General features: G+C 36.6%; 4 protein-coding genes across 11 annotated transcripts; 2 read left to right on the top strand and 2 right to left on the bottom strand.

The window, feature by feature from the left end:
- Positions 1-72462: 72462 nt before the first annotated feature.
- On the top strand, positions 72463-77278 carry LOC122402783 (importin subunit alpha-3). Its single transcript, XM_043405876.1, has 9 exons — positions 72463-72791; positions 74538-74640; positions 74707-74911; positions 74982-75142; positions 75585-75811; positions 75892-76257; positions 76340-76574; positions 76657-76748; positions 76839-77278. Exons 1-9 carry the CDS (start codon positions 72726-72728, stop codon positions 76929-76931), a joined length of 1548 nt encoding a protein of 515 aa, XP_043261811.1. The 5' UTR covers positions 72463-72725; the 3' UTR covers positions 76932-77278.
- A 115-nt stretch (positions 77279-77393) lies between these two features.
- On the bottom strand, positions 77394-81396 carry LOC122402784 (39S ribosomal protein L3, mitochondrial). Of its 3 annotated transcripts, none has more exons than XM_043405878.1 (7): positions 81096-81396; positions 80871-80955; positions 80563-80790; positions 80344-80475; positions 80112-80272; positions 79851-80040; positions 77394-77989 (listed from the first exon to the last, which is right to left on the bottom strand). In XM_043405878.1, the coding sequence occupies exons 1-7, from the start codon at positions 81155-81157 to the stop codon at positions 77753-77755; spliced, it is 1095 nt and encodes a 364-aa protein (XP_043261813.1). In that variant the 5' UTR covers positions 81158-81396; the 3' UTR covers positions 77394-77752. The 3 variants fall into 3 exon arrangements, with proteins under 3 accessions (XP_043261813.1, XP_043261812.1, XP_043261814.1); XM_043405877.1 differs by having other exon boundaries at positions 80871-80984; positions 81101-81396; XM_043405879.1 differs by having other exon boundaries at positions 81101-81396.
- Positions 81397-83522: 2126 nt separating this feature from the next.
- Positions 83523-101768, bottom strand: LOC122402781 (DENN domain-containing protein Crag). 4 transcript variants are annotated; one of them, XM_043405874.1, is made up of 20 exons: positions 101087-101768; positions 100850-100998; positions 100439-100772; positions 98740-99342; positions 97425-98005; positions 97111-97351; positions 96775-97045; positions 96242-96333; positions 95576-95826; positions 95300-95470; positions 94521-94649; positions 94184-94433; positions 93955-94102; positions 92584-92784; positions 90421-90645; positions 86932-87176; positions 86585-86843; positions 86102-86503; positions 85294-85466; positions 83523-84579 (listed from the first exon to the last, which is right to left on the bottom strand). In XM_043405874.1, the coding sequence occupies exons 2-20, from the start codon at positions 100880-100882 to the stop codon at positions 84443-84445; spliced, it is 4746 nt and encodes a 1581-aa protein (XP_043261809.1). In that variant the 5' UTR covers positions 100883-100998; positions 101087-101768; the 3' UTR covers positions 83523-84442. The 4 variants fall into 4 exon arrangements, with proteins under 4 accessions (XP_043261809.1, XP_043261810.1, XP_043261807.1 ...); XM_043405875.1 differs by having other exon boundaries at positions 100854-100998; XM_043405872.1 differs by having other exon boundaries at positions 100876-100998.
- An 8438-nt stretch (positions 101769-110206) lies between these two features.
- LOC122402779 (glutamate receptor ionotropic, kainate 2-like) lies at positions 110207-123363 on the top strand. 3 transcript variants are annotated; one of them, XM_043405868.1, is made up of 16 exons: positions 110207-110308; positions 113232-113338; positions 114059-114217; positions 114307-114488; positions 115113-115270; positions 115342-115483; positions 115954-116256; positions 116931-117149; positions 117650-117856; positions 117947-118031; positions 118562-118838; positions 119037-119235; positions 120490-120715; positions 121151-121266; positions 122214-122363; positions 122853-123363. In XM_043405868.1, exons 2-16 carry the CDS (start codon positions 113269-113271, stop codon positions 123033-123035), a joined length of 2676 nt encoding a protein of 891 aa, XP_043261803.1. In that variant the 5' UTR covers positions 110207-110308; positions 113232-113268; the 3' UTR covers positions 123036-123363. The 3 variants fall into 3 exon arrangements, with proteins under 3 accessions (XP_043261803.1, XP_043261800.1, XP_043261801.1); XM_043405865.1 differs by having other exon boundaries at positions 120472-120715; XM_043405866.1 differs by having other exon boundaries at positions 110222-110308; positions 113257-113338; positions 120472-120715.
- The last annotated feature ends 20816 nt before the right edge of the window (positions 123364-144179 follow it).

The raw sequence follows: 144179 nt of genomic DNA, 5'->3' as shown, positions 1-144179 counted from the left end.
TACTAACTTCGCTAACTGTGAAAAACAGTTTCTTACGGTTTTCACCTTTCCGATAGAATAACAAATTTAATAGAATATCAATGAAATATGGACTGGTACATTAATCGTGCTATGTTACATATTGAGTAATTTCATAATCCTTTACTTAACTTTTGCGTTACACGATGCAAGACGTACCGTGGATGCAAACCAGTTAAAACCACGAGAATTCGTTTTTATTTGTGGGGGCCCATCGGTTCCCATACTTACCGCCAGAGGGACCGTTCCTCTCGCAAGCGCTCGACCAACCAATACTCTGGCATTTAATCTCCTTTCTATCCCATCTATAGGACCTCGCGTATTAATTGTTGATAGAAATAAATGGAAGGATTTTAGATATAACAAAACTAAATGTATTTCTTGATACGTCTTTGCATCGCAGCAATCTCGAAGCGTCCGTCGAGTACAGAGAACAAAAGAGATACGTTGACGCTCAAACGAATGATTTATAAATCGGTTTCTACCTTATCGGCGCAAATGTATTGTCTAACATTGATATTTCTGATATTTAAACGGTTCCCGGTTTGTTCGTAATCGCCTCGGAAAGGAGTGTCCCCCGAAAATCAGATTTCTCCGGACGAGGAAGGAAACGAAATTGATGTCCCCGAGGCTGGAAAGCCCGGGCGCTGGGGGTTAACTAAGTGAGCGAGTGACCCGCACTTTGTACTCCCGCGGCCGGCAAGAATATATTGATAGTCAGCTCAAAACTCCATTACAGCCGGGCCGACTATTCTCTCGTAAATACGAAAATGCTATCCCATTATTTACTGGTTAATTGGATTAATGAGACTCGTTATTTCGTAGAGGGCCGCGAGCCTTCCGGCGTCCTAACCATAGGAGAAGAGAATTAGGAGGGGAGAGGTCCTGGGGTCGGAAGTTCAGAGCAAAGGGTAAGACCGTCGCGTGGACAAATACGTTCGGGAACGGCGCACACATTCCCGTGGCGTTAGCGGGGAGCAAACGGGAACTACGGAATCAGAATTTCGCAACCAAGTTCTCGACACGTACGTGCGACCTGCGCGAGGAATGGTTGGCCTGACTTGTTCCAAGACGTTCGCGATCGTTTTTCTTCGCGGGAACCGAACACTCATCCCAGCGGAATTTTACTGTTGCGAGCGATAGATATTGGTTATCAGAAATTGAATCGTAAAATGTTTTACATTAATTAAGGGGGAAAAACCACTGCGACGGCTGAAAATGAAAACAATTTTCAAGAATTTTCTGGGGGTAATTTTGAAACTTTTAATAATAAATGTTTAACGTTTTCTTATAGACGTAATAGAAACCGGCGTGAGAGGTCTCCAAAAATTTATTGGAAAAGGGCGGATGTGTAATTTTTCACTGGAAATTCTAAAGTAAGGAATCATGCAATTTTCTTAAATTATAAGACAGCATTAATTATAAACATTGGAAAGAGATGAAAAAAAAGTTTCGATTTTTTCAATTCGTCAGCGGTGTCCCCCCTTAAGCACCAAACTATTGTTTCTTCGTTTTTAACAATTGATGTTTATTTTATTAAAATGGTCTGACAAAAAAATGTTTCGTATGAAAGTCAAGGGGGCATTTTAGTCTAGAGTTTTATTTTTTTTGGTCGTAATGCTAATATTACAAATCTAATATTAGTAATTAAATGTAAAATAAATAGATGTATCTAACTCGAAACCGGACTAAACCGCAAATAGAATATTGATGAACCTTAAATGGAATACGAAAATTAAATGGAACTAATCTAAATGGACGAAATTAATTCACGAGCCAAATACCTGTTTAATTTCGATACCAATTTAACAAATATTTTAAACATAACTTTTGACTATTTCACTCCTTAATGAATGTTTTACGTTATTTTAATTAATTCACATTATATTAATTATTTTAATTCGTCTTTATTAATGTTTATCAAAAGTTTTGTTAAAAATATAATAAGAGATATAATATTTGACATTTACAGTCTCGGATATTAATTTCTTATAGCGATTCAAGAAAATACAGCAATAAATAAATTAAATGTTTGCTTGCACGGCTTTGGTATTGTATTTAGTTACGTGGAAACAAGCAAACGTTGTCTTTCAAAAGAAATTTCGACGAGAGGATTATTTCCGTATGATCATGATTCAAGAAATGCGGGTAACGTTTCGTTTCCCCGTGTTCATTAATTATTCCCAATGTTTCTGCGAGACTCGATTCATGCAATATTGCCGCGATAAATCAAAGATTCTGGTTACCCGTTCAGCGGTTCCTGGCTGTTGGATTGTATTATACTTTTGAAGCCACGACTCGATTCCATTAATCAACGCCGCCAAGGGCCCCGTATTATATAGAATAAAATTAATGAGATACACAGAAACGCACTCGACTTCCGGCTCGGAGTTCCGGCAGACCGGCATCCCCTTTACTCGATCGCTTAATGTTATAGAAGCTGAATCGACGAGGGTGGTTGGGGGTCACGATTCTCCGGGTGCCAGTGAATTTCAATACGTGTCTGAGGATTGCTTAGGTTTTCGTTACGTATGCATTTTATATGGAGATGTTTGGCTGAGTTTTAACCCTGGAAACATTGGGTTGCTACAGAATACTCTTTGCCAGTTTCTTCAAAACCATCGACACCGCTCCAAAAATTATAATTTAACAGAGCCATGTATTACTTGACATTCAAATAAAAACAAAACTTATTTTTTCAAATCAAATCGAGTATTTCATTATCCATGTAGCTTGAACATTTGATATGGTGAAACGTTTCGATAACTTGATCGTTTACGCAAAATGTGAAGACGAGTAGGGTAGTAATTTTGCGCGATTATTTCTGCCAATCGTTGGTTTCTTCTGAATATTTCTGTAACAGATGTATTTAAGTTTATTTTAGACAATTCCAGAAATATGTACGAATTGTTCGCGTTGCGAAAACGTATTGGAAAAAGGAGTTGCACAGAGATTTTTCACTCGCGACACCCTTACCAGAGTATCTTTCGCGCCTGTATCCACTTTCAAAGTTGGGATGTCGCGAGAGGAGGGGGCGACCGCTTGGGGGAAATATCGAGAGTATTCGCAAGATAGTGTTCACTGCAAAACATCGTTCGCAGTTTCTCGTCGTAGGCAAAGCCAGCTAAAATGGAGCTAGAAAACTTAATGCGACCAAAACTTGAACAAACTAATCGATACAACTTCAAATTCAGGCGTCCCCTTCCATTTTGTGCTACCAATTGGAAGTTTAGGAAACGTTAATTTTTAATTGCAAATTAATCCAGATCGTACAAAATATTTGTCAATCTTCTCTTTAAGACCCACAGTGAATTCCATAGTCGACGCTGACGAAATGGCAGCTACGGTTTGTAAAATTTTCTCTTGTTTTGAATTGAAAAGCAGGCTAATGTGCGTGTGTTTTCCGCAATTTAATAACCACTAGCGTTTGCATTTGTTGCACGCGTGATGTAAAATTAAAAGAGCAGCGTCGCGAGGACTAAACCCGCAGGGGACAGAGATGCAGCCAGATGGAGGTAACCGCAGTGAGAGAAAGAGAGACAAAGCTCTCTCGAGAAAAATAGATTTTAGCGGGCATAGACTTGAGGGCAACTCATGAATAGTACCAAGAAAACTCTCGGAGAATCACCTATTTCGAGTTGGAACTGCGTCCATCTTGCGCTGCAACTGCACGCTGCGGGTCTCTTAACCGACACACAGTTGATTCCGCACAGTTCAGAATGTTTCTCAAGACGCACCGCGCTAAAACCAAAGCTGTAATTTGGATAGAGTCGAAGGACTTTCCTTTTTAGATGGCGACGCGGTTAGAAAATACTTTGCAATTCTCTAACACCGCTGGCATCGTTGATAAACATTAAGAATATATTTAGTACCTGGTACTACAAAGAATCTATACTTCTGCTAACATTTAGTAAACCTACCGAGCCAATTCATTTATCGTTTCTTTCTCTGTAGATCCATCTGTTGGTAATCTATTTTCAATATCAAATATCACACACCTTGAACATTTTATCTGTAAAAACTTGTTATCGGCAACGTAATTCGATTTATCCAAAGAATATTACTCGTAAACTTAAGAAAGCAACTTTACATCGAGGCAAGAGATCTGAAAAGAGACCCGCCATTTTGCCACGTGAGCGATTTCACCTCCGAAAATGAAAATGTTCCCAAAGGAGGCAGGAGATTTTAAAGCGTTTGGGTGTCAAAGAGGTAAAGGAATCCCGGTTTCCTCGAGGAGCATCCCCCGTCGTGGCTGCTCGCGGTGTGGAAAAGCAGCGATCCTGGCCCGTGGAAAGCCACGAAGGACAAGCGATCGCGGATCCTCCGAGTGTACGTTGTGCCTCGACAACAGCGACGGTGCCAGCGTGCGTACGGAGGGCGCAAGAACTCCCCCCTCTCTTTCGTCATCACGCACGTGACTACTGGCCACAAGCAGCACATATACAGGAGGGTGAAACGGAACGAGAACGTCGGAGGTTGGAAAGAGAAGGCTCTGATGCGAAAACGATGGGTTGCAAGGGTAGAGGGAGGATTGCAGTCGACGTGGTCCCCGGCCGGTGTCCAGGGAGGGCTGAGAGGGTGTAAAGATGGCGACCAGGGAGGGGGAGAGAGAGAGGCAGCGCGTCGGTTATGATAAGGCGATGCTTTAATGACAGCGCGTTTCTATGGCAACGGGCGTGTAGGGGCCGGCCGCCGCGACGCCCGGCGTCGGTCAGCACGAGGGTGGAGGGTGCATTGAGCGGGCAGCCGCCATACTAGTGGACACACAGCCTCGATTCTCAGGGATAAATTTCTCTGTGTGCGTGCTATTCTCACCCCCCTCAGTTTCCCTGCCACCCTTCGATGTATACGTGCTCTTATTCTCTCCCTCGCCCTCTTCTCTACCTCCTCAGCCGCCGTCTGCTCCTCCTCGACCCTCTTCCTGCCTCGACGCACCCCCTCTAACCCCCAACAGGGCCGCAACAATGCTGCGTTATCCGAAAGCTGGACCGGTGACGAGTCTCACGTTTTGAACGCCGCGAAAGCTTTCTCGGGGTTTTGGGGGAGGATTTACCTCGAACGGAGGTGAATTTCAACGTTTGTGACTCGAGTGGGCCTGGGATTGCCACAGACGCGCGTATACGCTCGATTTTTCTACACCATTCTCGCCACTCTGACCGCTCGTTTTTACTTCCCCTGAATCAGAAGCGATACGCCATTCTCTTCGAAATTAGTTTCGTTCCAACTTACCGCGCGATGCAAACCCCTCTAACTCTATCGATATTTCAAGCTGCGTCGCTAAATTCTGCCTCGAGCCCAACAAAGTTAATAATCGTTTGTTAAACTGCATGGGCTTGGAAAAATTAATTGGCCTTTGGTCAACGTGGATCCTGAAATTAAATCTCTGTATGTAAAATCCACTTCTATATTTTCAAGCCTTCGAACCTTTCATGTGTACGATAATACTGATATTTTGTTAATAATTGAAAACAAAATGCACTATAAATATGAACTCTTTCCTTGCTATATTTTTTACCAACTAACATCGATTATTTACCAACAGCAGGATTATAAATTTTTATAATAGCTAGGAACGATTGTCCAAGAAGCACTCTAATTATTGTTATCTTGTTTAAAATTTAAGCTAATTAATAGTTAGTACGGTACTAATTAATTTATACCTTTCCTATGTTTTATTACTAACAGAATCTAACCTTAACAAGTGTTCGTAAAGTGTATGCCCGCCACTGTATGTGGATAAGAATTGTAGAAAGTCAATTTCTAGGACCAATGTTCGTACCGAACAAAATGGCTGATACTTATATAAGTTACTGTTTTGACTTTTACGTAGTTTCACAAGTTTACGGTGCATGTAATTTGTTATTTTATTTTTACTTAACTAATTTTATTCGCCATAAAAAATACAAATATGCAAATTTAAGGGTATAACTAGAAACAAAAAGGTGAAAGAACGAGGTTGAGCAAATTGTTGTTATACAGTCTAACCCTTAAAGATACTTGAAAAATTTAGTAATATTATTTACTTAAAATACTACAAAGAGTCTTATTTTATTGTTTTATTTTTACTTTTATTTAACGATTTTACAAAATGAAATGTTGCAGAGAAAAACACGTAAATTATAATACCAACAACAATATATAGGAGACAATTTTCTAATCGATAGCCCTTTACGTTCGACATCAAAGCGTCGAATTCCAGGCAATTCTCGCGACACTCAGCCCAACCGGATGCGGCATCTTAATTTCAATTTGCGCGGCCCGGGGGCAACGCGAAGATGTACATAAGGATTTCCCAAGTTATTAAGCGGCTTCAGAAGTTTCCCGGTGAGGTTCGGATTCCCACAATTAAATGAACCGTACGACCCCCTGCGTGCGAGATATCTACGGGCCTCCTCACCTGCCGGAATTGCTCGGGACACGGTCGCCTTTCAACGCGAACATTTTAGAGAACATCAAAGAATCTTTAATCGCCCCATGTGCGGTCCCCTTCGCGCCATCTCTCGGTGAATGTCGGCGATAATCGGGTTGCCCTCCGCTAAGCTGAAATTTCCGAGGGGAAACTTCACGGCACCAAAGTCAATTCTAATATTAAAAGCTACCGCCACGGGTCGTTTTTTCACGGGCGTTCGCGATGCTCTTTGCGTTTCGCGCGAAATAAACGAGAAACGATCGAAAAATTTTAACGAATTTTTTTTAACGAGCCTAGAATCGAAAAGAGAAACACGTTCGGATAAATCGCTTGCTTGGTTCTTGGAACTGCTCGGTGTTATCTCCTACACGCGACCGAGGGTGTCTCAAGTTACTAATGACTTACCGACGATCAAGTATTAACTGTATTTGATTCATTGTTTCTCAGTCACTCATACTATTCCCGATCAGATCGAAGGGCAAAGGTGCATCGATCGCGTTATATATTTCGGTTAATAAAGGTGTCAATGTACATTCGTTACGTTGATATAAGTGTGTAATTAACGATAAAACTACCAACAATTACAGAGTATTTATTGAAAATGAAAGGGAAATGTTTATTCGTTCTCTTATAGAAAATTACGGTAAATTTTTTACTAGTTTTATTTGAAATTACAAATGGGTCATTTTCATTGCTTTGGTAATTCTGGTATTAATAACCACACTGTTCCTAAAAATTACATATTTATTGAGGGTTAAGAAAAGTCTGACCAAGCTGCCATATTATACGAAGGATGCCATCAAGATATTTAAGAAATCACATTCTATTTCATTCTGAAAAACACCGCGCAATATTTGGATCTCAGAATCGTATAAATACTTGAATTAATTATTTTAATTATTTTATCTACTATGAACAACCCTCGTTGGTTGTTCCTTACATATTACAATTTTTGTACCCAAATGGTTCTCTTCCCGTTAGTAAATGAATAATAATAATATAGAGAATGAGATACGCTCTCAAGCACTCGACCGATCCTAAGCAACCTTGGCAGTTAGCAGGCCTAGGACGAAACTTTTGCTTGATTCCTGGCCTTCCTCCATACAGCGAGCCGTCACAAAGTAAATCATTCCCCTATAAATGCTAAAGTATCGAAATGCACGTGGAGCGGAACGCGTCTGGGGTCCGTCCGGTCGAAAATTGAAAACGAAATCTCCGTCGTGGAAGACGGACGGCACCCGTTTAGGAGTAGGGGGGAAGATGGGGGTGCACAGTAGTAGCGATCAGAGAATTTCGAAGGGCGGCTGTGCCGATTCCTGCGGACAAACCGAGCATCAAGTATCCAGGAACACACACGGGGGGTGTTTAGGGGAAAGCAAACATACCGTGTCTCTACATTATGGATGCAACGGAGTGGACCGCCACCCCCCTCGAACCACCGCGCCGTGTACACCGTGCGAGATGGTTGGACGGAGGGGTAGGTTCGCTACCGCTCGCATTTATTTATAATCAAATTCCGTGTATACCGGCGACCGATGCCCGACTGAATTTCTATCCCCGAATGGGCAGAAGCGCGCTCGCGCGTGCGTACACACCCGCACAGAACGCCAGACGGAGACGGAAAAATGAAGCGGCACCGGCCAGAGAAAGGGAGGCCGAATAAGGGGTTGAGACGGACACCAACGAACCGACACAACCCCGAACCCACCCGTACAAATACGTGTACACCCTCCTGATCGAGGATAGATTCTGCCGACACACCACCATCAACCCCCTCCTCCCCCCACCCACGTGGGTGGGTGGGAAGGTGGGTGGGTTGGATAGGAGGGGGAAGGAAAGAAGGGGGAGTAGGGGAGGGCGCGGATTCAGTCGGCGGTCAATTTAAAAATCAATATTGACCGAGGAGCAGCCAATCCTTTATTTATCGACGCGGATTGTTGGCTGCAGAGACGCGGCAAGGAGATTGCTCACCCTCCCCCCCCCCTCCCCGCCCCTCCCCCCCGGACCCGGCCTCCTACACCAACCCGCTGCCATGTTACTCCAAACGCGTCCTGAATAATGCGGTCATTCTTGTTACAGATGGAACCTAAGACGGGGGGCTACGTTTGTTTTGCAATAACAATCCTATGAGAGTTTCTTCTATTTTATGATGCACGGCGACACGCGTCGGGTATCGGTCCGCACTATATTTTAACACATTACCGGCGGGAAACGAGCATTCTCGTATGTTTTTTTAATAATCACCTTCGATAACGCAAGAATTTTTTTTTAATATTATCCGCATATAACTCTTGAAAATTTCCATAAAGTATATTAATTACAAAAATACTTATCACATTTTTAGCATAGACGTGTCGTTAAAGTCACCCGTCGTATAGGAACGTTTTAATAAAAATACCTCGTCGTTAATGTCTTAAGGATCGTTTATTCCTGGCAACGGAAGTAGAGTCCTCTGTTGATGATTGATTTCAATATTTTAAAAGTAAATACATAGTGCGATGAAAACTTAACTTTATTCGACCCTTGGTACGTTCTACAAGGTATATTTGCAGTAGCATTCGTTTTTATTAAACTCTCTTCGAGGATTTCGATAACTAACCATTTAGGAAACACGAAAGTGTATTTAAGATTTTAATAAATGTGCTCAAATATCAGTTTCGTGTAAAAAATAATTCCACAATACGAAGTCTATGTAACAATAATGGTGACAGTGAAAATAGTAAGAAGAAAGATTAATTTCAACTAGTAAAATGGTTATATGACGTCATATAGACGCGAAGAGTTTTGATTGGTAGAATGACCTTGGTGACTCACGTTGAACCATTTGGTAATAGAAACGTGCTTAACGATACAGGACCATCTGTCAGAGATGGACAGAACTTCTATCTAGATAAAAATTGAAAAATAAAAGGATAAACAGCTGTTTATACGTTAAACAAACGATTAACTAATAGCAATCATGTTTTACAGTGTGTTTCTGCTGATCGATCGATACCATTTGAGTGCAATCTTATTCAAGAAGCATAGTCCTGGACCTGATTTCCCCTTCAAAACTGTCGCGTGAGCTATTAGGAAAATTGCAAACTGCCAGAATATTATTCACATTATAGAGATTAGTCCTAAGTAAAGGCACGAATAAATAACGAAATAGAGTGAATCACGGAAATGGACATTATACACGGAATAAGTATATAGAAACGCGTGGATAATAGAAAATTCCTTAAAAGAAACCGTACCCTTTACCTAAAGATTATACGTAAAAAATATGATGTATCGATCGCTAATTTTCTTTGAATTTTCCATTGGAAACGACGATAAGACGCCGGGCGAACAAAGGGAAATCGTTAAATTAAGAGAGTAAACGGTCCATCTGCGAGAGGTGATCATCCCGAGACGGTATACTGCGGAGGGTCCCATAATCATGGTACGGTGGTTTGCTTTTGGGGTGGCCCGGGTCCATTTTTTGGATTGATTGTCCATAATAGTGGGTGTTTGGGGTTGTGGGTTGATCAAAGCGGCAGTCAAGGCGGAGTCGGGAAGATGCGAGGTTCAGCATCGAGGGTTGAACCCTCGGAGGCAACCCTAGAACAGACACGATCAAGAAACGTGATATCGCCGGTTCAAAAAGAGATGACTTTTTGCACAATGGCGGACGAAACTCCTTCACTCCGGGCGATGCGACTTATTTTAACAATAGGAGATTATCGTAAAAAAATCGAACGTGTCTCTGGACTGCTTCAAGAAACAGGAACCAAAGTTTGCAATTCTTTTAAGATCCTGGATATAAAAAATTATATTATACGATTTCAACGATATTGAAATATACCCCCTGTTTCTTGTTCCTAATATCCACATTGACAATTTATACGTAACAAATAAGAATAACAGTTTTTAAATAATAGTATATTAATTCTAACGATTTTATTCAATTCCAACGATAGAAACGAATGTTTCGTACGTTAAATTATTAGGACGGTTGCTCTTTCGTTTAAAATTTTATATAAAAATAACATTGATCGAGCTTAAAGAAATATTTAAAAGTAAAACAGAACTTCTGTAGTTAATGAACGAATAATCAACTGCTTTTAGTATTTCTTCTTTTATTTTCTCTCTGCTTTTCGAATGGAGTTACGAATGGTTCTTTTCCTTCGTTGGAATATTAGAAGTAAAAAGAAAAGTATGTTTAAATAATTATATTAAGAGAGAAAAACTGACGATCACAAACTTGGAGTAATATTTGATATCTCTGAAATAACATTAATATGAGAAATCACTTATGACAGTACACAGTGGCGGAAACAAAGGCGCGTAAACATATCCAAAGCTCTTCGATCGGTTCAAGTTCGTGTGTAATAAAGGGAAGGGAATAGGAAACTGCGTGAAAAGATTGATATAGACACCCTTTCGGCTTATTAATATTTGCTCTACCCTTTGAAACCCTTTATTTTCACGTAGCAAAAGTCAATCAAACTTTCAAATATAATATCGTTCTGTAAATATTCCCTTTGAAATAATACAAAATACTTCTGTATCTATTACTTGAGTATCCTCGATCCAATATACACTTTCTTTTCGCCTATAAATGTTATAATTATGCCTTGTTCAGCTTCCAAAAACAAGTTAAGTTACTTTCAAAGACGAATAAGAACACCATAGGGGAGACGATACTCAACCTCCCAAAAATAACAATCAAGTTAAGTTACTTTCAAAGACGAATAAGAACACCATAGGGGAGACCGAGGCTAGAAGTTCCAATTTCGAGAAAACATAAAAAATCACTGGGAAATAATATAGTTACTTTTTTCACTGACGACTAATTTATTTGTTAAATTTATTCTATTTTAAGATTTTCAGCTAAAATTTAATATATCGCAATACGTTTTTCATAGAAACTCGTTCTTTTGTGATTAGTCACGGGTCAAGTTGTTATTAAGTAATAAGTGTCACTTTCTAACGAGACACTTCATTCTCTGACGAAGTAAAACACAATTTTATTAATAAGGTTTGTTATATAATTGTAATATAATTGCATTCTATAATTAACAAGACCTATTAAATTTGTTTATTTTTTATTTGTCGCGACGCGTCGGAAAGTATTGCGACCTGTTTGTCTTCTTTAATTTAAGTTACGATTGTAATTAACTACAAAGATGATAATGACACGCAACAGACGTTGAAGCATTAATGGAAAGACAAACTTATATTTATTCGGACGAGCACTTACTATGTAATTGGTTACTTCTAAATTGCTAGACTGATATCATCGATCGGTTTTCAGCGCCCGTAGATACAACGACGCAGAAATACTTGTTCATTCGGTTCTCACTATTGGAAGCCCGTTTCAATAACAAAATTAGAAACTGATATAATCGTTTAATGAAAATTCTAAATATAACGTTGTCAAGCCGGAACAAAGTGTAGTTACATCTGGTAGCTTCGTGTGTTTATTAGAAATGTGGGGAGAACTTGTTCCTGAAAAAGACCCGAGATCAACAACGTAAAATGAGTGATAAACATGCCCGGAAAAGAAATATTTTCTAATTAAATTGAACTTGCTCCCATAACTAAAATAAAAAGAAAACATTAAAGCAAACTATCCGATGATATTGATATCGTCGAGTAAAATAAAAAGAAATTTCTTACATTTAACTTTTTATCATTTCTTCCTAGAAAAATGTTTCTACAAAAGAGATGTTTCTTACCATTCGATTTCTGCCCAATTTCTATTACAATTGTCGTTCACCCTTCCTTTAAATCCCAATTAAGCGTGTTACATTATCATTAATTTATTTTACGTCCAGACAGGTAATACTCGAACGCGCAAGCGAAAAGGTGAAATAAATTCGCGAAGCAGAAATCAGGAATGCCTTTCGAGTTTTATACGGGGGGGGGGTTCATGGGGTTAACTCAACTGAGGTATGTCTTACCGATTAACAATAATAATACAGTGGAATTACATTTCCTTGGCTGGCTTCTCTGGTTGGATTAATTGGGTCAACGACCATTTAATACCAGAGACTGAAAATCCAGGCTCGCAGGAATTGCGTCCCCTTTCCAATCCAGTCTTCTGGAAAATGAACAGAGAAGCTGCACCATGAGCCGTCACCGCGACATCTGCGCTAATTTCACACCGAGCTGACTGCGTCCAGCCAACCACCCACCCCCAACAACCTCCCTGGTTGACTGGCTACTTCGTGCTGCACCGTTCTGTCCATCCTAGTCCCAGATGAACTGGAAAACTTTCACTTTGATCGAACCAATTCGGAGATGCCTGCTCTGGGAATAATTGTTCCGGTGTTCTTTCCTCCTTTCTACTCGACGAATTCTTCCCAAATTACAAACAGCAATTTATTCCCTTCAAAATCTCCGACAGTGTCTGAAACGTCCTACGCGTTTCAGTAACACGTAAATTCAGCGACTCGATCGAAACAGTCCCTAGAAATTTCACTGACATTTTACAGAATCTGAATATGACGTGTCCTTCAGATTCAGGCTCTCCTTCGGCCAAAGTATTAATTGATCGACGAATGCCTAGTTAAACGCGAAATAATTGAATCTTATTAAGAAGACTGATAGACAGAACAGTTTCTAATATTGGTTCTATATATGCTGAGTTTTAAACAATTACGAGAAAGGATCGGTCTGTTCGATACGTAGGATGAGTCTCGTAACACGACGACTTCAGATAACTCGTAAATTGTTTGTTGCACGAAAACATATTTCATATAAAAGTTGCATGATTTTTTAAAGTGACACATAGTATTCTAATCCGTATCATGTTATTTTGTTTTTTTTATCAAGTTATGAAGGTTCCTTTCAGCATTTTAAATAGAAAGGTAAATATTTCGATAAAGCCTCAATTTTACATAAGAAAGTATTATACCAAATAAGGTTCAAAATAAATAGTTGCTAAGATACTAGAAATACATTTTCATATCGTATCTCTCGCTATTACTGAACACTTACTAGACTTATTCTTAATTGGTTAATGATCACAAGATAATATATTTTTGATAGTATCTTAATAATTATTTATTTTAGCCCTAATCGGTATAATACTTTCTTATGTAGAATTTAATTCTTTTCCCGAATTAAAGAAAAAATACTAATCGTACCATTTAAAGAACTAACAGTGACCTTCGTATCTTAATAAAAAAACAAAACAACGTAAAACCGATTTCAATATTACGTCTTCCCCTAAAAATCGTGTAACTTCTATCTAAACCATTTTCTCGTACAACAAATAATTGTCGATATTTGAAGTTGTCACGTTACGGGATTCGCCGTAAAATAATTATCCAGGGAACAATTTTATTGAATAAAAAGGCATGAATTAGTGTTACAACCTAATACATACAAGAAACTATGGTCGACACACCCGCCGTGAGCATCGTGTCTGTCTCTCGGACTACTGTATGCAGGAATATCGATAAAATGCCAAAAACGAGAGAGTCTGAATCCGTAAACAACAAAGAATGACACTTGTAACGTTTATGAATACGAACACGTGAAAAACAACTAGTCTACGGTATAGCGAGGTGCGTATAAATCATCGATATCGATTTATTCGGTCGCTCCATATTTTCGTGTTTAATTTTTCGTGCAGCTTTTCCTCCTTACGGGTGGTGCTGTCGGAATTACTTGGCACGAGACATTAGCGTGGTCGGAATCGTTACTTCGAGTGGAAGGAATTGATTTCTCATCGATGTAAGACGGTAGATTCGGTCGTCACCCTATTTTCTCCGAGCGAGAACGTCGTGTCTCGGCGTCGCGTCGACTCGAAGCGAAGCGTGTACGCGAATCAAAAAGCTCTGGTCCCTGACACATAATACAGCATCGACAGCAGAGTTTTCGCTGGGCCCTCTGGGGAAAGGTTCGAACCGTTTGGTGGTGCAGGGTTAAAAGGAAGCGGGGCGAAACAGGAAGCCAACACCCCTACCCCCTCCGAGGTTCGCTCGTGCCGCGCAGTACAATATCGCGGCAACATAACTCTTCTCCCCTCGTTCATTCTCCGCAGCCCGGCAGAAACATCAACCCTCATCCTCCTCGGTAGCCCTGTGCCTCCCTGCAGCCCCTCGCGCCAACAAACTTCGTCCAGCTACACCTCCCGCCCGCTTTGTTTCAATAATACTGTTTATATTGGAACGTGGAGCATTGATCTGTTTGCACGGCGGCAGGTTCGCGTCCCTCGTGCTAAAAGATGAACGTATTGGACACGATTTTGGGCCTCGACATACTTCCCATCCATAGCCATGCACCGATAAAAACCGATACGGCAGTTTATTAATATCAACCAACGCTGATCTCTTCTTTGATTCAACCGATCGTTTTATCTCCTTATCCATTTATGGCTAAGAAAACATGAAATTGCTCGCGGACGAGTTTCTGGTCGAACCATTGTAGGCAGAGTCGAGAAAGGGTGATAAGAAGAACATAATAAAACTTTAAAACAGTCAAAATTACCCATCCGTAATTTCTAATAGAATTTTTAAAAAAAATTTCCTCGATCGAATTTTTCTATACCGTAATCTTTTATAAGAAAATGAATAGACATTTGTTCCCATTGCATTATTATTGTCGGTAGTTCTAGTGTTGAGAGATTTGTACATCGAGGTGCGCCGGTGCTTAGTTTTTCAAACAACGTCCGTGAATTGCATCGAATTAAATAGGAGAAAGATGTATTCAGGGAAGCGACGCTTCTTATCCTCCACATGCGTCGCCATACGGTGGATCCAATGAATTCCACAGCTTTCCAATTCCGTTCTTAGAAATGGAGTTTAGATGCAGTTGATGAGGTTACCTCTGGAAAATACACACTCGAGTCGCGTAGAGAGGGGTGGTGGTCGTTCTCAAACTTTCTTTTTTCTTCGCGGGGAATGTATCTCGAGGGCAAGAGTGGTACGAGTCAAGGGGTTTGGTCAGCGGCAGAGATGGACCACGCGATTCTATTGGTCAGATGTGATGCGCATGAGCCGTGGGGGTGAATGAGAAACGACGAGAACCTGCAATATAACCTGAAGAAAGACTCGATCGGAGTCGGGTCACGTAATGTTCCTCCACCTCTTCGAGCTCTACTTTATAACTTCTATTAATCCTTTCGCATCGGGGCTTAGGTTGCCTTAATGAAAAATCCCTCTGCTACGACCAGCCGCCGTCCCTGGCCGTTTCCATTTTTTTCGTGTCCACGTGTATAGGATTTGAGCACCGATGGGTCATTCGATTATCCCCGTTGCGAACGGCGCAATATAATACGGTAAAATATCAATCGAAATTTTAAACGTTCGAGGATTGTCGACCATTTTGAATATATGAAATTTGATCGCGCTAAAAATCCGAACACAACGATACAAGAATCGATAAAGATATCTTTTTATGAATTAAAAAAATAGACTTTGCGATTTGCCACGGTTCCACGGTATAGTTTTCGTAATATAATTACTTCGTGTGATCGTAAGAATGGAAAACGTTTGATTGAATTAAAAAGAAAAATTGTATTTCCAAGAGAAGCGTAAAAACTCTAAAAAGAAGTCCCAGAACGTCGCGAAACCGTGGGAACTTGCATTGAATTTCAACGCGGTTGTCTTCGCGAAAGCCTTCCGAGCGGAGGCCCCGAAACTCGTTCCAAGAAACAGAAACAAATTCAAAGTCGAGATGCGTACTCGAAAAGCGGCGACCGGGAACAACGCCGCGAACGAGACTTGTCCCTCGACGAAAGAACAGAAACTGCTTTTCACGGCATCGAGAACGCGGAAAACCATCTAACGACTCGACAATTCGCCCTTATTCACCAATCTTGGCCCCGGTTCCCGAACTACTGTTTACCCGAGCGTGTTGAGCATGACTAGAGTGCGACATGAATAACTGAGCAGTTGTCGCGGTTCTATAATATTATCAGAGCATTGTACCCGTCTAATTAGCTCTACTAATACAATCTTGACTGATTATGCATTCCGGTCGTTGGGTTTGGTGCCTTGGCTTCTAAAACGCCTCGACAAGCCTTGTGTGAGCAACGTAATTACGAGGAAAACCTACCGACAAAAAACCGGGTCAAAGAGAAGAGCGATTATTAGAAATATTCTTGCACATATTGTGAAGTAAACGCGGCCACTCGATAACTTCAACGTAAATATAAAATTGGCATTTTTAAACTTTTTTAATTTTGTTTTGTATTTCGGATAAAATTTTAATGATCTTTTTCATAATTCTTTACTCGACGCGACAAAAGAAACAGTGCTTAAACTGTAAATTACGTTTGTGCCTTGTACCTAGCCTAATAGTAGGGGTAGCAAGTTAACTTTTACCATGCACCCTTTGTTCGGGCAATGATGATTCTACCGTGTCATATTTTATCGTCGGAAATTCGACGGTAATAATTATCGAACGTTTCTGCGATAACAGCATCGCCGTCGCACGAACATCTTTTCTCGGTATTGGGCGCGGTTGTCTAGGTTGACAATATCAAGAAGAGAAAAAGAACGATACGTAAAGCGGTGGAAAAAAAGCGATGTCGGTAAATGGAGAACGAGAGAGACATAAAGAATCGATCAATGGTACCGACGGGCCATGGCGACTTCCATTCCGATCGGCAAATATTTGGTAAAAACTGACGTCAAAGTGGAAATCCACGGTCTCTGGGGCTCGGCCATTGTTTCGAGAAATTTGTAAAGATCGAACCCTGTCACAATGATGCCAGCGTGTAATCACCGGCTTTTTTTTTTCGTCCATTGAATATTTTTGGTGCGCCGCACAATTCTTCGGCCGGCCCGATTCGAACTTTTTCCAGGCCATCTGAAAAGCTGTGATCACCGATTGTCAGCGGATCGGTCCCGGACCGGTCGGAATGAAAAATAGATGAACGCATTGAACTCATCCCACGTATTCGAGATTTTTTAACAAAAACGGAAACGCGACCGAACGTTTCGCTGCGTGGACGTCCGCTTTGAGAGAGGCTGAGTTACGTTGTTTTAATTTACTTTTTTCTCCGTTCTTTTTTTTTTTACCGGTTTGTTAGGTTACAGTTATACGCGATTAACGTAAATATTTAGTTGCACAGAACCTATCGTAAGAAATTAGGTTCAAAAACTCCGTCCGTGATGTTTCTGTTCTTAAATAGTTTTATTACTCTTTTATGCTTACAGTGAATTCCAGTCATGTTTCATAGAAAATAAAACGAGAATTATAAATTAGCATTTTATCAAGAAAACTGACGGGGAAAATATTCATCGAATAACTCTTTCGTCATACTTTTGCAAATTGCTTGAAACTCTCATTAAAAATAAATTACAGAGATGGCTGCCATATTTTATAATATTATAGAAAGAAAATATACTAGGAAATAAATAGTGATAAAATATTACAAATTTACGTTACCTATACGAAGTAAATACTAGCTAGATATAACACACAAATTGCTTTCGTAACCTTAACTGCGTAAGGTTTGAGACAGAATAAACGTATTTTTATTATTTTCAATGGCGGAGAATGTCATTTTTCGCGAAAGCTGTCCAACGATTTTTCCTTCCGGACTTGGTTCGAGGCGATCAAAATAGATTCGAAACGCTGTCACTGGAAACTTTCACCACCGATATTATCCTCCAATTCACGGCTCCATGGTCAGAGATCTCCCGCTGTTTACACAGTTACGCTCAAATCTTTAGTCGGGGCACTGGGTTCATATTAAAACACCCCTATGTGATCTGCTGATGGTAACAAATAATAGCCGTGGCAAGGGTCAAAGGGGGTTACCCCCATCCCTGTTGCCCGCGTAGTCTCTCTCCTCCTTAGGTGATTTTCGTCTCTTTTTTCCTCGCACTACCCCCGTCGATCGTTCTCCATGGAGCAATTTATCTGCATTATACCCTCAGTTGGCTACGGTGAGTGTTTTGACAGGAACAGCATTATTAAATGCCCCGGATATCTGATCCTCAACACCCCTAATCTATATAATATGCGTTTACTTTACGCGCGTACGGTCATCGCCCGTGCTAACTTTCACGATTCCCAGTTCAACTAATTATGCTATTATACTTCCGAGTGTGTTAAAGAGGGTTACCTGAAAAGGTGAAGCAGCCATTTTTCTTATTTAAACAAAAAAGAAAGAATACGCGCATATTCGTAACAGTTGTGTAATACATTTGCATTAGTATTTTCTAAGACAAAATTTCGAAAGGTTGGTGTGATTTTAACCATTCAAATTGAACAAGAGTTAATTTTTAAATGCCGAATCAAAGTGGAAAGCACTTTGACTTATTTAAACAAGGCTTCGATTAATATACTGTACCCACGATATATTAATTGTTCCTTCGTTGAAGTAAATAACTTGGAGAATTTATGCTTTGATTCGGCATCAACAAATGAACTTTTCAGTTAATCTCTGAAGATCCTACAGCTGCCGGAGACCTCTGAACTGTAACTACTACAGACAATCCCTTAATCCGACCCTGATCGTAAATGTACACCACTCGGTATCTAAAATAAATATTATATAACTCAAAGTTTTTATGATGGTAGGATCGATACAGGCGCGCATACAGGGTGGACCGATAACTTTGCCCACCTTGAATATCTCAGTTATTTCTAAGGGTGTAGAGAAATTTTTCGTAAAATCTCGAGAACCTTGAGAAATCAGTTAAATGTCTTAAAAAATATTTCAAACAAACTTATGCAGTTTTTTATGCAGAATATAAAAGTATATAGATTTGCAAAAAAAAAAACAACAAAATGACCTTGAAATACCTTGAAAACGCCTGTGCGTTAAAAAAAAATAGTGTAAACGTTTGAATCTCTACTAAAAGATACTAAAAGATGTGTGCCAGTTTGGTTTGTTTAAATCACGTGTCTACAAGATTTTTTACAATCTCGACTTGAACGGGACACCCTGTACAAACGAGAGTTTAGTCGATATCTTCGTGTAAATAAATAAATACACCATGAAAAACTTGAGAAAATCGGAACTTTGTCCGTTTACACTATTTATTGACCATGCAAGTATTTCGTAAAATAGATAACAAAACGTGCCATGATACGCGAAGCTCTGTGTTTTAAAAAAATGCTAAAACTGGTGGAGGAACGTTCGAAACAAATGTACAGTAGGGAAATTAAAAGGCCGGAGAATAAAAAAAGCCCCCCTGCTAAACGATCCTAGTTGCCCGACCAAAAAGGTGGCTTCTTTGATAAGGAGTGATGATGTGGAAAAACGAGCAGTCCCTCTCCCTCCGAAATGGAACCCCAACGTGACGGGTGTCTTGTCATAATACAGCCGTAGTACAACTTAATGATCTATTGGCGCGACGCAGTCGGGGATGTAGCATAATTCTCGACACGCTTCCTGTCGCGTGGATCGACCATTCGATACGTTCTCCTGTCATTGAACGGGATTACAGGCGTACATTGCTAATTTTTCTCATGCCCACTACCAGCCTGTTATCTGTGGATGATCCGGCTTCCATTCAGCCTACGGCATCCTGTCAGCCTACAAGGAACGTGGGATTATATCCATTCTTTTCGTCATAAAATTAAGCAAAAAAACGTAGCAACGACTGGTGACTTTCGCGGTGACAAAAATTTCTACCAAAGAAATGCATAGACCACTTACGATCACCGATTGCACGTCCATTCTTACTAAATGCAATTTTTCTTAAACAAGATGTCTTCGACTTCGACCCCTTAAGAGTCAAACTATTGTGCTTTAAATAAACCGATGAATGATATTTGTCAATCTTCTGATGTCGCGGTATTGTATCATTCGGACATTTAATGGCGAATGTTTGTTCACCTTAAACCCTTGTGTTTGTTTTTGCGTATCAGCGTTATGCAGAGTGAATCTATTTATTTTATAGAGAAACTATTTCTAACATAAAGTTTGTTATTTATTAATTGGAGTTCATACGTTAAATTAAACTATATTACATTGTTGCTTGTCTCAAAAATGTATAATAAAAAATATTGAATAAAATTTACTGGTCGCAATTCCATCGCCTCGGATAAAATATTTCAGTACCTTGAATAGTTGATCCAGGTAGTGATTTGATTCGTACGCTTCGTTACAAGCTATGATTAACATTACTATTATATCGTTATACGTACACGTAACATAAGAAATTGTACTTTCGTTAAAAAAATAGTCATACGTACTTTTAAAGTACTATAATTTTAAAACTTTAATTTGAATGTGGCACAAAAGAATCAGAAGTTGAAAAATAAGAACCACCCCTCTGCGTATGGGAGAATCTAGCATCCTCCTCCACCCGGTGTTCCCGAACGCTGTCTGACATTCAATATCTCCTTAATTCTGACTTCCCAAAAGGATCCCAACATTTCATTTCCTCCAGGTATATCCTCTATTCACCGCATCCCCATAGTCGATAAATCACTTTTTAACTAGGCTGATAACCCGTTCGCTGGAGCTGATCCTTGCCAGCATCGATTCTCGATTATCGGCAGGCATTTCATTCCAAATGAATCACGTGTCTTCGAATCGAAAACCGAACTCAGACTGGTTTTGCGTGTAATAACGAGAGCCGGGCAATAATTGTGGTACAAGTACGTGCTCGCACCGGGCACAGTTTAAATCTGAGCGATATTATAATTAAGTGGTTCGAACGTAATGGCCGGCGTCACGTAAACCGCTAACACGGGCCTCGGTGCTCATCATGCTGCTTTGTTCAAACAATCAGCGACCCGATGGTGGCCGTCACGCGAACGTTTTGCCTCGGTGAAAGTGGCTTGTCTGTCTTCGATCCTTCTATCTCGAGTCGCACGCTTGAAACATTTATTGCTGTTCCCGGAAAACTAACACAGCCAAGGACAATAATCTGGTGGTTACCCTTTCGATAAATATAGGAACATTTATGTTTGCGATATATACAATATACGTTGGAACGAGGATATTTTTAAACGCAACGGTTAAAAACTCGAGTGGCGGGAGGGAACAGAACTCGTCGAACCTAATCACGTTTTTCATACTGCTTCTGGAAAACGAGCTCTCTATACGAGTGTTTTAAGAATCATGGTAATTTAGTAGGCGCCAAATATAAGCGACGTTTGATGTTATTCGTCAGAAATAAATCAGAATAGTGAACAATTGTACAAGCTTTGATAAAAGTGTTGAAAATAAGGAAATGGTTTAAAATCTATAAAACAATCTGACGACAACGAATAAAATTAAATAGCTTGCAGCGGACACGCCCTGTGAATCCGATGTCGCTCGAATTAACATACGTCAATCTGGATTAGACTTATCACTTCGATAAGTTGAGTACTCGAGCGATCAGCCGAGGAACCGCAACCGGAAATTAGCTGCCCGGTTATCAAAGTTTGCGGCTTGCGTGACTACTCAGCTACGAAGAGAGGTAACTAGGAGGTGGGATACCAAATAGGGTGGGATGTTCATTAATAAGCGAGTGAGAGCTCGGTGCTTCCGTAGATTGGGGTGCCAGGGAAGGTAAATATTAATTTGCTCAAACGAGCGTCACGATCGACTCGTAGCCATGAACAGGTGAAACTTGTTTCGTGCGTCCAAATAATTATGGTTCTTACGTGTAGAGCAATGGTTTCCAAACACTTTAAACGATGCTTCCCAACACCCTCAACAAATAGAGATACTACGCTTGATATTTCTACATTCAAATGGGATTAATAAAAACAATCGCTACATCTACGTTACTAGACAATATAGGCATCACATTCTGCCATCTAGGTTTTGTTGAAAGGTGCTATACACGTGGTCGACCTACATCACTCACGTGAGCGTTAAATCGTTTAAAATTTGTATTTTGCACACCTAGTACGTCGCTACCGATAAGGTCTAGAACACTCATAGACCACTAAAGTTACGTTTAATTTATATATTCAATCCACTTATAATTATTTTTCTTTCATCGCGCATCCCTTCCACCATTTAAATCCCCCCACAATTAAATTCAACATAGATTGTTAACAAATAATATTTATAAGTTCCGTAACGTCAGGTTTAGTATCTGAATGCGTCAGATCGCGTTTCGTAAACCTAGCGTTAATAAGTATAAACTGAAAAATTGATCAACCAGCTCCGGTGTCCCCCACCGCAAACAGCGAAACCCTTTCCTAATCGTTCAAAGCGTACACCATAACCCAGGAAAAGTGATATAGAGACCTGCTTGAAATGTTTGCCTTATAAATCCAGCTCAGTCAGAACCCATTTTCGATTCACGTTTCCCCGATATCGCTCGCGGGATCGGCGCGGCTGCCGTCGCAAGAACTGAATAATAAATTACGCAGTTAGTTGAAACAATTAATTAATAATTCATGATAGGCAAGGAGGGAATCTGCCAGGTGGAAGGGAGGACACGGGAGTGGTTGTAATTCGCGTCTGCGTCGACGGAACGCTGCTGAAAATCGGGGGTTGAAGCGAGAGGCGAAGAGGGTGACACATCCACCATGCTGAATATAATTTACTTGAACAAACTAAAATCCCTCGCAGTCGGGATCCTCGTCGCGCTTTCGCGACCGCAACGCGTTGTCCTTTTCGAGCAACCCTTCGTCGCAACCCTTCCGCTCCACCCCATCGTGCCGTTCCGCACTCCTTTGCGAATACTTTATAAACCTGAAGACGCAGCTCAATGCCGCTCAAACTTTATTCTCTATTTATGTTTATCCGTGGTACTGAAACACGAGTTTTTCCGGAGAGCTCTTTGGTTCTCCAGAAGGAAGAGAAGATTATGGTGACCGAGGCAGCGAGGTATATGAAACCCGTTTCCAAGGAAATCGAGACTCGATTCGATCGAAACCCATCCATAGTTGCAACGAGATTTAGCCAGAGATAAATATTATGCGCCAACTCTTGGAGGGATCATCCTGAAGAGGAAATTTTAAACTTTAAATTAATGGTAGTTTTAGATGGGTACAGCTTTTTCCTAACTCTTGGGGGCCGCTTGAATTTGAAACATTTTCTCGTTCGATTCCCGATGTAAAAGAATCTCTGAGGAAATTCATCTTTAAAATGGCCCGAGAAAGATTTCTGAACGATTTCTTTTTAGCAAACTATAATAGTCAAAAGTTTGACAAAGTTTTGACCAGGTATCCTTATGTATATGAAATAGTTCTTGTGTAGCTTTAAGACAAAATAATTGATATTTAAAAAACCCACACCTTTTGTTGTTTAATGTGGAAGGTATAACAGAAATTTCGTTCATAAAATATTTTAAACTAGTTGCGATGGGTTCCTCAGGTACTGTATGTATGTAGGATAAAGAGTGTGTTTGTAGGAACATGGGATATGTACATATGTAGTTCGTTAGGCTGTGGTTACATCGGAGGCTTTGTAGTACTACACGGTTGTCGCTTAGTGGTGTAGCGCGATTTGAATTGGTATTTGTTAACAGAATGTGTAATAAATTAACACTAAACCTGTCGACATAACGATTTTTGTTTCAAGTCGATAGGGTAACTGGTTCCGGAAATCTAAGGGTTCGAAGCGTTTATTTACTTTTCATTGTTGACATCGGCGCGAGTTTATTGACCTCACGTGTAAACAGTAAACAGCGCGTAGTAAATTCTTGGAAATACTACGACTTCCTGGTCACGACTGCCACGATTCACGTACGAGAGAGAGGCCCGACACCCACGACTGAGATAATAATAAAAGAATTACCCCATCATTAAAATACTACGGTATTTCGAAAACGAAAAATCGAATCGATATGAAACAAAAGCCATCTTAAAGGGGAAGCTTTGCTGCTTCTAACAGTGGTCAATTATGGAGAAAGCAGTAGTAACTGCATGCAAGTCGAACCCTCTCGATTCCTATTTACATATTATAAACAAATCAGGTCATCGATCGGAGGACCCCTTTTACTACGCGCGTCCGAGAAGCAGACACCCGGACGGATTTCGACCTAAACCTAAACCAACAATAACGCTTCTTACAATTTTTCGTCGAAAGAAAGGGAACGAATAAGGGGAAACGCCGAAGAATTAAGATTCCTATCGGAAACCGAAAGTCTTTCTTGAAAGTAGTAAGTAGAAACTAGTCAAGAAATCGATCCTTAATTCGCGACACCATGAACGAGCAAGCCGATCTCGTTCCCGGAAGTAGATTCGACGACGGCCGCGAAAAATCCAAAATGGATCGAACGCAGGCTGACTTTCATTTCATAGGGAACCATGGAAGACGAGCATCGTGATGGCGGGGGTCGCGCGGCACAATCAGCAGGAACGACGCCGGGCGGAACGAAGGGATGAGCCGGCGTTCATAAATCTCGGCAGATTACTAAATCCCCAGTTTGATGAAACCAGGCTGCGTACATACGTGTGCCTGGGTACAGCGACGAAACGCATTCGTGTGTGTGGCGATGCAGCTGCGGCTGTGTTGGTATCGCGCTAGCTCATCGGGAGCCCGGGCGCTGATAACATTATCATAAAACGGCAATATCGCGCGGATATTGGTCTGATGGAGCGCCGCTGTACCGGCAGCAGGCGGCTATCGAACCGAGCGAAGAAGTGATCTAGTGCGCACGGCTTACAACTTTTTCATATGCAAACGACGAGTCGAGACGCTCTGCGATCGGAACACCCCACGGCTGCCTGGGGTGGATCCCTAGAAGTGTTGGTTTATTGGAGACACTTTTTGACGTTCCTTTGAAGCGACCGTGCGACCATTCTCTGCAGAAACATGCCGTCACGGAGTCTAATGGGAAAATCGACCATTCGGTAGAAAGTTATCGATTATTCTTCCAAGGAGTACCGTTTCTTTAGACTGCGAACAATTATTCATCGGTCCTCGTCATGCCCGGTTCAACGAGAATTCGTAGGAAATATAAACAAAAAGTTCCTAGCGACCGAAATAATGATAGATTCGTCTTATTCGAGTTTCATAATATCAAGGTTCATTTTATTCAACACTTTTTATTTTATTTATTGTAATTATACATTCTTTAATGGAAAATAATATTCGAACGTGAATGAGTTGAAAAAATGGCACTCGACGTGCGTGATCTGAAATCGAATTGGAAACTTTACGTAAATTAATAGAGTCGATGTCTAAAAGGATTTTTAGGTGATAGGAAACGAAGGAGGATCTACTAAATATTAAATTCTGTTTCTTTTGTTACCTTCTCATATATAGAGAATCTACATTTAAACAAAGTTTGTTATTAATGTTAATAGGAGTTTATACATTAAACTAATCTATATTATACTTATCAGGGGATTGTATAATTATAATAAATAGAAAAATAAAAAAAGGAAATGTTGAATAAGATGTTAAATAAGATGAACCCACAATTATTTCGTAATAATAATAACGTTCCATGTTCCTGAAGTCAAAATGATATATGCGTCGGGGAAGTACCGTAGTTTTTAAATAGATTTGAACTAATACAAAGCAAAGGGTGAGTACTTAGACGGTTGGGAGCAGATAGAGAGGGTTCATGGAAGTATCCTCGCAGCCATGAAATCGTCGTCTCACACCCAGTGATCTGTAATATAGCAGAAGGCCTAGATGATGAGACTTCGCCACGCCTCGACTCAGTTCAGCTCAGGTATCAGATTATGAATATTCATGGCGGTGTGTCTGCGCGGTGCTTCATTACACCTTCCACCCCCGGACGGCTGCTCCGTTCTCCGTTTCACCCGGTTCTTCGCCGCCTAGCCTCCTCATCCCGACTAGCGTCAATCAATATGCAACAGCACATCGAGCTTTGCTTATCTTCTGTGAGCCAAGCCAGCCACGTTCTCGCGGATGTGCACAAAGACGAGGCCTCGCCGACACGAGGGTTGTTAATTGCAAAGGTGTTTGGAGAAAAGTGTGGAGCTTCGTGAAAGGATCCTGACGGAATTGTTCTTTTCGTCGGCTTTCGAAACTCTTTTCAGATTTAAGGACGGCGTAGAGATTTATGTTTGAGCGCTTGGTGTCAATTCGAGCAAGAAAATAAATTCATTAAACGCGCGCACGAAAAGTTCCTCGAGTTACAATTTTACTCGGTGTACAGCGTGAATCTGCTATAATCGAGAGTCGATTTTCGAATGTTCAAATAATGAAACATTTTTCCACTGAATTGGTAACAAGGTGTATATTAAATAGGACGAACACACTAAACGTCCCTTCTTCCACAAAACATTTAAAGACGTGAAATTGGAAGATGTATGCTACGGTCATGACAATGATAAAATTAATATTTTTAGGCATAATCTATGCAACGAATGCTAGAATTGCCGATAATTATAATGTGTTTATGCGCGCCAAAGAAATTAAAACGATAAACACGCGAGAAAATGTATTGTACAAATAAATGGAAATAAATGTTTACTCATTTGCTTATAGAAAATTGCGATAAATTTCCAAAAATTCAGTCGAGTTTTACGAAATTAAAAATTACGAATGGGTCGTTTCGATCGCTTTGGTAGTTCCAGTGTTGAAATAAGTAAAACGTTGCACGAAGTTCACAGAAAACGAATCCAAAACTATTCAGTGACCGCAAATATCTTTAATCCCACACCTGTCCCCCAAAACGATTGCCCTTTCACTACACCAAACAGCACCCCAATGGAGAGGTACCACCAGGACGGTTCCGTGCGATGCTTCTCACCCTCACGCATATGGGTACGCGGTTCCCTTTTGCCCCGAGTAGGGCTGCCGAGCGAAGAACGCAGAAAAACGATGACCCGATTAGCGGCTGCGCATATCGGCTGAGATTACACAGCGTCCCGAGTCTGTATTAGTCACATGACCAGCCAGATTTGACGTTCTGGCGCCCCGTCGTCGATGGAATTAATAAAACGCGGCCGAGCAATCTGCTCCCGCGCCGGAACACTCGCTGGCAATATAACAAAGTGGACGGGGGCGCCCCCCGTCGCGTCGGTTCCTGCATGATTTGATTAGCCTCAGATTGACCCTACGCTTTCTCTTCGTCTTTCCCGTTTCCCGGCCACCTTTCTTCGCGCCTCTTTGCCCCTCTTAACCTATCACTGGATTTTTTACCCCCCTTCCCCACCTCTTCCCCTCTCCCCCTTCCGTCCTTCGCTTGCTCACGAGTCTGCTTTTTATACTCGACGCAACCCTCATCGTTCGCTCCATCAGACTTACACTGGCCACTTCATGTCGGGAAATTTGCAATCTTTTCATTTAATATATCGAGCCTAACGACAGGGGACAGAGACACGCGATTTGAATACATTAAGCGGACACCTGGATACTTTTCGACCGTGCGTATCGCTCGAGAAACGCGACGACGTATTTTTAAACACGGAGACCAGATCCATCGATGGGATGGCTTTTTAAAAGTACTATAAGGAACATCGTAACAGGAGAGGATATTTGCAACTTGATGGAACTTATATCAGTCTTCGTTGAGAATACATTTTGTCACAAATAAATAAGTATTATTCAAAGGAATTAATTTTCGTGTCTCCGTATTGAAAATTTGTCCATTTTTGTTTCACGATCGATACAAATGTTTACGATTAAAGTGTGATTTTCGGATAAATGATTTTTATTCTGAATTTTGTGTTTTCAATGATAACCTAACGTAACCTTACCAGACTCTATCAACTTTCATGCGAACGACCAAGTGCCAACTAATTGAGACGAAATAATATAAAATAGCAGAAAATATACCTCCAACAAGTATACCTTCCAAGTATAATATTCGCAGCTTTTGTAGGATGTATCGTTTGTATTATTGCTTTAAACGAAACATAATAAGAGGTCGCTGATGGAGGTCGATAAAAAATCAGTAATAAAACGCTGAAGAACAAAGGTGGACAATTTATCGAACGACGAAAACTCTCGCGCGATGAAAAATACCGTAGCTGAATCTGCTTATAAGATAGCGTAGATCACCATGGGACCACATATCGTTTCGGCATTCTAATGGTAATAGTCACGCAGTGAATATTACTGCCAGCATTTGGCACGGTAGATACGGATATAGAGGGATGCTAATAAAATGAATGGGAGAGTCAGGGGTTAATTTGAGACAACATGTATAAATGTAGTTAATATTGTCTGCAAAGGGAGCTGATATCGGCCAGGGGTGCCACCCCCGGAAATCTTGTCACCAGTAGTCCCCTGCAATCGAAACTCATATGCCACATCTGTCACGATACGCGTATTAGAAAATGCCTATCGTACGTGACGCTGCGAATTTTTCATCGTTCGTCAAGTTAAATGCTCCACCCTATCGTCTTTGCTTTATACAATACCTCTGTACCCTTTTGTTCAGCCCTGGTTACAATAAGATCACGGTCGAGCCGACGGTTGTCAATATAATTATTTGAAAATTTATGTAATCCTCCGTTAGTTCATTATTTTTTAAATGCTCCGAAGGAAAGTTGATATCCATTCACCAATTTGATAAAAATCAACATTTAATTAAAATAACTCAGTTAAGATTGAGAGTCTACTTAAGGGTTGAACAGACATCAAATGATACGATTATCGAACAAATTAAAAATGAATACTGTTAGATTGGAAACCTCTTTTCAACTTGCAACAGCAATAATATTGATAGGTCTGAGTCTTCGATTCCCAGAATACGTAATAGCGAAGGCAGATAGACGAAGTTAAAAGATGATCTTCGTTATGGGAGCTGTCCGGTTATATCGAGTTAGGGGTGACTCGGGCAAGGTTGAACGTGGCTGTTAAGTATAATTCGATTACACGTTAACCTTGAAAGGCCAGGAAAAAAGCACGACACCAGGACCGACCGAAGGAACTCCATGAAGTTTCATTATGTTACCTCGCCCGTTCGGTTGTCCAACATTAGTGTTAGCAGTAACGGTTCCTACCCCTAAATTAAAGAAGTTAAATATACGTAAGACGATCGGACGACAATATTACGGAATGGACCTTATTACATCGCGAGTTATGATTCGTGTTCGACCTTGCTGGCGAGTCTCCGCAATTTGATTTTCGACGACGCTTTTATGGCGCGATGTTAACAGGAAAATTCGTGTAAATTTTTTAGGTACGATGCAATCTTTCAAGGTTCAAGATTCAATGCATTTATTTAAAACGTTAACGACCTTTGCATATCCTCTACACGTACATCAACAAAAAAATTAGTATCATAAAAATATGTCAATATTGGTAGTCCCGTAAATATCTTGTTCAAAATAATTTAATGATCATATTTTACACTAATTATGCACCAAATATAAAAATTGAAATGCCATCTTCATGGAACGTTTAATTTCTATAATGTGTTTGTTATCTAGAATTCAGAACTTAAACGAATAAAATTTGTATGGTATGTAGATAAGAATACTTACTTAACTCCGGATTAATAGATAATTTATTGAACGATAAAACTATCTAAACAAGCAATTCGCAGCTCGCTTTGAACTCTATATTTCTGATCCATGAATGGGTAGTTATCAAGACCTTCGCACACTTTTCGTGTAAACTTAATTCTTCCAAGACAACATTTGGCCCGATCGATCCTCTTTATCTCCTCATCCATAAATACAAGCAGGCGTGGTAAAAGAGGGCGCAATATCGTTGAGGTAATGTTTCTTCATTAGCACCGAGCAATTTTCTTTATGGCAACAAATCTTGAGCCTTCGGTGACGCTGAGCCTGTGTGCCCTCTTTTCCACGACAGCCATCTTGCAGCCCTGGAACAGACGCCTTTGACCCTCCTTTCGGGCGATATATGATGCGAACCGACCAGTGTTTCTTCCCGGACCAACGTCTCCATTTTTCACCGATGCCCTCGTGGTCCTACACTTTCTCCGGGCAGCCATTACGGAATTTAACAGTCATTAAACTGAGCATTGGATTATTTTCCAGGCTTATGGAGTTTTCTGCTTTCCACAGGACCAACGACGTCGCATAATCGACGCAACTTCCCAACGAAATGTTACTTACACTTACGCCACAAAGTTCAACCAGTGTTAAAATATTCGTTCGTCAAGGACGCGAAAAACTATTATTTTATTATTATTAAATACAATTGACGAAAAAACCACGCTTCGCTTGCAAGGGACTAAGAACCATAGAAGTTGTCTTGTTTTAACCAATTTTTTGTGTTCCTTTCGAACGCGTACGTAACTATCGTACTACGATCTTCCCAACAAATTGCGATTGCCGCATCATAAACCCACGGCACGGCGAACAATGGGACAAAACGTATCGAAAGCGAAGGAAAATCGACTTTCGTAACGCCATAAAAAGTTTCAATGTCTTTCGTAAGAGAACTGATCGAATTATAATATGGTAAACCGTGTTTTTAATACTTTCTTTCGTTTTCTTGTAACCGATTCGGAACTACAACGGTACTGTTAATATTTTAGATGGTGAAATAAATTTTCTAAAGAGGGTTTTCTTATAAGACTGCATTTAATGCATTATTATGAATCTAAGGGCATACGAAAATATTTAATAACTTTTATGAACGTCGTAGCAGTCAATGTGCTATACGCTCTTATATAAAAAAATTAGTTCAACAATTGGTCTTACAAATGTTCCTGAATTGTTTGATTTTACATCATGTATTTATTGTCCTACTTGTACGCTATCAACAGGTAACAGGTGAAAACGATTCATTTTGTACAAGACGCCTATGAATTACTGCAAAGATATACATATGGATCCTGTTCGCCCGGACATAAATTAAATTCATATTACTTAAAAATGTGATCATTGTTATTATCAGCCAACCGTGACGACATACTGTTCACTGTCCAAACAGTAAACGAGTATAATACAAATTAAAACTTTTAATCGTTTTCAATTTAACCTCTTCAAAGATACCGACTATGTGTACGTTTAGTATTTAAGTTATTTTGAACGAAATGTTCATAGTTAAATTTTCCAGTGATGTCGCATTGTCAGAAAATTGATGGACGTCGTGGGTGAATGTCAATTTGCATTTTTGTTTATTAGGAACGGTTCCAATTTCTCTAAGAAAATAAAGAATTCCGAAGAAACTCGAATCCCTTGGAACCGTTGCAATAAATTTAAACTAATTTTGATACGTTACAGCAAAGGCAACGTTCTCGACACAGAAAAACTGGTTAATGATCGGGCCCCTAATCGTTTCTGTTCGATCGGTGCGTTCGCTAGCAGCAGATCGATCGGCCAGACCGAAACTCTGATAACGAGATACATTCAGTAACACAGTGATGATTTGTGAAACTGTCCGGTCAGCAAGTATGTCAGAATGTGTACGGAGTCCGCGCAAGCGCAACTCCTTTTTCCGACCCGATGTATTGACGCAGTGGTCACCCTCACTGACCAGCACCCCTCTGTTCCGTTCGAGCGTCCACGGAAAAGGCTATATGTCTTACGGAATGCCTATGATGCCTTCTAGCAGCCCTTCCAGATCCTCCACACCCTACCCCGAACATCCCCCTCCACGAGCCCCGTCTTCTGCGACAGCCACACGCTCGTGACAAGTGCGAGGCGGTCATCCAATAACCCGCACCAGCCACTGCCCACCCCCTGGACCAACCCCTCACGGACCTGCCAAGTTATTGAGGACTCAGAGGAATTAGGAAACGGAGAGTGGCTTCCTTCTCTTCTTCTTTTCTTCTCTGCTTTTGCCGTCTGCTCCGTGCTTTCCACCCACCCACCCCTCCCTCCTCGATGGCTCTCCCTTAGAGGGTTATGACCGTCGACCACGAAATACCCGGAATTTCGCGTAGCCGTTCCTCTGAAATTCGATCGGAGACATAGACGACCTTTTTAACCGGTAATGAAGGCCTCCGCGTGGAAAAAGGGGAGGATCCTCCACGGGCGAAAGGGATGATATGGAATGCCATTATTGCGACCAGATACTCTTTGAATTTCCGTGGAATTGTTTAATCGTAACCGTTGGACGTTCTCGATGCTTTCTGACGGGATTTATATTTGTTCTACGAATTCATTTATTTACATTTTCTTACCAAAAATAATCCCCGTCGCTTTCTACACACTTGGACCATCTGTCAGGTAACTGACGAATCGAAATGATAAATTCATCAACGTCTTCGACTGTTTCGAAATGCGAACCTGCAAGGTGGTATTGAAAATGGCGACAAGAAAATCGGAATTTAAAACAGTGTGACGATTGTTTAATCGTTAAGCCGTTTAATTAATTTTTAGAACAAATATATTAAAGTAACTGTAATTACTTTAACCCTTTTAGAGTGTAGCGGAACACATGTCTCCCGGCGATGTAGCCTGGCGTAACACGGGTTAAGAAAATCGAATTTTTTTTTTGTACAACTTTATATTGTAGTTGCCGATGATAAGAAGGATACACCGAAAAATCGCCATCATAATAAAATGATTAAAAACGTTTGACATTACAATGAAAGAGTATTTTGTTGAAACTGCCGATCGGTTTTGTATTGCGATCAGATTGGAGCACTATAGTATTTATGTGAGGAAATTTGTTAATTACGCCGCAGCATTCAGAATACGCGGTTCGTTTAAACCAATTATCCTGGAAATGTTATTGTTCGTTCGATTGTAACAAGCTTACATTCCACCATAAACGATTATGACATTGTTGATTTATATAAAAGTTTATAGTCAGATGGAATTTATAGAAGAGAAAATTCATACCATTCTTAAGGAGCAGGTTAATCTCTCTGTTATATCAACAAGATATAATATTAATTTGGTTTGAATTCATACGCGTATAATTAACGTAGAAAAATAGAGAAAAAAATGTGACAAATAAAACTTTAAATCATACTTAAACATGGTGCTAGTATTTTAATAAGAGTACTTAAAAATAGAAATCGAGTCAAGCTTAGCTTGGATTGCTCAAATCAAATCAAGTATTTAATTGTTTAAGCGATCTTGACTATCCAAGAAAACTTGATTATTATGCATACTTACTTAATTATAGTATTATATTTCAACAATAAAGTTCGCTTGAATAAGACGCGGGTAAGCTTAGATAATATCAGGAATAATCATAATAATTATAAACATTTAAAATAATATCTACTCGTTTAAGTAACTTGAAGTGGTTTAAAATTAGTAAATGTTTGCTGGCAAGTTAATCAATGTTAAAGAATGATTTTTTTAACATTTTGTTGAGTTTAGAATAACATATAAGATTTTAGCTTATTACATTATAGTTACTCTCACGTTTTGTATAAACAATCAAATTGTTCAAATATTTTAGCAGATTGAATTTTCTAAAGTTTGATCGATTACAATATATAAATTACTTGAATGATCAAATATTTGACGTGATTTGAAAAAATGAGTTTCGACTTGGTTTGAATTTTAAGTTTGAATCACGATAGTTGAATTGTTGTAAAGGGAAGAGAATTCGAGTGCTAGTTTATGACTTTAATTTGCAATATTCAAAGCTGAAAAAATTAAACCCAGTAGAAGGGTAATTTAATTAACTGATAAATATGTTTGATTACATCGGACCAAAAGACCGAGTAAAACAAATTAATAGATTCGTGGTTTGCATGCATGATAATGTGCGCGAGAAGTAACGCTCATGCGCGACAGTGGCTCAGCTGAAAACGCGCGAAAAATTGATTTCGCCCGTTCATATCTGATTAATATTTATTACATCAGTAACAAATGAACATAAAGGCGTGACTTCCTTTTACATTTTAGGTAAATCATCGAAATATTCACTAATTTACAAACACTATTTTAAAAAAAAAAAACTAATTTCAATGTCAGAATTTAAGTTTCTTCCATTTCATTTTTTATTTTCACAGAATATTTATTATTAATTATATTTAATAATATTGTTAATTACAAAACATTACTTTTATTTTAGTTTTCAAAAATGAAAGAATTTTAGCAATACATTCCACATTTAAAGGTTAATCATCTTAATTCTTCTTATTAATTTTGAAACGATTGTTTGTTTTTGGTATAATGTAAAGGATGAATACTAAATTATTACTATTTTATATGAAATTGTAATTAATAAATATAATTGTCTGTTTCAGAGTAATTGCAATACGTTTGTACATTGACATTGCCTAAAGAAAATCTATTTCATATTCTTGGAGCTTTCCGCCATGCTAGATGGATGGCTAATTATTACAAATACATTTATTTCGCAAAGAATTTCCAATATATCACGAAGAAATTATAGCAATTAAGAGTTCATGTACATTTATACCGAACTTGTATATCGAAGCATGGTTTAATGCTTCAATATAAGCACAGTTTAGGGGATAAGCACAAAGAAAACACGAAAAAAAAGATGTTGTTCTCTGTAGCCAAGGACCATCCTGATCCACGCGTATATTTTCCAGTACTTGGATAATAGTTTTTGTAATTGTATCGGTGGTAAGACTGAAAAATTAACCAAGGGTTAACCTAGACTAATTTAGTGAGCCTCATCAGTTACTCGTAAAAGAACGCGTTACATCTAACGGCACCCTTTCCTCCGCGTCCTCGACAAAAGAACTCTCGGAAGACTGTGATCGTTCCTTGTCGGCGTGCGGACTAACGGGTATCCGGCCAGGGTGTTCGGTTCTAGAGAGGATCGCCGATGTGTGAGCACGGTTACAAGGAGAAACGACGGAGATGAGACGCGTTTATATGAGCACGCACACACGCAAGCAAGTCCGGCGGTCGGTCCAGTGGCCGTAGCTGCGGCCGGCAGCTGCGGGGGTGACGATCGGGGCTTCACCCCGTAGAGGGTGGCGAGGCGTTGATCAATACGTGAAGATAGAATCCGATGCTACCCATCCAGCCCCGCCATCCCTTCGAGCCTGAACCGTTGCCCGGTCCGGCTGAGGGTATCGCGGCTCAATCGACTGATTTGTCACCCACGCATCATTTTCTTCGTCGTAGGGGGGGACCCGTCCGGGAACTGTTGCCGTTCCCAAATCGCAGACCTTATGGCATTCGCTTCGTTAGAACTCCCTTATTAGGGCTCGATGCGGACCAGTGATGAGAAACCGGAGGCATTTTCGATCGTTCAACCGGTTCGCTCGGAATTACCAGCTTCGTCATTACCTTCTCTCTCTCTCTCTCTCTCTCGTGGTAATACCTTTTCACCAGACTGATTCTCTTCGTTGACAAATTATGTATAACCACTGTGTTTTCACAGAATTTTTCGTTTCTTCGAAATTCTGAGGAGATTGGAAAGTTTGCCAATATCCCGAGACCGAAAGAAAGTAATCCGAAAATTTCAATTCTGAAAAGCTTGTCTTTTGTATCTTTTTTTTTTTTTAAATTGCACGATTTTCGTCTAGGGGTTCGAGTTTAAAATAAGAGATCTGATTTTTTAATAACATTACACCTTTCGACGCATTCATTTTTAATTGCATCTTTTTAGCGCGTAAACATCCTTATGCGTTTCTTGTTTCTCATTTTAAAACTTAGTCTTACGCAATGAAACTTTTTCATTTCGTTTCGTACATATACAGTTCTCAAGAGTTTCTTCGAGGGTTTTAATATATTATTATTATAAAAAATAATGTTATTTTTATATTTGTACTACGGTAGTAATTTTTTCTTAGTTTCATTGATATTTCTTACCTTACTAACATTACTATCGTAAAAAGTATATAATTTCTTTCGCGTTCCTTTTCTAATTCTTATCCGTGAGTGCAAACACGGCCTTGTTTTTGGTATCATTTCCATTGGATTTAGTTGAAAACTTGATAATGTTCGTTCATTTTGTGCACTCTTGTTGACCGATTCTGATCAACTTACTTATTCCAGAAACCATTCTTTATATTCGGTTTCCCATGAACGCGTGAAACATTGGTCGCAACAAAACTTCTCCTTTAGAGCTTTCCAAGCAGAACATTTTCTCTAACTTCCAAAAGACAGGTATTTTCTCGCTCAAGCCAAAAGTTCGTAACGACGCTGATATTGAATGAATATTTAACGCAAAAAAAAAACACTAAAATCCGTTGTTTAGTTTTTGAGGAAAAAAAGGTAAAATGGACGCTCGATCGTGGTATTATTTCTACATATAAAACCATGAAGGTAAAACACATTGGCCCTCGATCAACCGTCAACGATCCCGAAGCAGTTCGTGCTGCAGAAAATGCCCATGACTAACTTCTTTCCGGTAATTTCGACGACGAGAACGATGTCGCTAATGGGATATGAAACCCTGGGAAAACAACGGGCAACGCGACACGGAGGATTAGCGCGATAGAGGGCTCGTTGTCCAGAATTTTCCCGGGCAGACAGAGGGAAACGTCGACCCGGTTAACAGGGTTCTCGCCATGAAAGGAAAGTTAAATCCCTTTACAGTTTATACGACAGGCGCGGCTGTTTCCAACTTAGCTGCTTTAAGGTCATAAAGCTTGTCCGGGCATGCAGAGAACAGCGCATTTATAACTAACGTAACACGTGGGCCGTTTAGCTAAATAATTAAAAGATACTAACGTCGAGCGTATGTCCAGAATTCCGACCCTCCGTAACACTTCACACTAACAAGTCTGTTTTGTAGTTTCATTCGGATACTTGGGCGCGGAAGACACCGAGATGAGAATGTTTAGGGGGTATCCTGGTATGAAAATAAAAAAACTACAAAATTTTCGAAATTTTATAAAAGAGAGATATCTATAGATGAGATTTTATTGCGTACCGCCACGATTTGCACGCGCCTTGCCAAAATACATGATTTTTTCATAAAAAAAAAAATATATAATTTCAGATAAATCTTGTGCAAACATAATTTCGATTTAACATAATTTCTACAACTCTAGCGAACCAAATCTAAAAAGGAAATGAAATTATTAAACGATACGGGTATGGTTATGATCAGCTTTAGAAGAAACTAAGAGAAACTGAAATTGACAAAATGGCGATGTTTTAAAGCCTATTTATTTGTCTGCATTTGTTAACTGAACCAAGGCGCACATCATTCCTTGACATACACGAAACACAATTTATTTCTTTGTCTCCGAATCTCCAATCAAAGTCTTTGGAACCAACTGGACCCGCTTAAATCCGTTGGGTTTCTTTCTTTGAGGAACAATCAAAGATAGAGTGTATAGTTCTGGTCAAATATTTACGGCTATCACACGATTCAAACAGAGAATAGAAAATGCACTCCAAAGAACGAGATCAAACCCTGGACTACTGGATAAGATATGAAAAAATTTTTAGTCGAAACTACCGGTATATTAACGAAAAATTTAACAGAAATAATGGTAAAACGAGATGCAATTATTCAAATTACATCATCGTATACGCTTTATCTGGACAATCGTCGTGTAAATACCATATTTTCATCCTAACTTCTATTCGATAATGTAAATTTCATATACTTAATTGACCGTGATTCGTAAATATCAATCCACCAGAAAATAACGCTGTAGAAAAACATGATCCTTTGCGTTCTAATTACTGCATTATTTGTATCAGTATTAAACTCGGCTCGACTTGTATTTCCAAGCACCTGAATACCTCCCACAAATACAAATTCGTTATATGAGTTTTGTTTATTATTTTTGCGTCTTACATTCTCGCCTAATGTTCACATTAGTTTGACAGAAATGTACTTTACAAAATATAAATAAATAGTGTATCATAACTTTAGGAGAATTAAAAAGAATTTTAGACAATTTGTTCCAACGATCTCTCGAATAAGAGGCATGCAAATTACGATCAAACAGCTTTACGGGGCAAGGCAAGCCAATAGCACAATTAAACATCAAAATTGATGCTGCTTTCGGTCGATCACTTATGACCGCCATGGGAATGAACTCGTTAAGGAATCAATTGCCTCAGACCCGACTTCGGTTAGCTCTCTTTTCCACTCGACGCAAGAAACTGACTGAACGAAATGACGAGGTTTACAAAGAGTCGAATAAACACAGCCAAAACCACGGCAAATGAAATCACGCACAGAAGAGCATTCTCTTCCGTTCAAGCTTGAAACGTTTATCAATCAATTTAGAAAATTCATTTTTAGTTCTTTTCGAGAATCACTGTGGTTTTTGACACGTTTCGGCCAATTGTAATGTCATCGTCACGTTTATTTACGAGTAAAACATCATCGTGCCGTATATTGTTATTTATCTCAAAAGTGTACGATTATAATAAATAAAATAAAAAATGTTAAATAAAATGCACGTTTAGATCTGTTGTTGATAAGATGAACCTGTCATTATTTCGGCCGCTGTACGTCCAATTTTGTCAAAGTTAGCCGTGAACTTGAAGAAAGAAAAAAAATTGAAGAAATCGTCGTGCCAAGGTGAAAAGATGTTGCAATTAAAGCGTCGGGCTGACCAAACTTGGATCCGTTCCGCGTGAGAGGTACAGAGTATCGTTAGCTTATGTTAATCCCAGCCAGCAGCAGTGCGGCTGACAACGATGCTGTCACTGTTAATATCGCTGGGTGACGTAGTAGTAACTAGTTGCTGGTATACCTGCCGACCAAACCATGCACAGGCCTCGAAATCGTATACGTGGAACGTGCTACCACTCTATGGTACATAGGCTTGGGGAAGGGGGAGGGGAGGGGAGAGCATGGTAGTGTAGCAGTGGCAAGGGGTAGCGACAGGGGTGGCAATCAATATGGGCCTCAACGCAAACACGGCGCCGCTGTTGTACTAACATCAAATAGGCGGATAGCGACCGGTCGCCTGCTTTGTGTGCATTGTCTGCTCTACTGCTCTGTATAAACCAGTCGGCGTTTTTCAGACACGGATCAAGCTGATCTCCGGGATTGGCTGCTAGAAGATGGAAGACGGAATTTGGAAACACGAATCGTTGCGGGTATCCAGTTACAATTTTTTTCCATTCGATCGAGTCGCGTTCTTTACGCTCAGACGCTCGGGAATGGTGAATTCTAAATTGGACCGATTACATGGAAATTAAACAAATTTATCGAGACCGAACGTTCCAAGATTTAAGGGAGTATTACTGTCCAGACTGTCATTTTTTCGGTATTTTTTGTGATTTTTCTTTCAATGGTAGGTAGGCTGTTTTGTACTGATATTTTGCAGATATATTTATTCATCTTATGTCCAGTATTTTTTTCATCAAAAAATAATAAAAATTGTGGGAGTCGTAAATTCTTGTTTAGTGAGTCCTCTGAAAATGGTGCTCCACTGGCTTCCACGATTAAGCTTTAAGCATTTGTAAGTCTGTAGCATATGAAAAAATATAGTAAAACTGAAAATTTTTTTAAATCTCTAGCCCCGGCGATAAAGACGTGTCCCGCTAGATCTTGAAATATCATGGAAGTTGGTTTAAAAAAACTGCATTTAAACAAGAAGTTATAACTCCCATAATTTTTTATATTTTTTTATGAAAAAAATACTGTACATACTTGTAAAACGAGCAAATATATCTGCAAAATCTCAGTACAAAACAGCCTACCTGTCATTAAAAAAAAAATCACAAAAGAGGCTAAAAAAATGACAGTCTGGACAGCAATACCCCCTTAAGACTCCGTTAAAATTCCACCTGTAATTCCAATTAGTTGACAGATCTACTCAAAATAAAAACTTTACATTGCGAGAGAAAGAAAAGCTGGTAATGTAAGCCAGGGCGGAAGTAAATTCTTGCCACCGAATTTTCTTTGACGAATTAAGCCCCGGCGGTCCCCTCGAAGCAGTAGAAAAATTCAGCGGAGAGGGAACAATAGCGGGAAATAAATTATGCAAGATTACAAAGAAGGCATGGTTTGAGGGGACACTTTATATTATCGAGGGACAGTGGTCCTAGCATCATTACCACCCTCGACGGCACTCGCTTGCTCCTCGATGCTCCTAGAAATGAAAGAAAAAGGGATGGAAACTGCCCTTGTTATGAGATGCGAGCTGGTTTTCTTGCCCAGCAGTTTTCCATGCCATTCTTTAGTAAGATTTCCCCAACGTAAACAGCCCGAGCCTGGCTCCAACATGGTACTTGACTTGATTCCACCCCACCACCCTTCGAAATGAACGAGCGCACTCCACTTTGTGTGCTCTCGGTCAACGGATACGCAAAACAGTCGAATTACCTGGACTTGCGTTTCACCACTTGAGTTTTCTTTTGCTTATTTGGAATACCCACGAGTTTTCCAAATGCGCTTCTTCGACAACCAAGCGTACCTTTCTCTTTTAACAATGCACAGAAGGCACTTTTTAAATCTGATTTAATTCTATTCTCAATATGTATAAATTAAACGTTTAATCGAATCAAAATATTGTAATTTTTCGATCAAAACAAATACCATACAACGATGACCAGTGACTATAAAACAGAATAAGATGTACAATTTCATTTCGTGTATTTTTTTACGTAAACCCGAATAATGTTTTTTAGTTACCGTTAAGCAGAGAAAAAGTTCAAACACCTTTCATTTATCGAAGTGCCTACTAATATGCAAACACGAAATCTGCTCGTCTTCCAAGCAGTCGTTCAATTTTCTCTTCGCATATTCCCACCTTGTACCTCCGTTGTCCCATTCGCAAGCTTGCGTCAATTTGAATATTAAAGTCGCATCTTTGAATATTGAAAATGGGTCTTTGAACATCGAAGGCACGATTCTCATCTATTATACAGCCCTCGAGTCTCCGGAACGCGTTCGAACGCCGCAGATACCCTACTCCTGATATCCAGTACACAGATTAAAATTCTTGTTCCTTTTCGCAAACTTCCATGATGAATTTAAATACTAGCCGCGATATTTCAAGAATGTATCATTGCGAAAACATTGTATAGCTAATCATGATTTATAAAATCATTTTGACCGACGCCCCCATACAAAATACACAATAAAATCTAATAACTACTCGTAATTTTCCTATACAGGATATGAAAGAAAGCTACTACGAATGAAGACGGCCTCCTTAAGCCAGAGAGTAGAAAGGGTCGAGGGTTGATGGAAACGCAAGATGTTAATGAGGCTGGAGGGTTAGCATTCCTAGCGGCCTCCAAGACTTCCAAAGATTTCTCCTTGATGACGTCAGGATTTTGCTCTTCCTCTGTTCTTGGTTCAATTATGACGTAGTTGTTTTTAAAGTGCTTTACTAAATATTGCACGATAAAACAGGTATTTGTTAGAAACGTTAGAGAGAATATCAAATTTCAAATACCGTTGAATATGCAGAGGGTCTAGCCAGAGCATCTTAAATATCTTATTTATGATAATAGAAGAAATGACAAAGAAAAACACTAGGTGTTTAGTTATTACGATACGCAAGGTCAACGAAGTTCACTTGGAACTTGATCTCACGAATGGATTCAGAATTTTCGAAATTTTACAAATGAAATGTTAACGTCTCCTTGCAATAATAATTGATCGGTCGGGCAACGTAGTAATTTTTTGTTTTCTCTTCGAGCAATGGCGTTCGCGGCCAACCCCTGCTGCTCTGAAATTACTGTTCCTCGAGGAGGAGCATACCGCGGGGGCGTAACGTCCGACAGATATGATATTGCAACGTTATGGATTGGTTCCCCGATGGACCAACAGGACCAATAACATTCCTTCTTCGTCGCATATTCGATATCTAATACAAAACTGAAACGCGTCATAAATTTTTGCAAAACTGGCATTTGGAATAATAATTAAATTATTGTTCGACCACCTAATAATAATTTTTGTAATTATCCAGAGTGGCATATAATTATTAGTACAAGCGGAAGGGTGATAATACGGCGTAAGAATATGTTTACGAAAAATAAAATAAGATTCGACAGTATATTAAATAGAGAATATTAGATACACAATTTGTCTAGGAAATTTCAAATTATTACTAAAAAAATGTGACAAATGGTCCCTACCCTAAATACACTGTAACGACTACTGTCCATTTAGCAACAACTATCTCGAATCTTTCTCGTTTTGCTAAAAGCGACAGACAGAAATATCAGCAACTCCGACAAGCTTATTTAAATTCGAGGATGGGGATTTGTCAAAGGAAGAGCGGTCCGTTAACCAATTCCGGCCCAGCGTTGAAAACGAGGATCGTCTGGACTTATAATTTTCCAAGAGTTCAGCAAGATTGCAAATGTCAGATACAGTAGAACGTCTAGAACATTCAGTAGAGAGTGAGTTGCGGTGAAAACGCGAAACGGCAGCAGTTGCGGGGAGTCGAATCACGGGATAGAGGGTGGCTGTCACAAGCACACCAGCCATTACTTCTGCTCCGGTAAATCCTGTGCTCACCGGATGATTTTCAATGTCTACGATCGATTTCTAATGCTACCTAAGAACTGCCATTTTGACTGCCACTACCCTCGAGGGTATTTTAAAGAGCTTTAAAACAATCACCTGGCGAACAATTCTTCGTTTCGGTAATGCTAAATAAAGTTTTTATATGCAACTTAAAGTATTATGCCTGAAACGACGAATTAAACAATAACGTAACCTATAGAAACTTTTTTATCGCGAGCACGTTTTACGCAAGAGTAAAAATTTAATTATCATCGATGGATTAATAACATGTGCAATGTATACAATCACTACTATGAAACAAACTTAATCTAATGTTCAAAGAACGAGAAACCGGTTGTTGAGAAAATTTATAAATATCTTTTTTATTTTACCGATGTCGCTATTATTGTAGGGCCCATTCCACCGCTTTTATAACGAACGACTCGGATGACGAGTGAACAATTGAAATTTAAATACATCATTTTTCACCGTCAAGTGCACCCTTGCGGGAAGTCTGGAAAAAACAAACCCATAATGTAGGGAAATTACGCGGCACTCCAGGAACGCAATTCTCCGGCGTACCACCACCCCATCTCCGCCGTCCGTTTAAAAAGGGAAACGCGGTTTACGCGAGCCCCAGCTCTACCCAGGCCTATCAATTTATAAGCGGCATCGGGAAATCAAGCAAAGAAGTCACCCCAAAGCGCACACATCCATGGAAAAGAGCCGGGGGTTCGAGCGGCAGTTCGAGGCTTTGTTTTATACTTACACCATTTCGGACTCATGATGCATTCAGACGAGAAACTCCCCCGGATCTCGGAAAACTGCCGATAGGGAATAAAGGGGGGACGGCCATGGCGGAAATCAAACTGCAATTGCCACTTCTATTTCTACGCGGTTTTTTCCTCTTTCGAGCGTGATTTTCATTCGCGCCGGCTTCGAACCAAACGATCAAGGGAAAGTGAATCGAGGACGGAAAGTGAATTTGGCCACCTTTCCGGTTCCATTAAATATCGACTTTGGCTAGAAAATTTCAAAAAAAATTCTTCGCCAAACAAACGAGAAACATATAAAATTAACCTCAGCTTGATAATTATCTTCGCTGCATTAGGTTTCATATTAGCGTCTCGATAAAAAGCGTTCACTTTCTCTTCATCTTTAATGAACAAAATAAAAATGTATAAATGAAAACAACGTAGAATTACCATTTTTTTGTTTATTTTAACTTACATTGGATCTCTATGGATTAAATCTTGTTAAGTGTACTTGATCGTATGTCTACAAATGTTTCTTAAGTACAAGTTTATCTGCAAGAGATACGTGTATGTAATCGATTTAACACGCTTTACTTTACTACATTGACACACTCACATTAATATATATGTATATATTAATATATATATATAACTGCCTGTTAGTACTTTTATGTAGAGCATAAAAAACTACATGGACTGGTGCAGTCAAAAATGTAGGTTTCCATTTAAAAAAAAAGGTGCAGTTGCATCTTTCTGATGCACCAATGCACAAAAGTGCATAAAATTAGTTGCATATTACGCATCGTCTGATACCATTTAACTTTGACTTATAACATGTTTTTCTATTCCCAACCGTTTAGGAGGTATAGCCTGCCTGCTCCAGTTGCGTGGGACACCCTGTACAATACATAATATTAAGTTCAATATTTTTTAAGATATGTAGAAAAACATCTTTTCGAATTCATACTGATACCGCATGTTTTGTTTATCGGCTGGATTTACATCTTCAGGTGGTATTGATAGCTTAAGATCCAGTTCAATTATCTTCATTATCTGTTCATCGATCTTTTATTAAACGAGTTAATAAATGTTTAAAAGCCGAGGGTCAAAGTTTCGAGCATTTATTATGATGTTCTTAAATGAAATAAAGAACCTTTCAAGAACAAAATTAACCTTGAAATAAACTTGAAAAATCAGTTAAATATCTTAACAAATATTGAACTTGTAGAGAGATGTTTCAAACGAAACTCGTGCATTCTTATATGCAGAATATGATTCCGAAATAAATAATATAGGTGTGTGTTAAAAGAATACAGGATGACCTTGAAGTAACATTAAAAAACTAGCCATAATATTAAAAGATATACGCGTCAGCTGGATTTTATCCAATCTTAACTGAAATTGGTATCCCTGTATACGGGGAATAATAATCCCGAAAACAAATAAGCTTGCAGACGTCGTGTTATGGAGTTTCTCAATCTTTCAAATGATTCAGATATTTTGTAAGATTCATTGACAGCCGTGTTGTATACTATGTACAGTATTTCATCACTGGCGGCGGGTGTTGAATAAACAAATGTTTCGAACAGGCCTCAAATATAAAAATCCAGTGTATTTCCAGAACTGTCTGGCTATTCGACTCACACGTGCTGGTGTAATGCACATATGGTGTATAAATCTTATGCGACGCACAACATGTAACGAAACCTTCTCCAATAATTCATAAAATTTGTTATTTGCAAAAGCAGACGACCAATTAATAGATATATACGTTTCTTAATGACTATGTATTTACTTTTACTGATCTGTTTTAATGTTTTCAATTCAAACTTGCTAGTGAAAATCATTCATTCGCGTATATTTTTCGAATTAAAATAGTTGACATTTATCGATTATTTTTAAAACACTTGTATTTCGACTACACCTTGTTAATAATTATTTCGACGGAATCAAAAAATTATTAGTATGGGGAGAAACAATGAAGAGCGTATACAGTTACTACTAAATGTGAATGCTTTGCTGATAAACGAGCATTTAAGACAACATTCATCGTCGTATCTGGTAAGGGTATTATTAATAATTGTTTGACAATGAGTGTATACACTACATGTATATTTACTAATAAATGAAAGGTTCGAAGCACCCAGTGTTGGTGCAATTTCTCAGTTAAGGAAATTAAAACAAGTATTTTTAATTGGAAAAGATTCGCCCCAGTAGGAAAAGGCGTTTAAACTAACTGTTAAAGGCTGTTAGTAAACTCACAACTAAGGTTGATTCAGCTTATTGCCTTGGAAACAATATCGAGTGTTCAAAAAGAATTGCTGTATATATAAAATGTCTAATTTTATTAGATCAAAAATGTGACATATATTATCAGATGCGAGATTATCGAAAGGTTAAAGGCCTGGTCTACGTCAAACGCACTGTTAGATCAGCTTCACTGATAAGTCCACCAACAGTCTCGAACGAAACTTTTTCTACTAGGGAAAATATTTTACCATTAAAAACTCTTGTAAATATAATTATTTACTTATCTATTTAACGTTCGGATGACAGTGTAGAGGCGTACGTATACAATAATGTGCTCAGATATTACGTAAGTACAGCTGAACAATAACCGGTTCCGCATTCGAGGCGAATTCTCTACGAAAGAATAAGTCCAAGAACGCCCCCGCCCGCACCCTCGCGAGAATAACGGCGGCAGTATCGTTTGGCAAATATTTCAATAAATCAGCGCGGCGGAAGGCGGAAGGCGGAAGGCGGTAAGGTATACAACGCACACCTTAATGTCGCATAAATCTCCCACTGGAAAATTACACCGATGCGAGACAGAACCGGCAGGAGAGGGAAACAGACGCGAACGGGGTGCAAAAGGAGAGGGACGTAAGCTCGAAGCCGGCGGAGGAGGAGAAAGAAAAAGTCAGAGACTCTTCGGAAAGAGGTGGGGGCTGAGTCGAAGGGGTGGCGGAGCTCGAGAGAGGCGCAGCTTCGAGATCCAGAGGGGTGTAAAACGTATATTTCCCCTCTCCTCTACCAAGACCACCACCACCGCCACCATCGAAGGAGAGTTTCCTCTTTCACTAGCGCCATTGCAACCCCAAAGCCAGGGGCAGCAACAGCAGCAGCCGCGGCGACGCAGCAGCTTTCCCCACTTCAGAAGAAAAGCACTTTCATAAATCTGCCGGCAGATATATGTGCGCACAATTTCCGAGATCCGGCCATTAAAGAGCTGCTCCTCGGCTCTACCCACCCCTCTCCCTCCCCCCCTTATCGCCGTGAAACAACCCCCTCCAGCTTGCGAATCGCCGTGGATCAGATCTGGGGAAAATTTATGTGAAATGATATATTATAAAGGAAGGTTACAAATGAAACTGATTAGATGTTCGACAAATAATGTAATTTAATTAAACGATTTACGTTACAGAACAATCGTGACTTTCTAATTAAAAATTTATTTCCTTTAAACCAGTGTCGAAGATAATTCGTAAATAATTCGAAACTCTGGTGCATTTTTTTATTAGTTTAAGCGAAGATAATTGAATTTCATTATTTGTTTCTATATTTAAAGATTAGGAGATTCGTATTAGAAATTGTTAAATTACTTTCAACGTAGATATCGATGCAGCTTAATCCAAAAGTTCTCAAACGTCAGTTTTAATTAATGTTTCCTGTATACATGTTAATATAAAAATGATGAGAAAGTAAATAATCAATCATCACATTTTTTAATTTTAGCTTTTCCTTTTTTCGAGTTTTACATTCAAATTTATATTTAGTTTTTATTATTTCATAAAACTCTTGGCAATTACAATTCATGTTCGACCTCGCAAAAAGTTCAGCTTTCGCCATTTCTGTTGAAAGACGATGTCTTTTATCAGTCCGTGAACTGGTCGCGATACGAAATATTATAAAAGACGTTTCAATGATTTTTAAATTATGTGCTCTCTTAATCGAAAGGTTTGTCCGCTTTAAAAATATATTTAGGCGAATAATATTCGTTGGACGAAATTTCCAAATTGTTCTCTCTGGTTACATCTTGACTGTATCCCCGCTCTGATCGTTCAGTCAGCCGAGGAGCCTCGAAAACCACGCTATGAAGAATAAGCAGCTAAGCAATACCGGCGAGGCAACCCCCCACCTCTGCTTTACCTCACGAAAACTCAACGCGTTTAGATAACGCGGGCTGAAACACCTCACCCCCGACGATTCCCGACACCAAGCGCCACGTGGAGTTCACCCTTTCCCCGGCAGAGAGACGGCTACCCCGCGGACCGGGAAACACGCTGTAAACAGTTTACTTCTAAACCGGGGAGTTACCTATATATTTTCAGATAGGGGTGAGTTATGCTCGCCGACGCTTCCGGTGAACGCGGACCGTTTTTAAAGATTTATCCCACACCTTGTCGCGGAGGACTTGGTTGATAAATAAGCGAGATACGACGAGTTTCAAGAGAATTTTTAGAGCGGGTTCGTTCAATAAGAATTCTATTGATTTTTGCGATTCTTCCGTTACATCACGACGAAAAAACGTTCGAGACCTGATCATTTTTTTTATTATTAAAAACACGCTTTAATATGCTTTTCTAAGTTGTAATGCGCGTATGTATGTGTTTGGTTATGTGTCCGTTAGAATAGATCTCGATAAAACTTTATTTTGAACTCTTGTAGTTTTTTCATACAAACACACACACATATTAATCAATCGAAAATGTAAAGAAAATTTACAAATGTCATTTATACCTGTATTCGGAGTTGCTAATGGCGGACTTGGACGCCATTTTTTTAACAAATACCAAACTTTCCGAACGGATGACATTCGTTTGAGTTATCGTTTGAGGGTCGAGCACTATTACATCCAAGGGAAAATTTTTTCAAAACTAATTGAACATCTAGGTAATAAACCTTCGTTGTTAGTAATGATATCAGATTTATATCGTTGAACCGTCGTTGCTTAATTTCTGACCAGTCCGTTTTACACTAAGGCATTTTCGAAACGTACGTTCCGTGCCATTATTTAAACATGATCATGTACTTGATTTTGCCGATCCGCCAGAATCGCATGAAACACAAGTTGTAGAATATATTATGCCTTCAGGAGAAAGACAAGACAATTCTGAACCTGCAGAATGTGGTTCACGGCTCACGCCTTACACGGCAAACACACACAAGAAACGCATGTCACGTGCTACAACCACTGACGCGGAGCAAACCCCGGCGTTATCTCTGACACGCGACGGGAGAATATCTCAGGTTACTATCTAATGAGTTACAAAGCAGAAAAGTAAACTTTCATATTTTTAACTTTGTAATTATAAAACTTCTTTCATCGAATCCATGAGGCGTATACGATGAAAATGATACCAAATACAAATACGTATATTTAAATGATTTTAAATATACGTATACCTAACTCAAACCTATTTCGTGTATTTATAACAAACAAAATAATTTTAATTAATCATTAATGTCTACTAACCCTGATCATCAGAATTTATCAATAAATAATTATTCGAATGAAGTTTACGTTATTTCGATAAAATTTTATTTGTAAAAAGGAGAATGAATATATGTAAAATTTAAAAGAATAATTAATACAAACAAAATTAAGTCTGTAATTTTGTCAATCTAGAGACGCTTCGCGTTTGAAAGTCGACAGGCCGCTCTGAAACTTTGTTTATTTTCTTTTCATTTGCATTTTCTTTTTCATGACTTCCATCGATCACGTAAGATGTAGATCGTGTAGAAATAATACATTCGATTATAATCAGATACGTATATCACGTGCACACACGTGTTTTAAAATACGTCGATGATTACGGCAATGCTCGAATGAATGAAAGAAACACGAACCCGACGTCTCGCAGTTATAAAAGCATGGTCAATTTTCAGTTCCCGGAAAGGCACAAGCCGAGCTACGGCGTACGTAGAAAAGGACAGCGAATCAAGGATAGATAATAATAAAACACGATGTGAAACGTGTTTACTTTTTATTTATTGTTAGTGGAACCTTTCCCAAAATATTCGCGAGGTTTTCCCGATTAAAATAAGACCAAACACGATATAATTTTAATCATATTTGCGTATTTAACGAGTGATAATAAACAATTAACATTACAGATAAATATTGTTCAAATCGTATCGTGTCTAGTCTTAGTTTAATCGAGAAAATCTGAAAAATACATTGGTAAAAAGTTCAATTAAGAAAAAAACAAAAGTAAACAAGTTTCACGTTGGCAATTAGGTATTATGTATGTATTGTCTTATCGATAGTTGAGCCCAGATCAGGTTACACTACCCGGTCCGCTTAACGTTGAGCTTCCTAGCGTGTCAAGGGGTGACCCTTCTCAGTAGTGGGAATAACTAACGTTCACTTATCCAATTGAAATTTTTCGCAACTATCCAAGCATTGTTGTAATTCGAAAGAAAACTATCCGAACTTGAAATCAGAAAACATGGTAAATATATATTTTAGAGAGGCGTATACGATAAATCACTTTGTTGTAAAATTCCAATGACACTTTTGCATATCTTTTGTACTGCGAACTCTTGAAAAATATATAGAGAATAATCCTTTTGTCATGGTATACAATGTAATGTATTTTCTATTTAGTCGATAAATTTTGTCACGATCGTAGACAAACAATTTAATTAAATAAATCTTGTATTCCTGCAAGTATACATCTTCTTGTATTCTTCTTCTGGATGTCATCCTGGATAGACTCGTAGATACAGTTGGATACGACTTCTTGATCAGCTGCACTGTTAACTAACGTTGACTCTTGACTTGGCTGCTCTTGACAGGAACTGAACTCAGCTCTCTGATCTCATGTCGACGGGGAGTTCGTCCTCTATAAGAATTTCATTCCTTCGATTTTGTCTTGACGTCTTAATTTTAATTTATCTCTGGTCTACGTGATTCTCTTGATTTCCATAGTACTCGATGTTGTTCGACTATAGATGTTCGGTTTTGATTTATATCAGATTGTTTGGGTCTGGTTGAAAACCAAAATTCTTCTCTTCGACAGAGAACGAGAAGAGAGAATGCCCATTCTGTTTACCGCGCTAACGAATGGACCAAATACCGCATCCCATGTTCTTGATTTCCGGTTGATTCGTCCCCTTTTCCAGATCAGCTTTCGAACAGCTGAAACGGGATCGTTTCAGGTCCTCGTACTCTAAGATTGTGTGTATCGCCAAAACTCTGAGCGTGCCACGGTAAAGGGTGGTAGAACAGAGGGACAAGTTCTCTTCGCTAGGGGAAACAGATGACCGACTTATCTGCGGCATATTATACGAATTAATTAACCCCCTCGTGACTGGGATGGACATATTATTTATCTCTCCGAGTTTCTCCCTGCCTTCAGGAAACATCCCCGTGCAACCAGCTACCCTCATTGCCGGGCGAGCCGGCATCGTTTGTCTATCTTTCTATATCCACGCTCGAGTAACTCACAATTCTACCTTCAAACCGGGACAAAGGACAGGCCAAGTTTGCTCGAAGCTTCCCGTTGTCATAGATAAGGGGAAGTTCTTTCCGGGGGTTTTAATCGATCGAGTTTTTGCTTCAAGATTTCAGTGATTGACGTACCAAATGAGATCAGTCATTAAACGCCTGTTTTGTAATGGAATACGATAACCTGTTTTTAATATACAGGATAGTCTACTTAAGTCGGGATTGTAAAGAATCTCGTGAACACGTGATTTAAAAAAAAAAAAACAAGCAGGCGTTTTCAAAATTATTTTAACCACATCTTATCTTATTTTATCGTTATATTTTTTGTTTTGGAAGATTTTGTTAAGATTGAAACATTTTCCTGTAAGTTCAATATTTTTTAATATATGTAGAAAAACATCTGCTAGATTTACATCTTCGGGTACTATGGATAGCTTAAGATCCAGTTCAATTATATTTATTGTATGTTCCGAGGGCCGTATTTGAACAAATTTGAGAATGACTAGTATAAAGTTTGAAACATTAACTGGCCTGATTGTTCAATAATTGCAGCGAAAGGATGCATAAGCATCTCATTGATTACCTGTTGAACTCAATCCCATCGTTAGAGAAAAGAACAAAACAACAATTGTTCGATAGTCGTATGATTGAATATAATTCTGTCAAAATTCGAAGCGCAAGATAAAGCCCGTAAAGAAGAGTAAAGAAAGAGAAACGAGAAAACGACGAATGGTAGAAAATAGATGGACGAAACACAATAAGAAGAAAAATCGATATGGGGTGGCCATCATTTCTCAGTAACAATCAAATTCGACGAAGAAGGAGAAAGTTTAGGATACAGCGACGGCCCTCGCTTTAGCAAAACTCCGCGCAAAACGATATAAAAAGGGAGAGAAGTGCTACAAAGGGGATATTGCCCTTCTACGTATAAGCGCAGCGAGAGATCGTTAATTCTGGCCGGTGATTACGATCTAAATGAAAGGAACGCGTCCTGAATAACCAACAGCGTGTTTCAGTATTTCCATGGAAATTTATTCGACATTATATTTTCAACATAAATGTTGCAAACAGTACGAGTGTGAATACAAAATGTAAAACAGCAAAAGAATAAAAAGTGTTTCGAGTAACTGTACTTACGAAAAATCTTTAAAAAATTATTAATCGATAATTAAAATTACTTTTCAAATGCCATAAAGTATGCTTATCGATATAATAAATAACTAATTGTCTTAAGCAGACTATTTTTGCTATTAACATTCCAACTTTTGAGTTTTGAGTCATCTTCAAAATAGACATAATTATGTATGTAATTAAAATCAGAAACATTTAAGAAAAATAGTGGGAGTAAAAACGATAATAGAAAAAAAAAAAGGAAATGATTAGAAAATACAATAATAATACAAATAAATTAAAAGATATATAAAGACTAATAATCAATTACTCATTTCTAATAATGTTAAAATTAAATTGATTCAATGTATAGTGTTTGCATCAAATATCTGGGATGGGTTTCCGCAAAAGATGCGACTTAATATTTTTCAAACAAATATAAAAATTATTTCGATATAGAAGTATAAGTATCGTTCGTATAATTTGTATGTATATTGTTTGAATCTGAACCATCATCCAACCAACTCTAAAAGTCACTGTCATCCAAAAAGCAAACTAACGCGAGAGCCACGTCGCTGGCCAGTGTCTCGAGGATATCACCGTCGCTTCTTAAAACCTACAATGTCGCAGACACCGTTTGGACAGCTCCGAAAACTGGCCCAAACCGTCGAGTCCATTTGCCAGGACGCGGCGCGGCGCGGCGGAGCACGATCTCACTCCCTTTTCAAGTCTCTCACCTGTTCCCAGGCTGAAGGGATGGCAAGGATGCAAGGAGGGTGGAGAAAGCGAAATATATTAGGATTGCATCCCCACCCGGGGTGGCTTCCCCTTCTCGCAGTCGCGCAAGGGGTAGGAAACCGGACGAGGGGGTGACTTGGTTGTGGCTGCGTTGAACGGGGTGTCGGCAGCCCCGCCCGTCATATTCCGCGAGGGCCAATCCCGCGTGCGCTTTTTATTAGATCCATAAATCCATCATATCGCGCTCACCCCCTACGATGCAGCCATTGGCCAGGCTTATGACTTCGCAACCGAAAACGCGAGCCCAGTTTATGGCGGTGGCGCAATGCGGACGTTCCTTCGACCCACCTTGTTATTAATATTGAATTTTTACCCGCGAACGAGACAAGAAAGCCACGAGAGAGGGGGAGGGGTGAGATCGGGGGGAGGAGGGAGGGTGGGAGGAGGAGGAGGAGGAGGAGGAGGAGGAGGAGGGGGAGAGTTGAAAGTAGCGCAAGCGCACGCTCGTGTCCACTTCTCAGCCCGAGACAGCCTGCCGCCAACCCTTCCCGAACTTATCACTGTCCATGTCGATTTCCCTGCACAGGAACAGCTGAGTCTTCTTGAAAAATGCAGCATGGCGAGGCTAGATGATCGCGAGGCAGCTCCTCTGCCGAAGGCTGAAGGGTAGCAGTGCGACTGAAAGACCAAGGGACTCCTTGACGGACGCGGGGATCAATAACCTCCGATAGCATACTCGGAAAGCTATATACGAAGCCATTTCCAGCAGCAATAAAACGCCATAGCTACGTGTATTGCGATTCTCTTGCCGACCTCCTATTGGCCGTAAAACACTGGCCGGCTGAAAGGTTGAATTTTATCGCGGGGGAAAGAAATATCGATGCGAAAAGGAGAACACCATCCCGGCCCGCCGTGGAATACATGCATTGGGGGTGTCTTTGGCTGGGGTTAAATTGTTCCAGGGATACGTTCATGTTGGCCGAGCGGAGACTTTGACGGGACGAGGATAAAGAGTGAAAATAATCGCGCTCTGTGCGTGACGGGGGATCCGCGTCAAAGTATTAAACGTTGCAAAATAATTTCAGAAAGCTCACGTTATTCGTCGATATTACTTTACTATTATATTCCTTCGTATGTATGTTCGATCAACAGTTTCGTATTTAGTATTCGGTGTTTAATTTATTTGGCAGCAATTAGTATTTAGAGATACAAGCAGTAGGGAGACATTCGACACGAGAAAGTGAATCGAAAATATGCAATAGAATTTGTTCGTGTGATGCTTCGTTTTCGAGAAATTGATTTTAAAAAATCATCCGATATACGTGCGATTGAGTGTCCGTTAATGTTTCATATTATTTGCTTTCCGTTGATCTTGCCGTTTTCTAACTAATTAGAATCGTTTGAAATAAGTCATACCATGCTTAAAACACCTAACGCAAGTAGAAATAACGAGTAATGGACAGACATCTTAAACAAGTTTTACGCGATTGCGCGCCTATCGTTTGAATGTCAGTCATCTTGGAAACAAACACGCGTGACAAAAATTTTATTGTATATTTGCAATTCATTTTCTCAAGTAGAATGACTATATTGCTAATTGTACTACTAATTACCAAATACCGTATGCATACTTTTAACGAAATCTTTCTCAAATGTATCATGAATAAAAAATGTTCGCTACGTATGAGTATAATATATACAGAGTTTTTAAAAATCAACAAAATAAACTATACATAAATGTAAACATATATTATGTATATACAATGGACATAGACAAAGTTTCATACATATTACAGATAATATGTATGATTTTGTTATCTAAAATATTTTTTTCAATTTTCTAAATTTACAAGAAAGTGCCGTCTGCAAAAATTGTATGGCTTTTGTATAAACAGATAAACGAAATATTAATTATACGTATTTATAGTTTTCTTAACGGAACGATATGTTTTTAAAAATATGTTCTAGTTCTTTTAATATAACGTTTCAAGAATGAAATTAATAAAATAAAGCAAGTTACTTTGTTTCTCGCTTGTGTATATTTATTTATTTTGTTTCTTTCGTTCATTTAACGTCTTCGTTGCATACTATTTGTAGTATTATTATATGTATATGTATATGCATAATAAATATTCATTTGCTTCTATAGATAAGATATAAAAAATTAAAATATGGAAAAAGACGGGGGAGTGTGAGTTTTAATTGTTTATATAATTCCAAAGTGTTGGGGGCTGTTGGCTTCTTTATCCTCCAAATCCTAACCAGTGGGGACGGGTTTCGAACCACAAACCTCTAGCGCTGTAGATAAACACCTTACCGTCGCAGCTACAACTATCTAATGATGCCCTAGTTTATGAAACTAAACTAATGCTATGCAAAATTTGACACTCAAATTTCTCGAATACAAGGAACGTATTACGACTTCCACCTATCATTCCATAAACAGTTTCCAAATCTTATTTGATAAACATCTGTAAAAATTTGTAAATCTATAAATTATAAATTTATAAAAAATGTTCAAAGAAATTGTAAAAATGTGTAAATTCATAAGTTGTAAAAATTAAAATGAACACACAGTTTCCTATAAACCAAAAACGTATACATAAACTACGTTTCTTGATCCATTTATTTCTATATAAATGATTTGCTTAAAAATTTATTTTCACTCGGATAAAGTTTCTTTCTACGTGCTCGAGATTATAGATGTAAATACTCGAAACTTGATTTTGTATACACGCAACCTACAAATATTTTTGGAAATTAGAAATGCTTGTAGAGAATGTTACAAAACATTATTTAAAAGAAAATATTCGTTCTTTCTTTTACTCGGTGGATGCTAACTATATCAACTCACGCACGTCGCGTATAAACACGCACACGCCATTTCTCTGAGCTTTGGAATTCCAATTGAATACATTATTTCTTTGTATTTACCTATAATCAAATCAAAAGTTGTTGCGAGTACGAAGAAACCGTATCTTTGCTCAAGAAACATTGAAAACGCGATCCATAAAAGATATAAAATTCACCAAAAGCAACGCCTACTAATTATACGATCAGATACAATCAACGCCTAACTTGAGTGTAAAAGCTTCTATATAAAAAAATTAATTCCACTTTATTAACGTAATGAAAAATCTGAGAATTTTAAGATCAAGGTTACGAACAAATACATTTCTGTGTGAAATATATCACTGAAAATGTCTGAAAAATTGAGGTTGGAAACATTTTAGGCGACCATGTGTATTATATTTAAATGAAAGAGATTACTTGGCTCGACTGTATAATTACTAATTTTACTATTTGAAACGATTCGAATTCTCGTGATCGAAGATATTTTTTTTTAATTCCTAAATGCAGATATATTACTAATAATTTATGTAAATCGTATAACATTGATTTTTGGGAACATGTTAATTTACGGTGGACGTCGCTAAGATGTAGAGAATTGATTGGCTTGATTCGTATGAAGAGCGAGTTGGTGGTGCTGACGGTATGTATCGATTGTTCGGCGATATAATGCTAGTCATACACACATGCAACTATGGGCGCAGCCTCGTGCGAATCGGCGAATTTGTGTGTTCAACACCACCGCGTTGCGTCTTTTCCAGCGTGTTTTATTCAGCCCGTGCCCCACCAGTTGCTACGTCCCGATCTGGCGAAGGGTAGGTAAGTTCAACCGGTGCCTGTTTTTCGAACTGCCCTCACCCCTTACCGCTCGACATTCTCCCAGAGACTCATTTGTGCGTTGAGTTTCCACGAATGTTCCGATTCTTTTTTCTTTGGGGACAGGGAATTGGATGGGAAACTTTGTATATTTTATTATTTCAATAGAGGAGGTGTCTTAAAGATTTGGAAGTTGAGGAATAGGGCGTTACAGTCGAAAATAGGAAAGGCCAGATTCACTATAAATTCGTTGGAGATCAAAGATTAAGTGGAAGGCATTTATCGTAATCACGTTATTACGTATTAAAAATGCTGAATAAAGGAATTGTTTCAGACGTTTAAATTAAAAATTATAGAGTTTACAGGTGTGTTTACAAAGAACTTTGTACGATTAAAATAATGTTTCTTTCATAAAAATCTATTCAAATATTTAAAATCACACTACTTGTTAAGAAATACGAAATTTCTAAGTATACTTGAAAATTAAGAATTAAAAATAGCTCTTCGCGATTTTTAAGTACTACGCAAACTTATGTTTAGAAACGGTCTAAAACTTTCTTTCGGTCTAGGAAGGAGCATATCGCTGAAGAATACTAAAAAATCTCAACGTCTGGAAGATACTAGTAACAAGTGAAAAACACCGAGCGTTCAGTTTCCGTGCTAAACGCTCGAAAAATTCAGGGAACGATTGGAAAAGTTTTGGTAACGTTCCGCGATCTGGAAGCAGCATGAAACGTTTTCAAACTAAACCAGAGTCAAAACTGCACGATGTCTTTCGCGGGGGTTGCATCTCGAAAACGTCAATGACGAAACGAGTTATCTTGAAAAAGGAGGTTCCGAACAGTTAATAAACCCGCATCAAACTGGAGAGCGAGCTCGGAGCGAGCAGCCATTACCCTGTAGAAGGTCCAGCTTGTCGAGAGAGTCTGTGCTCGAAGGAGGTCGACAAGCGAGTAGCGTCGGCGCTGCCCTTGCAAGCTTCCTCGTGTATTGATCCTCATAATTCGGGGGGTTGGAGGGCACTGGGAATGGTAGGGAGGGTTGAAGAGGGTTGAGAGTCGGCTGGCGGGGCTGAGCCCCACCTCGACGGCCGAGAAACGTATGTGTCGGGGGTGGCTGGAACGGCGGAAGAAAGGACGGAGCATGGAATACGGAGTAGGGTAACTTCGACCAATAATAATCCTGCCGCGTTATGATAATATCATATCATAGCGCGGGTCATATCCAGCTATTTTATGATTGGAGGCTCGGATCATCCAATGAGGTTGCGTGACCAGTTTTGCTCATATTCATACACGTTTGCTTCTGCGTAGATGAAAACTCTCCTCTGAGACTCCGTTGATTTTACCCGGTATTCTACCTATATTCAGCTGAAATGGCGGAGGTGTAATTTTCAGATCGGCAATTCCTTTTTGTAACCAGAGATCGTAAATTTTCGGCAGAAATTCTTTTCAACGACACGATGCTCTGGCGACAGAAGGTTGAAATTAAGTTTTTTAATCAACGGATTGACACTGGAACTACTGACAATTATGGTATACTTATTTATACCAAATACATTAAAACGATAAATTCTTGAAGAAGCGTATAACGCAATGAAAATGAATGTTTATTCGTTCTCTTATAGAAAACCACGGTAAATTTCCAAAAATTCATTCGAGTATATTTTTTATAATTTTTATTAGAAATGACTTCGGTGGTTCTAGTGTTAAGTAACTCACTATTGGAATAAGAACTCGTAATTATTTTCACGATGAACAAGTACATAAAAATGGATAAACTGTACAAGCACAGGATAAAATAAACCACATGTACGATATTCTTTGAAACGATGGGTATCTGTTCCCGAGAACAAACATTCAATACTCTACGACTTACAATGTTACTGTTCGATTTACAAATCTACGACCTGTTCGAGATAACAGACCCCGATGTTGTTAGGTATCCAAATCGATCTCACGTTAAAACCCTGTCACGCGATTCAGACGAAACAAAGTGTTGTCTAGATGAAACTTTACAATCTTGTTTTCACATTTTCTAGAAAAATGGGTAACGTATTGCAATAATTATTGATAATAATTAACAAATACTTTGCGTCATATTAAATTGGCGTAATTTCTAATCATTTGCAGTCCACTCAACTTATTTCACGCATATTACGAGAGAAGTAAAACATTTTTGGCAGGATCATTACTCGTGGGGAATAAATATTACTTATACTTTTCATTGTTATCGGGATTAATTGTACTGTTGTTTAATTACACGGTCAGTTATTAATTTCTTCATAAGATTACCTTGTGGCGCTGAACATTATACAGGGTCCTAATTATAACAAAAACTTGATTAATCAGTAAAATTAAGTACGATAATCGAAAGCAAAAGAGATACCCACAATTGAACTTGTCGCACCGACAACGATCATAAAGACGAAATGTATTTGAACGTGGCTAAATTAATACGAAGTTCAGTAATTATGAAGATTGAAATTCCATATTTTGCTAATTAGTAAATGAATCTACATACGTTATGATAACAAAATGAATTCAATATCACCGTGTTCACGTTTCACAATCTACGTTTGTGAGTTGCAATCAGATGCAAATAAATATATTTTTATGGACTGTAAATAATCATAATGAGTATAACGCATAGAAAATTTCTCATCGATTGTCACATCTAAACATGCAAAAATTATGACATGAAAATGAAAATATTAAAAATAGATATTCAAGAATAACAAAAAGAAGCACACCTGATCGCATTCGTATAGTGCAGGCTAAGTGCTAATACCTATATAAAGTATTTATCAAACCAAAAGATAAAATTGAAATCAATATATCCATCTCCTCAAAGAACAATTACCTCAAATTTAAAACGTAATTACGAAAAAGAAACGATGCGTATTGCGGAACAGTTACAAGAAGCAAAATAGAAAAATAAATTACTTAGCCTCGCACCAATTTTCAGAATAATCGTGCAAAACATGCAGAAATTCTTCGTGAGGCCTGTAACTCGTACAATAATAATTCGTTCATTCACAACATACGACTATAACAAGAAGAAAATGGAAATATATAAGAAATTGAACGACTAAATGTCGGTTGGGGATGAAGAATCAATAAGTATAGACACGTTGATAATGTAAAACCTCCACAAGAAGACGTATAGATATGCTAGGTACGAAAAGTTACAGAAAAGTGGATCGAAAAGTGGTTACGGTTCAAACGAACAGATTTTCATGATCTACAAGAAAATCTGCTTTTAATTAATTCTACGTGGGAGCAAATCTTAATTATTCGAGGATGCGAGATGTTGGATTGATGATGATGTACAGAAGATGGAACATCCCTTCTGTACAAATTGTGATAAAGGACTAACAATAAAACGTGCCAGTAGAATATCCAACATACAGAAACATAGAAAAATAAGAAAGGAAAACTACGAGGGTCGTTCGATAAGTCCTTAGAAAATCAAAGACCTGGCGCTCGTAGCATCGAAAATGGTTTGTTTTTAGTAAGCACCATGACTCACTAGACAACCGTCAAAGTTTCAGTTATATCCACCGCATGGTTTAATTTTTATTGTCGATCGAAGCAAGGAACTTCCTGTTGTATCAAGACAATGCACGGGTGCACACCTGTGCTGTTTCGATGGCCAAAATCATGGCATTGAAGTTCGAATTACAGTATTGTCTCTATAGAAGCGACGCTCTCGGGGCTCAACGCTCGGCTATATCGTGGACGAGAAACGATTCTTGATACTTTGTTGACGCCTACTGGAGGCGGCGAGTATAGAAAAGAACAGCGAGCATATGACAAAGAGGGACTGAGCGGCCGAGCATCGCCGAATTTGCTATCGCTTCCTTCGCTTCGGGTCGGCTGTAACGAAACACAGGCGATGTTTATGCGAGCCTATACGAAATCGGTGTTCTAATTCTGACTTCTACCTCTCTTGGTAGAGGTCGCAGAATGAAATACTGATTCTGTATAGGCTCGCGTAAACATCGCCTGTGTTTCGATACAGCCGACGTGGAGTCACTTGAGCGATGCATGCCTTTGATTTCTTATTGCGTTAGTAAATAGGACCTAAATTGTATATCGTATTTGGTGTCATTTTAATCAGAAAAGTGTCACGAATATGTTGATGAAGTTTGAAAAAAGGAAGAACAAAAATAAAGATGAATTTCGTTGTTGATTTAATATTGTATATGTACTAGTTAAATCGTGTCATAACTTCAGTACATATATGTATGTATCGATCGTTTACTGCAATAGTGATATAACCCGAAAAGATATACATAACTTGCGAATTTAAACTGTTTAACCAACTTATTTTACTCTGAGTTGTCTCACGATTTCGGCAAATAAATGATAGGTCAATTAAATTACAATTCCTTTTTTCAGATGAGGATACACTTTAAAGAAAGGTCAAATGTATATTATAATTTATGAAAAACAATAATAAAAATTATGTTGTACTTGATCTTAGTTAAATCAAAAAACTGTCACAGACATGTTAAAAGTTTCAAAACAAGAAAACGAAAAATAAAAAATTTGTATTATTGCACTAGTGTTGCCTTAGTAATTTGAGCCCGTATCGTATGACAATGTTCGACGACCGACTGTCAAACGCGCCGCTATCTTGGGGAACCGCCCATAGGAAGGCATACTCGCCGATACAGCGAGTGCTTAGTTCTAACGGTACGCAGTGGGGATAAGTAGAGGGGATATGATATTTGCCTATATCGTGGACGAGTTCCGAGCTTATATAGAGAAAATACTGTATTACAACATCCACCGTATTCACCGGATTTGTCGCCGCCCAAACAGATGCCTATTTCGAGGGCCTAAAAAAGTTGAAGAAACGCTTGGAAAAATGTACAGAGCTAAAAGGAGACTATGTTGAAAAATAAAAAAAAATCTACCAAAAATAATTTGTTTCTCTATCTTTTTCTGAGGACTTATCGAACGACCCTCGTACATTGTTAGGCTAAATGCTGTTATGCCTTTTAAAACAATAAAAAGAGAAAAAGTATTCACATTTCCTTATAGATTTCAACGAAAGATATTTGTAAATGTTCCTAGGAAGGTCCCTGCGAACGGCCAAAAGTCCCATGATCATTGCACATCGAGGAAATGTAGCTCCATCGCCAGCGAGACAGGATGCACCGCCAGCGGGCCACTTTCGACGAGACATCGCAACGGGCCAAAGGTGTCGGCGTGTAAGTATCCCCTAGAAAATGGGATGTTGCGGGGGGGTGGGAGTCGGCCGGTGTCCGAGAGGAAGCAAGGCGACAGGGTCCTCGGGCAAAAGGAGGAAGTCGAGTGAATTTTTTATCGGTAAAAACTCCATTAGAGTGAGAGAAGCGCCGGTGTTTGTTATTGGTCATCCTCGGAGGGAAGACGCCGAGCTGGAGGGGCTTGTCCGGCGCAGAGATATCCATTGATCCAGGGGATGGTAGATCGCAAAGGGAGTTGCATCCCCTCCGCCAGTGGCCGAGGCATCTACAATGTTCCTTTCGTGCGGCTGCTATCAAAGAAATCAATTACCCGGCAACACACGCGGGTTCCAAGCTCCGCTTCGCTGTAAGGTGGTGCTGGTGCTGGTGGTGGTGGTGGTGGTGGTGGTGGTGGTGATGGTGGTGGTGGTGGTGGTGGTGGTGGTGGTGGCCTGGCGGGAGGAACGCTGCTGCCCGTTGCACATATTTATTTTATTACTGCCCACTCCTTGAGCTTCAGCGCGGATGGAATCCTTTATCAAGTTGTGCCGCGCGGAGAACTCCGCCTGCCTTTTTCTTCCGGCGCGATCGATGGGAGAACCGCGTCAATAGTGACGAGCTACAAATTCTTACAAATTATTTTAATCGTATCGCGCTAACTGCCTACCTACTCGGTACGATACATACGGTTGCGGATAGAATTAAGTGGGCGGGTAGGAAAAATAGGTATGAATGAAATTTAATCAAAATATCGTAACTATTATACACTTCAGCAGTGTGTTCTACAAGTAAAACTAAGACTAAAATGTTATATAACAAAAATATGAAATGTGATGTAAACGCTGTTGAATATACCTATGTTTCCATTTTAACCCCTCGCCATACAACGACGAGTCTGAATCGTTACAAGTTCTTGATGACATGTTTCACAATCACGAGGCTACTTACTCGTCATCGAGTCTTATCTATTAAAATCAACATAGTTTTACATCCACGAGGTATTCGTAAAACGAATCTATTCTTTCTCGTCGCCGTTTCTTGTGCGAACAAATTTAAACAGAATTAAATAGTACACGTTTGACAAATTATTTGAAATTAAATATTACATCAAGGGGTTAAAGTAATGGCTGCCTTTGTTAAGACACTTTTGGCATCGACGTACTATTGAATTTATTGTTGATTTTAATTGGTTGCGATTTTTTCGAATCTCATACTGAAATCAATCGTGCGTTTAGAAAAACGACAGAACAAGAACAATTACTTTAAATATTTACGATTGACGTTTGAAAATATTGATAAAAATCACATTGTAAATCTGATAAATAGCATTCCACGATGTTTAAAAGCAATTATTGCAGCAAAGAATGGTCATGCTAAATATTGATTTTATATTTTTATATATTTTATTACCTGTCCATTTATTTTTGTTCCTCGGCAATTAACCAGCATTTTCGTTAAATATATCTCCTTTCGACACAAATGTAAATATTGATTTCAATTATACGTTAAATAATCTATGTGCCATAAAGATATATATATATATGTATGTTTAACTGAAGAATTTTATAAGGGATGGGTTCTGAGAGTAAATAAATCAAATTATAAAATAATTCAACAATATACACGGTGCGTCTACGAAGTTCCAAGACTAGATTCATGAAAAGTTAAACTGTCAAGAAAATAATTTTATTCCTTTTTAGTCATACACTGTTTCTGAACCTATGCAACGTGTAGCGAGGTCGTACAGCTTCTGAATTCCTTTGTAAAAATCAATTTTCAGAGTATTATTCGGCTCACGCGTTACATTATTATAGATTGAAATGATTAAAGTCAACAGTTAGTCTGGGTTGTTATGACTATAAACATTTATGGACCAGCATCTCTGTGTAGACATCTTGAACAAATATTTAATTCCATTTTCTCAAGAATATATGCCAGATGGCTGGATATTTCAAGCTGACACGACCCCAAAGCACGTGTCTCGTAAGACAAAACAATTTGTTTTATTATCAATTAAACTAACTTTTGTTTCTTTTAAATTATTTAAGACTACCCGAAAATCGAATTTGCAAAGTAAAAATACATTTATATTGCAAAAATGACTTTATGAATAGAAGAAAAAATTAGTTAGCAAAGAGCAATCGTTTCTGATTAAAAGGATCAAAACCAAGTGTGTATGTTTAATAGTCATGTATACGAAAACCCTACCATGAAAATAATTTTTATAAAAATTGGTAAGAATTGCCAATTATAAGAGAATGTATTTCGTGAACAATTATTAAAACGAAAAAATAATAATTTAATCCTTCCTCTTTCAGATTGGATTGAGAACGATGTTTAATGAAACTTTACTTTTGATACTCAAGGAAAATACTTGAAAAAAAAAACTATTCTCAATTTGCTAATGTTTTTTAATAAGAATTAAATAATTTAAACAATTTTCATTCTGCCGTATATCTGTTATTATATGTACAAATAGACGCAGCCTACAAAGTGGTACGTGTCTTAATCGCATATTAGAAAAATTGTTGAGAACCGTTGCTTTGTGCCGTTTCGCTATAGTAGTGCCATCTAGTGTTCCATCTGCACAACAACTAGAACCTTACTGAAAAAGGAAATGCATTCGTGGTTGCAGCCGCAGACGAGGTATACGAATAGGTAGACGTTGCATCACAGACGAGGTATACGAGTAGACCTTTCACCCAATGCATTTTTTTGGCCCATTTTTCTGGGGCTCTAGAGTCCCATTACCATTTTCGTGTCACTCGCGACGTTACCAACAGATTTAGAAATAAACGCAAGTGGAAGCGAGACAGAAAATGAAATTACAGCAATTTTAGTATTTTTTAACGGAATGAAAGCTGTACGGTACAGAATTGAGCATCAATCGATTAATTTCATTGGAGTAACCAATCGATTAAGATTATTTAAACATGTCAAGATTATTAAAATACGTAAGGGGATGTACCTCATTGATAAGTACACCGCAAATCCTCTATTTAATAACTCTAATTATTAAAAAACGCGACAAGATCGCAACGCTAGTTTATAATATAAAAATTTCAAACGCGATTTATAACAATAAAAGCAACCGCGAATGGTGATTATTCGCAACGCTACCCTGAAAAGTAAACGCGAAAAATAGTAATTCGCAACGCTAAGAAGAAACCGATCAGTACGTTCGCAACGCTATTCTTAAATAACAATAAAAGCAATCGCGCATGGAATTCGCAACGCTACCCTGAAAAAGAAACGCGAAAAATAGGAATTCGCAACTCTACGAGCAAACGCGATTATTGTATATACGCAACTCTATCTTTAATGGGAATACATTTATGTTTCGCAACGCTAATGCAAATCGCGTTGCCCAAAAACGCTGGATCAGGTGCTGACGTCTTCGGTTGTAGCTATAAACATACATGCACAAAATAAACCAACTACATCGAGCTACTTCAAACAACAATAGAGTGGCACATATGGGGATAAAGTTAGACGTTTTAAATATCGCAACACTACGGGGCAACAACGCGATAAATCAACAATCCCAACGCTAATTTATAATAGAAAAAATTCCAAACGCGACTTGTAACAATAACAGCAACCGCGAATGGTAATTATTCCCAACGCTACCCTGAAAAGCAAACGCGAAAAATAGTGATTCGCAACTCTAATAGCAATCGCGTTTACTACAAATTCGCAACGCTATTTTTAAAGCAAACGCCCGGTTCCTAGGTTTGCATAAAGACAATCGCGAATCGTATTTATTCGCAGCACTAATATATCAACGCGATAAATATTTGTTCGCAACTCTACGAGCAAACGCGAACATTGTATATTATTCGCAACTCTACCTTTAATCAGGGGCTATTGGTACATATACATAGACATGTACTGGCCACAAAATAAACTAACTACTACTAGTACTACAATTGGGGTAGAATTTGGGCATTGAAAATATCGCAACGCTAAATAAAAAATCGCACGATTAATCAAGATCGCAACGCTAATTTATAACATGAAAATTACAAACGCGGTTGACATCCATTATTATATATATAAAAGAGTAAAAAAGCAACGCGAATCGTGATTGTTCGCAACACTACCCTGAAAAGGAAACGCGAAAAACAGTAATTCGCAACTCTACAAGCAAACGCGATTATTGCATATTCGCTACTCTATGTATATCATAACCGCGAGTTATGGGGAGGGATGGCAGGCATGTATGGTGCAATCATGTACCATCAGGTACATGCATCCGTGAGCCAGTCAGAAAAATAAACTAACTACAACTACAGACGAGTTAAGTGACAAAGTAGTAACAGGAATGACATTCCATTTTCATCCGAGGATGAAGATGAAAAGCTATTTGTTGTAGCCCACTCTTGAAACAGTTTGTCAGGGCCTCTTCAACTCATTGAGAGCCTTTTCTTTCTTCGGCGGTCCTGCCGATGCCTGAAACTTACGAAAGACCGGGCTCGAGATTTTGTGCAATACGTAGTCTTCCAACAATATACGAATTGTTGCAAGAGCATACGTGGTGAATCTCGAGCGGGACGAACGTTTCGAAAGGGACCTGATCACGACCGCGAGCGCGAGAGAGCGACTTTAAGAGTCGCGCGATTCGAGGAGTCGAAAATAAAGCCGAAACAAACAGCACAAGTGCACCGTTTGAATCAGCAAGATTTCTACTCTCGAAATCGTAACTACAGGAACATAACTGCCACGTGAAAACGCGCCTACCCGAATTACTAATGTGGACAGTCCTGCCCTGACCCTACCTACTTAGGTTTAAACACACACACCAGAGAATAAGTTACCTACCTACCTAACCCTATATTTAAAAAAATGCAAAACTCAGTCTCTCAAACAAACACTCCACGGTTCTCATTCTCAATGTCCGGGCGCGACCTAAACTAGAGAGGACTCCCCGGGGTTCCTCCGACACCCGGACATAACCTCATTCATACTCTAATTGTGTACGTACCAGTTTTTGCAGTGGACTGACAAAGCTAGTGCCCATTGCGTACTTTTATTATTTATGTAAAACATTTTAATATATCTGATATAGTCTTTATTAAAATATACTCTATACATATATGATCATATAAGATTGAAAAGCTAATTCATTATGCATTTAACAATATCATTGACGTATATGCAATACGAACAATTGCCAAGTAAATAATAACTATAAGTTTAATATTATTATTACGATTGTTATAAATCTAATGGTAAAAAATTCTGTATCTGAATTGTAATGAACTTTTGATACGATGCACTTCCATATCCTAACCACAAACACACATATGTGGACAGTACATCGTGCACGATACACTAGCATTGTCAGTCGCACAGATAAATTATTATTATAAATGTTACAAACTAAGTCATCGTGCCCCGTTGCCTTCGCTCGTGCAAATAACACTTGGGCATGTGCATGAACTTAGGCAACGAACACGGAAAAGTATCCTGAAAATCCTGACTAGAACAACTGGTTATTAATAATTAACTAAACGGTATCTATTCTCAATTAAAATGACTCGACTTGTTATATGTAATATATCAACAACAGAGTACGTTAATATTGAAAGATATTATTATTCAAGAAAAATTTGTGACTGAAATTTAATTGTTCAAAATGTAAGACTTTAATAAAGATTTCATGATAAAATAATTTACTTTGCAAATTGAAATAAATTTGTTAAATTATTATTCAAAATATTCAATTAACCTTGGTCGATTCTGTCGTCAAAGTAAATTTAAAAAAAAATAAAATTAACATGCATGTTCCTTTGAGTTGAAAATCGACCAGTCGCGAAACGCCTTCTTGCACATAAAATACATCGTATGATGTATTAATTAATAAAACGAATATTTAATAATTATATTAATGATGTAAGATATTTTATTCAATCGTACAATTAATATAATGTTTTCACATTATATTAATTCATATTCTACTCAATTATTTAATTCATATAAAGATACTAAACATATTTCATATATTTTATCAAAATTGTGTAATAATCATATTGTGTAATATTTATTGATAACATTAAAAAACGCGAGTGCAAGAAGACCCTAGCCTGCACTAAAAAAATATAACTCATGGGTATTTTTCATACCCGCGGTCACTTAACTCGTCAAAAATACCAAGTATACAACTGGTCACCCGTGTTGATTCGGATCTTTCATCCTACAACATGGTTGGGGACCAGAGGAACACAAATAGCATGCAACTCACCAATGATGAACTTGTGCCTCTGGGATGACTGCATAATGATGCTGCTGCTGTCCAGTGGAAGTCATCAATGCCCCCTGCATGCTCCTGCTATAAAGAATAAGAAAGCAATTATAATCTATTGTTTAAATTATAGAGATTTTTAATTAACAAATTTCAAAGTATAAATTTATACTTACATTGTTTGCTCGTGGATCATCGCCCAATAGTCCTCTTCGGTGATGCACTGACTCTAATTCCGGTAGCGAGGAGTTTAAATTTAAAATTGAAAAAATAATTAATTTGATTGGAAAGTATTAAATTAGATTACCGCGGCCGAAGATTGAAATCGGCGAACAAATGATTCTATTATCGCGATTCAGAAAACAGAAAGAGCCACGATGCTCTGGAAATAATTTAATACCGCGTAAGAAACACTGCTTCTATTCTCGCGTTTGCCTAACATCGCGAACGACAACGTACTCGGGGTCACTTTGCCCCGAGAAACAAACTTGTTGCTACGTACAATCACTGAATCTACCGGCCGCATTGCGCGCGGCCAACAAATTTCCTAGAAAGAAAAGAACTGAAAAGAAAGGGACAGGAGACAAGAAACACAACAAGCACACCTGTGCTTTGCCTATCGATTTTCTTTTTTCTTCTTACAAGAGTTCGTCAACAGAAATACTGCTTTACTTAGCACTGCTGTATACATAGTTTGACATGATCAATGCCACAAAGGCGAAATATTCTCAATCAATGAGAATTTCAACGATAAAATATTATCTACGAAAATAATTACGTACAAGTAATTATTCAATTTATAAATATTATATCACTAAGTTTCATCGTTAGAGTTGTAAGTATGATTATGTTTACTTTCTCGAACGTTAGAATATCCCGTAATTTTTATAAATATTCCGAAATTTGCAAGAATTAAAGTTCGTTGGTTATTTGTGCCCGAATAGCATATTTCAACGTCGCAGTTACTACATTTTCTTAAACTTGTATCGAAATATATATGCAAATTGCAATTACAACAATTCATAAAGAAATATAAACAATCAATTAAATAAATAACGCTCGGAAATATTCAATAGCGATCAGAATACAGTTAAATATAAACTATTCCAATTTATCGTCGATATCTACCGACGCCATTTCTGTATACTTCGATATACATATATCGAAGTGGATAAAAAGTTTGTCAAAGATTTTCATAATTTATCTTAACAATGGCCGATTATAAAATTATGATCATGCTTGCAACGAATAACGTAATGAAGAGATAAAAATATATAAATATTTATATGGATGTTAATTTTTGTAATAATTGTTTAGAAGTTACCAATATTCCCTCCAAAATTTGTCGACTCGTCTGCCATCTGTTATGGCGTCGTTTACGCGCCAACGAAACTTTCCATGGCGTCGAATTTCAATCAGAGCCTGCAACAGATATAAAATACAAATTAAATCATAATTAAACAATGATTGATTATAATGAGGAAATAGCAAAAGGTTAGAAATACATATGTACTTCGTTGGTCGCGAAACGCCGACACGTCTTGACAGGTTTCAACAAGTCTTATTATTTCTTAATTTCGAATTCCAATAAGAGACTGTAACAGAAACGAAATAACGATGCATTAAAGTACAGAAACGATTATTATAATTAAGTAATGATTAAATCTAAACCGTACTGCAAGAGATCGTTATTAAAACGCGAGTAGTAATAGTGGAAAGATCAACAGGTTAGAAATACGCACCTCGGTCGCGAAACGCCGATACGTCTTGGCACGTCTCGCTTTATAAGTTAATTGTCAAAGTATGAGTGATTGCTGTTCGCTGTGCTCGGTAACGCTCGTGAATTAAGCGGCAGGGTGGGGGAAGCTCCGATGTCTCGCGAAGAAGCTTACTCGGGCGAGATAGATAGCGAAGAATTCTAGAAATTACGAACCCGAGGAATGCCTCGGGTAGAAACCGCGGATAGATTGATTTTAGCAAATTATTTACAACTTTAACTAGTCAAGGAATCGCGAATTCGTACTATTCAAATCGTATGCATTTACACGCAACTAGCTGCTGCCTATCACACTAATTCAGTAAGTTTCTCAACTGACCGCCATCCATGAGAAGAGGACGCTAAAATCACCTCCGAATTTTCAGGTCGGTATGGCAGTCAGATTGGGCCGCGAAAGTCCATAAGGTGTACGGCCTACTCCTATACCTCGTCTGTGAAATGGCTATTAGATAGTTATTAAAAAAGAAAAGAAATTCTGTAATTTCATTGTTTACCATAATAAGCGTTACGATCTTTTTCTATAGCCTGTTGGTAACGTTGCAAGTGGCACGGAAAGGACAATGGGACTCTAGAGCCCTAGAGTAATGTGCCGAAAAAATATATTGGATGTAACGTCTACTTGTTTGTCTCGTCTGTGATTGCAGCATTCCTTTCAATCGACAATAATTAATTAAATGCGTATTAATACGATGCCTCGCAAGTTTTCAAACACAGAAATCTCCGATGTTATATTTGCGTATAATTTTTGCAATGATAACAATAGACCTATCATAGGTGAATACGAGAAGCGATACTTGACCAACAGAATTCATTCTTTGTAACAACGAACAGGCTACACGTAACACAGAGTCATGGATACTTTCGAGCTAAATGTGAACAGTAAACATACATCTTTACCTCTTATTTACAGTACACATTAACTGATTACAATAATGTTGATAATTATTATAGGGTAAACCTGAATTGCCGAAAGATATGAACGAATATTAATACTTACAAATCAAAGCAAGATAGCTTTATTTGGTATAAACGAAACAATACATTTATATTTAGGATGTTGATGATCTGACGAATTAACCATTAAATCGACTAGTAGTTATGTGTAGCCAAAAATAAAAGGAGTGGACCTATATTTATGTCATACAGATATATCTCTTATTTATGACACAAAGGTTGTTATCGATATTAATAGGAATTTATACGTTAGACTAAATTATATTATATTGTCTCAAAAATGTATAATTACAATAAATAAAATAAACAATTTTGGATAAAATGCTGATAAATCTGATATTAATAAGATGAACCTATCATTACTTCGGCCACTATACGTTGCAAATAGAACTCGAACGTCTTCTTCGTTCTCTATTTAGTAACTTTTGCATTCCATGCTTCACATGCGTTTCATCCTAACATCTCTGATTCTTCGAATATCAAACCAGCGCGTCAGGTTGTGACACGTCCAGGGTGGGGATGGTGGTTGAACAGGTGAACGAGGGAGGGTGGACGAACACGATGAACGCCGGCCGGCTGCAGGAGACCGATAGGATACGGGGGCAGTGTAGGATCTCTTGACGCGTGCATCGATGTCCACTGACTCCCGAGGGAAATCCACTTCATGATGGGAATCCCATTATTTCCCGAGCGATATAAAAGTAGGTAGTCCATGTGCTGTCCGGTTCAGGCCATTCCACCTCCATCCTACCCCTCCACTCACCTACTTTCCACCCCCGCTGGACCGTTCTTTTTCCCCCTTTGCGATTGTCTCTCGGTCCATTCGCTATTCGTTCCGGGCCCGATACTTGTTCCTTGCCAAGGCGACACCGTAAAAACACATTTACTTCGAATTAATACACGGGTTGCACGCTAATCGGCTTAAATGCAGCATCTCAGCGGATGATTTCTTTTCTCAAAAGCGCACGGATTCATACACACGTGTATTAGAAGTGGGAATCGGAGTTACGTTTCTCATTTACGATATGCTTAGTTGTCGTACACCTGAAACAATATGAAACGATATTAGAATATGGATCTACAATGGCAGTACCTAGTTTGAGGCAATCGAGTTGCAAGACGAAAATATTATGGACTGCTGAATCCAATTTTGACGATAACATCGGGTATAATTTATAATAGAAAATACGCATTTTGGAAAAAACGGACAAATTTCCAAATACGATTCAAAACAAATGTTTGGTGTAGAATTATTGATAACATTTTACCAAGGCCATATTTTTACACTGGAATTCTAAATAGAAATAAGTATTTATAATATTTAAATTGTGAATTTCAAAATTATTAGGAAGTGCATAATTCGTTCATAATTGTAGACCGGTAAAAAATTTTTTGCATAGTATGTTTAACAATAAATGGATCGGGACATACAGATCCATAAAATGGCCTGCAAGATCCCCTCCCCATTTGTCACCACTACCTGGCTGTTGCAAGTCATGTGATTATGTTAGCCTAGATGCAGTTAGATTTATGTTGCATTTCTATGTTCTTCCTTGTTTTAATTGCAAAACAACGAAGACAGACAAGACCGGCATTCCTATGTCTGTCTTGGTTGTTTTCAATTGCAAAACAAGGAAGGGCATAGAAACGCTTGTGACCCCGCAACGGAAAAAGTTATTCATCCAGCCTTACCGAAGTCCATTTTCTCGTTGGACGAGGCATACCTGCGTGTGGGAATCATTAATTTAAGAGATAAACTATGCCCACATTAATAATAATAACAGTTCACTAAATAACAATAACGTATAACGAAAACAATTAACAACATGACATTTACTATCGCAATCAAATGTATATAATATTATATTTGAGTACTATTCGCCCAAAATTGAGGATCGCCCATCTAGTGTCCACACTGTCCACGCCTGCCATAGTCTCCTCTAGATGACGTAACGATCATTTCGCCAACCTTTCGGAGACGAATTTCAAACCTAGGGACAATCACCTAGAGTGTCACTACACGTGTCATCTTTCGCCGAGCGTAAATGGTGAACATAGTGAAAACACGAGGCTTTCGGAGCGCCACCTTTTCAGGTTTGGTCCATGTTCTTTTCAGAACGGTCGAAACGCTGCGTTCGTGTTGAGAAAACGTGACCACAGAGAATATCGTGTGGCGATCGTGATTAGAGGAACGGGTGTTATGCATGATATTGCATATTGACGTACATTAAGATTGTCGTGTGACGGCATGCAGTTGTCGAAGTAAATAGGCCGCAGTTACACGGGTACGGGATTTTTCACAATAACACGGGTATCCGGAAGCCGGCACATATCAATATACGCGAGCACGGAGAATTGGTTATTGAAAAAATGGCGGCGGAAATGCCAAACAAGAACCGAATGATGGTTTTTAAGAACAAAGGCAAAGATCAAGACGTGAGTACCCAGTTCGTTCATCGTTGTGCGCAATTATCTTGTGCGTATGAAATATTCGGCCGTCGTTCTAAGCGTACGAATGCGAGATCATTGTGCTCGCTAGTTTTCTCGAGATAATGAAACATATTTCTACACTTTGTTGTTCCAATCGGATTTTTAGAAATTTCTATGCGATTATTTCCTATAAGACACGATAATTTAAGATCGATCACAATACAGTTAATCATTCTATTCGAAACAAGCGGAAAGTGTCGTCGATCTTCCAAGTATTGTCAAATACATCTCCAAAAAGGATAGGGTTGGATAGTTAATTACGAGAAAAATGATGAACTTTCTAGAAACGATATTTTAAATGTTCGCTAAAAACCTTATTCGCGTGTTTACAATGTTTTTATACACTTCTTCGCATAAATATTTTAATATGCTATAACTTCTGTAATTTCTTTATACTTTTATATTATAATTAGGATGATTACAAACGAGAATATTACAAACAATATTGAAATGTCTTAAGATTTAAATCATTTACATCTAAATGATAATATTATCCCTTTGGAGAATCATAATTTATTCAAGTAAATTTGAACTTTTAATAATGAATTGAACAAATGCTATCTAAGAATAAAATCTGCAAGAATATTATACATGTATATCAAATTTTACCTTAACCTTTTAACTTAGTATATAGTCCGCATTAAAATAATAAATCATAATTTTATAATTATATTAGATAATAAATATATAGGTTAGTGTATAGTAATTCAGCAAATATATTTTTTTAATATTTGGAAATGTGTTGCTATATTATGAAAAGTTTGAAGAAGGACATATCTTTGGTATGTAAGTAGCATTCTTGGGCAGTAGTATGTTGCAAAGCTGAGAGTTATGGTTCTAAATAAAGTTGTTAACTATTCTGAAAGATCCATAATGTGTTTCATGGTTCTATGGTTCCTATAGAATTTACTTCAAGGCCAATAGTGTCTTGAAATTGTTTTATAATAATAGGTATCTTGCAAAGTACAGCAAACACTTGTTACACAGCATTTGATTTGAAAAAATTACATCAAATGCAGGAGTATATATTTAAATTGTATACATTTTTATATTTATCATGACTTTGTACAACCATTATATATTTAATTTTTTTATAATTTTGTGCTATTGCAAAAAAAGGGCAAATAAATCTTATTACATAGTAATGATAATAATCTTTTATAATACTGAAATTTATTTAAAATTTTATATTATGTCAATTTATATTGTTGAAATTTGTTGAGGAAATTTGGAATTCATATTGAAATTATAAAAGTTAGTACTGCATTATAATTCTATTATACTGTTATGATCCTGATTGCTGTTTAAGATATATCAATTCTTTCATGAGATTATGGTATATAAGTTCCTTTTCAGATAGCTTATAATATTCTCTTTAGATAGATCAGATCATCTGATTGTTATAAAATTTATGAAGACATATGTTTATAAAAATAAAAGTGAAAATTAAATTCTGAGTCACAGTCTGGCACTGTGCTGTGCAAATACCATGTATCAGCTCAGATAACTTGGTATGGCAGACAATGTGTTAAATAACGACACGAGATAATAGTAAACTATTTTTCATTATTATATTTTGTTTTTATAGATTTAAATCAGAATATTGTAAATTGCTGTTTAAAATAGCATTATATTTGAAAGGTATTTAAATTATTTCTTGTTATATGTGACAATGAATAACAAATGTTTTAGGAAATGAGAAGAAGAAGAAATGAAGTGACAGTGGAATTGCGCAAGAATAAACGTAATGAGACTTTACTAAAACGAAGAAACGTGCCTATTGTAGATTCTACAGGTAAATTTTTTTACAAGATCGATGGAAGCATTTATTGATAAACATAATGCTAACATTTTCTTTCAGACGAAGATGATGCTGATAAACATTTGTCAAAAATTAATTTGAAAGAGCTGGTAGCGAATGCTGGTAGTTCAGACCCAGCTATTCAATTAGAAGCTGTTCAATCTGCAAGAAAGTTACTATCGTCAGATCGTAATCCACCGATTGATTTATTAATCGATAGTGGCATTTTACCAGTCCTAGTTCATTGTCTTGAACAGCACAATAGGTATGGGAGTATGTAAATTCATGTGTCGTTTTTACGATTTAAAATATCTGATTCATAACCTATTTTATAGCCCGACTTTGCAATTTGAAGCTGCATGGGCTCTAACAAATATTGCAAGCGGAACATCGCCCCAAACACAAGCAGTTGTAGATGCTGGTGCAGTCCCCCATTTTCTGCATTTGTTACTTTCAAGTCATCAGAATGTTTGCGAACAATCTGTATGGGCTTTAGGTATACAATCTAATATAAAAGTAAAAAATATAAAAATTGTATTAAAACTACACGTACATGATATTACAGTTTCACTTCTTAGAACATTCGTAAATATTTGTCTTAACTGCTTAATATTTATACTATCATTTAAATAAACAAACCATGTTGTTATAAAATATGTGCAAACAGGAATAGAAATTTCTATAGCAAGTCCTAATAGAAAGTTCTATAGAGAAACAGACTGACGAAGATTTTATTTGTCGAATATAGACATCTATAATAGAGCTTCAAAATTAATTTGCTTTTATAAAAGTAATTCTAAAAATGTTACATTTATTGACAATATGAGATTCAAGGCTTTCGCGGCCTGAGTGTATACTTTAATTCACGGGTTCCGGATAGATGCCGCGTCTATCCGGAAACCATGAACTCGATTCATTGACAATATTGTTCCTTACAGGAAATATTATTGGAGATGGTCCAACATCTAGGGATTATGTTATTAGGCTTGGCATTGTACAGCCATTGTTAACATTTGTTCAACTGGATATACCTATTAGTTTTTTGCGTAATGTAACATGGGTGATTGTGAACTTATGTAGAAATAAAGATCCAGCACCACCTGTTCAAACAATTAAGGATATTTTGCCTGCTCTTAACGTGCTCATCCATCACACAGATATTAATGTAAGCGGTGAAAGTAATTTTTAATGTATCTGCCGTAATTGAAAATTGAAACAAATCATTACGTCCAATGTGTATTGCAGATACTTGTTGATTCAGTTTGGGCATTGAGCTATCTCACTGATGGTGGTAATGAACAAATTCAAATGGTTATAGACAGTGGTGTTGTACCTCGTCTTATACCACTTCTGTCGCACAAAGAAGTTAAGGTACAAACAGCTGCTTTGAGGGCAATTGGTAATATAGTAACGGGTACAGATGAACAAACACAGATTGTAATAAACTCGGACGCTCTTTCGCACTTCCCTAACTTACTGACTCATCCGAAGGAGAAAATTTGTAAAGAAGCGGTTTGGTTCATTTCTAATATAACTGCGGGGAATCAATCACAAGTTCAAGCTGTAATGGATGCTGGTCTAATGCCACTTATCATTAGCAATTTGGCGAAGGTAAGAACACATTCTTATGAAATTATTGGAAATTGTTAAATTAAACTGATATTACTTTACTAATATATTTCATGTTAAACAGGGTGAATTCCAAACGCAAAAGGAAGCAGCATGGGCAATTAGCAATTTCACGATAAGTGGTAATAGAGTACAAGTTGTGCAGCTTATACGAGAAGGTGTTATTGCACCTTTCTGTGACCTCCTTTCCTGCAAAGATACTCAAGTTGTACAGGTTGTTTTAGATGGTATACATAACATGCTCAAACTTGCTGGAAAACAAGTTGAACAATTGGCTAATATGATTGAAGAGTGTTCAGGTTGGTGTTTGCAGCATCGAAATCATTTATTTAGGCACCTTGTTCAAAAACTTTATTTATATCTATTAATGTTGGCTTACAGGTTTGGACAAAATCGAAGCACTGCAAAATCACGAAAATGTAGACATTTATAAACTAGCATATGATATTATTGAGCAATACTTTTCTGAAGAGGTGTGTATTTATTTTGATTTAGTAACTAGTAGCTCACGTACCTTTTATAGTTTTAGGTTTCGAGATAAATATATTTCGTAATGATTTTAGGCGGATGACACGAATTTGGGGCCACAGGTCGAAGAAGGTGCATTTGAGTTTGACCAGACGTCGACTATTCCGAGTGAAGGTTTTAAGTTCTGAGAGGGCCTCCATTATTTCTTATCCGATCGTGCCGTCCCTCGACAAACTTCATTACGAAGTCATTCTGCTTACCCTTTCCTATTCTTATGTCTCATTCTTGCTCCAATGACAACACGTGGCACTACCAATATGCCACCGCTGAACCAAGAATCATGTTTTTTTTTGCTAATCCAAAGGCATAACATTGACTGATTTTTTGCCCGATAAAAGAAATATCGGATCGAAGCAAGGGCAAAAGTTACGGAGCAAAGGTGTTTCTTATCGAAACGAGAAAGTCTGTATTCTTTTGTTTTCCTTCTGATTTTTTTTTTAACGATACGTACGTTAATTTGTTTAAATTGCACATATCTGGCAGAGCGGAACTTAGTCGGACGCAGCTAGGGTTATGCAAACGTACCAACTAAATTATTCTAGTGTACCTACTAATTATTTTGCTCTCTAAATCGAGTAGCAACAGAGGAAAGAAGTAAAAAAACCATTTTATTGCTTGATCATGCTGCTGTCCACTCTAACTCGAGATGAGTCTTGGTTAGCGATGTTACATTTATAAAACAATTCGTGTATATTTTAGGCATGTTAAATTTATAATATCGATTACTAAATAAATGAATCGATTGACTACTACTCTTTATTAGTTTAATTCGCAACTATGGATCATTTCTGTAAGAGGAAGTAGACGAACAATAAAACTATAACGTTAATTTGGCAACATTCACTGTCAATTTTTACTTGAACTTTTAATCACGCAGAAAATACGGTTAATAATCCAAAATCGATTTAATTTCCTTCAAGAAACATGGTATTTTTATTACTTGTTACAATTATGATTCAGATGCGAATTCGATCGTGGCATCATTGAATACGTGAACTTCATCGGCATAAATATTTTCAGGAAGTGTATCTTCGTTGGTGTTTGGTAAATACGTAGGAAAATGCGGCGAAGATACTCTTTTCATTGGAAGTATCGTATCGTACAAATAGCACATGTTGTTCGTTTCTCCCGGTATATTTTGAGCCATTACCCAAATTACATTATATTTGGTGTTTATTCGTAATACCTGCAATACAAAAATGTTTGTTAATGATAATATTAATCTTACACTACAAAACATAACTCTCATTGATCATTGATATTGACTTAATCCATTTCCTTTGTTGTAATTATCATTTCTGTTAAAATTACATCAAATTGAAGCTCTTTATTTGCTGTTATACATAGTGTAAATCATGCAATCGAGGCAAGTCATCTATTTTTTACTGAAAAGTGGAAGAAAGTAATAGAAAACAAATTTTGTTATTGAATGGTATAAAATTTTGATCTCCTTATACAGTGTTCCCACTTTAAATGAGAAAAAAAACACCTTCTCAACTTTTACTTAAACTATATTCCGAAGAATAGAAATGTTTATAAGTTCAATGAAATATTTGAGATTTTGTAGCACTCTCAATGACAGTGACGTTATTCAACATTGTATAAATATCAGAGTTCATTTCTTACAAGTATTCTAAAGAAACATTGTCCTTAGCTTTATGAATAGAGGAAAAACTTAATTAAAAAAAAAAGGTGATCCTTTACGATGAAAACTAAAGCAAATAAAAAGGTCTTGTCTTGAATTGTTACAGGGATAAAAATTCTTTTGAGAAGGCGATTCTCATCAAAATCGATGCAAACTGCCAACTTTGAGGGTCAATGTTTTTTAATGAATTTCGAAATCAATAAAATGATGACTTAATTCCCCCTTAATATCACATGGACTACAACATATTTCGATTTGAAAATCCCCGACAGCGAGTATAATAGTAAATCGATTTGGCGTGGAACGATGAATTGTTGCATATTTCTGGTGTCAAAGTATCCAGTAAAAATATTTTAAAAATTCACTCTGCATAACAATTTTATTTACATATTAATAAATTATTAATAGTGTACGCTTTATTATTCTACTAAATACTCGATATAATTTCATATTTTAATTCAATACTTGAATAGTATACAATGAATAAAATGTTTATTTAATTTTTTTTATTTAAAATTTAGTTCTTTTCAACATGTATTTAAGATAATTTTTAGATTTTTTACAAATGACAAATATATCGGAAAAAATCAAAAGCCAATAAGAGGTAACCATCATTATCCATGTATCTATTTTGCTAAATATTTAATCAGATCTTCAGATGAGAATATAGAATTTAAACGTAAATTTTTATGTAAAAAAAAGATTTCGTATATTTATTCTGTAGATAGTATGTATCGTGTGGGATATATCAAATGTAAATTTTCTTCTTTTACATGTAGAAAATATAGAAATATGCAAAGTGTCTTATATTTCTGTCCAATACTGTAAGTCCGGTGAACAAACAGGCCACAAAAAGTAGTCCCCCGCGCTCTGACCACCAATTCGGAGAAATACGAAGTGCACTTATTATGCACGATATAACCGCCCAATTTCAAAAGGAAAATCCCGGCCAATTTCCAAAGCACTGTTGTAGTTGTCTTCATGACATTCCCTTTCTATGGCCTTCACGTTTACGTACAGCTAAATTTGTCAAACGTAAACTTCATAGTGATAGCTGTTTAACACGTGAATTGAGCTCTACTGATGCTAACGACAACAAGTTCAAGATTACTATTTTCTAACAATGTCAATTTAAGAAATTCACTATTTACCGTTCTTATCATTTATTTGTTCATATGAACGAATACGCCACAAACTAGATTGCCAACATAGGAAAATAGATATTGCACTAAGGATAAAAAAAATATGAAGTTCCCCTAATATGTCCCCTATTATAGTATATAACTTTTTCGCATAGAAAATTCTTTTCTATGTTTAAAATAACGGAAATATTTCAGATAGGCAGAGTTTCCGTTTCATCTTGTACAAGCAAAATAATTAACCAATAATAATTATTGACTACCTTTACACCTCTGAGAATACGCCAATGATTTCCCATATGTCCAGGCAATTTGGTTCCAGGCATTACTCTAGCTTTACCACCTCCTGAACCTATATTACCTGGTCTTCTATGAGTTTTCGTTACACCATGAGTGGCAGGCATACCTTTGAATCCCCAACGTTTCATAACACCCTGAAAGCCACGGTCTACCCTACATTTATAAATATTATAATTTATAATTAAATGTCTAATGCAGAATAAAAGTATTAGTAATACGTTTACGTTTTTCCCCTAATGTCAAGGTATTGTCCAGGTTTAAAATGAGCTGCGCACAAAGGAGTACCTGGTTGAAGGGCAGCATCTGGTGAAACAATAAACCTCATTAATGTTTTCTTTGGTCTAACTCCTGCCATGTTAAATATTCCAAAGTACTCCTTAGTTAGCTGTAAAAATAAACAACATGAACATTTCAGTCGTGTAGAAACATTAAAAAGAAACAAAAATCACAACTTACTAGCTGTGGATCAATATTCTCTGCGCCTATTACAAGGCAACCATTTTTCCTTTTGACTTGTCTTGCTTTAGGGCCAATCACTGGATTATATTCTTCTGGCTGTGTATATTTCACAACTTCATTGTCCATGATCTGTAAAAAAAAATGAGGTACATAATAATTCAGTAAAACTGTTTAAAATGAAAAAAATGATTCTACAATTACAATAACAAGTAGTACCTGTATTAAACTAGTTAGTACTTTTTTTCCATTTTTCAGCCACATTGGATACACACCTATCTTTTTGCCAATTAAACCAGTACGCTTGGAAGATCGGGTCCATTCTGTAACTGGTTCAATTACCTCCATATTCAATGGTGATTTGTGGTTAAAACTTAGTGTTTGGTTTAAGGCAGTAATTTCTGAGAGAAATTCTTTGTTTTCAGGAGTAAGCGATTCATCGTAGCGCTAGTAAAAAGAGTAATATTACACATTATTTATAAATTAGAGAGAAAACAGAACATAATTTTTATTTTAAGAATGCATACTATGCGCATTGGTTTTGGAAGCCATTCTGGATGACGCTTCCTTGGAGGTGGATTCACTTTACCGCGTACTGGTACAATGTCAATGCTAAGAACAAATTTTTGCAATATTGTTGTCTAACAATGAAATCATAACAAACGGCAACTATGTAAATAGCACATCATCTTTTTCGAATAATAACATATTTACAAATACCGAGGGTACAAGTATGATTAAAATATGCATACCTTACTTTCATACATTTGTTAAAAAGTTGAAAACCATTCAAAGTTTTTAGTAACGATGCCATATTTGCAGAATTAGTAACTCCTATATGAATAATATTGTAACAGTGAGATGCTAATATAACCCTAAAAAATAGATTAAGCTTTACATAAATACAAGTGGTTACTTAATGTTTTCACGTAATTTAAAAATGCAATAATTATAGTATATCAATGGTTTTTATCATAATTCTGTGGAAAATTCTAGCCACATACAACACATTTAAATTAAAAGGCTATAGGTTAGAGCAGTATGGCGGACAGAATTAAATGCATCGAGAATGACAATAATAACGATGAATTTACTATAGCATCTAGAGGAGCGATGGAGAAAGCTGACACATACTACAGCACGAGCCATGTGTACATGAGAGCGACACCGCGCAATATATCATATTTTTTCTAACAAAAAAAAAAATTGTTTCTACTATGCCCCTCCTTCTCTTTCTCTTTGGATGAATACGGATGTTTGTTACAGCTTCAGTACCAAACGTAGAAATGTAAGATTCATTCCACGTCAAATCTATTAACCCACTCTCTGCCAGTGATACTTTTTTATAATAAACGTATTTTGAAGTACCAGCTTAATTGTTAAATGCTTATTTTTTAATGAAGTATCATTGTTCGATGGAAACCATAGGAAGATGGGTGGGCTTCTTTCTTCAGGAGGGGCGAAGGATAGGATAGGATCAGGCCTTGATGTATCATCCACGCACCCGTTTGGTTGTTCAGGCAGCAGGGGAGGTGAACCCCTACGTGGTGCATCCCCAGGTAGCGGATAGGGGCAGCCGCTGAGATGAGATGCAGGGATGAGGTCATCAATCTGAGAAGGCTGGTGACCGCATCCTCGCATGGCATCCTGGAGGTCGGAGCGAAAGCTCCCGCGGGCCAAACACCGGTATGAATGTGTGTGTGCGAGTGGACTGGGACATGTGATATTTGCCGTGGGGTTTACCTAAGACCGCAGGTTGGCCAGTTGGCTGCGGGTAAGTCCTGCGGCCAACGAGGCCACGCGGCCGGTGGCTTAGTCCCATGTCACGGGGCCACGGGCGCTGGTGACCAGGCGCCTGCGTATGAGCGCCGGGGCACGGCACGGCAGGGGACTCTGTGATGACTCACTAGAGTTCCCGGTCCTTCGCCAGGCACCTGAGGATGGTCATCGTGGGGTTTTAGCCGGTGAGAATCCGGCACTACCTGCCGGTCTTCCCTTCGGGCGGGCTCCCGGGTGTCCATGAGGATTTCCCCACGTACAAAAAAAAAATTCGAATTTCATTCCAAATCAATAATTGAATTTGACAACGAAATAGTAATGAGCGATTAATTCTATTAATTGCGACTTAATTTTGATGACTAAATTTTTAATCCCATCAATTGATTAATTGCTCCAATGAATTTAATCGATTGATGCTCAACTCTGGATCGTAGAGTTTTCATTCCATTAAAAAACAAAGGAATTCCTGTAATTTCATTTTCTACCATTGCAAGTGACATCAAAATGATAATGGGGGCTCTAGAGCCCCAGAGAAATGGGTCGAAAAAATCTCGTTTATAATTCTCTTTCTCATGGAACTACTTGAAAGAGATCATCTAAATGCTTTTACCATAGTACAAATAATTGGTTCAGTTGAAATAGGTTGTCTTGTCAAATAAAAATAAAATACATGTTTATAATGACATTATTGTATTTCATTAATAAAGACACATATGAGTTTAGTCAAAGATAAGTTATTGCATCAACTACACAGATCAAAAACTCATTTATGTACAATACCATGACTGACTTTTATTTATGTCTTATATTCATAATGTAATAATGAACGAATATACAATAGTACATTTTTTACAGGGTTCATAGTGAAAAGTGCATAGCATTGTCACATTAAACTATGTGTTGTGTTCTGTTGTGTGTGTGTGTGTGTGTATGTGCGCAAGCGTGCATGTGTATATATATGTATGCATATTCCATTCTTACAATTTTCAACAGCCAATACATTGTATAATTTACTTACGTGAAGAAATGGTTTTACAAATATCAGGTACATATAACGTTCTACGAAATGTTCTTGAAATGAAACTCTTTTACAAAGTAAAATTTTTCAAAAAACATTGATTTAGTTAAATTTATTTGCAATTAAAATTGGATGTTATTTAACATTTTTCTTATAATACAATTATAATTCGCAATTTTATCATAACAGACAATAAATAAATATTTCAGTCAAGTCAATGCGAATGTTCGTATCGTCAGGTACTTAAACTTCGAATCTAGAAATTTGTAAATTTCCTACATTATCTTTCAACTAAACACAATATACATATACTGAGATACAAATTTTCAATGTGCCAAAGCTTCGTCAAAATGTTTCGTAGAAGCAAAATTTTGTGTCTTGAACATCGTATTTTGCAAAGGAAAAAATAAATATCCATTTTTAATCGTAAACAATAATTTAAAAATCATTATGTTGCAATTTTAGGATAGAAAGCTTTTATTTTCTTGGATACAATAATGTCTATGTAATGTAAATTTGAACTGTAACTTAAAAAAGCATTAATTTACTATGGTAAATATCAAATGAAAGTCTATGCTACGAGTGTGAACAGCACTTTTCATCGTGAACATGTAAATTACTGATTGAATTATATTTGTCACGAATTATTTAACTGTTCCGCTTAAAAAATCAGAAAATGAATATTGTCTTTTGTAATATTATATGAACGTTGAGTTACGTTATAGTTCGCTTTGTTCGAAACACAATCGTGGTCATTTAATCAGTATTTGATGATCAAAACGTTGGTAGAAATATACCAAGTATGTAATTCGTACATTGAAAATTACGATTGCGCTATTCATATAATGCGTGAATTTATATTAAAGCAATTAAATTTATAGTTTTACGATCAAGTCAGTTTCTTTGGTACTGAACGATCTTTAATATCACGTTCATCGATACAACTAAGAATATTCACATTAACATAAGAAATTATATGCGCGAAAACGTATATACGCAAACTATTTTCAAAATAAAAAATTATTTATAGTAATTATATATTTTAAACATGAAAATTGTATTATTCCACAAGCGAGTTTGTGACGTCGAGTGTCCTCTCGGTTATTTTGTTAAAAAATAAAAGTTTTAGCGATTGAAACATAATAATTCGTACACATTTATCTAAAATAATTGATTCGCTATTAATTTTTGAAGGATACATAAATTGTTTCACATTGAAATCGCACTTGAACAGATGAATCTATAATAATTTCCATGATAATCTAGTCATTTTCACAATATATTACACCGTTTGCATTATTTTTACACGCTGAGTTGCTTAAAGTAATGTCTGCAGAATATTGACATCATTGAAGGCGGAGCATCAATTTTACACAACAGCTTTTGTTCTTCTTCCGTTAATCTTTCTAGTGATAAAGTATATTCTTTGTCGAAAACACCTAAAAGTTAAGTCAGGTAAGACTAGTTAATGAACTAACTAAATATTCTAAGAATAGAATAATGTACAAAGCGTTACCAAAAATGTGAAACGTTTTTTAGGCATTTTACCATTTTTCAGATAGAGATGGAAAAGCTATTGTCATGAATTAAGGGTAATTAAATTTTTTAATGATTTCTTAATTACTCGATCGAGCTTCCCAGAAGTGAGCTTCGTAAGCGTGCGTCAACGGTATCTTTTTATCTAATTCTTTGTATCTAATCTCATTTATATATAATAAAACATTCAAATACATTACATAGTGGCTTTATTCTAAATCTGTTAATTTTTTTTCTGAGTTTTATAAAGAAATATTAAGGATTATTATTAAAAGTTCTCATGTCCAATATAATTATTATCTTAATGAATTCTTCTTAGCATTACATTTTGCAAAAAATATGTTTAAAGTTTGAAACTATTCATTAACAATATATACCGTTGTGTTTCTCTTAACATTAGCTATAATACTGTAATGATAAAAATATTTAATCTATTATATTAAATATTTAATATAACTTGTGTAAAAAGTTTTGCCAATTACAACATTTGTAGTTTTTAATCAAATTTCGTTGACAATTTTTCGTATCATCAACAGCAACGGAGATATATTTAAGGTGCTCCAGGTAAACGGGACACCTTGTATATTTATTTGCTCACTTAATAATATAATACTTACCTTGATCAATATTTCCTCTACCCAAAACGGTAAATGCTAAAAACAATATATCTCGATATATAGAAAATAGGGGTTGGTCAGGTGCTTGATTTCTGCTTCTCTCTAAGGCCACTCTTTTTATAGGTTCTGCTAAGTCGTTTCGACGAACGTTCGTAATTACTAACTGCATTAACCTAAAACAGATATAAGTCTTGGTTATTTATATATATATATATGACAATGAAATTCATGAATTTTAAATTATAGAATGTTATACAACTATATGTTGTTTTATGCATCATAGAATTTAATACTTTTACTAGTTTCTGTGTCACATATATTTTTTTGAACGAAACATTTTCTCTTTTAAAGCTAATAACTGATCTAAAGTTATTAATAATTATACCAACTAATAAAATGGCAAAGAAGATGATTTTGATGCTAATGTGTAATACATTATACATTACTGTAGACAAAATTTTCGACAAGTTTTAAATATTACAGTATAGCATAGAGTAAATCTCTAATGATGCAATTTAAACACAAAGAACACGAATAAGATTTTTTCCAAGATCTGTGAACTTTTGTAATTAGGAAGAGAGGAGCAGGGAAGTGGGGTTTTAGCTGATAGGGGTTTGGCACTACACGTGGGTCTAGAGTGCCCATGAAGATTTTATGAAAAAGAGGAACTGTCTAGTGACTTCAGAGCTGGAATGTTAAGCTTCATTTGTAAAAGCGTTTCAGAGATAAAAATATATACAATTTTAATACTTATAATGATGCTTTTACATGTTGTGTATTTACGATATGGTACGTGAATTCTACTTACGTTTTATCCTCTGTAATATTGAGCTTCCATTGAAGGTACATGGGTAAACGATCCATATGAAGTCTTTCGTTGTCCCACATAGTTTTAACACCTACTGCACCATAATTTATTTGATCCTTTTTCTTATCATTATTCAACCATAAATCTGGGAGATGACTTGTTAAATTAATCCTTTCAAAGTACCATATAAGGTTCCAATATACTATTGGATGTTCTTCGATAAATTTATGTTTTGTAAGACAAGAATCACCTTCTTGACTTAAGACACTTTCTAGTTCCTTTCTTAAAACAAGAGGATTTAAATATGGCACTGTGGTGGGTTCTAATAATTCTTTCGGTTTATCCAAAAGTTCAACTAGTGCTCCCATTAGAGGGTCATTTTTTCTTTCATTTTTCTCGCATCTTTATAAACATACAAATTCACAAACGTTGTAAATACACAGTGTACATAACGCTAATGCAATACACACATATTTATATTACCTGTAATCTAATATTGTTATAGTAAGTAGAGGTACTGTCGCTTTGTCGCAATATTGACAGACCGTATTTAAATTTGAGTCTTCTGGTTGCCAACCAGCCATTATTTCTTCATCATAGAGTATAGAGGCACAATGATGACATCTACTAGCACTAGAGAGCACAAGTTCAATAGCAATTCGTTCATCCAATTCTCTTGAACCTTTTGGATATAAATTTTCGGCCAAATCACACAATGTATAAGGATCTATATTTCCGTCTCCTGTTATGAAAGAAAAATGTTATATTGAAAATCGATATTTTGTTCTGTTTATTTTTATCGCTGGAATTAAGTTTTTAATGTTACGAACCAGATATTCTAAGAGCTTCGGTTCGATCTTGAACAGATCCGTCTGTCATGGAATCCAACGATTCATGCGATGCTCCATGTGTTATTTTATATTCACGTTCTTTAAGTTTTACTGGTGTACTAGTTGCAGAAATAGCTTCTTTAATTTCATCAAACTTTTTTGCTACTGTCGTAGCAGCCGATTTTAAGCTATTTAGGCCACCTAATATTATTTCATTAGATTTTTTCCCAGTCAGACTAGTCGAGCTGAAACAGATATTTTCAATTACGTGAAAATAAATTATCAATACTTTTTCAGATAAAATGTTAAAAACAAGTATTTTTATGTACACTGGCCAACAAAATGATAAATGCTCGTGTAGTGCGAATGTAAAACGGCAAACTGTTATACACTTATACAGGATGTTCAGGCACCCCTGGGAAAAATTTTAATGGAAGATTATAGGGGCCAAAATAAGAAGAAAATCAAGAATACCAATTTGTTGATTGAGGCTTCGTTAAAAAGTTATTAACGTTTAAAGTTACGCCTGTAGAACAGCAATCTGCGAACAGCTGCGTGCGCACGATAGGTTGAGGCAGGCCAGTCCTAGTGGTTCTCACTCACAAAACTTTAAACGTTAATAACTTTTTAACGACGCCTTAATCAACAAATTGGTATTCTTGATTTTCGTCTTATTTTGATCTCTAGAATCTCCCATTACAATTTTTTCCCAGGGGTGCCCGGACACCCTGTATATCATACAAATTAGTTTTCAACATCTTTCCTATGATATAACAACTTAAAAAACACCTAAAATGTAAATAACAAGTTATATCGTATATGTTGAACATATCTGGGTTAATAATGTTAAAGATAACCTAACCCAGATCCTGACAAATGTAAGAAAATTGAAAAGTAGGCGATGCGTACAGAATAAAGTCTATTATAAAAATAATAATAAATCATAACTAATAAAAGATTTTTATTTCTCTTTGCATCTCCTATTATCCAACATTCCCATAAATGACAATTAAACACTTTTCTTAAGTAGGTGGGTCATTTGCATCATGTCCTATCTTTAGAATAGGATAATTCCTTGGTCCGTGATTAAGGAAAAACTAAAAAATGTCATCTATTAAAACTACTGCATTTTTAAAATGTTCAGAATATTTGGTATTAAAGAAGTTGACAAAATTATTGACGTTGATGTTATTGTTAAAGTCGCAATTTTTGAGAGTAACAAATATTGCTTGGATTACAAGTTTGAATAGTGTTTGAGAATACCTCAGAACTAACCCAGACCTTTATAGACTATTCTAGTTAACAAGTTGGAGAGATGGCATATAAATATAACATTTTGTTCATGAATAAGGAATCGACAAAGCTAAGAATGTTGTGTGAGCATCCAAGTAACATCTTCCTATAATAATTGCTTGTTCTTTTGCCGGAAACAAAATATTTTGGGCTACTGTCGCGTATATCGTGTAACATTTTCTGCCATTCTTGACGTTGATTCTTATGACTTCTGGATATTCCTGTAGTTAGGAGTATCCATGTTATAATCGACGATTTTTTATACTGCCCCCTGCCCATCAGAGGCTTAAGTTTTCAATTTGTTGAACAGTTGTACTGATAATTATACGCTTTTCACATTCAAATAACTAGAAGACAGACAAACGAGCAACGCACTACAGAACACCTCTCAGCGTTTGTACACACATCTGATTCGTTCAACAGTCGGAAGAACTAAACCTATCACTTTTGAGTTACTAGTATTAATATAAAAAAAAACGTCTTTAAGTCAGAAAAATCAAATATAGTATTAGTATGGGAGAGGGGATTGCCTAGCTCATGATGTACTTATTTTTTGTATGGTTTAAGCAAAAGTTTCCTTGTGGTTTACTTCAAAGTAAGTCGCTGGACTTTTTATTTGTGGGAAGCTATGGAAGCATCTCTATAATAACAATCTCATTATACCGGAAAACATGCATGAACGTATTACAACTGAATGTGCTCAAATATGTCAAGCAACTATAAACGGAGTCAGAGAATCATTTATTTTCGATTATAGAAATGTATTAACGTTAATAAACATAGTTTTTAGCATTTAGTAAAACAAATTTAATTAGTATTTTTCCATAGTTATTTCCAGATTTTAGAAACCTCTACCGAGATATTACCATTCTTGATTTTCCTCTTATTTTGACCTGTAGAATCACCCCCCTCAAATATTGACAAATGGTATCCGAACACCCTGCATAATTTACTGAGCTCAGTACAAGAAACATGTTCGTTCTAATTATTGTATTGTACTAATTTTGAAAGATTGTATATAATATTTTGATTAAAAAATATTCTATATAAATTTTAAAGTTAAAAGTATCAGGGATTTTATGACAGCAACAGCAGAGTATTAAACAAAGCGGTTTACTAAATGCGGGGCTTCGCAAGTCGTGCAAGTCATAAAACTTACTCAAGGACTTGTAGAGCTTCAAGCCTAACAGGTGTTTCTGTGATTCGGCTTGAGCCGTCTTGAGTTTTATTTTTTAACTCAAGTTTAGAGTGCATATATAAGAAACTTGATTGTGTAAAATTACAATTATTACTGACGAATTTTATAAAATGTTTTAGACATTCTTTAATCCTTCAGCGATTGCCGAAAATGAATAACCTTCGTCTCTCACCAATAAAATTTGTTTTCTTTGCACAGAGTTGATATTCTTTCCTTGGCTTATGGCTGTGAACCGATTTTCGATTGTTTGCATTGTTGAACATATTAAACCATGACAACCAAATTAACAATGACGGCAAATAATCAATCACAACGATAAATGATCTTCGGTCTTAAGTAGCTGTCCACTGTATTAACGGAACAATATAAGAAAATAATCAAAAATACTTGTAATATTGAAGTTAAAAATAAAATTACTTTCGCATTATGGTAGAATATAGTCCAATGTATATTACATTCAAGTTTAATATAGCAAACATCTAATTAATGAAATGTTTTTTTGTTGAACAAGCGGTATTAAGTAGCTGGCCACGACTTTATATAAAAAACGGGAATAAAATACAATTAAAACGATATGAGCAAACCTAAGAGGTACTAGATACAACATTAAAGCAACTTCTCAGACAATATTGTAGATATAAAGTATTTAACAAAGTCAATTGAATGCGTATCCCGTTGTAAACATTTTATAGAATTCAATAACATTTTAATGATTTAATAATAATAATAAATTTTTTTCGAATCTCTAAAGACGTTCCTTTACATGATATGATATGGAAGATCGAATGATTCGATAAATTCGTTATACATGTGACTCTGTATCCTTTTTTTATATTAAATACCAGATTTGTTAGTAGAATATCGAGTGTATTAATATATGCATGTAACTCAAAGGTATACATATCACAAAAATAAAACTCAAGCAGTGAATGTGATTATATACTTTGTCTATTTATATTTGTTAGTGTAGATTCCAGTTAATAAAACTTATGCCTTACCCGAAACTCAGCTTCAAACTAGAGCCTAGATTTGACAGACTCGAGGTAACGCTATCCTTTTGAGACCAAAGACTGCTTATTTCTAGTCTTTCTCTTTCTTTATCTTGTTCGCCTTGCTGTGCCACAGAATAAGGCATTGTTTCACTTCTTTGCAAATGGCCGCCTATTGCTACATCACTTTCATCTACGGTTTGGTGAAATGTTGCGCTACGAGGCAAGACATTGCTGGAAGAAGTTATAGGATGAATATAAAGAGATTTGTGATAATACTATGTTTTCAATTACGTTATAGGTAATCTTACAGTGTTACAAATTCAATAAAATTTGTTGAAATTCAAAGGTATTTTAAGATACATGGTATTTATAACTCTTATAATGTAATGTAATATCATGTGATAGGTACATACTAAGAAGTGAATTTCCCCCAAGTAAAAATCTGACTTGTTGATTAAGTTTTTTACAGTCATAGAGAATGAAATACTCAAATCAATGATTATGGTTTGATGGGCATATGATTAATAATTTATGAGATATATAATATTGAAGTTTTGGTATCCGTTTATCTGCTACAGTACAAGTACAACTTGTAAGTAAAGTCCTGTAATGGACGGGTTTTCAACTTAGCGATTGCTATGCTACCATATTAATTTATTCGACTAGCCAGGCCACCAGAGTCTTAAGTTTATTTCAAAGTTAACTTTGTTTTTCTATTACAATGATAACGTTATTTTCTTCTGAAAGATAATTCATTTCATTTAAGAAGATAACTGAACTAGTGGTCGAACAAATCATGTACGACAGCACCTTCTTTGATCCCGAAGAAGATAATGTGCCTACCTGCACGCTAAAAGTAGTACCGCCGAAATATACACCTATTTGCCAACCGTGCAACGTGTATTTTTTTTTGGCAGATTAAAAATTTCCTTTCACGACTCGAAAATGCTCCAGCATTGATCCGCGAAAATAGTGAACTCACAAATAGACAGGATATAATAAAATTACATTCTATAATCGTTTAAACTCAAACGCGTTAAGCGTTTAAACTCAACCCATCAGATTAGAAAAAAGAAATATTCTGTAACGTAAATCAAGTATGTTTACCACACAAAACATTCCGCTTTTGTTTGTTCAGGAATGATTACTTTACAATATGCATAAATAATAATAGTTGATATATTCATTGGATAGCGTAATTAGCTCCAGAGATTTAACGACTTTTGTTTCAAGTCGATAGTTTGGCTAGTTCCGGAGATACAAGGGTTCGAAGCGTTTGTTTACATTTTGTTGTTGACATTGCCGCAAAGCCATTGACCTCACACATAAATAGTAAACAGTAAATAGTCAATTCTTGGAAAGACATGCATTCTCAAGACTTGTATCTTTCATTTCTTTCAGTGTTGTTTTGTAAATGAGGGCCCAGCGTGGGTATTTCATCTGTTATCTATTTGCCATGCAAGCTTTCGAATGCTTTAGTGAGCAACTGTATGTACGCGAAGATCTAAAATACTCAGAAATAAATAGTTGAAACCAGTGCACTATTTTATTAAAAAATAATTCAAGTTTTATGTAAAAAATGAAGTGTACGTAAGTATGTGGCCGTCACTGTATGTGTAATTTGTGTAAAAAAAGAACGCGAGAAAGAAACAGAAATCTCTGGAAGTCCTTTTATTCTATTAGATATTGCGGTTTTGGGATATGTCTCATATTTTGGAACAGGGAAAATCGTAATCTTAAATGGAAGAGTAAACTCTCAAATTTACCTAAACTTAGTATAAGAAGTCATAATCTCAGAAGGAAAACAGCTGACAGGAGATGACTTTATCCTTCAGTAGGATAATGCACCTATCCATAAGGCGAGAATTGTAACAAAGTATTTATAAGTGCAATAAACATTTTAGAATGACCTCCACAAAACCCTGATCTTTCGCCAATAGAAAACATGTGGTCAATTTTAAAATTACACATTGCCGAAAATAGACCATGCAATATAAAAGAGCTACGAGGCGTTAATAGAGAAAATGGCAGTTATAATTATTATCAGAGTAAATTTATTGTAATAAAGTTGCCTGAAATCTAACCGTTCCTATTACAAAAGATTAAATTGAATGCAATGAATTACTATGAATTTTTTGTCTAATTTTACTAATAACAAAAATAATGTACCTTCGAAATAAAAGCGGTCCTCCCGCCCGTTCTTCAACATTATTAAAGACTGTCAAAGTACATGTCGAACAGTTTGAATCATTCTCTTCGGAAGGTGAGACAATTGGTGTTTCATCGTTAATTAGAGCACCTAGCGGATCATTTTCTGTAACTGGCGTGCGTATGGGACTTTTTAACGGCGATTCTAAGTTCCGAATCAACCTAAAAGCAACAAATCAACAAAATAATATAAAATCGTTTTTTTACAAATATATGAAGAGAATGAAAAACGAAATGAAACTGAAAAAAATGAGTCTTGCCAAACTTTTCTTGCCAAAATTTATATTTTGGGCCTTATCCAAATTTAACACCTTCTAATAATGGAATGCCCCAAAAATGTTAACGACCAATAGTATACTATACCAGATATTCGGCCATTCCTGGGAAAAATTTTAATGGGAGATACTAGAGGCCAAATAAGACGAAAATCAAAAATACACACACCAGGTCTCAATGACCAAGGCTCAGTTACCCCCCCTCCACAATCATGTAAATGTGTTGATTAACGTATAATAACAATTAGAATACTGTTTTAGAACAGCAGATATAAAAAAATAAATATTAACAGATGTTTTCAGTGGGTCGACACATCTTTGGTAAATTCAAATTCAAAATCGTCCATATGTCACGTATTAAAGCATCCTCATCGTTTCATATAAGTTGAATAAAAAATCGTAAGAAAAAATCGTGCGCCAGTGTGAAATCAAATTACAAAAGAATTTTGTATAAAATTTTGCAGTAGTCATTGTCAAATATAGACTTTAATCTCGAACATATTTTAGAGTAAAATTATCCTTACTTTCTCAGTCGCTCCTTGGCGTAAAAGAGTCTTCAAGGAAATTCAATTTAGGAATGTGAAAGTAAAAGATTCAATTTTTAAAATAACTCCAAGAAGATTATTGAACAATTGCTTTTTTTAAAGTTATAATAATTCAAGGATTAACAACCTTTCAACCAAGTATCCTCATATTTATGAGCGGCAGTGTGCACCGAACAACGTTTACGCCGGCGACTTGTCAACTTTGGAAGTTAATAATAAATAACAGAACATGTACCCCTGATCCTTTACAAAATTTTCCTAGTAATCTTTAGAGAGCTCTCCAAGGTCAAATAATTATTATTGCAATATGCCTCCCTTTTGATACTTTACAACTTTCGTCTCAAACATTTTTTCGCATTTTGCTATTTCAACTGAACAAACTGGGTATATGTACAGGAGCACACTCGCTGTGTAATTAATACGTCTTGTTTCAGTTATCTTTTATTTGATTTTAATTAAAAAAAAAATTATAGAAAAATCAAGATCAATGTATAATAAAATTGAAAAATTACCTCTGTGTCATCGCCAAATTATTAAACTCTTCTGCGTGTATAACATTTAATGCTGCTGTATCTTTAACAATACTATTTTGTCGTGGAAGCTTTCTCATTTCTAGAGGCCCGTAGTCCGGTAAATCCGTTGTTGAACTTCCTTTAGTCGCTGCAGATAAAGGAAAGTATAAGATAATAATAAACCTGCTCTAAAATCTAAAACATTAAAATAGACTAATTTACTACGTACAATCGCTGTGTGCAGCTTCTGTGTCTTGAGAATGCGAACTATCAAGGCTAGATCTAGAAAATGCATGTTCCATATTTGCAAGTTTACCATCAACGGTTAATAAATCTGCAGTTGAACTTAATCTTCTTTTAGCACTTTTTTTACCAGCTTCTTTAAATAAAGCTGCTCCAACTATAGCGTTTCTTAGTTTGTTCCACATCAATTGACTGGAATTAGTTACGTCAGATGGCCAAGTTGCTTCAAGTACAGCCTTTAAATTCAGTAAAAAAAATTATTTTGAATTTAACAAAATCTATATTTTGCTGAAAAAAATATTGTGATCGATAAGAAAAATTACCTTGTTATAAAACCCATATGTAAGAGCATTTGGTTGAACACCGCTACGTTTCATGTGAAATAATAATTTTACTGCTAGTACAGGTTGTCCGTAAACACCGCAAAGTTGCATCATAGCTCTGTAACAAACCTAAAATCGACAGTCTATGATAAGATTATGCAACATATAAAATATGCAACTTCTAAAATAATCACTCAACAAATCTGTAATTGAAACAATCGGTAATTCCAATAAATATTTTAACCTGAACTTTGTAATTATTATTTTAATAAATCATATAATCTTCTTGGAATGTAAACATGCAACGATATTCTATCATTTCAGAGGATATGACCTAGAAGAAACGAGCTACTAATATATTTTTTTATTTAATTCCTCTCATTCAAATGATTGTTTTGTGAAATTTTTTTTGTTGTATCGTCACATTCAACGACGATTTGTTGGGTAATAATCTTATGCCGGAAATACGCTACTGCTCGTGAACAGCTCGCGGCTGTGCTCGCCAGCAGTGTGGAGACTTTTGCAAACAACGAACAGCGATCCCTGTTCGCGCCGGAAGCGGTATATCAAAGGGACTGTTCACGAACTCGAAGTTTCCATAGATTATAATTGTTCGCAAGCTATTCGCGAGCTCCAGTGTGGAAACGTAGTTGTTTCCGTTGATGAACAGCTCGCGAACTACCTGTAAGCAGTTCATGAGCTGCTCGCGAACTGTTCTCTTCAGTGTATTCCCGGCATTAGGTGTTGCAACCTGCGCGCATACAAATAAAAAGGTTTACTTCTTCAATTGGTTCAAGATTTAATTTCGGCATTTTAACTAGTAAATCATAGGCCTGATGTAAAATCGCAGCCGGTTGGTTAGACACTTGTAACATAGCTGGCAAATGCAAGAACCAAAGACTATAACAGGTTCCAAGTAGACATCTACCCCACCTATCTGGCATTGCTGCCTGCAAATGAGATATTATTTATAGGGATGAATCTATAACTAATTATATAAAATTTTCAGCCTTTGTTATATAAAAAGCACAAATTCTAGTAAGAATAGTTCATACTTGTTTACGTGCCATCCTTTGTGCCACTTTAATTTCATGTTTGGTTCTGCGTGCCATAGGACTACCTGGTATTATTCCAAAGGCACATAAATTTGTGTTTTTTACATTGAAATGTTTCTGCGGTCTTATCAAGTCGTGATTTAATTTAAACGTGCGGTATGCAATTGGTGACTGATTTGGTCCTGCTTCAGGCGGAGGTATGAAAACAGTCCGTTCGCTGTGCTGAGATTCGTCCAACTCCAAAAGTGGCACTAAATAGTAAAATCAGTAATTACAAGTTACATTGGAAAAGTAAAACTGCATGTTCAAATAATGAGTTTTGTAATATCACGAGTACAATGAAACTTTCAAATTGGTTATATGAAAATTAATTGAACAAAGTTGCATCAAAGTGGTTTGAAGAATTAACGGTGCAGTAATGCTAGACCATACGCAACATCATTGCCTGTATACATGTAAGAGAATTATTCGTCGGACAATAAAGGGTTCCGTCTTCCCCAATTCGGTTGCAATACACTCATTTTTACAAACTTTAGTAGAATTCTGAAATAATTTCCTACGAATCTTCTTGTAAGTGAAAAATGCAAAGAAAGTCTGTTCATGGTAATAAAAGCTAACAATACTCTAAATCAATTCTAACAAAAATGTTAAAAAATGCAACCTCACCATTTTCTTCTTCAATGCGTTCGGTGCATTCATCAAAAAAAGCTAAACCCGCCATATCCATGTCAGATACGAAACTTCTTTCTTCTATAAATCTAAAAAATACAAACTGCAGTGATATTATACCAAAGGTAACTGAAAAACAGATAAAATATTTTGTGCAGTTAATGTTAACCACACAAATTGTCAAAATAAAGACTAATAAACTAAATATACAGCACATTTTATTCATAATAGTCACATTAAATATAAAATATATCATTCAGAAATAATACAATAAACATCAAAAAATAGTTGAGTTGTTAGAGTATATAGACATATGTGTATACAGGGTGTTTCACCTAATTTGAGCACCTTAAATATCTAATTTGTTATTGATGATAGAATGAAGTATCAGAGAAAAATCTTACTAGTTTGGAAGAGGTCAATATTATAATAAACAAACAATTTTTTTGATAGTCATATTTTTAGAGATTTTGAGGTCATCAGGATGTTTGTTATACAATGTCAAAAAATCGATGATAAGAAAAACATACCTTATGAACATTTGCGTCTTTACTAACATACTATAAAATTTTGCATGAGCCTTGTCCCGACTTCTGAGAAAAGCTTGTATATTGAACAAACTGGTTGGATCAGTTGAACCAACTGTTGGTGCTTTTGTAATTGGTAGTAAGAAAGCACGGTATCCTTTTAATATAGTAGCAGTAAATCGTAAAAAAGCATCTTGTATTTCAAGCTCTAAAGCTTGTTCTTTTCGTTTTTGTTGAAATTCTTTATCAACACTAAACTCTTCATCGTCCATATCTGAAAACAAAATATGTACAAACAAAAAAATGATATCGACATAAATTGAGCAATACTGCACACACCTTTCATAGACGAATAACTCTTTCCTAATGAAATCAACTTCGAATAGAGGTGTTCCAACCAATTTCTAAGCTGTCTGGCTGCTTTTTTGGGTAACAATTTTATATTTAAATATTTTTTATCGTCACAAATCGCTATATTATTCGTGTCCAAATTTACACAATTAACGTCTGCGGGTGGATCGTACAAATCAAAAAATCTTGAATCCACGCCAATTAAAAATGGTAATGGCGCATGCAGAACCTAAAATATAAAATACATTTTGTAATGTGCTACATATCTCTTCGTCAATTGACAAAGTAACAAGATACGTTACCTCTGCCAAGCCTAAGGGGCATAGAGGTATATATGGGCACTGCCATTTAAATGGAAATAATATCATAGCAATAGCTTCACTCACTGATGTAAGTACATCAGGACGTAGCGAATGTACAAGTATTTTCTGTTCAGTTAAGATTAGCAACAATATGAGTAAACAATTATCAGGTCCTAAATTGATGAGTAACTGCCGAAAACTCGCACCAGACCTAGGTAGTGCTAAATCTTCTGGTTGCGTTAAAATCAATCTGTTCTTACTATTTAATTGTATTTGAATTCTTGGTCTTTGTGGACTTGGGAACGGTATATCGTACAAAAAATATGCTATGTATTTTTCAATAGGAACGTTTTGGGGTTTGTTATTGACCATGCTATGCAGGTAAACTAAAAATTTCTCAAACGTGTCGAAAAATGGCCAATGAGATAGTATGCATATAGATTTACTAATATTTAAAGATTGTGTGACGGGGTCTGTATATTGCAACTTTTCCAATTGTAGTAAGGTAAGTTTCTTAAGTATTCCACACTGTTTAAGTGTTCTCATTTTCAGTTGCTGATTGTCAACTTCTGCATGTTCAACTGAAACAAAAATAATTTTACGACATAAATTAGCATAAAAAACTCACTTTCAACGTTAGTTTATTTTGTCTCTTCACAGTTCGAGAATGAGGTCAGACGTTATAGAAATGTATTACTGAATCATTTCCTAAACAATACCTATAGCATAAATCAAAGGTTTTCAACTCACATTCCCAAATATTGAAAATGTACGAACCTTAATCTTTATTTAGGACGTTCAATCTAAGTAGATTTAATCAATAGTATCGCTCGATGCATTAGCATAACAGTTCACAACGAAGAAGTACACATAGGTCAAAAAGTGTTATTTTATTTGGTTTAGAAGACAAACTGAAAAACGTGAGTTCTAAAATTGTGAATAATTTACAACAGCAACATCTAACGATTTTAGTTACTACGAAACTGATGCGAATATCAGATCGAGCCGAAAAATAACAATTATAGAATCAAAATATATAATATTGATTCTTAAGAACCGAAATCGAAACTGATATAAGCCAGAAACGTTATATATGTAACAATTATCAAATCATTTTGGTTTTTATGACTATTTGAAAAGCCAAAACTGACGCTATAATTGTTTTCGATGCCTGCCTATATCTCAAATAAGAAGTTTCAGATTATAAAATGGCAAGAGACATTCAACATGTGTAAATATATACAATGGTTGTTAAAATAACGTTCAATGTATGACTATTAAAATAGGATAAAAATGTATGAATGTATTTTCATACCAGAAATCTTCAAATTCTCCATGAATTCTTCAACTGGTTGATTTTCTTTCGTATTTCTTTGAGTATCCATTTCTACTTCGAATTCTTCATAAAATGTTATTGCAGAACCATATATTTTTTGGGCTGCATCAGCAACTGTCAAGACAAATGTCGAAAACACTGGTTTAGGTTTACATGCCACTTTGGGCCAGCATTCTACTGTTGCTCCCATTGGTAAGCAGAACATTGCAACAGAGTTTGGAAAACCAAAACTGCTATAATCTCCCATTGGGTATTTATACAGTACAGCAGGTTTAAATGATATTAAATTTGCACGATTCATAGATTTCTTGTAGCATAAAAATACATCGCTTCCCAACATGCCTTTGTTCAAATTTTTATTGATAACACAAAACGCATGTGGAGGAGTTTCTCCTTTATTTGTTAGGATAACACATATATCTGTCACAACTAAAGAATTGCATGGCATTTTACGACTTGCACGTCTAAATGTCACAAATATTCTTGATGTTGAATTATTCACATTTGCTACGTATCCCTTTGGAGTTTCCAACACCATTTCTGCATCTTGCATTATACGTTCTTTGCCATCATATATTACGCCTGAAATTTATACATCTTGTTAAATATATTCTATACAAAATAATGGTAATTAAATTTTATAAAATCACAAATTATTCAAAGCACAGTTATTTAAAATATATAGTAGAATCTCGATTATCCGAGGTAATGTGGAACGGTACTCTTTCGGATAAACGGAAGGATTAATGTGTTCATAAATCGTAGAATAAAATCATGAAAAACATTTTGCTAATGAAATATTTAAATTTAATTATGTAGTTATTTAATAGAATGAAAACTTATTAAACTGTAATTCAATAAAAAAAGTATTCTGGTTATGAAACTATATTAATTAGAATGAGAAATTATTATTAAATATTCATTTCTGTTTATTTATATTATATTTAATACCCAGACTTCAAAAATGTGTTTCAATAAAAAATAGAGTCATTCTAATTATATTGTTTTAGCCATCAGGGGTGTGCGGGATCTTGAAAATGTTTGGGATTCCCAAAGAAATTCGGGATCGAGTAAGTAATCTTTTCGGATTCTCGCGCGTGTCTGAAAACTATGCCAAACATTAAAAGCTATAATCGTTATTGAAGAAAATGAATATCTAAACAGCATTTAGATTGTCGATATTTACGGGAATCCCGATATCTTCAAGATTCCGTCCCGTCCCGAGTTTTCAACCTCTAGCTTTAGCTATTATACGGCTATAAAAATGACAAGTTTTGATACAAATTACAAAAAAACATATAATCATAAATGAAAAATAAGTTTATTCATATGAGAATAATAATCTAAATATTATCAATAATATGCCAAATATAATATCTTATGAGAAGATGCATAAAACAAAGAAAATTTTTTCTACTACAATATACATTTAAAGTATTTTTTGTATGCGTTTATGTACATATTCTATCATGCAACAAGGAAATTGATATTATATAGTGAACGTTGAAAGTTGAACTTTAAAATTTATATTTTTTATGTCTTTAAATGAGAGTTGTACGTTAAAGAGACTTAAAAGATTTGAAGATTCACTTTGCAAAGAAATACACGCGTATAGATTTTGTTATTCGATCTTAGGATACTTAAAATTTTCTGCATAATATTCCAAATTTTGTCTTACCTATATCAACTAAAGGAGGTTTGTCTCGTCCTCTCCGGTAACATAAATAACATTCATTTGTTCTCAAACTTCCATGGTTTAAATCAGCAGGTAACCCTGTAACAGTATTTTCTAACAAAATATACCCATCTGGACACTGTTCACCTAATGCAGGGAATATAATGGCAAGATCAGTAATTGGAGCTTTCATATGCATGTCTTTGACATGCGTTCCTTCTTGATACCAATCTTCTAATTTTTCTTGACTTTCATTGTCGCTATCAAAATCATTGTCTTGACCAGGTAAACCAGCAATGACAAAGTAATCTGCTACCCTCCTTTCGTCCATGATTATCTAATTATAACGGTGTATAAACATTTAGAATGTATAGAACGATTTAATCTATAATTTTTTAGAATAAGGAAATTTACCAACTTCAAACAATAAACTTCCTTACATGGCATTGAAATAATCCCTTCCAAGCTTCTCCCATATAATTTAGAATTATTGTTGTTGCTTTCCGTTAATAATAATTTTATTTAGATAATAATCTTTAAATAAATTATTTTGTAAATACATCCTATAAATAGATCAAACTAATCATTATCTAACTATTAGTCCTGGTATCAATATATTAAATATTGATACAATACAAATAACTGAATTACCTCTCAAACAGAAAACTTATTCGAATCATTACAATTTCCTTAATTAAATGTTTGTTTGAAAGTTATCAAGATTATTATTTAATAGAAGCATCAAACTTAAAGTATGAGAAAAAGAATATATTTGTAGATACGTTTACACTAGTCACAATTAATTCACTAAAAACCTGTTTTTTTTTAAATACACAATGAAACGTATACTGATTTATATTGCTCGTATATTTTTCTGTATGTACAAGATGTTATGAAATAAATAGTTATTTTTTTGTTAAATCTTGATGCTACAAAACATCAAGATTGTATTGATATTGTTTGCACATATTCACTAATATTCGTTGTATCTTAACAATGACATCAAAACGTTTTTCACAATTCGTTTTGAAAGTTAAATATTTCTAGGTTATGTGTCATACCAACTATGTACATATATGCGTTTACTCTAATCACGAGTGACGTTATTGAAATGTCATACAAATTTTCAATCGAAAACTAAACTTTCCTGGACTTTATATATTTTCTCGTCATATGGCTAAAACAAAATGTTCTACTGAAATTTAGAGACGCAACACATAATTTCCAAATAAGAATCACAAGCGTATAAATTAGTAAAACTACAAAATACCTCCAATTTTTTGTACGATAAGTGTTTAAATTCAATTTTATTTTTACTTTTGAAAAATATATGTATACAACTGCTTTTTATATTTATATTAACTCTTGCAAAGTACCATTGCACAATGCATTACTAAGTGCCACAAATATACATATTAAATCAAAGAAAGTTGTAGTTAGCTAATAAATATTAATAAATATTCCAAGTCAACCGGATTAGCATAGGTAACATATGATGCGCCTGTGCATGTTTCTTAAATGTTGTAACATCGCTAAGGTTTTGTTTATTCCCCTAGAATAATTATAATAATGTAATAACTTTATGGTATAGTTATTATGTATGAATGTTGAAATAAAAAAATTAATCTTTCAATTAAATGAAAAGATAGTGACATATACATACCTTATTGTCAAATATATTTACTTAAAAAATCATCTTATATTATATGAAATAGACATAGTTTAAAGGTAGAGATTACATCAAATACATTTATTATAATATCAAATTTCTATACTAAAACTTGTAAAAATTGTATAATTTAGAATATATGTTGTTATTTAAACGTTACAATTTTCGATAAAATATCTTGAAACATATAGAGAACAATAATTTGTAATGTTGGATACATTGGTGAGCAATGTTTTCTGTTTCATAAATTTATGTTTATTTATTTGTTGAAGTTACTTAGAAAGTGTAAAAGTAATTTTGAAAATTATAACATCGATAACAATAGCAATTATAATTTGTTAACACTTTATTTACAAGAATGTATATACAATATACAATTAGAAACGGACCACCATATCACGGCTATTTTAAATAATATGAGGAAGTATTTTTGACAAATATTGTATATTATCAAAGGGAACATGATACAGTAATAATAATTTTTTTACAAGTGAAGACATAGGGACGATTTAAAGGTCAAATTCGTTTTTCAAAATAGGATATCTAATTCTATGGTAAAACATAATAAAATAATCTAAGAAAAAATGTATTATGTACATCTATTATAAAATTTATAGTTTCCGAGATATTCTGCTACTAAATTATAATTTTTTGATGTCATATGTATGACCGGGTGTATTCATTTCGACCGTTTGAAACGGTATATGGTGCTCAAATGCAAACTTTACCCCTTCTTGACAAGATCTATCATATAGCTCTAACACAGTGTTACTAGATCGCGCACTGGGGGCATCAGGAATTTCTCGTTTCACTTTCGCACACTATGCTCGATTACGAGTATACGAGATCAGCCTTGCAAATAAAGCTGCAAGAGTCCGATGTTGCATTGGATAGACAGAAACACGCAAATGTTGCGTACCCCTTCTATCAAGTGCAAAATCAGACTCTTGCATCTTTATTGTTTCTTGTACAGCATGGCCAGTACTGCAGTACTGGACTTGGCTGCGTGTAGATCAGTGTAAGTACATAGTCAGTGATTTAGTCACAAATAAGCACTTGTGGTGACCAGAGATTATCGCTAGTAACATAGATGGTGCATCCGAGCTGAGGAATTGTCCTAGCGCGTCGCCATATCTTTGTTACGCTATCGCGTGAATTCGAGTTTAGTACACATAGCGCCGCCACGGGAATCTATTGGAACTGGATTAATCACCATCGAGTCCGCGATTCAAGTCGGGAAAACAGAATATTCTAAACTTACTTAACGGCCGCGTTCAGGATCGGTGGGTCTACGATACAGACGTGACTTCTCCGCTATTTTTGAGGATTAAAATTTCGAGACCTATTTATTTAGCAAAGTACCTACATTACAGTCATTAAGGGAAATTCTAAACTCCATGGGCATCAACCCACCTCCTTATCCCCCTAGACCGCCGATTCGGACGCAACAAGTGATTGAATATAATACTTGCTAATGTATAAATATAACGGTTAATACTCGAATAAGCTTGAATACAATATTTAGTGATGTTGCGAGCGGTTTCCACAATCTAGTTATTTACTATATAGTAACGAACTATAAGTAATGTAGGGACAAGAGGCCAGAGTGGAAGAATGTTACAAGGGTACGCCTAGTTACCTAGAGGGCGCTTACTCGCTAGGGATGTGTCCTAATTCGTCATCACGGTAGAAGGTGGCGACACTGGTGACGTACGAGGCGTCGCCCTAGTCTTGCACGAATCGTTCGTAGAAACAGTAAAAATATAGTAAAGTTCCACCGTACAATAAATTATAAATACTTGTAATATTTTAGTAGTAGGTTGTTGTATTCCCCTTAATAATACTTTATTAAAAGTCAGAATACTAATTTAAGAACTAACGACGTACAATACAACGGACTGCTCGTAGACTAAACTTGTGCTTGTGTAATTGCAAAAATTTACTTCTGTCTAATGGACAAAAGGTGTTTTTAAAAATTTATATTTAGAATTACAAAAATATTTAAAACAAACTTAGCAAGTTACAATACATATATGTATAATAATAATGCCATTCTTTTATCCGATCAGTATGTCTTAAGTAATTTATCGATCTTTAAATATTAATAACTTTTAAATAAAATCTCAATTAACAAATTACTATTTTTGATTTTCGTCTTATTTTGGCCTCTAGAATCATCCCTTAAATTTTTTACGTATAGATGCCGAACACCCTGCGTAAATTAGCCTGCCTAGCCAGGAGGTTTAAAAAGGAAAGTAGATGTAAACAGAAACATAATACGAGAACGGAGAAGTAAATCAAAAGGCGCAGTTTTCGTAATAAGCGCCCGTGAAAACTAACACCACAGTTCGCCGCGAGAATTATTTCGATCCTCGGCGAAAACGAGACAAGATGAATGCGCGAGACCCGAAACACGATATCCAGAAGAAGAAGAAGAAGCGCGCGTTCGCCATGAGGGTCCGAGGGCCGTCGGTCAAAGGGTCAACGCGGGATATCGTCGACGTTAGAATACGAAATGAAAAGACGCGCATAAACAACTTCCTCGCGATGCATTCAATATTATAACGCGTTGCCGCGGAGACATACCTGCGGGGCAATGAATTTTAAACTGCAAGGAATACGTCGCGCGGCGTCGGTCAGAAAATCTAGCTGAATTTATTCAAATCCCTATCGTTCTCCCTCACGTGCCACGGAGCAATAAGTCACTGTCGCGGTTCGGCTTTATGAATAATGCAACACGCGGGGAGGGGGAAACTTATTTTCACGGAAATACGGACAAGATAGCGAGAGACCGGTACAAAGATAAGTACCAGGGAGACCGGTGTAAGTTAACGCCTACTTGACTTGTATCACCTCCGAAATTTAACATAAAACGATAGAATTGTTTGTCACTCCGTTCAATGTCGTTCGACAATGTATCAGGTCGTCTCATAAATTCGTGCCGATTTTTCTACTAGAATTAATCTTAAGCTTATTTTCCAATATATTATTTAAACGCATACATTTTTCACCAATTGATCTGTACAATAAAATTCATCGTTAAGGGGGTAGTCTCGTGTGAGAACTGAAAAAAATCAATTTTTTATTTCATTTTTTGGAAGTACATGTATATGACTAGACTTGAGCTTCGACGTTAATTTTAACTCTCTATTGTATGCGTCTCCCAATATTGCCAAGTAATTATTTAACAAGTAGCTTCTCTCGACTCGTTCTCTCGTTCCTTGCGTCGATCACTGCTGATCGACATCGCGTCTCCCTCGATTTACCTTCATCCCTTTTTAAACGAAACAATTACTTGGTACAACTAAACTAGAAGATCGAAGGAACATTGCTTCTTTCTGGTGAGACCTGGTAATCGATGTTACCCACGATAAAAAAGCTTTTCTATCATGGCTAACACCGAGCTAATGGCTGCGAATTTAGAATTGTTTCTTGATACAATAAACGAATTTAGATTTATAGTTAGACAGGTGTTTGGTTAGGCAGGTTATTTTTATTCGAAGACAAATTCTTTCGACTCTCTTCGTTGGTTGTACATCTTTCATTGGTTGCACTTTGTGAATTCCGTATTCAAAGGTTTTATCCTCGAAAAAATAACCGCGCGCATTCACACTGTGTATTTATACGATGCACTTTGTCATCAGCTCGGCGACCCAGTAGTTACGCCATAGTTAAGCGGGGGCACGTGCACACGCATAAAGGCAACGCGGGGGCCGGGCTGTCCCGTTTATCACGCGACGCAAGGGACAGAACACAGAAGGAGCTCTGACAAATATCAGATACTGCATTACCGTGGAGCACCAACACCGCATGGAATCAATTGTAAAGAAGTTATTGCGACCAACAACCGCGAGTTACCTGTTCGAAGCTACTTTAAACTTCGAGGTGCGCGGGCTCTCCCGCTTTACTGACTCCAAGATGGATCCCCCAGTCGGAATGGATAGAAATGTTCAACTTACGAATTACGTCTGGGGGTTGCTATTAAGAATCATTACTGTAGTTAAAAATCTATTTCTTTGTAACAAATTTATGTAATCCCTATTATTACAAAAGTAGTTAACAATGTCTGCGATTTCATTGAAAGTATGAATGCTGAAAAATATAAATTCACATATGATAATATATTTGTACAATTAGTATACTTTTATTAATTTTACCAACAAGCAACGGTTGGAATAGGCACGTGCTATAAAGACAAATGAAACTTGGAAAATGACGACGATTGGAAGAAAGTTGAGAATAATTGTTTTAACCGACATGGCAACGCTTAGACCGCGACTTTGTACGCGGCGCTGAGGGTTCGACGAAGAGGAAGGATCCGGTTAAAGCGAGTCGTAACCGTGCGTCGTGGTCGCAGGACCGCTGGTAAGAATTACGCTCCATCCTTGCCCCTTGGAATTATGGCGAGTTCGTCCTTCTTAACTTCGCGGCAGGAATTCCGAGATAACGAGTGCCGAATAATAACGTTACCCTCGCGCAAATGACTCGTGTCTCGGGCTAGTCGGCAACCCGAGCGGCTCATATTTTTCTTGCGCGATTACGAATGGTAATCCGCTTTCGCGGACGCGCTCGGAAACTGTTCGCGCGGCTAGGTATTGTAATTTCAAACCGGACGCTGGCCTTAGGAAAACAGCTTCCTCGCGCTCCAAGTGGGTTTAATTCGCGCCCCATGCCCTTCGAATCTTTCGCGAATTTGTTCGGTGCCATTGGAATTCTGTGTCCTATCTTGGATTCTGGTAATTGTGTATTAAAGTAGAATTCCATAAAAGACGTGTCTCCATAAATCTCTGTGAATCCTTTAGGTGCACGTCATAAATACATAAACAATATCTTCTTTAATACAGAAGAAATAACATAATAAATGTTGTAGCTGACACATCTGTGGAACTATTGTTTTATTTATATAATTATTATCCGCATTAAAGTAAAACTACAGCGATACGTTGGAATGTTGTTATACGTATACTTATGATACGCAATGATTTTTCATTTTAATGTCACGCGTTACTTCCAATTTACAGTACGATATTATTTTTATTATTATTTCAGAATATTGAGCTTACTAATACATTTTACGTAGGCATAGATAAAAGCATGAACAAAGCTAAACAAAATTACTACAAATTGCTCTACAGTAAACGGTTTTTCAAGTAATAATGAAAAGGCTATTTTCTTTTTATTTATCAAATATATGTTATGTAGTGTTATAACCTATACAAAATATCTTATGCATATTCTTAGTCACGTACTTCTTGTATATGTTCATTATATCACAATTTATTACCCCAAAGTGTCTGAAATATGTCAGCTCGTAAAGTTATGAGGCTTAAATTGCACAGTCTGCGACGATTATTCGTCGAAGAATGTGAAGACGTACTGCAAGTTAAATGAGATATTACTTGTTCCGGTTCGCGGTATTCTAATGAAACAGCAGGTGTTATTTAGTTGTATCTGTTGTTGAACGAGTACTGATTGGTTATACGAACGTGACTGTGAAAGTATTTCAGTACTTTAGTTGATTCCAGTGGTTTAGATTCATACACTTCGTTACAAGCTAAGCTTAGCATTGCTATTACACTGTAATACGTACATCTAACATAAGAGATTGTTCTTTCGTTTAAAAAATAGATGTAGATACTTTTAAAATATCGAAACACAATTATGTCCTAAATTAACGTGAAATTACTATAATTTTAAAACTTTAATTTAAATATGGCGCCGGTTACCATCATCCAATCACTATGAAATTTTGCATATATCATTTTCTTCCCTAGTATCACAATTTAGACGGGTAGCAAGGCAAAAAATCAGAAGTTGAAAAATAAAGACCACCCTGGTACGCATGTTCCGTAAAATCAACCACGTTTCTTGCTACTTCGTAACGTTAAGGTAAACACGAGCAGTTAAAGTTGCGAGTCGTCGACCACGTGTTTACCACATTAATCTCGTCCGTTTACATCTATACGCTATCCATTGCTTTGCTGCAAATGCACTTGCGTGACCTTTTTTTTTTATTTCCAAACTTAAAAAAATTGCTCGGCGGACAACGGTGCATGTCGAACGAGTAGGTCACCGCCCAAACAGATGCCTATTTCGAGGACCTAAAAAAGTTGAGGAAACGCTTGGAAAAGCGTATAGAGCTAAAAGGAGATTGTGTTGAAAAATAAAAAAAAAATCTACCTAAAATAATTTGCTTTTCTATCTTTTTCTAAGGACTTATCGAACATGACCCTCGTACCTATCAGTCAGAATTGATACTATGTCTCATGCACTGTTTTTTATACGATAATTTATTTTATGTTAAAAACGTTAAAATACATCTCCTATATTATAGGTATTATCAAAAATTCTAAAAAACTTCCGTCAAAGATATTTGCATACGTTGCGTGATTAATTGCTGACCGTCATGATATGTTGTTTCGTTTAAACGGAAAATTATTCTATGCGTAATATACTTAACGCGCAGCCGTAATCCCCTCGTCGATTACGACAGAGAACTTGTACCTTTACCGTGGTCGAGTAATTGGTCCCCGGGAAGTTCTACCTTTACATCAATTGCCGCAGCCTTCACTCTTCGTTCACTTGATTAGAGAACTAAATCCCAAACCGCTAACGTAACTAATTCACTAATGTATCCAAGTTCCACGGCATCTTATCTTCTCTTTGGCCCTAGAACGCTAACGTCGTCATTTAATTTACTTTGCTCCGTGCGTACTTCCTGCTGCTTTCTCCTTACGTCGTCTTATCTCTGCGCGCTCATTTACATATCTCGATCTTTTACGCGTGCAAACTGTCTATCGCCTCTTTCGTTTCGAGAATTCTTTTCTTAACAGAAACGAGTGATTAAGTGAACGTGTAAGATTCATCTCTTATTGAAAATAGAAACAGAATTATAACTGAGAATATGTATAATGTCGAATGCATATGTACGTTAAAAAGATAGATTGCTACAGGATGCCATTAAAATGATGTACATTTTTAATAAGAACTCGAATCAGTATTTTATCGTTGATCCGAATATTTCACTTTTTCCTTTCGATCGCAAGTGTAAGTTAATTCAACCGAAGCGTTAAGAAATTAATTCTGATATTATCAACATTACTCTAAAGGATTATTTAATTTAATAATTCGTTTTGTAATAAAGCATCGCACCACCGCATCAAGAATACAGAGTCGACAGTGTGGAAACGTTCGGTTCTTTAACAGATTTTATAAATAATTCGTGATATATAAAATGAACAGAGCTTTGGCATTTCAAAACATTAAGGACTCATCTGTTACATTCAATATCAACTTGGAAAGCAAAAGGAACAAACTGAACTACCTTCGTATTCCTGTTTCCCAATCTGAGTATCTTGCGTTCATTTAAAAGTAAAATCGACTCGCACCGCTCTTAATCTCGGAGTATGACACATAATCGCGACTCACCTGCCACGCGAGTTCATCTTGAATTTTACATAACGTTTACTTATCGTACAAACGTACTTCCGGTCACGCTTAATTTTTAGCATCGGACATAACTGGTTTCCCATTTAATATTCCATCTCATGATTCATTTCACAAACTCGTTTGATAATAGCACCAGTCCGGATACAGCAATTACCTGTTTGTCACTTACATTCACGCTCCAAAGAAATTATAACGTTAAAAAAAAAAAAATGGTTATCATATAATATAAATCCTTCCGTTCACTTTATTTTCACAAAATGTTTATCCGCCAAGCGGAGAAATCCCCGACGTCGAACATTTAACACTGATCGCTAGGCGACGACGATTACGAAAAGATGAATTACGTTAATGGTATCGTGAATGGTATTAGCTTCTAGTAAAAGGCTTTTAATCGACTGTTTAGTTTTTAATACGAGAGTAGTGTTTAGCGGTTCGAGGATTCGTGAAAGTACGAAAAGCGTGAACGGTGAACGACGAGTCCTTGCGTGTGCAAAAAGCATGATTCGCGGACAGCGTGTCGTCGAAAAGCTACTGGCGGCGGTTCTAACAATAAGTTAGATCCAAGGTAGGTGCCCGCCATGTTACGGTGTACAAATGAATCGAAGAGGTTTGGAAGGGAGGCTGCGTGTGCGCAGTGAAAAGCCACTCGAGAAGTGGCATTCGGAATTAGAGTGCATGCCGCGGTGTTCCTTCTGAAAAGCACGTTTATCAAACTTCTGTTCCAGGTGACGGGTTAAGTGTAATTGAAATTTTAGGTAAGTCCCAACAGCCTTTAACACTCGCTGTGTTCTTCGAGCATGCGACGAAGAAAGCTCCTAAAACTCCGTCCTTTCGATTCGAAAATCTTCCAGTCCTCCAAGAACAGAGTTACAACTTATTTATCGATAACCATCCGTTGCACGAATTTTACTTTGTCTTGATCAATAATTTAGGCAAATAACTCGTTGGATTTGCAGACGTATTAATACCGTATTAATACCGAGTACCGTTTTCTCGACGGACTTAACAGTTTCTATCGAGTTCGTTCTCGGAACGAAAGGAACAGGAAGAAATAATCACGTTCCTCGAGTTCGTTCGGAAATAAATTTTTACGAGGCCAAAATTGTCTTCGTAACGTCGTCGAAACGACGTTTGAATTTTTAATAGAAAGACGGGAAGGAAAATTCTGAGAACTAAAAGCACACGCCTGTTCTCGAAAATACGAAATTAAACGTAAACCTAAGTCGGTCAGGAGGCGTCGTTGATTGCGATTCAACGGAAACTATGTCACAGAGCTTATAAGCGACAAGCACCAATGGCGACAACGCCCTGCGTCTAAATATATCGGAGTTGTTGCGCGCACTCGAAGATTTTCGTGCGTTTTTCATGACACGTTCCCGCAACTGTCGCGACTGATACGCGCTGAAACGACACTATGAAAGAGGCGCCCGAACGATGAACGATCGAACGAAAAAGAACGCATCAATCTGGACGCGTTTGGCAGACTGACAGTAGAGATAGGGCAAGTTCAACATACACGGTACATCTACCAAGTATTAGGATCGATTTTTTTTTAAGAGACAATCTGATCTCGATTTATGCCGAATTTTATGAATATAATTACGGGTACTTGAAAATAGATCTTCGTTGAACATAACCTTGTTATACTGTATACTGTAGTCATAGATTCGAACGTCGAACAAAGATCGACCATAAAATTAGATCTTGGAACGGTTGAAATGTTTCGTTGAGCGTTTGGAAGTGAAACAGTAACGTGATCGAACACTTTCCGCTTGCATGGACAGTTCCAAAATGGACGGGAGGCATTGACAAAAGGGTCGTTCCACGTGAAATCGAACACCTTTTAGAGTAATTATCAAATTATGTACAGCTTTGGGCATGTTGTAGTCTTTAGCGATATTTAGACGTGTTTCGAAGGATATTTCAAAATTTTAAATTTGTTTAAGTTACCTTTTTTTTTTTAAAAAAAAATTATAGCTGCTTACAATGAAAACAGAGTATTGAAAAAAATTGTTTTCCACCATTTTTCGATGGAATGAATCTTTTACACTTTTCTCGTTCAACTGAAACGATCGACCAGAACGCAATGCATAATTTACAAGGAAAATACCCTCGTGGAATCGTTCCAAACGATTTTAACTACTTCGAAATCACGATTAAATTTATACGATAAAATATATCGGAGATGTTCAGTTTGCGACTCCAAAGTTGTTGACCACGGCTTCTTTTATTATTACCACGGAACGAAGTAATTTCATCAATAATCCAAAAGAAGAAAACAAAAGGTATAAAATAATGTGCAATGTATAGGCAAATGTTTTTTTTTCACGTCTGAAACAATAGAGTCGACGAGCAAAACGTCGAACGAGAATTTGACAGACCAGAAGCCTCCTTCGGTAGGCTTAAATAAATAACGGAACTCAATATTGGAGGATTGATTTTAGACGGATGTAAATGTTTACGCGCGCCGAGAATTCGGGCGTGTAATAGTTTCCGTTTAGTTTACACAAAGTCTTACGGTTAAGTGCTCGTTCAGATCCCAGCAGTCAGCAGCTTGCAACGAATCGCGTATACGTGATCTTCTTGCAAATAAACCTGCGTCGACCCGTACGCTGGCTGCCTTTGAAGCTAATCCGAATATGTGTCCGTCATGAATTTTTCGAAAGAAAATTCAACAAAATGTTGATAAGAAAAATTTGTTCGCTGCATTCGATGGCGAATGGAAGCCATAAATAAAGATTTTAATTCAATTTTTATTAGATTATTTTACTTTTTATTAGTAATCACTAAAATAGAAATGAGACTGCTTAATGGGTGCTATTAAAACTCGACATAAAATAATTTGAAGTAAAAAGTCAATGAAATTATTTAAATTTATCTCAATGGATATATCTTTGTCTATTATTTATTGCCGTTAAAAAATTATTTAGTGATTATTGACGCACGTTTGAACAAAAAGATGCCCGGGTATATTGTAATTTTATTTATTTCCGTGGAGATTATCGGTTGTTTTTAATTCTATACATTTTTGTTTGCGATATAGCGGTGTGATAATTAAAAAATAGTTTTCAAAATATTTATGAGTCTTATAAAATAAATAGCGATTGGTTATCAATCTGAAACGATTTTTATTATGGCATTTGACTCGTACGTTTTGTCACTTTCGGAGCAAACATAATTCTATCACCTATACATTGTATTTATCATTGTACATATTTCTCATCCGTGTACTTAAATGATTATTGTATTTTATCAAACCTTTCATTATTTTTACATATCTTTTAAATTTCTATTACTTCGTATTTAACTTATTTTTACTATCATTGTATTTTTTTACTTCAATGTTATATTTATTGCTTCCATCAGTTCACTTAAATGCTATATGATTTATCTCATAATCTTATTACCGGCTTTATAGATTATACAATAATTATGTTTACTTTGAAAATGACTCCAAACTTTTTAAAAAGATTAACTTTTTTAGAACCGATAAGTGGTCGTTGTTATTATATCAACGAATATGCTTTATTATAAAATAATTATACATTTGTGGGCTTGGTTGCAAAGTGCAAATTAGCCCTCGGGAAAGAATGAGTTTGACATGCTTTATTGTATATGGATTGTTGAGGTTGGTTAACAAAGTTTGCTACGAGTTCTTACTTTCAATTGTTGTTACAGGTTAATTGTTGCTTTCTCCGCGTAGAATGATTACAAGATGTTGATCAAATGTCTCCCGTTGATCTTGTTCTCCTGTGCTCTAGGATTCCCCAAAAGGGTTCATATAGGTAAGGAAAAGTACTTTGTTTTACTTACGGACGAATTAGAACAAAGAAGTCTCAAAGTATTCAAAAAGTCCCTTTTCCTTTAATTAATCATTTATTAATTTTACATCTGTCCAAATTCATATTTATTTGACGCAATAAATATCCTTTGATCCGATTAAAGTAATATTAATTACATTTAAGTATAATATTTGGGATACATTTGTATTATAATCTGTATTCAAATCTGTTATTCTTATAGAAACACTAAAAGTGGAGACAATATAAGATTTTATATTCTTGCCAATTATGCGAATATTAACCCTTAACCATAGAAAACAAAAAGTTATACTACGGGAATATGTAAAGAATTTCGTTTCATTTTCTATTTATTTATCGTTATTATAGTTCGGGACAATATTTCGTATTTAATAAATTAAGGTTACAAACAAAATTGTTAAACTGCAAAGGTTAATTTCTTTTACACGACATTGACAAAATATTGTTAAAAGCCGTGTTGATTTTTCAAATTTAGATAAACATTTTTTTTGCCCCGTATCTTTTTTTTACACAAAGATGTTCCTATATTTGCACGACGCTTAAATGGAAAGTGAAACAAGGTTAGCGTTAAACGCGTGAAAGGAAAATGAAGAAAAATCGATTCGTTTAGCTTCCTAGGTTCGCATACACCGTCGGAATAAATTCGTAAAGAGAGACACGCCTGTTTATGTGCAACTCTTTCAGGAGGATTGTTCGACGATGGCGAGGAGATACAGAGAACCTTCGAAACGTCCGTGAAATCAGTGAACAAAGAACGTTTCAAGAACGCGGAGTTAGCCAACGTGTTTCTCGTAGCAAAATCTAACCAAGTTGTAACGGACACGTTTGAAGTGTTTTTAAAAGGTAGAGAGCTTTCGGGTTCAAAGGTTTGCGTTTACATTTTTCACCGTAACGTTATTCGATGCGATCGATTCTCATTGGAATGTTTCTAGTATGCGAGCTGATGGGCACGGGAATCGCTGCGATTTTCGGTCCCCAGAATGTGGTCACTTCGGAACACGTACAGAGTATATGTGACACTATGGAAATGCCTCACATTTATGCCAGATGGGAGCCCATGCAAATACGCGGCAAGGGGATTAACTTGTATCCTCACGCGGAAACTCTCTCTGTGGTACGTGGAATGTGACGAGTTTCGCAAGTTAAATCGAACAATTTTCAATGTTAGGAGGATGTTAAAAACGCCCAATTTAGAGAGAAACAGTCAAAAATCAAATTTTCAGTAAAATAGTTCTTATTTACGCATCATCGATACGTTAGTCATATTTGTACATTGAAAATGTAATTTCTAACTGTTAAATTGAAAGAAATATTTTTCTATACATATAATAAAGACGAAACAAAATTGTTTGAATAACTTGTAGTGATAACTTTGTTACTATTCGTTATTGCTTACCGATTCGGAAAACAAATTATCTCAAGAAAGAGCATTCAGGAGCGGATGAAGTTTATACTAATTCAAACTGTATAACATGAACCGATCTTAGTGCAAAAATGAAAAAAATATAGGTATATGTTTCGAGTTTTTGTAATCCTCTTTAGCGATTGGGAAACACGACAAAAAAGTAATAAGATTAGAATCATTGGAACTTACCCGTATCATTAAATGTGAGAGTTTTTAATTATTAAAATTAAACCAGAACACTTGATATGTTGCTTGCTTTATCATACCGATAATTATTTTTCAGAAGCACTTGGCACCGTGATTTCATCAAAGAAATATTTTCTATGTTATTAGATTTTCGATCTATTGATTACGGATTTCGAATGGAAATCGTTTGGAATATTATACGAAAACACCGACAGTTTAATTCGTACTCATCGTTTGTTGGAACGTTGGGATGCCCGCGGTCATACGATCTTTCTGTACCATTTAGGATCTGGTCCTAGTTACAGGTACGTAAATTTATATTAATTCTTATACTGTAGCTCACGAATTGTTCATCGTTGCACCGAATTTCGTACAGGAAGGTGATGCGAGAGATAAAAGACGCGGAAATCGAAAACATTATTATCGATTCTTCCATCGAGATTCTCGCAGAGGTGCTGAAACAAGCACAGCAAGTCGGTATCATGTCGGAGAAGAATAAGATCATAGTGACTTCACTGGTAAAGTAATTTTCTCGTTCTTTTATATGGCACGAAAACAATCAAATTGCCAATAGTTACGCAGTTTATCGAATCGTTACATTCATTTACATTCTTCTACAATTTCTTCGCTCGAGACTTCGTTTTCGAGAAAATGGAATTTGAGGTTGTTGCCCCACTACGCAATGCGATTTATTTATCGTGTATTCGATTACCAGCTATTAGAAATTCTAAGCAAAATTTGAAAAACGATCATTCGACCAGTCGCGTTAGGTTTAGTATTAAATAGAAATATCCCACTGATTGCAGTAATTAAGACATATTAACAGGTTGATATTAAAGCAAGTAAAGAATCGTAGATGCCGGATGTGCATCGGGATTGAGTTTTTACCGTGGAAATTGCTTTTAATTACCGTTGCCTTTTAGTTTTCGACGAACAGTTTAATAATCGAGTATCATTGAACGGTTCGTCGGTTGTACGGTCGTTTCAGGACTTTCAAACGCTCGATCTGGAGCCGTACCAATTTTCCGGCGTGAACTTTACGGGAGTACGTCTGATCGATCCCAACAATAACATCGTACAGAATATCGTGAGAATGCACAAGAACGAATGGGGCTTGACCGATCCTTCACAGCTACGCGTTGAGCCAGCTCTTATGTACGACGCCGTGCAACTTTTCGCGAGGGCTTTCAAACGTTTAAAGGACGCCATTCACGGCGACGTGAAACAACTATCCTGCAACGGTAGTTTGAGTTGGGAGCACGGCTACAGTTTGAGCAACTTTATGCGTCTCGTAAGTATGTCTGTTTACTTATACGGAATGTGCCAAAATGCCAAGAAATAATATTTTTGCTCGTAAAAACCTTAGTTTTCGAGAAAATTTAGCGTAATCCATCATGGACCAAAGAGTCATTCTTTACAAGACTGCGTAGAAAATTAGTTAACTATTGGGTTGTTCGGGAAGTAGTTTTTTTTGTTTTCTTGTGGTCACATGAAACGACTTTGGTTCCATCATGATAATATCAGACCTCGCGCAAGTTTAGTAACTCGTCAGAAGCTATTGCAGTTTGGATGGAATGTGCTACCACAACCACCATACTCCCCAGATCCGGCCAATCCGGATTATTACTTGTTTTGGTCTTTGAAAAATTTTTTAAACGATAAAACATTTACTTAAAGCGACGACGCACCTGCATCGGTTTTTTATAAATAAACGTCAAAAATTTTATGAGCATGTTGGACCAAAATGACCAGTACGCGATTCAATAAAATATTCATATATTATAAGAAAATTGTTCCTTTCCACGAAGGAGAAAAACGAAATTACTTTCCGAACAACCCGATACAATGTTTAATTACGAAGTATTATTTTGATGGAACGAAACTATAAAATAAATCATTGATATCGACGATCAAAGAAAGGAATATAGTATAACCTTTTTAGATGTTTCCGCCGACTATTTTCAGAGCGAAATGGAAGGTTTGACAGGTTTGATTAAGTTCGACACGGCTGGCTTTCGCAGCGATTTCCAGTTGGACGTGTTGCGCTTGGCGGAAGACGGTTTGAAGAAGATTGGAATGTGGAACAGCACCAACTCCATAGAATGGCAACCGGAAAGCGAACCCCCGAAGTCAGACATGGAGTTCAGTCTTCAGAATAAAACGTTCATCGTTTTGATAGCCATTGTACGTGAGCAATCGAAATTCAAAAATCGAAACGGAAAAGGAAATGGGAATTAAATTTATTCACTACGAACCACTATTAAAAAAGAGCAAAATTATTAAATGTTGGTTTCCTCGAAGCGTATTAAAACTAATTCGAAAGTTTGGGAGAAGAAATTTTTGTTATGTTTATGTTCTCTCGGAGCAGATTGCGCGGTTAAACAAAAATAACGCCACATATACACACAAATTAGAAATACTATTCACATAGTATAGTTTTAAATTTATCTTCAATTTTTTATATTGTAAGTATATATTTTTCTAGTTTTCGTTCTCAGGCCGAAGATAACTTGAATTTAAATCAAAAGGGGTTCAAATTAAATTTAAATTTAATTTTCTCGACCATTTGTGTTAAGACGAACAAAGAGTACAAATAGAAAATAGTTCCTTTCGATTGAACTAAAAACCGCAGTAGAAAATTGAATACAGCAAAGTTAGATTGCTACGAACATTGTACGTTGCAGAGCCACCCTTATGGCATGTTGAAGGAATCTGCGGACATGATGACCGGAAATGACCGTTACGAAGGATTTGGTATCGATATTATTCAAGAGCTCAGTAAAATGCTCGGCTTCAATTACACGTTCGAAGTGCAAGCGGATAATGTTTACGGGTCCTACTCGAAGTCTCTAAGAAGATGGACGGGGATGCTGGGAAAAATTATGGCCGACGTTAGTTTCGATGACGTTCACATTGAGGCATGCTGTAATTCAGCAGCGGAGAGGAATTAAAATACAATATCCGGTGAAATTATGTTGCAGGAGGCTCATCTAGCTATTACTGATTTAACCATAACGTCTGAACGGGAAGCAGCGGTGGATTTTACGATGCCCTTCATGAATTTAGGTATAACTTGTTAAAATCAACCTAGTACACCAAGTACCTATAACCGGAAATCATAACTATAATAAGATATTTATAATAATATAATAAGAGATTAAATTTTTTCTTTATATTAACTAACCATTACGAATTAGGACTATTTACAATGATATCCCAGGAACAAAAAATGTCCTTATCACTTTCACAATTAAGTTTTTAAAGGATTCAGGTTTATCATCATTGAATTGTAGTTTTAATTGCTAAAACAAAATATCGAATGAATTATCAACGTCCAAGATATACGATATGCGCGATACAATTGACAAGAAACGTAATAAAGACAAATTGTCGATGAAACAAAATGGTATCCTACGAAGAATACTCTGTATACTATCAACATCCACCATAAAATAATTAAACATTTAAATCTTTGGAATATCGAAATTAGTGATCGCAACTTCCGAAAATTTCCAACGTTTTAAAAACCTGAACTCATCGGATTCAAATTTTTCTGACAGATATTTGGATACATTGATTTGTTCGATTGTTCGCAGGAATAAGCATCTTATACCGAAAACCAACGAAAACACCACCCAGTTTGTTCTCTTTCTTGTCTCCATTCTCTGCTGGTGTCTGGTGGTATTTGATCGGATCCTACATATCCGTGTCCTTGCTACTATTCACGATAGGCAGGATATGCCCGGCTGAATGGAACAACCCCTATCCGTGTATAGAAGAGCCTGAGGAACTGGAGAATCAGTTCACTTTCAAGAATTCCCTCTGGTTCACAATCGGTAGTATTATGCAACAGGGTTCCGAGATCGCACCTATGTAAGTTTAATTCACTTGAATTTGAACTAAAATAATTATACATATACATGACTGCATGGTTAATTAATTGCACACATTTCTTAATTATCATTTCATTAAATTCCACTTTTTCTAAAGGCAAGATTAAGAAAGTTAACAAACAAACGACTATGGTGCACTTATTCTCGATTGTAATATTGATTGAATTTCCGTTAACAGAGGTCTTTCGACGCGAATGATGGCTACTTCCTGGTGGTTCTTTTGCTTAATCATGGTATCGTCTTATACAGCCAACTTGGCGGCGTTTTTGACCGTCGAAACGGTAGTGTCACCGTTCTCAAACGTTGAAGAATTAGCAAACAAGAAGACGATCAAATACGGTGCTAAAGTGGGCGGGTCTACCTTGATGTTCTTCAAAGTAAGTGTTTACTGCGAATATTTCATATTCTTTAGGCAATTAGTAAATATCGAACGTGAAGAAAGAATAATGCAGTTGTCAGTAGTAAACAATTTTACAGGATCAATACAGCACCCGATGTTCTTGTTTCGAATGTAAGAAATATTTACGAGTTTCAAGTAGTTGTTGATGTCGTACTACCCTACTGAGTTCAAGTTAAGCGAAAGACTGTTGATATAAATGCTTTATTTAACCCTGAATTATTAACCCCCGTCTGGTCATAAGGTATAATTATGAACAAGCCGCCTGAAAGATCATATGCACTAAATAAGATAACACGGTGTGGAGAATTAATTTTAATTTTTATACAAGATTGCTGCAGAGTGTAAAATAATAGCAGATTATAAAATTTAGAAATTTTGTACTTTCAGTTTGGATATTCTTAGTATTTTCGATGAGGACACGAATAGAGAGATCGAAATTTTTAAACCAGAATTGAGTGTTCCGCGGTATCTAATAAATTACTATTTTTTAATATTAAAAGAGTAACTTTTTCGTCGAAGAATATCTTATTGTTTCGTATATCGATTTTAAGGCGAATTAAATAATCCCATAATATTTATTATATAATCGTAGAAAATAGATCGTCCAGTACCTGCTTAATCACGAATAGATTATCAACCCCAATAGTTTACCATATCCCTGTCATATCAACGTAAATGTTGTAATGTATTTTAAACAATGCTTAAATATATGTATGATATGAAACCAATAATACAAGATCGAGATTAGTTTGGTTAAAAATGCTCCCAAAATTATCTTTTTAGCTTTTGGTTATCATTTTAACACGTTGACTGTCCTGTTAGTCACCCGTTGCGAACCCTAATAATTCCATCTCATTCAGAATGCTATAAATAAATAACACGTGCATATTTAGACTATCAAATATTTCAAATTACTTTTTCCATTAAAATTTTACGGATTATCCAATATTATCGTAGAGCATAGAAAACTGGCTTGTTTGTCCCACGTGTTAATACTTGCATATACATATGTATAGATTCCGTATCTGCATAATAAAGAATTAAACACAATGTCGCATTAATTAATCGCATAATCAGTCGAATACGTACATTGAAATTCAACTGTCTCCACCCCTATACTAATCAAATGTAACGACATAACAGGAAGCAATTAGTGTCGCTCGCTAGGCAAACAATACTTGAAGCCCTTCATTCTAATTCAGTTTTTTGAAAGAATTATGCCCATGTCAAGGAATCCAACTACACGGTCTACAAAGATATGTTCGATACGATGATGGCGAATGCGGAAGACGTATTGCCTCCGGACAACGACTCTGGCCTGAAGAAAGTGCTGAGGGAGGAATACGCGTTCCTAATGGAGTCCAGCTCGATAGAATATATCACCGAAAGACATTGCAACGTGACGCAGATCGGTGGGCTCCTCGATGCAAAAGGCTACGGTATCGCCATGAAAAAATGTAAGTTTCAGCCGAATACAGTATTGACTGCCATATTGTCATAGACTCCAGACCAGTGGTTCTACACTTTCTTTTTCTACAGACTCATTTTGAAAGCCTAATGATGCTCATGGACCCTTTCTATATAATGTTTATCAGAATAATGATCTTAAATATTAGCTAAATCAATGTTTTTTAACCGATTTCCTCCGTTTACTAGCGTAAGTCGTTATTTTCAATTTTGAAAATAGCGAATATCAGACAAATTTAAAAAGCAAGTACACTTTCCCTTCCTTCCCTGTGATCTCAACATTTTCTGCTAAATATTTAGCTATTAAAAGTTAGAAAATCTGATATCGTCTAAATTAATACTGGGGGAGTTCTGTAACGACGTAGTCAGCTTTTCTTTTTTTTTACTTATTCGCGAAACAGTAGTCATAATTGTAAATATTTTAGATTCGCCTTATCGTCACGCATTGAATACTGCTGTACTGAAGCTCCAGCAAAGTGGCTTGATCACGGAACTGAAGACGAAATGGTGGACGCAGAAGCGAGGAGGAGGAAAGTGTCGGGTATGCGTGCATGAATATTTAAGTAGAACCAGATGAAACGGAAATGCGTTAAATACATTACGCGTGAAATTCAATTCCAGTTATACAGTATTATTAATGAACGATACGGATACACCTTTTAAGATACGGTAATATCACGATCACAGAGTGATATCTTATAGTGAGATTATTAGTATAAGTCGTTTTTCGAGTTATGTATATAATATACAGAAACAAATAACCTACAGAAAACTAACATTTATCAATAGCCCTCTTTTAATATAATAGTTTACCTCCGCATTTACTCCTGAGATTTATCTGTTGCAAACAAGAATTCAATAATAATTTAAACTTGAATCTTCGGTTGACCCGTTTTAATTTAATAGTTATATATTAATTTTCATTTTTGCATATAATCATATGAAATTTTAATCTTTTTAACATCTATTATTTTACGTATATTAGTACACTAATACAGGGTGTTCGGCCATCCCTGGGAAAAATTTTTAATGAGTGATTCGAGGGGCCAATATAAGACGAAAATCAAGAATACCAATTTGTTGATTAAGGCTTCGTTAAAAAGTTATTAAAAAATTTAATTAAAAAATTTTACATCATTCTGAAAAAATTATTTTTGGTTACGGAGATCAATTGCAATCATTTTTGGTAAATACACATACCCCCGAAATCCTGCGCATTTTCGAGAAAAAAATTCAGTATGGCTGGAATTTTAAACGTTAATAACTTCTTAACGAAGCTTCCATCAACAAATTGGTATTCTTGATTTTCATCTTACTTTGGCCCCTAGAATCTTCCATTAAAATTTTTCCCAAGGATGGCCGAACACCCTGTACAGCCACGAAAGTATGCTTAAATTAGTAGTTAACGATAAGATATTTACTGTACTAAAATAAATAATTGTAATAGTGAAATGCACAAGCAAAATGTCATATATAAATAATTTGTAGGAGGACGGTGGTCAAAGTCAAGCGGAAGAATTGGATCTCGATAACGTGGGAGGTGTTTTCTTAGTACTGACTGTAGGCGTTGCCCTGTCCTTTTTCTACACTATAATAGAGCTGCTCTGGGATATTATCGCTACATCTAGACGTGAAAACGTAAGCACAATTAAGAGATTATTTTTAGGGTAATTAAAAAATTTCGTTGCATACATTATCTTCGACAGCGATATAGTAAAAAAATTGCCATTATTCTTAAAAACTAGCAGGTATTTCTCTAAGGTCATTGAAATTTTTGAGGCGTTAAAGTGGAATGTGATCCAAAATACGTTGGTAAACTTTACTCTGACTACAGCAACCAATGCTGCTACATAATATATTGCTATATTGCACATATAATTTTAATGCCAGTTAATTTTATGGACACGTAACATTCTGAATTATAAATAATTTTAAAAAATCTCTACATCCGATGTACACGAATTATGTGCCACTGAAATAAATTTAGGCGGCTCGAATTTTTAATTTCGCAACTCACGTTGGCAGACTGACTTTACACGAACGTTCAACTACGCAAACGATATAACACTTGCGACAATAAGAGAGACAGATCACACATATCCATTGAAATGTATCATTATTCCTCAGGTTTCGTTCAAAGAAGAACTGATAGCCGAGATAAAATTCATCGTCAAGTGCAACAGTTCACCAAAACCAGTGAGAAGAAGAAAGGGTTCGTCGAATAGAAGCAGGGAGGACAGCACCAGAGGCTGCACACCCCCTTATGGTTTTATACCTACAATTAGAACTACGAGCTCCGACGACAAATGAAGAATGACAGAGAAATTGAATACAATAAACAATATGATTGTTAAAAGTTTTTTATTTACAACCAGCAAGTATAACTTTAACCACTAGTTCCTCGACCGATTCGCAATTAATTTTAATTTAGTTCGACGCATGCCAACATGGCGTAACTAAATACATCACAAATCGTATACTGAATTTAATGCCCAAAGGATTCGTCCAAGCTACGGTCGTGGATCTGTCTCTCTTTTGTAACATAACTCGCTTTCGAATAAATTTACGAAGTCAATTTTATTAATTGAAAGTACTGCGCGATACAATTACATTGCATTAAATCTGTCGGACCTCACACTGATTCTTTTCATTCTTTTCATTGCAGTGGACAAAAGGTATTCTCCTATCCACCCTCTTTTAGCATTGTTCCTAAAATTTACTTAACTTCTACAGTAAAAAGTATATCGTAACTTCTTCAATAATATAAGAGTATTGATACTATTACAGTAATGTATTATTATTTTTATGGGGTTTGATTCTGTTGCATTATTTAGATACGACACTGACAAAATCTCTCTCGTACATCCTTATCTTGATACCCTATTTTATTAGTTAATTCAAACCTTGATAGATCAATGCTATTTTTATATTTAAGAATTGAAAAGCGTACGAGTTGCGAACGATTGTATTTGTATAAACGAATTATTACTCGAATTAAAATTTATTGAAAAAGAAACTAAAATTGAAATCAGATTATTAGGTCAGTAATGCCATTATCCTGAGTCTTTAAAGTTTCTGCCGTTGAAGTTTCAAGATTAGATGTTTGCGGCCAACAGACTTTCATGATTCGATCGTTACTTCAACCTGTTTAGGTACAGTTTATCAGCATTTAATTTTTTATCTTGTATAAGTACTATTTACGACGTCACCGTTAATTAATTTTCAATTAATTGCCAATAGATATCAGCTGCAAAAATAGAACAACGCGTTGTCTTATTGCTTGTATATTACATTAGACACTTTCGAGAATCCATGTTTTACTACCTAGTTTACGATGTCCAAATATAGCGATCAGTATTTCTTCTTTTTAGTTTTATAATTGATTTTGCTGATGTAAAACAATATAAATGATTACCTCCTTTTGGTTCGATACGTTCAAATAAGAAAAAAAGTACTGTTATCACATTTTAGTATTTTTTTCGAACGTAACCAAAAAATAAGAGTTTCATATTTCCGCGAGCGAAAAATGAAAATTAATCGTACGCTTAAAACAGGAAGATCGTCTACAACGAATGAAAAGATACGTCTTTGTTAACCATTTTGATTAGCGTACTCCGTTCCAAAATATTTTCACAACAAAACAGGCTGGAACTTTATATCACGAAGGAAATAGACAGAAAAGTAGTTTGGAGCATCCACGAGTATAGAAAATGTTTTTCATCGTTTTTTTTTATAGTAAATGGTAATCTTTTTGCATACACATCGAACTCAGTTAACTGGTTAAAGTGTTTAGATTTAAGAATTAGTATAAGCTAATTAGCAAGCCTGCCGTGTACAAATCTGTATATTCTGCCAAGCAAAGATTGAATAAGCAATTTCTGTTTCACTCCTTCTATCATTTTTTACTTTAGTCGTCGCTGCTTCTTTTTAAAATGCAAGTGACTGGCCATGTGGGTGGTCCAAATAGTCCGTAATAAATCTCTGGTGGTCTGATCGAATGGAAAGATGCTTTCGATCGCAGAAGGATGAGTTGTCACGCGTGTCTGTCCGCAGATGTCCCTGATTCGGGGTCCTCCTCTTTGCCAGACGTCATAAGTCGAGTCATGGTTCCATAGTTCGCGACGGGATGCTGGGAGAAACGAGGAACCCGCTGATCAGGAACGTCGATCATCTTTCCCCTCGATAGAATTCACTAAGAGCTTCGCAATATCCTAGAGCCTACTGTACGGTTCGTGTTGCGTTTCTCCTAATTTTACCTAACAGTGAATCCCACAAGTACCTATTCGTACCCTCATTGCTTGTGGGAGAAATTTGTTGAAATCGAACGATGCATATAAGATTTTGCAATAAACTTTTTGCTATCAATGAACACATATATAAAGTTTATTTATACCAAATTATAACAAAATTGATTAACTAACAACAAAAATATATTCATTTCACTCTACATAATACGTAATAACAGTCCACAAAAGTATAAAGATTTAATTAAATAAATGAAACAATTACAACCGCAGTAATCCAAGTTCATTTTTTCGAAAACCAATTCCTTAATGCCTCGTTCAAACAAATGTTATTACATAACATTCCAATTTATATCTTCGCGTAGAATCTCTATCCTAGTTTGTTATTAGAGACCCTGTATAATGAAATAAACTAAAAATATCGATGACTGGATTAACATAGAAATCGATTAATTGTGGAATTAATTGAACGACGTCTAATGATCAAAGAATGTAAGAATAGGAGAAAGAAGGAGGAAACAGGCGAGGATCGAGCCTCGTAAATTCTACTGGTGTTTCGAATTGAACTAGAAAATCGTCGTTTTGTTTTCGCGGCGGTGTAAAACAAGGTCGTAAAAGGAATTTCACGATCGCGTAGGCATTCTGGTTTTTCCGGTTTCGGCCTACCTCTGTCGCCTATCGACAATTTTCTATTCTACGAGTGGAAAAATCGGTATCGTTGATCGCGAAGGAACCCAGAGTTTCTTCCGATACGACTCGCGGATTTTCGCGGTCGTGTAGCGATCAGGGACGTTTCGCGCACTTAGTTTCTTCCTTTTCGATGATAAGACGACGAATCAGCCTAATTTGTTGGCCTGATAACACGAGTAAAGTGCTGCCATAGACGAGGTATATAATATACCTCGTCTGTGGTATGACTATACTCCGTAAATAATTGCAATTAATCCTCTTCGCTAAAAATAATTTTTTTAGAATTATTTGACATTTTTTTTTCGCGATAAAAAAATTTAGACACCCGCGCCGTCGATTTTTCTGAAAAATTCGTAATTTTTTTTGACGCCCTACAGAAAAGTTGTCTAATACGTTTTTGTAGGTACCCATGAGCTCTACGTCAGAAACAAGTTTCATTGAAATATATTCACTATTGTAGGAGTTATGTTCGTTTGAAAATTGAACCACTTTTATGGGGATTTTTTTCTAGAAAGTGGGTAGGATTTCGGGGGTATGTCTATTCACCGAAAATGATTGTAATTAATCCCCTTAGCTAAAAATAATTTTTTCAGAACGATTTGGAACTTTTTAATTTCGTTGAAAAATTAGGCACCTACCCGAATTTTTTTCTAGAAAGTCGGTAAGATTTCGAGGGTATGACCACAGACGAGGTATATGAATAGACCTTTCACCTAATGTAATTTTTCGGCCCGAGTTTCTGGGGTCCCGGGACCTCATTACCATTTTCATGTCACTCGCAACGTTATCAACAGATTTAGAAATTAACACAAGAGGAAGTGAGACAGAATATAAAATTACATAAATTTTATTATTTTTGAACGGAATGAAAGCTGTATGGTCCAAAATTGAGCATCAATCGATTAATTTCATTGGAATAACTAATCGATTGAGATTATTTAAAGATTTCAAAATTATTAAAATACGTAAGGATCTCATTGATAAATACACCGCAAATCCTCTATTTTTTATTTTAATTTGTAATATATTATTTATTTAAAAACTAACTCGGCAAAATCGTATTTGCGACTCGAAATCAGTGTTATTAGACCGCACACCAGGACGAAGAAGGTATGTATGTGGAACTATAAGAAGAACGCAGCCATTAGCTCATATTATTTGCTATGTAATCAATAATTACATTAATTACATAGTAAATAATAATCCCCAGGTCTCACCTCGTGGAGGTTGCTGCGACTGGAGACCCACCCTAGCCTCGCCCCAACCACCCTTCCTTTGGCGAGGAATTCGAATACCTATCTAAGGGAGAAGCTATCGAAAAGTTAGAAACGAGCTACAAAAGGAGAGTTCTTAAAAGAACTGCTCAATCAAGAGATGAAGAACCTAACAAAATGTCAATACATGTGAGATGATACACATGTTTTCTAAAAAAGAAATTGAAATGTGCCACTGCACGCACGAACTCTGACCGATGAAGAGATCAAAAACCTAACAAAATGATACATGTGAGATAAACCAGCACATGTTTTCTAGAAACGAAATTGGAATGTTCAACTGCACGTACGAATCCTGATTACTAAAGTATCAATGTGTACTTTATTCCTAATTGTTCCTTCTTAAATAAATACTTGCATTATGGCAGTGCCTAACAAGACACTTGTACAAAACGAAGAAAGGATCCTGAAGATCCAACCAGAAATGTGCAACTGCACGTATGGCACCTTGCATATTAGAATTCTAATATGTATCTTAATATTAATCATTCCCACTTAAATTTACGCACACTTTTCGGTTATACTTAATAAACGGCAGGAGAACGTTTTTTTATCTTATAATCTATATACATTTGTACTTATATTCTAACGCAATCTGTAGAAACATGAAGGAAATATTTTCTTCTTGGTGTCTTCATCAATCCCACGATGTTTTCCTGAAACAAAAGCTCATATCCAATAAAATATATAACTCGTATAAAACAAATAAATATGAAAAAATATTTCTTCTTGGTGTCTTGATTAATCCCACGATGTTTCTCTGAAACATAAATCAGACAATAAATAAAATTGTATGAAATATTTCTCTAAGAGCGATCAAGATGGAATCCGTGTACCATTTCCAATTCCATTCTTCGATGATTATATATTCTGTAACAAGAACTTGTTCAAAGGATTAAAAGCTGAAATGAAAGTGTATTAATGAACACAGAAGAAAATAATTATATACCGTCAAGATAAACTAATGGTAATCGATCATAGAAAAAGTGATATTATGAAATTAATATTTGAGCTTCCACGAGTAAAAATTGATATTAAAAAGTTTAAAAACATAAATATTACGTGAAATTGAATGAAAATTCGCCTCCGTGTTAAGATAAATACGAAATAGATTGAAAATTTTATTCATTTGTTACCCGTAGATTTTATTTTTCGTTTCCTTTATGAAATAAACAATTTTTCAAGACGTATACATTGCAATAATTATATTTTACTGTATTCAAAACTAAATTAGGTTCATACAGGAAAAGCAATACCTAACGAAAATGTCGATTCTACGCGGCAATTAACTCTCAATATGAAATATCGAATTGCAATTTGCATACCCTTTTGATGCAAGCATTCTATTTTCCATCGATTAAAACAATGATCGCGAACAAACTTTGATTTATACAAAGAATACAGAATATTTATAAAAAATTCGCTATTTATAAATAACAATTGGATTGCAAACGTTATTATATCCCGTAAAAATTACCAACTCTAAGAATGAATAATTAGTGATGAAATTCAATCTACAATAAAATTAATCATAATATAGAATTTTTAAATGCATCACAAATCTGTGATGAAAATACATTCCCATATATTATAGATTTTAACACGTTATGAAGAATAAAACAATTGGTCTATTCGCAACAGTACTTTCAAGCAGTATTTCTTTTGAGAATAAACTCATAATTGGAATAAACGTCCACTCGTCTTAAATTCAAACAACGCGTGAGTGGACCATTCTTTCTTTCGCAACGCTAATTTATAAAATAAAAAGCTATACGCGAATGGTGCTTGTTATTCGTAAAATGAACCACGCAGGGTTCCTTTATTAATTAAATCGCGTGCACCTATATTCAATCATACGCAACACTAATTTTAATAATGACGTTGAGCCATTCGAGGCTTTGCAGAATCCCAGCTTTCTTCTCGATGATGCTGGTGCAGTGGGCAGCGTTTTGGCCAGCTTTTGGGCATTGAATCGCAACTCTAATTAATAAAAAACGCGACAAGTCAAGATCGCAACGCTAATTTATAATATAAAAATTCCAAACGCGATTTATAACAATAAAATCAACCGCGAATGATGATTATTCGGAACGCTACCCTGAAAAGTAAACGCGAAAAATAGTAATTCGCAACGCTAAGAACAAACCGATCGATACGTTCGCAACACTATTCTTAAATAACGATAAAAGCAATCGCGTATGGAATTCGCCACGCTACCCTGAAAAGGAAACGCGAAAAATAGGAATTCGCAACTCTACAAGTTAAACGCGATTATTATATATTCGCGACTCTATCTTTAATGGAAATACATTTATGTTTCGCAACGCTAATGCAAATCGCGTTGCCCAAAAACGCTGGATCAGGTGCTGGTGTCTTCGGTTGTAGCTAGAAACATACATGCACAAAATAATCTAACTACATCAAGCTACTTCAAACTACAATAGAGTGGCACATATGGGGATGAAGTTAGACGTTTTAAATATCGCAACACTACGGGGCAACAACGCGATAAATCAACAATCGCAACGCTAATTTATAATAGAAAAATTCCAAACGCGACTTGTAACAATAAAAGCAACCGCGAATGGTAATTATTCGCAACGCTACCCTGAAAAGCAAACGCGAAAAATAGTAATTCGCAACTCTAATTCGCAATCGCGTTTACTAAAAATTCGCAACGCTATTTTTAAAGCAAACGCCCGGTTCCTAGGTTTGCATAAAGACAATCGCGAATCGTATTTATTCGCAACACTAATATATCAACGCGATAAATATTTGTTCGCAACTCTACGAGCAAACGCGAACATTGTACATTATTCGCAACTCTAACTTTAATCAGGGGCTATTGGTACATGTACATAGACATGTACTGGCCACAAAATAAACTAACTACTACTAGTACTACAATTGGGGTAGAATTTGGGCATTGAAAATATCGCAACGCTAAATAAAAAATCGCACGATTAATCAAGATCGCAACGCTAATTTATAACATGAAAATTACAAACGCGGTTGACATCCATTATTATATATATAAAAGAGTAAAAAAGCAACGCGAATCGTGATTGTTCGCAACACTACCCTGAAAAGCAAACGCGAAAAATAGTATTTCGCAACTCTACGAGCAATCACGTTTATCAATAATTCGCAACGCTATTTTTAAGCAAACATTCGGTACCTAAGTTTGCAAAAAACCAATCGCGTATCGTGTCAAGGCGCAACACTACCCTGAAAAGGAAACGCAAAAAACAGTGATTCGCAACTCTACAAGCAAACGCGATTATTGGATATTCGCAACTCTATGTATATCATAACCGCGAGTTATGGGGAGGGATGGCTGGCATGTATGGTGCAATCATGTACCATCAGGTACATGCATACGTGAGCCAGCCAGAAAAATAAACTAACTACAACTACAGACGAGTTAAGTGACAAAGTAGTAACAGGAATGACTTTCCATTCTCATCCGAGGATGAAGATGAAAAGCCATTTGTTGTAGCCCACTCTTGAAACAGTTTGTCAGGGCCTCTTCGGCTCATTGAGAGCCTTTTCTTTCTTCGGCGGTCCTGCCGATGCCTGAAACTTACGAAAGACCGGGCTCGAGATTTTGTGCAATACGTAGTCTTCTAACAATATACGAATTGTTGCAAGAGCATACGTGGTGAATCTCGAGCGGGACGAACGTTTCGAAAGGGACCTAATCCCGACCGCGAGCGCGAGAGAGCGACTTTAAGAGTCGCACGATTCGAGGAGTCGAAAATAAAGCCGAAACAAACAGCACAAGTGCACTGTTTGAATCAGCAACATTTCTACTCTCGAAATCGTAACTACAGGAACAGAACTGCCACGCGAAAACGCGCCTACCCGAATTACTAATGTGGACAGTCCTGCCCTGACCCTACCTACTTACGTTTAAACACACACACCAGAGAATAAGTTACCTACCTACCTAACCCTATATTTAAAAAATTGCAAAACTCAGTCTCTCAAACAAACACTCCACGGTTCTCATTCTCAATGTCCGGGCGCGACCTAAACTAGAGAGGACTCCCCGGGGTTCCTCCGACACCCGGACACAACCTCATTCATACTCTAATTGTGTACGTACCAGTTTTTGCAGTGGACTGACAAAGCTAGTGCCCATTGCGTACTTTTATTATTTATGTAAAACATTTTAATATATCTAATATAGTCTTTATTAAAATATACTCTATATATGATTATATAAGATTGAAATGCTAATTCATTATGCATTTTACAATATTATTGACGTATATGCAATACGAACAATTGCCAAGTAAATAATAACTATAAGTTTAATATTATTATTGTGACTGTTATGAATCTAATATCAAAAAATTCTGTATCTGAATTGTAATAAACTTTTGAAACGATGCACTTCCACATCCTAACCACAAACACACATATGTGGACAGTACATCGTGCACGATACACTAGCATTGTCAGTCGCACGGATAAATTATTATTATAAATGTTACAAACTAAGTCATCGTGCCCCGTTGCCTTCGTTCGTGCAAATAACACTTGGGCATGTGCATGAACTTAGGCAACGAACACGGAAAAGTATCCTGAAAATCCTGACTAGAACAACTGGTTATTAATAATTAACTAAACGGTATCTATTCTCAATTAAAATGACTCGACTTGTTATATGTAATATATCAACAACAGAGTACGTTAATATTGAAAGATATTATTATTCAAGAAAAATTTGTGACTGAAATTTAATTGTTCAAAATGTAAGACTTTAATAAAGATTTCATGATAAAATAATTTACTTTGCAAATTGAAATAAATTTATTAAATTATTATTCAAAATATTCAATTAACCTTGGTCGATTCTGTCGTCAAAGTAAATTTTCAAGAAAATAAAATTAACATGCATGTTCCTTTGAGCTGAAAATCGACCAGTCGCGAAACGCCTTCTTGCACATAAAATACATCGTATGATGTATTAATTAATAAAACGAATATTTAATAATTATATTAATGATGTAAGATATTTTATTCAATCGTACAATTAATATAATGTTTTCACATTATATTAATTCATATTCTACTCAATTATTTAATTCATATAAAGATAATAAACATATTTCATATATTGCATCAAAATTGTGTAATAATCATATTGTGTAATATTTATTGATAACATTAAAAAACGCGAGTGCAAGAAGACCCTAGCCTGCATTAACAAAATATAATTCATGGGTATTTTTCATACCCGCGGTCACTTAACTCGTCAAAAATACCAAGTATACAACTGGTCACCCGTGTTGATTCGGATCTTTCATCCTACAACATGGTTGGGGGCCAGAGGAACACAAATAGCATGCGACTCACCAATGATGAACTTGTGCCTCTGGGATGACTGCATAATGATGCTGCTGCTGTCCAGTGGAAGTCATCAATGCCACCTGCATGTTCCTGCTATAAAGAATAAGAAAGCAATTATAATCTATTGTTAAAATTATAGAGATTTTTAATTAACAAATTTCAAAGTATAAATTTATACTTACGTTGTTCGCTCGTGGTCCACCGCCTGATACCCCCCGGGTACTGCTGCTGGTTCTCAGGATCATGTTCAGAAACTGTAAGAAAACTGTAAGAAAACAATTAGAATCTATTGTCAAAACTGTAGAGATTTTTAATTAAAAATTTCAAAGTATAAATTTATACTTACATTGTTTGCTCGTGGAGCATCGCCCAATAGTCCTCTTCGGTGATGCACTGACTTTAATTCCGGTAACGAGGAGTTTAAATTTCAAATTGAAAAAATAATTAATTTGATTGGAAAGTATTAAATTAGATTACCGCGGCCGAAGATTGAAATCGGCGAACAAATGATTCTATTATCGCGATTCAGAAAACAGAAAGAGCCACGATGCTCTGGAAATAATTTAATACCGCGTAAGAAACACTGCTTCTATTCTCGCGTTTGCCTAACATCGCGAACGACAACGTACTCGGGGTCACTTTGCCCCGAGAAACAAACTTGTTGCTACGTACAATCACTGAATCTACCGGCCGCATTGCGCGCGGCCAACAAATTTCCTAGAAAGAAAAGAGCTGAAAAGAAAGGGACAGGAGACAAGAAACACAACAAGCACACCTGTGCTTTGCCTATCGATTTTCTTTTTTCTTCTTACAAGAGTTCGTCAACAGAAATACTGCTTTACTTAGCACTGCTGTATACATAGTTTGTCCCGTACAAGATCAATGCCACGAAGGCGAAATATTCTCGATCAATGAGAATTTCAACGATAAAATATTATCTACGAAAATAATTACGTACAAGTAATTATTCAATTTATAAATATTATATCACTGAGTTTCATCGTTAGAGTTGTAAGCATGATTATGTTTACTTTCTCGAACGTTAGAATATCCCGTAATTTTTATAAATATTCCGAAATTTGCAAAGATTAAAGTTCGTTGGTTATTTGTGCCCGAATAGCATATTTCAACGTCGTAGTTACTACATTTTTTAAAACTTGTATCGAAATATATATGCAAATTGCAATTACAACAATTCATAAAGAAATATAAACAATCAATTAAATAAATAACAGTCGGAAATATTTAATCGCGATCAGAATACAGTCTAATATGAACTATTTCAATTTATCGTTAATATCTACCGACGCCATTTCTGTATACTTCGATGTATATCGAAGTAGACAAAAAGTTTGTTAATGATTTTAATATTTTATCTTAACAATGATCGACTACAAAATTAATATCATGCTTGCAACAAATAACGTTATAAAGCGATAAAAATGAATAAATATTAATATGAATGTTAATTTTCGTTATAATTGTTTAAACGTTACCAATAATGTTACCAATATTCTCTTCAAAATTTGTCGACTGGTCTGCCATCTGTTATGGCGTCGTTTACGCGCCAATGAAACTTTCCATGGCGTCGAATTTCAATCAGAGACTGCAACAGAAATGAAATACAAATTAAATCATAATTAAACAATAATTGATAATAATGAAGAAATATTAAAAGGTTAGAAACACGTATGTACCTCGTTGGTCGCGAAACGCCGACACGTCTTGGCAGGTTCCAACAAGTCTTATTATTTCTTAATTTCGAGTTCCAATAAGAGACTGTAACAGAAACGAAATAACGATGCATTAAAGTACGCAAACGATTATTACAATTAAGTAATGATTAAATCGAAACCGTATTGCAAGAGATCGTAAGTAGTAATATGCGAGTAGTAATAGTGGAAGGATAAACAGGTTAGAAATACGCACCTCGGTCGCGAAACGCCGATGCGTCTTGACACGTCTAGCTATGTTTATTTTCAAAGTATGAATGATGGCCGTCCGCTGTGCTCGGCAACGCTCGCGAATTAGGCGGCGGGATGGGGGAAGCTCCGATGTCTCGCGAAGCTTGTTTACGAACCCGAGGGATACCTCGGGTAGAAACCGCGGATAGACTGATTTTTAGTAAATCATTTACAACTTTAACTAGTCAAGGAATCGCGAATAATTCGTACGTTTCAATTGGTATGCATTTACACGCACTAGCTGCTGTCTATCACACGAATTCAGTGAGTTTCTCAACTGACCGCCATCCATGAGAAGAGGCCGCTAAAATCACCTCCGAATTTTCAGGTCGGTATGGCAGTCAGATTCGGCCACGAAAGTCCATAAGGTAAAAGGTCTACTCGTATACCTCGTCTGTGGTCATACCACGAGGTATATGAATAGATCTTTCAGCTAATGTAATTTTACGGCCCGAGTTTCTGGGGTCCCGGTACCCCATTACCATTTTTGTGTCACTCGCAACGTTACCAACAGATTCAGAAATGAATTTTAATCCCTTTCATAGTCAACTCACATGGATTTACGCAAAACTACAGCTGTTTGCCTATCAATACTAATTCAGTGAATAATTTCTCAACTGACCGCCATCCATGAGAAGAGGACGCTGAAATCACCTCCGAATTTTTCGCTCAGTATGGCAATTGTTCGAACTGACGTACAAAAAGACAAAAATTAACGAGATACACTCTTCCAAAGTGGAACAAAATGTTAAAAAGATCATGCATCAAATTGTAAGGGAATCCTCGTAAGAAGGCTTTAATCTTCGTAATGGTTTTAATGGGTCGATGATCAACAATGACTAGCTTATGGTCACTGGTGGTCAACAGTGAGGTGGACATCAAGGTCAGCGGTCCAGTGAAGATCCAGAAATGGTCAAGAGGTGGGACCAATCGAAATAGTTTCTTTGTAGACGAGACAGTCTTACCTGTTATCTTCAACTTTGGCTCTGACTGGTCTCCCCACCCTTTCATCACCTTAGACATATAAGCAGGGTCACTGCGAAGATTTCTTCAGTCGCGTCGCGAATTCGGGAGTGTACAAATAGCCAGAGGAGAACTGGGGACCTCCACTGACCTCTGCTGGCCGCTGCTGACCACTACTGGCCAGCCCTGACCACAGCTGACCATGGCTGACCAATACTGACCACTACTGACCAGTGCTGATTCGCGTTCCTGCCACTACTGACCACTACTGACCAGTGCCGGACGGTGATGACCAACGGTAAGAACTGTTTAAAAATTCTCTCCCCTCTTCTATTCTATCATTTGATGGCAATTTTGCTTCAATGAACTGATTTTGCCTTGTTTATCTAACCGATGTTGCTATAATATGAATATTTTCTTACTTTACAGCTGGCTCTTATGGTAACTACCCTATGTACTGACAACAAGTAGTAAGTCCACTCCACTTATTTATATTTTATTATTTTTATTTGTTTGTTTGATGTGAATTCAACTTTATTTATCTATCTGATTTTATTTGGTTATTATGAATGTTCCTTTTCTCTGTTTCTACTTTTACATTGTTTTGCGAATTTATGTGACTGCTTCGATATGTATAATATTGCAGGATATAATAATATAATATTGTTTTCAATCATACACTATATTTGTTTCTATACAAATTCATCAATTCATATTTTTACGTTCTTGCTCGAATTCTCGTAATATTCTACGGAGGTACTTTGTTCGATTCTTCCATTTCGTTTGATTGTTTGGTGTTGATTCAACTTGGTGTCTCGATCCAAGTTTCTTTCATTATTAGGAGTGTTCGTTTTGATATGAATAACATTGTGTCGATGCATATACCGTATTTGTTTCGATGTCTCTGACTCGTTTTTTCGTTCGTGTTCGTTGTTCGACACTGATTAATATAAGATTTTTATTTTTACTTCTCAGCTTAAATTCTTGTAACATTTTGCTAATATACTCTGTTCAATTCCTTTTAGCTAGGTGATAGATCATTTTAAAGTGTTTATTAAATTTCCTACCATATCTCACTAATATACATATGAGTTTTGATTTCAGTTTAAATTTGGGTTAATCGCAAGGACATCGAGGGAGAACGCCACAACCGCCGAGGGTCTTTTAATTGCGAGTTGATTAGTCTTAAGCTTCGTCGCGAGTATTAAAATTAAAGTCGAAGCCTTCTTTATTATACGTGTCTCCGTGTCCTACCAAGCAATTATTCAATAAGTAGATTGTGTCTCTCGCTCGTTCCCTCGTTCCTAGCTTCGGTCACCGCTGTTTCATCGATTGAAACATGTGATCGGCCGTGTAGCTGATCCGAAAGATCTAATCGCCTTCCCATTGGTAGCTCGATCCAGGGAAAATGGTACTTTGCTGGAAGGTGTGGAGTTTCCGTATCCTGCGGAAACGCATACCTTCCAGCGAAAGTCGACACTGAAACAGAGGTACTCTCTCTTTGTCAGACAACTTGAGTCGGGTCCTTCGGGCTCCCGGCGGGTTGCGTTGGAGCAATGGAGACCTTAGATTCGGAGTCGCAGCCGTCCGTTATCCTGTAGAGATCTAGTTAGCAAGGGCAGTAGGTTCGATCCTCGGATCCGCTGCACGGTTCAGCTTCGCGTCGCGTCGTGTCGCGTCGCGTGTCCCTCAAATTAACTTCGTCCCTCTTTTTAACCAAATAATTGCTTGGTACATCCAAGGAACTTTGTTTCCTTCTATCGTCCGAATTTTAGTTTCAACTTGACCAGACTTGAGCTTCGACGTTAATTTTAAGTCCCTATCGTACGCGTCTCCCAATATTTCCAAGTAATTATTTAACAAGTAGCTTCTCTCGACTCGTTCTCTGGTTCCTAGCTTCGATCACCGCTGTTTCATCAATCGAAACATGTGATCGGCCGTCCAGTTTGTCCGAAAGATCTAGTCGCCTACCCATGATAGATCGATTGCTAGAAATAGGAATCAATCTACCAAGGGCAGTGTTGATTCGATCCGAAGATCTGTTTGCACGGTTCAGCATCGCGTCGCGTATCCCATAATTTAGCTTCACCCCTTTTCAAACGAAATAATTACTTGGTACAACTAAACTAGAAGATCGAAGGAACATTGCTTCCTTCTATCTCTCTAGTTTAGTAATCCAGCTAAGCTTAGCTAAAAGGGAGATCGATGGAACTTTGATTCCATCTATCTCCCTTCGGGTCTCCACTCGCAGCAACCTCCACGTGGTGAGACCTGGGGATTATTATTTAGTATGTAATTAATACAATTATTAATTACATAACAAATAATATGATCTAATGGCTGCGTTCTTCAGAAACCATTCCATTTGTCGTAACAATCGCGAAAGTATTTCATTGTGTATTAATTTCTCACAAAAATTCAGATACACTCGTCAACTACAGATCGATTTAGGATTATATGATCCTATACCTCGTCTGTGGTATGATTATACTCCGCAAATAATTGCAATTAATCCTCTTTGCTAAAAACAATTTTTTTAGAATTAATTGACATTTATTTCGCGGTAAAAAAATTTAGAAACCTGCGACGTCGATTTTTCTGAAAAATTCGTAAAGTTAAGATTGATTCAACTCCTTAAATTTCATAAAATTAATATAGTTCAATCGAACGAGAAATAGGTACGGTATTTACGGAAGTGATCTCCAGAAATTTAGTAGACGAATAAATTTCAGTTATTTTTGGTCTAGTGAAACGACAAGACAATACGAACTAACTTTTACAGTAAAAATACGAATTGTGTAAAACGAAGGGAAGTGAATCAAAATTTTTCACGACTCCGAGCATGATTCCACAAAAATTGGCAAAGTTTAAAGAAATTGTGTGTTCCCTATAGATTACTTCTTTTATGCAATCTTTTATCGAGTGATTCTATATGCAAGAATAAAACGAAAATCAAAATTAACAAAATTTCATTTCTGTTAGGTATAAACATTTAAATAAACTTTAAAGAGAATTCAATTCTACATTAAAAATTTAAGTAAGCTTTTCTCTCTATCTGTTCTAAAGAAGAAAGAATTAAATAAAATTTTATTTTTTCACATATTTTCAGCCATTGATAACTGAGATACAGAACCTCGAAAGTAATTTCATTATTCTTTGTTTTCGTTTCAATTTGACATATATTATCACTTCGTAAAAAATTGTCCACTTGCAGATAAAGCTTTTCTAAAATTGTTATGAATGATGATAAATATAATTTCTCTTTTTATAAAGTCAACTTCATGTTCGCTTCTTCTAGTAGCGTTCTTTCGCAAAGTGTATGTGATAACATTCGATCATCAGCCATTATCGCAAGTTCTTCGTCTTTTTAATGTCTCGTCTTCGTCTTGCGAAATGGATAAGTCTATACCGTTGTGTTAAAGAACCCTTCAGGCACCATTTATAGCGAAAGACACTTTTCTTTGACATTGTTGAGAATATTCCCAAGTGGCCGACTGTATTACCCGCTGGACGAGTAAGTTGACCAATTGGTAGCGAACAGAGTAACTGTCCGCCACTCGACATTTCGCTTTCAGTGGAATTTCAATGCGTACATTAGCCATCGCTTGGTGGCTTTTTCGTTTGATTATAACCGGTACATATATCGTGCGCCTTATCAGTTTGAGCACCTGTCGACGGTAGTGCCTCTTTAACATATTGTCTGTCATGCTATCCATATATGGATGACAAACCTTTCCATTAAAGAGTAAAAGAAAATTATCTTCCAAGGTACAATGTTAACGGAAATAAATCTGGGTAGAACTATTTCAATAATGAAAATAAATACCATTAAAAATTCCATAGTTATTGACCTGGTAGTCAATGTTTTAAGAAGTTTCTTACTCTAAACGTTAAAAAAATCAGTTATTTTTTTTATATTTTTCTTTAAATTTCAAGTATCATCGAATTATATGGCATTGTCCTCTTGTCGTCATCTACTTTCCATTAAAACCGTTTAAAAAACGTTTAATATTTTATTTTCAGTATAGTTCGTACATAACACGAAACAATGTGGACCTTTTCCTTCGAATTAATAGAATTTGGAAAATAAGAGACATCAAGAATTTGCATATTTTTGTAAAATTTTTGTAAATTAATAATTCTATATGCGAATGAATATACGTTTTCTTAAAATGAGTATAAGTAAATATGCTTAGTTTATTAAAACTATTGTCAATGGTATTTGAGAAAGTAATTCTCAAAGAAATACCTCTTTGTTGCAATTTACCATAGATTAGATCTCTTTAAAGTGGTCGGGCAACTTGGTGCCGTAAAGTAAAACGAAACACGGCGCGTAGCAAGAAATATCGATACTTGGAAAGAAGCAAGAAACTTTTATCTGCGCCGTGACAAGGAAAGTGGAAAATACGAGAAAGTATCAAGTCATTCGTGGATTCTGAGCCAAAGATAATTATCGTAGAGTCGCAGAGCGAGGCGAATCGTTGCGAGTTTATGTCTCAGAATCCCAAGTAGTTACGCGTCGTATCAAATTCTTCGTTGAACCGAAGACCCATAAAAACAAGACGACTTCCCACTTGCTATGCATCCATTCGACTAAAATCATCGCGCACGCACGGAAAATGATCGCCGTCGAACCACAAGTTACGGTTTACTGTAATAATATTATTTTTGTAGAGCTCAAAATTGACGGTCGCAATGTGGTTAGTCGTGTCGTTTATATTCTTAATCAAATTCCTAGTTCGGATTTTTCAGATTAAGCGTTTAAATTTTGCAACATTTTATCCATTCCGCGATTCTCAGGATCGTTTTAACGAATATAATACATTGAAAAAGAAACTAACAGGAGGCTAAATATAAATGTTTTATAATAATAACATTTCTATTATATTAAATACGATAGAAAAGGGAAGAGTTCCTTAGATCAATTATCTTCAAGTCTTGATTTCGCTATTGCTCATGATCTTTACTTTTCTGAAATTTGTTTATCCTTCTTTCTTCTTTTGGAAACTTTCGAAATCGTAATCCCCGATTAATTTAAAGTCAATTAATTTTCAAAGCTCCACGTTAATTCTTTTCTAAATATTTCAAAATATTTTACACCAATTTGAAGAGTCTTCTGCTGAAATCCAAGGTAAATGTACCTATAATTTTCCGAAGTATGTGGGAAATTTCACGGACAACATTCCACGTGTGACGCGGCTGTCCGACACGAAGATGACACGCGCGGTGGGGTGGCCATTTCCAATCAACTTCTTCCTCAGGAATTTGGAACGAACGTAACGGAATGTGCGTTGCAACTTTTTTTTATGATGTATAATATTTAGAAGAATACTCGATGCAGAAAATGAAGCGAACAGAGAGTGTTGGTTAATTGTAATGTTTCCAGTAAGACCAGTGTAATAATAATTGACCCCAACAAGTGATGATATCGTGATTGGTAAAAGCTAATATTTTAATTTTAATTACGTCTCTTTCAAAATCACCTTCAGAAGGCACAGGTTAAATTTAATTCCAGAACAAGTCTGATTGCATTGCATTTCGAGCAAACGTCTAGTCCCCTACCAAAATTTTCAAACGACGATCGGAAATTTTTCAAACAAATGCGGATATACTAGATTTAGCATCGTGTGCCAATGCTTTCGTCCACCCAGAAAATGTTCAATGAATACATCTTTGTTATTGTTTCGCGAATCAATGTATATGTTATGCAATAAACTGAAATAGATAATAAACGAATATGTGAAAAAGTTTTTCTTTCAAATCAAGTTGTTTAGCAGTTAGAAGCATTTGTACCACAACAACCATGCTGTGCCAATATTTGTGCCCAGCACTGTAAATAAAATCACGGTTGCATATTTAGTCCTCGTTTCGGAGGTTTTTGCGTAGTGTGCGTCGCGAGCCATGATTACCCCGGGTGAAGGTAACGTGCGCATCAGCGTGTTGACCGATCGGTCTACATTCTTCGTCCCGTTTTCTCGTCGTCGAAAGCCGCATTTAATGCCCCGAGTTTACGAGGTTGCAGCCGAACCGATGACACAGACACTCAGGAATCCCGAGTTACCGAGAGCTGACTCTCCGGACTTTCTATGCCCACCGCGTCGGGCCACCTTTATAGACGCACCTTCGAGGCGCCTATTCAAAGGTAACATCGAGCCACCTTGCGGGTGGGGATACGTGCCGCTCGTGAGGTAGTATTAAAAGGCCATTAAACGGCCGGACATGACATATGGCTTTGTGCGTATGCGCGCGACCCATGGCGATTCTACTCGCCGGCGAACGAAACTGCTCGCCCCGACTACTACTCGCCGCTGCGCCAATAAAACCAGATGAAACCGCCAAGAAGAGTATCCTCTCTCTGGGCTCTGCCCTTCTGGATCTCGCCTGGCCATTTGCAACAACTGGCGCCGTGAAATTCGCGGATTCGCGGGCTGCGCGTACTGCCTATACGTATACACCAAAAGAACAAACCGAACGCTCTCTGTAACGTCTTGGATGAATCATTGGACACTCATTGTTCAGACTAATGGACCGACTCTCTCTGCCATTCTGGATCTCGACTGGCCATTTGTAAGACTTAGCGTCGTGAATTCACGAGGATTATAGAGCCCATAAAGGACCGCGAGAAGGATCTGAACACTCTTCTCGGCTTGATGAGGCAACGGATCGGTTTATTAGATCCTTCTAATTTTCTCTAACCGTTAGCAACAACTGGTATCTCGATCTATACAGGTAGAAAGTTTCAGAAGAAAGTAAGCAATGTTCGATAAATAGATACTGATCGGTTACTAGATCTCCCATTTAAACAATTGTATGAATCTGCACAGTTGGGCAAAAGATAGTGGAATGTGAACATTGTCTTTGGGAAGAGGTGACGATAAATTCTTATCGATCAAATTATCTTAATGCCTGATAGATCTTTCCTGTATGCTATTTTAGACTCGTAAGATTTCGGAAAATTTATAGATCTCGACTCTTGAAAATTCCGCCTATTCGTTTTGAGATCAATTTTTATCTATTGATCGTATCTTTGCTGTGAGCAACTGAAAAATGTTGAACTGCACCGAACATTAAATTTTATTTGTTTCCAGCTGTGATTTCGACCGTTGCAGTGTGTCGTCTAAATGGAAATTCGGAACAAAGATCATAGCTTCTGAACTAGTCAATTTTCGACCTAAGACCTCTTACACTTTTTTTAAAGAGAATACAAAGATGCATCGATTGATGCAGAAAAATTGAAGCGACCTTGACTTTTGTTGAATAAAAATTGTTTCGCTAATTTCCATTATTGTAATCTCTTGTCAAGTGATTGCTGTGTAACTTTTGTTCGAAAAGTTTTTTGATTGGCTTAGAGGAAGTGCCTGAAATATCGTAGCGATCATTTCGAGTATATGGGTGTTCGGGACTAAACTCATAACTTTGCATCTGTTTCTTATCTAAAATCCACCGAAAATTGCAATCTGGCATCATTTTCAACAACAAATTGGCAAATTCGGTAAAAGTTATGGTTACTGTTAAAGTTTACGTTCCTTTATTAACATTTTCAGATACAAGAATTTATAAAACATAGACTTTAGTTTGTTCACTTTTGTCAATTGCTGGGCATACAGTGCGTTGTGAGGAACAAGACGGATGAAAGTGAAATTAACGTAATAGTCGGTGCGTCGAGTGAAAGTTTGAGAAGATTTACGATCACCCTTTCGTTCGTCAAACTCTTCCACGTGCATTGATCGGCACGCCGAGCCAGTAGGAGTGTCACACGAGGTGCAGGTATCTAGTTCGCGCGGCGTGCCGGTATCCATGAAATGCGTGCGTCTGCTTTTAGCAACCGAGCTTCTCGTTTGCATCGAGGACGCCGCGGATATATCCAGATTATCCGGTTCTTTATTGTCCGCTTACTTTAGATCATTCCAGCGTGCTCCGAACGTAATGGCCGGCTATTCCAGCGCGCATCATCGCTTCGCGAGAGTAGCGATTACGTTTGCCAGCGATTTTTTTCTTCGTCCCCAGATTCGGGAACTCTCGATTTCACTATGAAGTAATCGTATCGATTAATAACTCGAAAATTAAACCCCAAATGGGGAGAAAAAAAAATAAACGACGAGTTTTATTAAGCGGCCTACTGACGGTGACATTTGTTGCTATACAAGTTTCGATTAGACGGACCATGCAGACACACTAGCGATGGATCTAAGCGAATAACTCGTTCGACGTTGAATCGTCGCTCTATTTTCCAACGTTACGAGAGCTATAGACTTAAATCCACTGCTAAAACGAAAATGTATTGTTTCGACTTCGTCGAAATTTCGGGATGTCCTTCTTCGGGACATTGCACGATGTAGTAAAACTTTTAATGCGAATAAATCCGCATCTAGCAACAAGAAAGACTTTTTTCGTAAAGGCAAGCCATTTTCACGAACAAGAAAAAATTTCTAACGGGGGAATAATAAGCGAAATAAATATTTATTTTACAAATTTGGACAGATCTTTGTCGAAACTTGAGAATCGTTGGACCAAGTACATCGATCCTAAAGAGGACTATGTATAAAAGAAAGAATAATGTTCTTTAAGAAAAGAAAATTATGATGATCGAAGAAACGAAAACCGAGAAAAGAAAATTCTGATAATTTTACTTAGAAAAAACAGGATCATTAACGATGAATATTCGTACCACAAAACATAATCGTGTCCTTTTTCATACGCGTTTTCTTGCAGCAAACATGTTTCGACACATAAATGGTTCATTTAGGCATGTTACTAAAAAAAGGCCCGTTACACGAGATAATCGTGAAATTATAGTGCCGTTTGCAATACGAGATGCTAATTTGCTGTGCTGTGGGACGCGGGGGACACAATTATACATTTTTTTCTATCTACGTTCCCTTCCTCGTTACGTTTTATGACTTATGGTTATTTGCTTCGGTAAATTCCACGGTATACGCGCATTCAGTGTCCACTGTATTA

The sequence above is a fragment of the Colletes gigas genome, unplaced genomic scaffold (genome assembly GCF_013123115.1).
Source record: "Colletes gigas isolate AHSC1104 unplaced genomic scaffold, ASM1312311v1 Colletes_gigas_Sc00039, whole genome shotgun sequence".
In the NCBI taxonomy this organism is placed as follows: Eukaryota; Metazoa; Arthropoda; class Insecta; order Hymenoptera; family Colletidae; genus Colletes; species Colletes gigas.
The sequence above is the reverse complement of the archived record's forward strand: the minus strand, read 5'-3'. Positions and strand labels throughout refer to the sequence as shown.

Coding starts and splice junctions, on each gene's coding strand:
- LOC122402779 (XM_043405865.1), top strand. CDS start 113,269: ATGTTGATCAAATGTCTCCCGTTGATCTTGTTCTCCTGTGCTCTAGGA. Junction 114,489..115,112: donor ACGCGGAAACTCTCTCTGTG/GTACGTGGAATG, acceptor CTATGTTATTAG/ATTTTCGATCTATTGATTAC. Junction 118,032..118,561: donor GATGCCCTTCATGAATTTAG/GTATAACTTGTT, acceptor GATTGTTCGCAG/GAATAAGCATCTTATACCGA.
- LOC122402783 (XM_043405876.1), top strand. CDS start 72,726: ATGGCGGCGGAAATGCCAAACAAGAACCGAATGATGGTTTTTAAGAAC. Junction 74,912..74,981: donor TGTCTTGAACAGCACAATAG/GTATGGGAGTAT, acceptor CCTATTTTATAG/CCCGACTTTGCAATTTGAAG. Junction 76,749..76,838: donor AGCAATACTTTTCTGAAGAG/GTGTGTATTTAT, acceptor TAATGATTTTAG/GCGGATGACACGAATTTGGG.
- LOC122402784 (XM_043405877.1), bottom strand. CDS start 81,157: ATGGCATCGTTACTAAAAACTTTGAATGGTTTTCAACTTTTTAACAAA. Junction 80,791..80,870: donor TTCCAAAACCAATGCGCATA/GTATGCATTCTT, acceptor TCTTTTTACTAG/CGCTACGATGAATCGCTTAC. Junction 77,990..79,850: donor GTATTCTCAGAGGTGTAAAG/GTAGTCAATAAT, acceptor TTTGTATTGCAG/GTATTACGAATAAACACCAA.
- LOC122402781 (XM_043405872.1), bottom strand. CDS start 100,911: ATGGGAGAAGCTTGGAAGGGATTATTTCAATGCCAT. Junction 95,471..95,575: donor AAAGGATGGCACGTAAACAA/GTATGAACTATT, acceptor TCTCATTTGCAG/GCAGCAATGCCAGATAGGTG. Junction 94,103..94,183: donor AGAAGCTGCACACAGCGATT/GTACGTAGTAAA, acceptor CTTTATCTGCAG/CGACTAAAGGAAGTTCAACA.